At 41.1% G+C, this 118,306-nt stretch overlaps 3 protein-coding genes across 6 annotated transcripts; 1 reads left to right on the top strand and 2 right to left on the bottom strand.

The window, feature by feature from the left end:
- The first annotated feature begins 8,160 nt into the window (after nt 1-8,160).
- On the top strand, nt 8,161-22,822 carry ldah (lipid droplet associated hydrolase). Of its 4 annotated transcripts, XM_078277203.1 has the most exons (7): nt 8,176-8,282; nt 9,026-9,172; nt 11,990-12,124; nt 12,230-12,399; nt 13,335-13,575; nt 19,520-19,602; nt 19,810-22,822. In XM_078277203.1, the coding sequence occupies exons 2-7, from the start codon at nt 9,034-9,036 to the stop codon at nt 19,996-19,998; spliced, it is 957 nt and encodes a 318-aa protein (XP_078133329.1). In that variant the 5' UTR covers nt 8,176-8,282; nt 9,026-9,033; the 3' UTR covers nt 19,999-22,822. The 4 variants fall into 4 exon arrangements, with proteins under 4 accessions (XP_078133328.1, XP_078133330.1, XP_078133329.1 ...); XM_078277202.1 differs by lacking the exons at nt 19,520-19,602; nt 19,810-22,822 and adding an exon at nt 14,226-15,483 and having other exon boundaries at nt 8,161-8,231; XM_078277204.1 differs by lacking the exons at nt 19,520-19,602; nt 19,810-22,822 and adding an exon at nt 14,226-15,483 and having other exon boundaries at nt 8,161-8,231; nt 9,026-9,150.
- A 1,262-nt stretch (nt 22,823-24,084) lies between these two features.
- Nucleotides 24,085-89,892, bottom strand: apoba (apolipoprotein Ba). Its single transcript, XM_078277200.1, has 29 exons — nt 89,838-89,892; nt 86,793-86,834; nt 86,114-86,226; nt 85,854-85,999; nt 82,030-82,177; nt 81,566-81,718; nt 62,103-62,227; nt 61,949-62,025; nt 61,390-61,846; nt 61,000-61,144; nt 60,746-60,892; nt 60,416-60,627; nt 59,690-59,897; nt 59,435-59,605; nt 59,109-59,312; nt 57,790-57,963; nt 57,468-57,673; nt 57,173-57,355; nt 47,645-47,775; nt 46,738-46,948; nt 46,370-46,542; nt 46,105-46,280; nt 44,734-44,855; nt 43,193-43,566; nt 32,618-40,189; nt 32,397-32,508; nt 25,966-25,998; nt 25,648-25,834; nt 24,085-25,511 (listed from the first exon to the last, which is right to left on the bottom strand). Exons 1-29 carry the CDS (start codon nt 89,890-89,892, stop codon nt 24,333-24,335), a joined length of 13,236 nt encoding a protein of 4,411 aa, XP_078133326.1. The 3' UTR covers nt 24,085-24,332.
- Nucleotides 89,893-93,837: 3,945 nt separating this feature from the next.
- On the bottom strand, nt 93,838-103,962 carry alkbh1 (alkB homolog 1, histone H2A dioxygenase). Its single transcript, XM_078277337.1, has 6 exons — nt 103,768-103,962; nt 103,191-103,299; nt 98,068-98,230; nt 97,657-97,747; nt 96,430-96,623; nt 93,838-96,218 (listed from the first exon to the last, which is right to left on the bottom strand). Exons 1-6 carry the CDS (start codon nt 103,903-103,905, stop codon nt 95,765-95,767), a joined length of 1,149 nt encoding a protein of 382 aa, XP_078133463.1. The 5' UTR covers nt 103,906-103,962; the 3' UTR covers nt 93,838-95,764.
- Between the last annotated feature and the right edge of the window lie 14,344 nt (nt 103,963-118,306).

Consider the following 118,306-nt stretch of genomic DNA (forward strand, 5'->3'; position numbering starts at 1 on the left):
TCCATCCATCCATCCATCCATCTTCCAGTCATCCATCTATCTTCCAGTCATCCATCCATTCATCCATCCATCCATCCATCTATTTATCTATCTTCCAGTCATCCTTCAATACTTCAATCTATCTCTCTATCTATCTTTCTTCCATCCATCCATCTATCTATCTATCTACCTATCTATCTATCTATCTATCTTCCAGTCATCCTTCCATCTATCTATCTATCAATCTATCTATCTATCTTGCTATCTAGAGATCTAGAGATCTATCTAGAGATAGATAGATAGATATCTATCTATCTCTCTATCTATCTTCCAGTCATCCTTCCATCTATCTATCAATCTATCTATTTTTCTTCCCCCGATCCATCCATCCCTCCCTCCCTCCATCCCTCCATCCCTCCATCCATCTATCTATCTTCCATCCATCCATCTATCTATCTATCTATCTATCTCGCTCTCTATCCATCTCTATCTATCTTCCAGTCATCCTTCCATCTATTTATCTATCTATCTGACATCCATCTATCCATCCATCCATCCTCCGTCCCTTCCTCCCTCCGTCCAATCATCCATCCATCTATCTATTCATCTATCCATCTTCCAGTCAAAAATCCTATGAAAAAATCGAGAAGGGATGAAGTGACCCTGCCCGGAGGAAGCCCGGGGGCCCCCCGTCTGGAGCCAGGCCCAGATGGAGGGCTCGTCAGCGGCGTCTGGTGGCGGGTTTGCCACGGAGCCCGGTCGGGCACAGCCCGAAAAAAGCTACGTGGCGGACATCCCTCCATCCCATGGGCCCACCACCTGTGGGAGGAACCGCTGGGGTCGGTGCGCTGCCACATGGGTGGCAGTGAAGGTCAGGGGCCTCGACGGACCAGACCCGGGCAGCAGAGGCTGGCTCTGGGGGACGTGGAATGTCACCTCTCTGTGGGGAAGGAGCCGGAACTTGTGCGGGAGGTGGAGCGCTACCGGTTAGATCTGGTGGGGGCTTACCTCTACGCACAGTCTTGGTTCTGGAACCATACTCCTGGATAGGGGTTGGACTCTTTTCTTCTCCGGAGTTGCCCAGGGTGTGGGCGCCGGGCGGGTGTGGGGATACTCACAAGCCCCCGGCTGGCGCCGCTACGTTGGAGTTTAACCCGGTGGGCGAGAGGGTCGCCTCCCTACGCCTGCGGGTTGTGGGGGGAAAACTCTGACTGTTGTTTGTGCATATGCACCAAACAAGAGTTCAGAGTATTCGGCCTTCTTGGAGACCTTGAGTGGAGTCCTGCATGGGGCTCCAGTTGGGGACTCCATAGTTCTGCTGGGGGGACTTCAACGCGCACGTGGGTAATGATGGAGACACATGGAGAGCGTGATTGGGAGGAACGGCCTCCCTGATCGAAACCAGAGTGGTTGTTTGTTGTTGGACTTCTGTGCTAGTCATGGATTGTCTATAACGAACACCATGTTCGAACATAGGGATGCTCATAAGTGTACTTGGTACCAGAGCACCCTAGGCCAAAGGTCAATGATCGATTTTATAATCGTTTCATCTGATCTGAGGCCATATGTTTTGGACACTCGGGTGAAGAGAGGGCGGAGCTGTCAACCGATCACCATCTGGTGGTGAGTTGGGTCAGGGGGTGGGGGAAGACTCTGGACAGACCTGGTAAGCCCAAGCGGGTAGTGCGGGTAAAGTGGGAACGTCTGGAGGAGGCCCCTGTCCGACAGACTTTCAGCTCACACCTCCGGCGGAGCTTTTCGTGCATCCCTGTGGAGGCTGGGGGCATTGAACCCGAGTGGACAATGTTCAAAGTTTCCATTGCTGAAGCTGCGGTGAGGAGCTGTGGTCTTAGGGTCTTAGGTGCCTCAAGGGGCGGTAACCCACGAACACCGTGGTGGACACCGGTGGTCAGGGAAGCCGTCCGACTGAAGAAGAGTCTTTCCGGGATATGTTATCCCAGAGCGACTCCGGAGGCAGTTGCAAGGTACCGAAGGGCCCGAAGGGCTGCAGCCTCTGCCGTGAAAGAGGCAAAGCAGCGTGTGTGGGAGAAGTTCGGAGAAGACATGGAGAAGGACTTTCGGTCGGCACCAAGGTGCTTCTGGAAAACCGTTCGCCACCTCAGGAGGGAAGCGGGGAACCATCCAAGCTGTGTACAGTAAGGATGGGGGCGCTGTTGACCTCAACTGAGGAGGTAATAGGGCGGTGGAAGGAGCACTTTGAGGAACTCCTAAATCCGACTAATACGCCCGTCTATGGTAGAGGCAGAGCTGGAGGATGAGGGGGATTGGCATCAATTTCCCTGGTGGAGGTTGCTGAGGTAGTTAAACAACTCCACAGTGGCAAAGCCCCAGGAATTGATGAGATCCGTCCAGAAATGCTTAAAGCTCTGGGTGTGGAGGGGTTGTCTTGGTTGACACGCCTCTTCAACATTGCGTGGAAGTCTGGGGACGGTGCCTAAGGAGTGGCAGACCAGGGGTGGTGGTTCCCCCTTTTTTAAAAAGGGGGGACCAGAGGGTGTGTGCCAATTACAGGGTATCACACTTCTCAGCCTCCCGGTAAAGTCTACTCAAGGTGCTGGAAAGGAGGGTTCGGTCGATAGTCGAATCTCAGGTTGAAGAGGAACAATGCGGATTCCGTCCTGGTCGTGGAACAACGGACCAGATCTTTACTCTTGCAAGGATCCTGGAGGGAGCCTGGGAGTATGCCCAACCAGTCTACATGTGTTTTGTGGATCTGGAGAAGGCGTATGACCGGGTGCCCGGGAGATACTGTGGGAGGTGCTGCGGGAGTACGGGGTGAGGGGTCCCTTCTCAGGGCCATCCAATCTCTGTACGACCAAAGCGAAAGCTGTGTCCGGGTTCTCGGCAGTAAGTCGGACTCGTTTCAGGTGAGAGTTGGCCTCCGCCAGGGCTGCGCTTTGTCACCAATCCTGTTTGTAGTATTTATGGACAGGATATCGGCGTAGTCGGGGTGGAGAGGGGTTGCAGTTCGGTGGGCTGAGGGATCTCATCGCTGCTTTTTGCAGATGATGTGGTCCTGATGGCATCATCGGCCTGTGACCTTCAGCACTCACTGGATCGGTTCGCAGCCGAGTGTGAAGCGGCTGGGATGAGGATCAGCACCTCTAAATCGGAGGCCATGGTTCTCAGCAGGAAACCGATGGAGTGCCTTCTCCAGGTAGGGAATGAGTCCTTACCCCAAGTGAAGGAGTTCAAGTACCTTGGGGTCTTGTTCGCGAGTGAGGGGACAATGGAGCGGGAGATTGGTCGGAGAATCGGCACAGCAGGTGCGGTATTACATTCAATTTATCGCACCGTTGTGACGAAAAGAGAGCTGAGCCAGAAGGCAAAGCTCTCAATCTATCGGTCAGTTTTTGTTCCTACCCTCACCTATGGTCATGAAGGCTGGGTCATGACCGAAAGAACAAGATCCAGGGTACAAGCGGCCGAAATGGGTTTCCTCAGGAGGGTAGCTGGCGTCTCCCTTAGAGATAGGGTGAGAAGCTCAGTTATCCGTGAGGAGCTCGGAGTAGAGCCGCTGCTCCTCTGCGTCGAAAGGAGCCAGTTGAGGTGGTTCGGGCATCTGGTAAGGATGCCCCCTGGGCGCCTCCCTAGGGAGGTGTTCCAGGCACGTCCAGCTGGGAGGAGGCCTCGGGGAGACCCAGGACTAGGTGGAGGGATTATATCTCTAACCTGGCCTGGGAACGCCTCGGGATCCCCCCAGTCGGAGCTGGTTAATGTGGCCCGGGAAAGGGAAGTTTGGGGTCCCCTGCTGGAGCTGCTACCCCGCGACCCGACCCCGGATAAGCGGATGAAGATGGATGGATGGATGGATCTTCCAGTCATCCTTCCATACTTCCATCTGTCTATCTATCTATCTATCTATCTATCCATCTATCTATCTACCTACCTACCTACCTATCTATTTATCTATATATCTATCTCTTTATCTATCTTCCATCCATCCATCCATCTTCCAGTCACCCATCCATTCATCCATCCATCCATCCATCTATCTTCCAGTCATCCATCTATCTTCCAGTCATCCATCCATTCATCCATCCATCCATCTATTTATCTATCTTCCAGTCATCCTTCCATACTTCCATCTGTCTATCTATCTATCTATCTTTTTTCCATCCATCCATCTATCTATCTATCTATCTATCTATCTATCTATCTATCTATCTATCTATCTATCTATCTATTATCTATCTTTCTATCTTTGTCTCACTCCCTGCCTCCATTCCTCCATCCATCTATCTATCTATCTATCTGACATCCATCTATCCATCCATCCATCCATCCTCCATCTATCTTCCAGTCATCCATCCATTCATCCATCCATCCATCTATTTATCTATCTTCCATCCATCCTCCGTCCCTTCCTCCCTCCATCTAATCATCCATCTCTATCTATCTTCCAGTCATCCATCCATCCATCCATCTATTCATCTATCCATCTTCCAGTCATCCTTCAATTCTTCCATCTATCTGTCTCTCCATCCCTTCCTCCCTCCCTCCAGTCATCCATCCCTCCCTCCTTCCATCCATCTTCCAGTCATCCTTCATCTATCTATCTATCTATCTATCTATCTATCTATCTATCTATCTATCCATCCATCCATCCATCCATCCATCCATCTATCTACCTACCTACCTACCTACCTATCTATTTATCTATATATCTATCTCTCTATCTATCTTCCATCCATCAATCCATTCATCTTCCAGTCATCCATCTATCTTCCAGTCATCCATCCATTCATCCATCCATCCATCTATTTATCTATCTTCCAGTCATCCTTCAATACTTCAATCTATCTCTCTATCTATCTATCTAGCTTTCTTCCATCCATCTATCTATCTATCTATCTATCTATCTATCATCTATCTATCTATCTATCTATCTTTGTCTCACTCCCTGCCTCAATCCATCAATCCATCTATCTATCTATCTATCTATCTGACATCCATCTATCCAACCATCCATCCTCCATCTATCTTCCAGTCATCCAGCCATTCATCCATCCATCCATCTATTTATCTATCTTCCAGTCATTATTCAATACTTCAATCTATCTCTATATCTATCTATCTTTTTTCCATCCATCCATCCATCCATCTATCTATCTATCTATCTATCTCTATCTATCTATCTTTCTATCTATCTATCTATCTATCTATCTATCTATCTATCTATCTATCTATCTATCTCTCTCTATCTTCCTGTCATCCTTCCATCTATCTATCTTTCTTCCATCATCCATCCATCCCTCCCTCCCTCCATCCATCTACCTATCTTCCATTCATCCATCTATCTATCTATCTATCTACCTATCTATTTATCTATATATCTATCTTCCATCCATCCATCCGTCCATCTATCTATCTCTCCCTCCCTTCCTCCCTCTCTTCAGTCATCCATCCATCCCTCCCTCCCTCCATCCATCTATCTATCTTCCAGTCATCCTTCCATCTATCTATCTCTCCCTCCCTTCCTCCCTCTCTTCAGTCATCCATCCATCCCTCCCTCCATCCATCTATTGATCTTCCAGACATCCATCCATCCATCCATCTTCCAGTCATCTTTCCATCCATCCATCCATCTATCTACCTACCTACCTATCGATCTCTCCCTCCCTTCCTCCATCCATCCATCCATCAATCCATCTGACATCCATCATCTATCTATCTCTCTCCCTCCCTTCCTCCAGTCATCCATCCCTCCTTCCCTCCCTCTATCCATCCATCCATCCATCCATCTATCTATCTCTCCCTCCCTCCCACCTCCATCCATCCATCAATCCATCTATTTATCTGACATCCATCTATCTATCTATCTTCCAGTCATCCTTCCATCTATCTATTTTTCTTCATCCATCCATCCCTCTCTCCCTCCCTCCATCTATCTATCTATCTTCCAGTCATCTATCTATCTATCTATCTATCTATCTATCTATCCCTCCCTGCCTCTATCCATCCATCCATCTTCCAGTCATCATTTAATCTATCCTTCCATCTATCTATCTATCTATCTTCTATCGATCCATCCATCCCTCCAGTCATCCATCCATCCATCCATCCATCTATTTTTCTTCCATCCATCCATCCATCCATCCATCCCTCCCTCCCTCCCTCCATCCATCTATCTATCTTCCAGTCATCCATCCATCCATCTTCCAGTCATCCTTCCATCTATCTGTCCATCCCTTCCTCCCTCCCTCCAGTCATCCATCCATCCCTCCCTCCATCCATCTATCTATCTTCCAATCATCCATCCATCTATCTCTCCGTCCCTTCCTCCCTCCCTCAAGTCATCCATCTATCCCTCCCTCCATACATCTATCCATCTTCCAGTCATCCATCCATCCATCCATCTTCCAGTCATCCATCCATCCATCCATCTTTCAGTCATCCTTCAATCTATCTATCTTCGTACGTTCGTTCGCTATGTACTATAAGCGTCCCCTGAGCTAAAACGGCAGTGGTAGGGGCAAGTTTTAGAGTGCCTTTTTGCCTTAACAGACACAAAATGCAATTAATGTGTCTGTGCCACATGAACAGGGCCCTTACGTGTCAACAAGATGCGTTTTCAACTTAGACATTGTTTAAATTCATCTACCCTTGTCCCTGTCTCGATCCTGCCGGTAGCTAGCATGCCCTGCTAGCTGATAGCTGTTTCTTTGTGATCTGCTTGATATTTTTTGCTTGATATATTTTTGTTCATATAGTTGGTGACTCTACTTGTAAATTTGCATGAGCACAGAACACAGCACATAATGTACATTTATAATCATGTAGATTGCTTCGCTAAGTGCAGTGGTGGAATGTAGGCTACAATTACTCAAGTACTGTACTTAAGTACAAATTTGACTTACTTGTACTTTACTCAAGTCTTTTCTTTTCATGCCACTTTGTACTTCTACTCCACTACATTTCAGAGGGAAATATTGTACTTTTTCTCCACTACATTCATCTGACAGCTTTAGTTACTTTACAAATTAAGATGTTAGCACACAAAACACATGTTTATAAAATATGATAAGTATAAATTAAACTACCCAACAATATAATGGCCTTATACAAGTCCAGCTGAAATGATTAGACCTTCAACACTTAGTTGATTGAGGATTTTCTTTGCATTGAGTACTTTTACTTTTAATATTTTAATTATAAGTACATTTCCTGATGATACTAACACAGTTTTAAGCATTTTCAATGTAGGACTTTTACTTGAAACAGAGTATTTTACAGTGTGGTATTAGTACTTTTACTTAAGTAAAGGATCTTAACACTTTTTTCCACCACTGGCTAAGTTGCACAGCATTGTACAGAGTAGAATGTGTTGTAGAGATGGGTAATTCCTCACAGCAACGGAGGATTTCCGACGAGACAAAGCACGCTTTCCGTTGTCCTGAGATGAGCAGTTACTTCTTTGTAAATGCAGAGGATGAATAAATTGGCTGTTATCCAACCTGACTGGCTCCGGGTGATACACACTAGACAGAAGACATCTCCATAGGTCACATATACAGACAGCTCTTGTCATAGCTTCACATTATCTATTATATGCACTGATTTTAGGATGTTAAACTGTAACATGTGGGCTAATTTGAATGATCATTTGAACTATTAATGCCAAGGGACTGGTGTTCCCTTGGCATTAATAGTTCAAATGATGAAATTGCTTTAGCTATATAATGTACAAGTGTACATCAGACACTGCCTCTGCAAAAAATAAATACTCCACTACATGAATCTGATGATTTATTATAAATTAAACTATCCAACAATATAGGCCTACAAGTACAGCTGAAATGATTAGCCACTTAAACACTTGATTGACAGAACTGTTTTGATCGTTTCTAGTTTACTAAAATATGAGGATTTTTTTCTGCATTGACTACTTTCACTTTTAATACTTTAAGTAGGCTACAATATCCTGATGATAGCTACTTATATACTTTTACTTAAGTAACATTTTCAATGCAGAACTTGTACTTGTAACATAGTATTTTTACAGGGTGGTACTTTTACTTAAAATGCTTCTTCCACCGTACATTACCGTACCATTCATTCACTTAGATTCTCTCTATCTACACTCCAGTGGTATAGGGGGCAGTAATGTAGCTGTAAGTTGGATGGTAACCGCACTTTAACAAAAAGAAGAAAGGTATTATGGGACGGCCACAAGCAGGAAGTCCTCACATTTTAGCAAACACACCGTGGATGTATAATAATAACGGGAGGTACTAATCAATGAGGAAGATAGAATCCTAATCTTCTTACGTTTTTAAGAGGTTAAAATATATTTTGGTAACATTATAGAGACCTGTCAGATAGCGTCGGAGAATCAGTAACGTTACTAGGGAATGTCAGTCAGTAATTTGTAATTTTAAATAATTTCAGCCAGTGTCAATGCTAGTGCTCTCACGCCAAACTAATGAACGTTAGCTAAAATTTGTCAATTTAATACAGCTTCATATTCTTAGAGGTGCATATAGTGTACTGTAAATACCGCTCAATTAAAATATGATATAGCCATTCTTTCTGCACCAACAAATGAGCAAAACTTGTATCAGTTAACGTTATTGAAATGCCAATAATTGTCATTTGTTCGTCTCCTCGCAGTGTTTTTTTCTTTCACTTGAGAACTCTAGCTCATAGCTATGAAGGTTGTGTGTGGAAATATGTACACGTTTTTTTTTAAATGTTAAATGTTTAGAATCTTGCTGTCTTTAATTTGACTGATAGCGCAAACGCCACACATACACGACTCGCTTTGACGTGGAAGAAATACACCACCTTTGGACTTTGCTGATAAACTGTATCAGCTAACGTTATTAAACAGTTGTACTACATAATTACATGATGTAATACGGTATTACAGTTGCACCTCTACAAAAGATCTGTATACAAGTATTTACCATGTGATTGAAAGTGCTCAATGGGTGCATAAATGTAACTTATCAGGTGAAATGATAGGCTACAATTGCAATGGTGAAACAAAGGTGTTCATATTGTCCCCTCTCTTTCCTCAAAGGTAATAAGATGGATAACATGGTGACAGACAACAGGGATGAACCACAGACAGACTTAATCTACTGTTGTGGAGCCATCACAGAGGTTCTTAAATTTGGCTCCTGTCAGTTACACTCTGGACACAAGGTGCTTTTTCTTATCATTCCAGGTTAGTTGAACAAATTATTCTGTATTCATAAGTGTGTACCACTTAAAGGGTAACCACCGTTTTTTTCAACCTGGACCCTATTTTCCTATGTTTTTGTGTCTAAGTGACTGATGGGAACAACAATCTTTGAAATTGGTCCGGTGTTAAGCAAGATCGCTGCAGTCGGAAGCCTCGAAACAAGCTACAATGTAAGCTAATAGGGCAATTGTCCAGCTTGTATTTACCTTCACAAAAGTGCTTGTTTTGCCACTGTCAGGCTCAGATTAATATTCTAAGTGTCTGACAACATTATGGAAAGGATTTCTAAGGAGGTCGACCTTTTTGTTAAAGAGTAAGATCCTTTTGTAAACATAAAAACATCTGCAAAATTGCGTTTGCTAAACCCACCAGACTCCATGTAAATAAACAGTAATTTTAGCATCGTAAAATACACTTCATTTAAAGTCGACAGAAACAAAATAAAACAAAATGGGTCGTCTTTCAACTTTTCCAACCATCACAACTCTAGTTTTGGTTGAAAGAAACACATACTTTACCGATTTACATGTGTAAATATGTTGGCTCTATATGTTGCTTTTTTAAATAGAGTCTAGTGGGTTTAGCGCTAGCGACATCAGAGCTGTTTCTAGTTAAACAGAAAGGTCTCAAAGAGGTTTTAAAGGTCTATCTCTGAAGGGATCCTTTCCATAATATTGTTTTATGACACTTTAGACAATATTAATCTGAGCCTGTCAGCAAAACGAGCACTTTTGTAAAGGTAAATACAAGCAGGACAATTGCCCTATTAACTTACATTGTAGCTTGTTTGCCGCTGCCGACTGCAGCGATCTTGCTTAATACTTGACCAATTGTTATTCCCATCAGTCACTTAGACACAAAAACATAGCAACATAGGGTCCAGGTAACGGTAGTTACCCTTTAAGTACAATATCAACAAAGACAGGTCCTCCATTACCAGCTAAATATTGTGACCCTGTCTTGAAAAGGAGCCCTGCAACAAAATCTAAATTTAAGACCTTAATTAGGGCCTGAGACTAGCTAACGTTACTGTTAGGTGATGCTATGCCAATATTGCAAACGCTTTTGATGAAACCAAACAATAACAATCTCATTAAAAATTGCTCTAAGGGACCGTTCGGTATTTATGGATTGGACCACCGGAGGAAAATAGGGGAGGGTCATGTTTTTTATTCTTTGTTGATGGGAGGGTCATCCTATTATCTTTTTTTTTGTCTTGGGGGGAGGGTCACCCAACTTTTCAAAGTGGGTTGTTTGGTGCATATTTATCCATGTAGCTCCATGTAGCTCTCTCAGTCTCGGCCCCTATCGCTAGCAGATGGGTCCCTCCCTGTTTAGTCAGCCAGACAATTTGAGCTGTAGCTTTAGAGACCGTGGGATTTCCCAAACTGAATAAATCCCGCTCGCACATATAAACACAAAACTGCTTTGCTAGCTCCATTGTGTTGTAACTAAGACATCTGCTGAAAAAAATTATTTTATTCATTAGCATGTACTCAAAAACATCCAAAACACCGTACGAAAACATAGCGGACCAGACGCAAGCTTTTATTTTGAAAAGTCGAAGCTTGTGTACAGCACCAGCCGGGAGGGCATGAGACGGCTGTAGCTATACCCGACTCAAATATCCTTTCCGTGATTATTTGTGAAATTGTGCAAACGACAGCCTTTTCAAAGCATTTGAGAAGGAAGGAGTGGTAGCATGCAAGCTCCCAAATTGACGCTTGTCTGAGAAATTGAGTTTTGGATAATGTTCAGCTTTGGCAACTTTACCTATGCTAAAATATACAATGACTGAGGAAGCCTAAGGACGAGTCCATAGCAACCAGTGTTGAATTTGTTATTACCCAGTGCGCTTTGTTGAATGGTCTCAATGTTTTATTGTTTTATTTCATGTGAATACTAGTTTACTAGATGAGTAACTTAGTATTTGAAGTAATGCAGTAATTCAGTAAGTGTGCATTAAGTTTCCATGCTTATTGTGTTTCCACAACAATGTTGGTGAGTAAATCTACTGAAATGGCCACCATAACAGAGGAGTGTGATGTGTAAGGTGAGAATGCAGAGGCTTAGTCACCTATGTTATGGCTGTAAAAGAACAATGGCTATTTGTACGTCTTTGCCAAGTGCAAACCAGTACAGAAGGCATCAATGAATTGTTGGGGAGGGTCATCCCTTTTTTCCATATCATTTTGGAGGGTCATCCAAAATGTATTGCTGGTGAAGGGAGGGTCAGGTCTATTTTGACTAAAGATCCCAAAACTCCTCCGGTGGCCCCTGAAATAAATAACGAACAGTCCCTAACGCTTTAATTGCAGTTATACAAAATAACCATGATTATGTAAAAAAATTGCGTTTAGACAATTATTTAATAATTGTTACAGGCCTACTCAGGATACATGCTCTGTTGACTGCTAATGGTGTTGTGTAAAAGTCCAAGAGCTGAGTTAGCATTAGCATCTGGTGATATATACAAAGTGATTATCATGACCACAGTAAACTCCCGGGGAAGATATATGGACCTGCATTTAATAGTCACATACTCCAGGTCTGGGGAGCAGTGACTATGTACAGTCTTAGTATTCGTACACAAGCTGTTGTCGACATACTGCCTGTCGGACCTTATCATAATCAGCCATTTTAAATAATTTTTTGTTTGTTTTTCAAAGTCCTCCTAGGGGGTTTATCGGATTTGTTTTATATTACGTTGGTTTAATCCTCTGACCAAAGTGACCATAAATTGCGAAGGAATAGTCGATAGTTGAGAACTATGCTGATCTTCTGCTGTCTTCCATACAGGTAACCCAGGTGTAGTGGGCTTCTATAAAACCTTCATGCAAACACTTCACAAGATGTTTGAATACCGCCATCCAGTGTGGGCTGTAAGTCATGCTGGCCACTGTGTACCACCAGACTCCATGGATATGGTAGAAGGTACGGATTATTCTAAAATTCTTTTCATTTTAATCAATCTAAGTACATTGGAAGAGAGAGCAGATTAGATTTAGATTTTTAACTCTTTTTTTTTTTTTTATACAGATGCCTTCTCAGCAGCAGAAGGTGACGTGTTTGGCCTGAACGGCCAGATTGAACACAAGCTGTCCTTCCTAAGGCAACATGTTCCCAGAGGAACCAGCCTGGTCCTGGTGGGACACTCCATCGGCTGCTACATTATTCTCAACATGATGAAGAGAAATCCTGAACTCAAGGTTAGTCACTCTCTTATATCTCCCAGTTTTATTTTTTTGGGGGGCACATTACAGGGGGACAACAATAAACCATTTAACCCTCTGGGGTCAAGAGCTCCAGAGGGATTAGGATAAGGGATAATATATCACATTCCTGACGTCAAAATACTAAGTGAAGTTTAGAAAGAATAAAGAAGGCAGACATCATAGTCAAGTTCTGATATATGTCATTGCATAATATTTAGCCATGTGGATTTACCGCTGGTAGAGAAGAGAGGATGTTTTGTTTCAGCCAGCAGCTAAATTTACAAGAATTTGCCAAATTTCAGATTCGTGGCAAACTAGACTTCATTCAGAAAGCTTTCGTTTTAGCTTGTTTGTAACAATTTGCTATTTGCAGAGTAGCAGCGGCAGTAGATGATCGAGAGACTGCATTCAGACAGAGCACATTGAAATATCGCTTTCTACATGTTAATGCCTGTTGATCAGATTGATCAAGATTGATAGTTCAAGATGAAGATTTTATTGCACAGTAATGTGCGTAACGTTAGTTGCCATCTGCACCAGGGGCTGTTGCTAATCTTCTATCGGTCCCAGTTTAGTACATGTGCTACATCTTGAAACACACTACACAGTTTAGTACATGTGCTACATCTTGTAACACACTACACCGCTCAGCTCTGCTCTGTGGAGCATTGCCATTCAGAATGTCGTCCATTTTTTTCAAAATTCAAAGGTATTCAAATGAATTATGCTTGAAGCTGCATGACATATCTGGGTTTCCATGGGTGTTGGCCAGATCCTCCCACAATACTGAAACTAATAGGCATGAATAGAAAGTGAATAGAAATGCAATTTTTTATCTAATTGACATAATTATAAAAATCACATTATCGGCAGTGTTAATCTAAAACAGTTGAAGTGTCCTTTGTAATCTCTTTGTTTTTTTTATAAAGATTATAAAGGCCATTGCGTTGTTTCCCACCATTGAGCGCATGGCTCAGACTCCTCAGGGGAAAGTCATGACCCCTGTGCTGTGTCACATGCGTTATGTGGCCTACCTGCCTCTCTTCCTGCTCTCTCTGCTGCCGGAGGAACTTAAAGCCAGTCTGATCAAGCTAGTGTTTGGTAGCATCCGCTCTCTGGACCACACTGTAGTCCAACCTACTGTAGGTCTACTCAGCGGAGACTGTGCAGGTTGGTTATGCTTTGTTCTTTACTACTTTGATGCCTATACAGGTGCTGGTCATATAATTAGAATATCATGAAAAAGTTGATTTATTTCAGTAAGTCCATTCAAAAACTGAAACTTGTATAATGTATACATTCATTCCACACAGACTGATATATTTCAAGTGTTTATTTCTTTTAATTTTGATGATTATAACTGACAACTAATGAAAACCCCAAATTCAGTATCTCAGAAAATTTGAATATTGTGACAAGGTTCAATATTGAAGACACCTGGTGCCACACTCTAATCAGCTAATTAACTCAAAACACCTGCAAAGGCCTTTAAATGGTCTCTCAGTCTAGTTCTGTAGGCTACACAATCATGGGGAAGACTGCTGACTTGACAGCTGTCCAAAAGACGACCATTGACACCTTGCACAAGGAGGGCAAGACACAAAAGGTCATTGCTAAAGTCAGTGCTTCAAGAACCACCACGCACAGATGTAAGCAAGACATGGGTTTCAGCTGTCCCATTCCTTGTGTCAAGCCACTCTTGAACAAGACACAGCATCAGAAGCGTCTCGCCTGGGCTAAAGACAAAAGGACTGGACTGCTGCTGAGTGGTCCAAAGTTATGTTCTCTGATGAAAGTAAATTTTGCATTTCCTTTGGAAGGTCCCAGAGTCTGGAGGAAGAGAGGAGAGGCACAGAATCCACGTTGCTTGAAGTCCAGTGTAAAGTTTCCACAGTCAGTGATGGTTTGGGGTGCCATGTCATCTGCTGGTGTTGGTCCACTGTGTTTTCTGAGGTCCAGGGTCAACGCAGCTGTCTACCAGGAAGTTTTAGAGCACTTCATGCTTCCTGCTGCTGACCAACTTTATGGAGATGCAGATTTCATTTTCCAACAGGACTTGGCACCTGCACACAGTGCCAAAGCTACCAGTACCTGGTTTAAGGACCATGGTATCCCTGTTCTTAATGGGCCAGCAAACTCGCCTGACCTTAACCCCATAGAAAATCTATGGACTTAAGGTCAGGCGTATTGTGAAGAGGATGATGCGACGCTCCAGCCCCAACAATGCAGAAGAGCTGAAGGCCACTATCAGAGCAACCTGGGCTCTCATAACACCTGAGCAGTGCCACAGCCTGATCGACTCCATGCCACGCCGCATTGCTGCAGTAATTCAGGCAAAAGGAGCCCCAACTAAGTATTGAGTGCTGTACATGCTCATACTTTTCATGTTCATACTTTTCAGTTGGCCAACATTTCTAAAAATCCTTTTTTGTATTGGTCTTAAGTAATATTATAATTTTCGGAGATACTGAATTTGTTATTTTCATTACTTGTCAGTTATAATCATCACAATTAAAAGAAATGAACATTTGAAATATATCACTCTGTGTGTGATGAATGAATAGAATATACAAATTTCACTTTTTGAATGGAATTACTGAAATAAATCAACTTTTTCATGATATTCTAATTATATGACCAGCACCTGTAATGTTCACTTTTTGTTGAGAATGTTACAGTGCCAGTTCTACATTTTTGGCTGCATCGCACCACACGGCCAGCCCTACAATCTCAAAACTCAGTGCCTCTGTCCCTGTGTCACTTTGTCACTGAGTGATGAAGTTCTACCATTGAACGGAGTAAGTGAGGATGTGTTTCAGTTGCTCTTTCAAAATGAATAGGCGCGAATGTTCTTACAGGGCGTTTACTTATGTTGCATTCAGTGGTGCTAGAATAATCGGAAACAAATGGTATATTAAAGCAATATTTATTTTGTGATTAAAGAAATTATTTACTTTTAAGTTTCAGAAACCACTAAAATCTAAAAGGTAAAGTGAGAGACGACGGGTGAAAACCCGAGTCAATCTCAGTCAGGCTTGCAGTGACAGACATACCCGGTTTAGCTCATGATTAGTCTTGCATTGCTATATGTAACGGAAAGTTACATATAGCCACTTTAACAATTTCTATTCATTTTTAAAACACACAATTACTATTGCTATTGTTAATTTTGAAGAAGAATTAAAGTAATAACCTTATTGAATGTATTTGCTAAACATTTTAAATAATCTTAACATCTAAATGCATTAAGGAAATTGGGTGGTAATTCTTAGTCTCCTGGGTCTTTACCTATCTTAGGAACCAAAGTTATCAGAGCCTGCCTAAAAGTTGGTGGCCTTCTCTAATTGCCTTTCTATGTACCTCTAACAGAAGTGGAGCCAGGGGCACCCAGATAGCTCAGTTGATAGAGTGGGCAACCATATATAGAGGTTTACTCCTCGATGCAGCGGGCCCAGGTTTGACTCCTACCTGCCCCTTTTGCTGCATGTCATTCCCCCTCTCTCCCCCCTTTCATGTCTGCAGCTGTCCTGTCAAATAAAGGCTTAAAATGCCCAAAAATAATCTTTAAAAAGAAGAAGTGGAGCCAGTTCAGTTGCAAAACTATTAAGGAATTCTGCTGTGAAGCCATTGGGCCCTGGGGCCTTCCCCCTTTACCTCTTTAATTTTCTTTTTAGTTAAATCCGCATTAAGGAGTTTTCTTTGCTCTTCTGTCAGTTTAGGAAGCCCTAGTGGCTCATTAAAGTAACACAATGCTTCATCAGTAGAGGTAGATAATGACCTATAGAGATCAGTTTAAAATTCTTTAAAATTGTTGCAGAATTAGATGTAACTGCATAAATAGTGAAAGCCACTTCCCACTGTTCTATGTATTTAGCGAGTAGTTTTCCTGCTTTGTCTCCCAAAATAATTTTGTCTTGCCCTGAATAACTTGAATTCTACCTTCTGAGATAGAATATTATTGGCATTATAATTGAGTCAGGTTTCTCAGGCCATCCCTCGATTTTACTTTCTAATTCTAACAGTGCTTTAGCACTATTGTCCCCTGATCACAGCCTTTAAGGCCTTCCATGCCACCCCTGAAGACGACACCAAAGACCAATTGATCGCCAGGTACTCTTGGCTCAGGAGCCATTCTTTATTTTCTGGCTCATGTTAAAGGGAGGAGTTAAGGCACCAAGTTAACACGTGGGTTCCTATTGTCATGTTACCTGTTTTATTTTGTTAACTCTTGCTCTGTGTTTTCATTGATTCCTGTTTCCTTGTTTTTTGTTCTGTTTTTCCTGTACTTATCTTGTATGTTTCACTTGGTTTACTTCCTGTACTATTTTGTAGTGTTTGGTTTCATGTGTCTTGGTTTAGCTTTGTTTCCTGTTGAGTCTGATTTGTCCCTAATGCTTTTCACCTGTTGGCTCCCTCCCGGCTCGTTTGCCCCTATATTTAATGTCCTCTGTTCTGTTCAGTCCTTGTCATGTCGTAGTTGTTGTCAAGTGTACCTGCTTGTTCCTGTTTTTTACGGGTACGTGTACGTTGTTTGGACCCTTTTTGATGCCTTTGTGGAGTCCAGTATTTATTTTTGGAAGTTCTGCTTTGTTTGGATTCTTTAAGACTCACCTAAGCCTGGATTGTTTTTTGTTATAATAAATTCTACACCTGCATCTGCCCTGTCGTGTCGTGCATTTTGGATCCAGAATCCTTTTCTTGCCTCCGCACTCGGCCAGCCCTGACAGTATGACATGACCAGCACAATGGACCCAGCAGACACTATTTCTCAAGAACTTTGTGACCTTGTTTGTGATCTGGTGGAGCTCAAAGTCATGTGGGGGAGAGCAGGCAGTGATGGCCATAAAGAGGCAATTTTGTCGTTTGCTCTTGAGAAGTTGTCAGAAAGACCCTGGTTAAAAGACTCTGTTCCTGACTGGGCTATTAGCTTCAAATACACTCCAGCTTCTCCACCTGCTAATGGTTTGTCTTCATCAATGCCTGTTAGTTCCATACCTGCTTGTAATCAGTCTACTACTAGCTCCTCACTTGATCCCTGGCCTGCCTCAATGCCATCTAGCTGCCAGCTAGCTAGCACCTACCTGCTGGTTTCCCAGCCTGTTTCTGCTTTGACTGCAAGTTATCTGCCTGTTTCTCAGGCTGCTCAACTCCCGCCTGTCTGCCCTATGTCAGCCTACTCCTTGGCTAGAGCGCGTCCTGACAACAAGCAGTGTGGGTACCAGCCTGGTCATCTTTCTTGGGAACTGCGGAGGCCATAAAATGGGACATGGTTGACATGGTTGACATGGTTTCCAACGCCAAAGCGTCCATGAGACTTTGCTGCAGCCCAGTATGGTGATGGAAGTCCGGTTGGACCTTCGACCAGTTCCTGAGTCGGGGGCCCTGGCTGTCGTCTTATCTATGCCTGGATGTCTTCATTGCTGTCCAGCCTTCCAGAGTCTTCACTGACCAGCCTTCCAGAGTCTTCGCCGACCATCCTCCCAGAAACTTTGCTGTTGTCCAGCAACCGAGAGACTTTGCTGCAGCCCAGTACGATCATCCACAATGTTTCTCCTCCAGGCTGAGCACAAATGTCTCTGGTTACATATTGTTAAAACTATAAAAATAATAATAGCAGTAACCTAGAGAGCCCACATTCCAACCGACTAGTCTGCCATTAGGTCACGTGACTCGGCCGCTGCTCGCTTTTTAACAAATACCTCCAGGCGTGCACACATTACCCTCATTTTTTACACTCCATTGGCTCCCGGTGCATTTAAAAAAAATTTTAACATTTGTTTTTAAGGCCCCAGAGTAACCGTCAATATAATTATAATCCATCAAGGAAACACTTTTTTGGATACTTTAGAAAAATAAATGTGATAATTCAATGTTTGATGCAGGCCTTACATTAAGTAATAAATAGTAATAAAAAATAGTCAAGCATAAAACCTGGTTTGATGTACTTACGCCAACTAAACAAACTACTATTTAGTGTTTTTACCTCTTTCATGTCTCAAAGTAGGAAGTAGTACCATTTCCAAAAAAAAGATTTAATAATTAGGTCATAAAACACTCTCTCAGTTCACTAGCGAGCTGAACTAAAGGTTTAAATGTGTTTCAGTTCAGTGAGTAGGACTATGCTACTACAGTCAGAGCTGCAGTCAAGCACCAAACAATTTGGTGAAAATCATTTGTATGAAGAATCTTTCTAGTGAACTGATCTTAGTGATTCAGTACACTGAAAAGAACGACTTTTCCCATCACTAGCCAGGACTCATTAAATTTGGGTTAGATTCGACACGGACGGCCGTAGCTCTGCACAGGCCACATCAAGTCAGTAATGGTGCATTCATGTGCTCCTTGGATGGTCAATTTTCCAACTTCAGTGTTTTCATGAACTTTAAGTCTGAGTCGTGTGTATCAAAATATATATTTTACCCATATTAATGTAAACCTATGACTGGTAAATGCATTAAAGAGAAGTTTTGTGGGGTGGGCAGCAGCTTTGTTGTAGAAGACATGCATGTACGAACGAACTGTCATGGAGCACTGATGCCATATTTAGCAAAAAGTATCAAAACTCCAAAGGAGTCATTTACATGTATCAACTCGAAGGAACCGATACTGTGAAAAGAGTTGGTTGGTTTGGTAGTTTTGGCAGTGCACTGTGACGATAAGCGCCACCACCAGAATCATCGCAAGGGTTGTGCAGGGCCTCGTGCCTCTGGGGGCCTTGCAAAACCCATTTCGGCCGCTTGTACCCTGGATCTTGTTCTTTCGGTCATGACCCAGCCTTCACGACCATAGGTGAGGGTAGGAACAAAAACTGACCGGTAGATTGAGAGCTTTGCCTTCTGGATCAGCTCTCTTTTCGTCACAACGGTGTGATAAATTGAATTGAATTCAATTCAACGCTTGTTAGAAAATGTTTTTTCCACTTTTGCTGAAGATGACATGTTCTTTGGTCAGAAAAATGTCACAAATAGGAATCTGCTTCTTATCTACTCTGTATCACATTTTACAGAGGTTTGAAACTGCAAGCCTGTGTGTCATTGAATATTTCTAGAATGTTTAATGTAAAGCAATAACTGGACGCAATAACTGGACTAGTGTCATTTGTTTTTCTTTCTAGCCAATGCTATGTACATGGGGGGTCAGGAAATGAGGAATGTTCTGGAAAGAGACAACATAACTATCAAGAAAAACCTTCAAAAGGTAAGAAAACCCTACCCATATAATCCCATTGTAACATTTCTTTGTACTTAATAGCTACTTAGTGAATGATAACATAAAAATCACATGAGACTTAAAGACAACATGCTTGCTTGAATTATTAGTTAGTGGTGATGTCCTTTTTATGTTATTGTGTATTAAATGTCAACATTAACACCAGCAGTAAAATGTCTGTGTTCCCATTTTCAGCTCATATTTTATTATGGAGCTACAGACCACTGGTGCCCTGTTGAATATTATTACGACATCAAACGGGATTTCCCACGTGGAAATTTCAGACTGTGTGAAAACGGGTTCCGCCACGCTTTCGTCCTGGATGCAGGAAGAGAAGTTGCCAAAATGGTGTTTGAATGGATCAGTGGAGATTTGGGGACATAAATTCAATCTTTGCTTTATTTCAACTTCCTGCGTGTATGACATGAACAGTGATGATGCCACTCCGCATCCAGACCAGGAGTTTATTTTTATCAGCAGAGATTGTGGAATTAAATTGAGAATGCAAGCTCAATGCTCAAGAAATATAAAAAATAATTTAAATATTTTTTTATCCGTGCAATGGTGTAATGAGGTTCATAATGTTCATCCTACATGCCTTTTATTTTGAATGTATTGTATTTTTTATTGGTCGATTTTACTGTGCTATGACACATCATTAGATTGTAATGGAATCTGATTGAGAGTGATGAACGATTCAGCCACAGGTGGCAATGTAGGTAAGGCACAGCAAAAGTTAAATGTAGGAGCACTGGTTTATTTTGGTGTCAACAAGATGGGCCTCAAGACAGAAGCTGATTGGGAGGGTGTTGGAGCTTAGGCTGGGTATATTTAAAAAAAGGAATACCAATACCAATAGAGTAATTTCTTTTTCATTTTCACAGTTCAGTTCATTTTCACATTGATGACATAACACAAACACTACCGGTCAAAAACGTTTGGGTATATTTATTGCTAAAAACATTTAATACTTTAATAATTACAAAGAGAAGTGTTTCCATACTTACCTCACTATAACTGCTCACTTGTTATGGTTGAACTATAACGATTACTTTTCAAAAATATACATGCATAATCTTTGGGTATATTTATCGCAAGAAATATGTTATAATTACATAGAGAAATGTCTCATGAAATACTCCAGAGAAGGTGGTTGCACTACAACAAATACTTTTAAAATATATATATATATATATATATATATATATAAAATGTCGTTGCCTTAAAACATGATTTGAGACTGAAGTAAGTAAAAATGTTAAGTTAAACTTTATGCAAACTGAAACAAAAAAGGTGGCAGAACAAACTTAATATCAATATCACACATTCACTCATAATGAACACATCCACAATGTTAATTTTCACATAGAAAATAATTTCAGATCTGTATTAATAATGCGACTAATGGAAAAACACAAATTAAATACAAATTTTCTAGCTTTTGTTTACTTTTCTGGGTGGGGTTAATGTTCCCTTATATGCAGTTTGTTACCATCGTGGCAGTAGCCCCAAACTCACCTACAGCCTCTTTAGCTAGGGCTGTTACACAACACACAATCCCAAGGGGTATTTTTGTTTGGTATTTGTGCTGCTGTCATTCCAAGGCATTGCGTGTAAAACCATCTTGTGCAAGTTCCACACTGAATACACACATATATTAAATGTTTTTGGCACAGAGAACACGGCCAGCAGCCCCAGGCAGGAGGCAGACCCAGGCCCATTCCAACATGGTCTCACGGCAGTTCGTGAAATGGTCACGTCATTTTTAACCTATTGATTCGTGTACACAGACACGTTTATCTAGTTTTTTTCGTGGTGGTCAGCACGTAATGGGAAGCATCTATACGGAGGTTGGGTTTAGGAAAAGAAGAACGGGGAAAGGACACGTCGCACGCTGGGACACGATCCGCGGTCTCTGGGGGACGCGGGACAACAACGGGACAGTTATGTTTAGGAAAAGAACAACGGGGAAAGGAAATGTCAAACGTGGGATACTGTACATGTGCACTGTTGTACCGGCGCATAGAGGTCTTCTAAAAGAGCCGGATCTGCCATTGCTGATAAGTGATCAACTGATGACTTCTCCTTCTCCTGTTAAACTGATTATATGCTGCACCGCAAGTCCACACTGACTCGAAAACTTGCGTATACAAGTTCAGACCAGACATGAGATTTTATTGCAGCCTACGCTCAAGTTCAAATTGATAAATGCCTTGCTTTGCGTAGGAATCGGCGTACGCCCGTCCTACGCCTGTTTTAGGTCGTATGCACGTTTCATAAATGAGGGCCAATGAGTGTAAGAAAAACCTTCATTAGAGAGAGCTGAGCTTCCTAAACCTGTATCCTGCCAAACTTAAAATAGAAGCCAAGGCTGGAGTTAAGACATTTGAATGCCCCCGAAAGGCAATGCCATTAATAGAAAATATGGAGTGATTTGTCGGCGAGGGACTTATAATGATGTGCAGCCTATGCTGATGGCTGCGTTGCCTTTTGTTCCTCCGGCTCTCTCATGGGACGGACTCGCTGTGATCATGTAGGATCCCAGCCCACCGGCTGGGATCCTACATGATCCACATTACATTACAGCGAGACATTTCCTTTTGTATTACTCTGGTTGGACTTTTCATCCCCCAGTAGCAGTGCACGAGAGACGGAGCATGAACTGTTCAGGTGCACATGGACTGTTCTGTGAGTATTTGGGATTTAGTTGTGTTTAGTCATCACCACTTTGTATTTGTTATATGTTCAGAAGATGGCTTTGATATTTGAACATATAGTTATGTCGTCTAACTTAAGCTCTGTACGTTTCTCCACCTGGAATGTTAATGGGCTGGGGAATCCCATCAAGAGGCGGAAGGTTATTTCCAGTCTTAAAAAAATGATGTGATATTTTTTTTGCAAGAAACGCATATGTCGATTGTGGAATGATTTGTGGAGGATGGGTGGGATATGTGTTTCATAGTGTGGGAGTATAGCAGGAGTAGAGGGGTAATTACACTGATTAGCAATTAATTAAACAAATTAAGGATCATTCTGGAAGAGTTATCGTTCTGGCTGAAATACAAGGGCAAGAACTAATTCTGGCCAGCATACTGTATATTAGGGGTGGAACGGTACACAGAAGTCACGGTTCGGTTCATACCTAGGTTCAGGCATCACGGTTCGGTACAATGGAAGAAAAAGCAAAACAAAAATGCAGAAGGCAATTTTTTTTCTCAGGCTTTGCCACCTAGTGTCATATAGTCTCTCCCATGAGCTAGCTGCAACAGCCTGAAGTATGTAAAGTAAGATGTAAACAGTAAACAATAAGTACCCCACATCATTGCCAGACTCCATCTGTAAACAAAATAAGACAATCAGCTATAAAACTAAATATAGCATCTCTGTTCTCTGCAAAGACGAACTAAGTTACCTGATTAATGCAACGTTAGCACGACGTCTCCCGGCCATTTGTCACTGCAGATTGATGCTCCCTGCCTGGCTAAAGCTAATATTATATAGTATATATTGCCCAGGGCCAGGCCAGCTTAGCGGCGTCTAGACGGCAATTTAAATTTGATAATGGAACCAGTTCTGGACCACAGTGGGGAAAATATAAAATGGCTTAGGTCTAAACTAAGATTACTTGGCGATCAATTGGTTCTCAGTGTTGCCTTCAGGGGTGGCATGGTCTGTGATCAGGGGGTGCATTATACAACATGCTTCTTTCGTAAGAGGAATAGTGCTAAAACACAAAGCAATTATGTTCATGTTGCGAATTGTATAAAACATACAATTCGTATGTTGTTAAAAAAATACAAATTGTTAATCACAAAAAACTGGTCCTGCTTCCTTTTATTTAGCGTAACACACTGCAAAATATTGCTGGGTAAAAATATGTTTAACTGTTTATGCGGGAAATCGGACCTGGGCATTAAGAATAACTAAATAGAAATAATCAATCTTCTCGCTGCTGGTCTTGCTTATGTAGGTCATATGAAGAAAAATAAATTGAGACCGTTTCATAAGAAATTAAAAACTCCTGTTTCTTTTGTGAAATATTGAATAATTTGACCTGTTTCGGCTTATTTAAATGAAATCATGTAATAGTAAGGAGGAGAAATGTCTTTGTTGGAACTGCGAACAACTCTGAAACATGTTTATTTTTGTCTGTCTTTACCATGACGTCGGTAGGAGCATGTAAAGTAACCTTGGGTGTCCTGAAACGCACCATCATATAAAATGTAGTATTATTTTTTATCATTTTAATATTTACTAAGTATTGAGAAACACTAAAAACAAGCAATTGCAAAAGAATGGGTTTGGTCATTTGGAAATATAAATAATATTATAAATTATTATTTAATATTATGTAGCAATACATTTCCACTTTATTTAAGAAAAATCTCCCTTTGCTATTAATAATTTTGTCTTAGACATCCAAAGGTTTCTGGTCTTTTGATTTAATTAGAAAACGTTGGAACAGTATGACAAACACTAAAATATATATTCAGTATTGTTTAATTGAACACCATAATCAAACTTTAAGATGAAAAACACTGGTAGGTCATAATTATCTATATCATCAAATTTAAAGAAATCTCACATAATAGGCTATATCGTGTGAGTTAAAACACCTTTAAACACATTATCATTGGCATCAAACAAAAAGTCATTCTTTCACACAGACATAAATTCAGTGAGCCATAGTGATACCACTATATCAAGAGAGCCATGACTTACTGACTAGATTGCGTTGGCCATTCGCTGAAAGACTTCCAAAGAAAGGGTAAAGGAATTTCAATGTCCATCTTTTTATTGCCCACTCTAATGTATGGTGCTGTGATCTGGGATGTCATTTTCATGAGATGTACACTTTCATTCAGTCCACCGTAGAGATGTGATTGCAAAATACTAATAAATTCGTTGGTATCATTATTTACCTGCTCCATTCTTAAAGCATTGTAAGCCTCTTGAATCTTCACTTTGGCATGGTCTTTATACTCAGCAACATATCTCTTTGCCTCCTCAGTATGTCGGTTTGAAGACTGCAGAACCTCTGCGTGGATGGCATCAACTTGAGAAGCAATTTCCACATTTGCATCTTTTAGGTGGGTGACGAAATCCTTTGCTTTTCCACCAATCACTTGGAGGAGGTCATTTACTGTTTTTTGAAGCAAATCGCACCCCCTGCGCACTGAATGTCTGAGCTGATCATATACAGATCTTATAGAAGACATCAGTTTATCCATGATTTCATTTCCATTGAAAACATCAGTTCTAGGTATGGTGAACTTGATTTCCCTGATGTATTTGGAAATCTTCTCCACAAGGCTGGCAAACCTTTGGATTGCCCTGTCAGTGGCTTTTGATACAGACTGATGAGCTCCCTGGAACATCTCCAGGCTTGAGAGCTTTTCTTCAGATCCAGGCACTGTAAACTTTGTGTCACTCATGAACTCTGTCACTGACTGTGCGAAAACATTAATTGTGTCTTTACTATGTTTCAAGAGTTGTTTAGCTTTGTGAGCCAACATGTCTATAACATCCTGCACACTCATTGACATCAAGCTTTCAGAAGCCTTCATGTAAATGTCTTTTCCTTGATCACTAAGCTGGTTGACTGAATTCTGCAGTGTGGTAAAAGACACAGGCACCTCATGATAAACTCTCTCTATGACATTAGAAACTGTGTTTTTCAGCTTCATACCGCCACGGTTGAGATCAAAGCCAAAGTGGGCAGTGTGGTACTTGTTAATGAACTTGAGCACAGCATTGGTCATAGCAGGAATCCTGTTCTTGGTACCCTCAATCACATCATGGAGGAAGTCCCAATTCCATGATGTCTGTAAGATAAACTGAGAGTTTCTCAGCATGGCTTTGGCAGTGAAAACATCAGTATCCTTTTCAGGGGTAGACTAGAGTTGAGGGAAGAAATTCAATATTTAAAACAGTGTCAAGTTGCACTACATATAGCATTAATCCATCCGTAGATTTAAAAATTCTTTATTGTTGACAACAATATGCAAATTAAACAGCTTAAAAGTGTCTTACCAGGTAGCGACTGAACAGTTTTCCATAAAACTGTGACGGAGACCTCCGCTGAAACTGCAATCCAAGGAAACCAGATGATGGACAAGACATAGATGCAGTGATGCCATCTTTGCGGGAAGCAAAGCGGAAGTTTGCATCAACAAATGTCCGGCTAGTGATGTCAACATTGAGAGTATTACGAGACTCCCTTTAAAAGAGAGAAACAATTGTTAGTTGTTGTTGTCCTAGTGCATTTGGTTGACCCATGAACAAGAACTCTATTAAGAACTGTTCTAATATGCAGAAAAGCAGCCTTAAAAAATTTGTCAAAAAACTTACATAGAACCAGCCTGAGGGGTTTGGCGCTTCATCCTATGAAAAAAACAGCCATATTTGTATTACAGTAAGTTTAGTCTGGATCAACAACAGTTCATTTACAGGATTATCGGCAGCGCTGCATGTTCGCGATGTGTGTTGCCGTTGTCTAACTCCGTTCTCTTCAGGAAACAAACGTTAAGATAGCAGGCTAGAAAAAGCATGTGACCAGCACCCGCTATGGTTGCAAAAGATTGAGCTCCGACACTCGCCTCCGTATTTCATTAAATAACTGCAAGCTAATGTGAACACGTTCCCTAATATGGAGGAATTAATCGAGCGGGTCTTGGAGAAGCAGCTAAGTGTGCTTAAATTAGTGAGCTACAGCGCAGTGAAGGGAGTGCTGGCCGAAATTAATGCCTCGCAGCAACACTTCGGGGCACACCTGAGATGCAGGAAATTATGGTATGTGAGCCGGACCAATCTGACTACGTCACATTCACGATCCAGCGGCTTCAGATGTCTGAAGGGATGCAACACGAGCTGCACGCTGAACGCAACTCGGACTCATTCATCTACCGCGCTGCCCTGGGAGTGACCCGTGGGGGGAGAGAGCTCGCCCTCGCTGCAGCCGCGGAGCCGGGTGTTTTCTGGCTGGAATTAGAAGAGGAGGAGGACGCGCTACATGCACGGACCGTCCCGCGCCGCAAGGAACTGGAGGGCGGCGGTGGGACTTTGCATTTGATGCCGGGGCCGCAACTGGAGGACTCAGCACCTGTGGACTAACGGTATTTGGGCCACTGTACCGAGTTTGACTGAAGGACGCTATGTGTAAGTTTTGGAACCAACCGTTGAAGGGACATCTAACCAGACTGTAAGAAATGATGAATGCTGGCTACTCAGTCTACAATCTACAGTGGGGCAAAAAAGTATTTAGTCAGCCACCAATTGTGCAAGTTCTCCCACTTAAAAAGATGAGAGAGGCCTGTAATTTTCATCATAGGTACACTTCATCTATGAGAGACAAAATGAGAAAAATAAAATCCAGAAAATCACATTGTAGGATTTGTAATGAATTTATTTGCAAATTATGGTGGAAAATAAGTATTTGGTCAATAACAAAAGTTCATCTCAATACTTTGTTATATACCCTTTGTTGGCAATGACAGAGGTCAAACGTTTTCTGTAAGTCTTCACAAGGTTTTCACACACTGTTGCTGGTATTTTGGCCCATTCCTCCATGCAGATCTCCTCTAGAGCAGTGCTGTTTTGGGGCTGTCGCTGGGCAACACGGACTTTCAACTCCCTCCAAAGATTTTCTATGGGGTTGAGATCTGGAGACTGGCTAGGCCACTCCAGGACCTTGAAATGCTTCTTACGAAGCCACTCCTCCGTTGCCCGGGCGGTGTGTTTGGGATCATCGTCATGCTGAAAGACCCAGCCACGTTTCATCTTCAATGCCCTTGCTGATGGAAGGAGGTTTTCACTCAAAATCTCACGATACATGGCCCCATTCATTCTTTCCTTTACACAGATCAGTCGTCCTGGTCCCTTTGCAGAAAAACAGCCCCAAAGCATGATGTTTCCACCCCCATGCTTCACAGTAGGTCTGGTGTTCTTTGGATGCAACTCAGCATTCTTTCCCCTCCAAACACGACAAGTTGAGTTTTTACCAAAAAGTTCTATTTTGGTTTCATCTGACCATATGACATTCTCCCAATCCTCTTCTGGATCATCCAAATGCTCTCTAGCAAACTCCAGACGGGCCTGGACATGTACTGGCTTAAGCAGGGGGACACGTCTGGCACTGCAGGATTTGAGTCCCTGGCGGCGTAGTGTGTTACTGATGGTAGCCTTTGTTACTTTGGTCCCAGCTCTCTGCAGGTCATTCACTAGGTCCCCATGTGTGGTTCTGGGATTTTTGCTCACCGTTCTTGTGATCATTTTGACCCCACGGGGTGAGATCTTGTGTGGAGCCCCGGATCAAGGGAGATTATTAGTGGTCTTGTATGTCTTCCATTTTTTTTATAATTTTTCCCAGTTGATTTCTTCACACCAAGCTGCTTACCTATTGCAGATTCAGTCTTCCCAGCCTGGTGCAGGTCTACAATTTTGTTTCTGGTGTCCTTTGACAGCTCTTTGGTCTTGGCCATAGTGGAGTTTGGAGTGTGACTGTTTGAGGTTGTGGACAGGTGTCTTTTATACTGATAAGTTCAAACAGGTTCCATTAATACAGGTAACGAGTGGAGGACAGAGGAGCCTCTTAAAGAAGAAGTTACAGGTCTGTGAGAGCCAGAAATCTTGCTTGTTTGTAGGTGACCAAATACTTATTTTCCACGATAATTTGCAAATAAATTCATTAAAAATCCTACAATGTGATTTTCTGGATTTTGTTTTTCTCATTTTGTCTCTCATAGTTGAAGTGTACCTATGATGAAAATTACAGGCCTCTCTCATCTTTTTAAGTGGGAGAACTTGCACAATTGGTGGCTGACTAAATACTGTTTTGCCCCACTGTACTAGGACCTACCATTTTACAAACTTTAACCTCGGCCATAGAGAGGGGCACCTTTCATCAACAAACCAACACTGCACAAATTTCGGTCATACACAAAAAGGGCAAAGATCCTACGGAGTGCTCAAACTACAGGCCCATCAGCCTCATTGGGACGGATATTAAGCTCTACTCCCAAGTCTTGGCACTACGTCTAGAACGCTTTTTTGAGAAGCTAGTCCACCCCGACCAATAAGGTTTTATATCAAAGCGTCACGCTGCAGACAATATACGCAGATTATTCCATGTAACAGAAGAAGCCAAAAACCTTCCAACAACGGCAGCAGTTTTATCACTGAAAAAGGCTTTTGACTGCCTAGAGTGGAACTACTTGCGGCAAGTAACGGAGAGGCTTGGTTTGGGAGCCAAATTCATTGACATGGTACGTACTTTATATGCGAGTCCCACAGCCATAGTCTCAACCAATGGCCTGCATTCACAGCCATTCCCCATCGCACGGGGCTCGCGACAGGGATACCCGCTATCTCCCATGCTATTTGCGATCTCTTTTGAACCATTAGCCCAAACCAAGGCAACATGAAATATGCAATGACCAGATTAAATCCAATAACAACTCAATATCGTTATTTGCAGATGATATTTTGCTGTACATCTCTGACCTTGAGGACTCTGTCCCAAAACTTCTTAAGATTATACAAATTTGGCTCAATCTCCGGCTATAAAATCAATTGGAATAAATCTAATCATCTTCTGTTGAACAACGGACAGGTGACATCAGCTATTAGTGATACAATACCAACCCAAAGCAAAATTACATATTTGGGCATCACCATTCACGCATCGCTACAGTGAGTTGTCCAGGACAACTATGAAACTATACTAAGTAGTGTTCAAAGAGATCTGGCCAGTTGGTCTGTGCTCCCGGCATCGCTATGGTCCAGGATTGCTGTTGTTAAATGTGAATTTCTTAAGTACAATGATCCCCTTACCCCCACCAATACATTTCTGGAAGAAACTTGATACCTTAATTCGGCAGTATATTTGGAATAATAAACAACCTAAGCTAAAATACTCTACCCTGCAATGTACCACAAACACGGGAGACCTGGCCCTCCCCAACCTTAAAGTGTACCACAGAGCCTTTCAGCTACGGGCCCTCAGAGTGTGGATGGACTCCTCATCTACAGTACCATGGAGAGAAATAGAGCAAAACCTCACTGGAAGTCTAAGACTGTAATACATACACACACTTTTTTTTTGCAGGTGTGTGCCAAAAAAAAGTGTATGGTACACAGCTAACACACTGACCAACTTTAAACAGGTCGAGGAGCACCTACGATACACCAATAAGTGGCATTTGAATACCCCAATATGGCACAATGCACACCTAATGTCTGGTAACAAACCCTTTATTTGTAACCAGTGGAGCGACAGAGGTATTTATACTTTGGACCAGCTATTCAATGATGAAGGTATGTTAAGAAGGTATGGTAAGTTTTGAAGACCTGAGAGCTAGCTTTGAGGTCCCTAGGACATCCTTCTTCCTTTATCTTCGCTTAAGATCAGCCCTAAAATGTTATGGAGTGCCATGGGGGAACAGTCTTGAGACACACCCAATCATTAAATGGCTTGTTGATTCTCCTGTAAGAGAATTAGTGTCCAAGATTTATGCTAAACTGATGCAAGTATCCGTACGAGAACTCCCAATAGTAAAGAAATGGGAGCGAGAGCTGAGTCCTGAAGGGAATGTAATTAATTGGGAGACAGTTTGGGACAACGTTTCCCACTGTTCCAAGAACCCAAATCACCAGCAGATCCACTTCAACATATGCCATAGGACATATTGGACTCTTCAGAAGAGATACGTCTCTAAAGTCATTCCTACTCCCTATTGCACGTTCTGTCAACCTAAACAAACTGGAACTTTCCTACACATAGTTTGGGAGTGTGAACAGGTGCATACGTTTTGGAATAAAACAACATCAATAATATCTGATGTGATAGGATGTCAAATTCCTACTGACCCGATTGTTTTGTTACTTAATGACAACTCTAAATTACATCTGCTTGGGAGACAGAAGAAAATTTGCCTAGCCGGCTCAACCGCAAAGAAGAAAATGATAGCTCAACGCTGCCCCCACTCGCTTTGTACAAAACAGTGGTTGGCGTACTTCCTAGACATAATTATGCTGGAGCTCTCTACAGCAAGGATTAACAAAGCCAAGTCATTGACTATAGACCTATGGAAAAACGCAGCAGCACAAGTATCAGTCCTAATGACCTCAACATCACAAGAATTAGAGGAGAGCGACTAGGCAAGGTTTTGTTTTGTTTTGTTTTCTTGTATATTGGTTTGCTTTGTTTTCCCCAAGACCGCAGAAGGTGGGGGGTGGGAGAGGGTTTTGGTTCTTGTTTGATTGTAGTTGTTTGTTCTGTATGTTCTATGTTCTGTCAAAAATATAAAAATAATAAAAAATGTATCATAAAAAAAAGATAGCAGGCTACACGCTGAATATGGCAAGTTTTGAAAGCAGGCAGGCCTGCTTGGTTCTTTTTAGGGAATGATTGAAGGCTTGTCATTTAGCAACAGGATGTGCTATACACATAGGACAAGCTGTAATAGAAAGCTCTTGACCTCAGCTGTCATATAGATATGGTCACCCACTGGAGGCGCTGTCAAATATGGGAATAAGCAATTTCACCTATTTAATGATTCAATTTTTAAAAAAAACCCAGGGATAGTCAAAGATTCTACACTGCCAACTTCTACTTATATACCAATGTATTTTAAAACTACAACTCCCACTAGACACGTGCCACAGAACTTTTTACAAAGCCGGTATACTTGTAGCTGTCTGCCATGGATGGGCTTCACTCCATTTCAAATTGCGGCTGCAGTAGACCGTGTCATATACAGTACAAAATACAAATACATGTAACAGTTTTTTTTATTTTTTTTTATTTTTATTGTATAAATCCTCACATACAACGTACGGCAATTATATCAATATTACGTCTATTATGGTTTTTTTCTTTTGGACTTGCTGAGCTGCAATTACTGTCACCTACTGATAGCATCCTGGCCGGTTGGAGATGCGTAACCATTGTACTGAAATTACTAGAAAAACTGAGCAACTAGTTCCACGGTTGTTGCTTTCTGATTCTTTGATATGAATGACTGCATTGCATTGTGGAATATGCCTAACTCCGTTCATAGCCTCATAGTGTTCTGTCTTACAGCATACTGTAATATTTTACTGGTAAGACTGACATAATAACTAAAATATTGAATAATTAAAATAAAGAAATAAAAACCACAATCATATCTAGTGAAAAAATGTTGATTAGTGTAGTGGTAAAAATACCAATAACAATGAAACGGTACAGCTTTTTTGCTGCAGTCCCTGATTGACAGAAAACTCATATTGGACAAATAGTCTAGCTAGCTGTCTCAATTTACCATGCAGAGATCTGAGGAGCAGTTAACCATAGTCCTCATAAATCGACCGGACTTTAAAATTCCAACACAAAGAAAGCGGAAGGTAACGGATATCCGGCCAAAAAGAGTGTGATCCGGTGGAATTCCCGGCGGCAACGGAGCAGTCCCGGAAGTGGAACATCGTGGATATAAACTAATCATGACTAACTTTTCATCTTTTCTTTGTTTTTTCTTTGACTGGGCTTTCATGGGCATTTCATTAAATTAAGCAAATAAATCTAGATTTCCGATCTAATTCCGCTGCCCCTCCCCCCCCGTTTTAAAGCCATGTTTTATGACCCACCCATACACCCGACCACCTTCCTACGCAGACCTGAGCGGTGTTATACAGCAGCAGTCACTGTGGTGCATAAATACGTGGGATACATATGAATTTCAGTGCATTACGTTTCGTAGCTATATATACGAATGGTTCATGAGAACATGCTGGTATACACCTACCTTAGGTTTTGTGCCAAAACATGTTGCCAGTCGACATTTATATCACTGTGAATAAAGTTGTACTTCCCATTTAGCTTGATTACTCCATTATCAAATCCAAGGGTTGCACTGGCTGAGGGGACATAAGAAAAATAAAATATTATATATATTGCAATGTCTTAGATCTAGTAATTCATACAAAATTGTCTTATCAAATAAAGTAGAGTGTGTGCCTATCTTACCATAGAGGTCATATTCCAAGAAGATCATGGTAGAAGTACAAATTGAATTCAGCGAGGTTACAAGATTTGAATCCTTTTTCTCCACATTGGCAGTTGCTGATACATTATAAGTAGGGGAGGAAACGTTCAGAGTGGCCATGAGGGCTCCAAAAGCTGGAATAAACACACTTGAAGGCAGATGTAAGGAAATTTCAGGGATTTCAATTTTTTGCTCTGGGGTGTCGATGGTTGGAAGTTGGAAGTTGGAAATCTGGTTTGTGATTTCATTTAGGCTGATGGTGTGCTCTTCAATTGTAAGGGAATTTGGTAGTGTGAAAGATGAGACTGTGATTCCATATTGTGGCATCTTAAATGAAAGGAATGACATTTTCCCCTGTAGATACTCTGTTTCAATATCGTAACTAGGCACTGACATTTTTGGCAAGCCAGGCAACATGATTTCAAAGTCCGTAGTGGTGATAACCTTAGGGATGGTAAGGTTCTTAGGATCAATTGTAAAGCATTCTACATGCAAATTGGTAAATGGCACATCAAAGGCTGGAACTGAGATTGCAGGGGGAAGAGTGAGAAAATCAGGGACATCCAGGTTTTCAAATCGCATGTCTATGTTCCTTATGGAGTATGGAATTTCTTTTACCCAAGAAGGCACTGCAATACTAATCCTAGGGATGATAAAAGTGATGCTGTTTTCAAATAGTTTGAATGGAATTGTATACTCCTGGCCATCCATGGTCTTTGTGTACACAATGCTGGAAGAGATGTTAAGGAATTGTAAGTCATCCATATTTGTAACCTGATCATACTTGAAAACATCCCACAGGGTCTTCTGATATACAGGAAGCCTAACTGACTTCAAGAAAGCTAGGTGGCCTTCCACTGATTTGGTGAAGTCCATGCGTACTTCAGATTTATCATTAGACAAAAGTAAATCACAAGCATGGATAAGAGATGCCAGCTGTTCCTTACAACTCCAAGTGAAATACTGCTTATCTGAGCTGATGACAAGGTTGATGCTCTGAATAAGTTCAGCATGACCCAAACTACTTGGCTGACTTGCAGCAATGCTCAATGTAGTCTTGAAAGTTGTTAAAGGAACAAAATCTAGTTCTCCCTTATAAATGTGCTTTCCATTTGTGTTGAAATTTGTGAAATCAACATAGTTAGTACTCGTGTAGCCAACTGCTGCAAACATTCGCTGCAAGGAGATGTCAAGAGCCACGTTCTTATTCATGTTAAACTGAAAAATTTTGTTTGAGCTTTGTTTTTGATTTTCCTGTTTGTCAATGTTTGAGTTTAAGACAGTCCTGACAGTTGAACGCAGGCTATTGGCATTAAGGTAGAAATTAGCCTCATTTTCTAGATCTCCAGCAAAGTTACAACTGTCCATTATCATTATGTCTGACTTTCCTTGGGTAGAGGTCTCCAGTGACACATAGGAATACAGTGCTTCCAGTGCCCAGTTCATTTCAATGTTTCCTTTGCCTACAGACTCAATCAGAGGAATGTTAAACATGTATTTTAGTTTTTTCTTGGAAACAACATTTGGCTTGGTCTTGGTATTTCCGGTGAGTTCCTGATTCAATTCTAGATTGAGGAAGGGGAGATTGATTTTAGCAGTGTTGGCTACAGAAGCTTCCATGCTCCTTTTGGTGAGACTAACAGCACATTCATGGTTTGCCTCCACATTGTTATGCTCCAGGGACACAGTGGTAGCCAGTTTTATTCCTCTCTTCCTTGTCAAACTGGTGGTTCCATCAATTTTTCCATTTAAAATGTCAAAGACAGATGTTGAGGAAGCTCCAAACCGTGCAACTATGTCAGACTGGTTGTAAAGGCCAGCATTAGCACTTAAGCTAATAACAGTGGATTTGAAGGAGAAGTCACAAGTTATGTTACCCATAGCTGGGATCAAAATGTGGTTCTGAATGGCTGGTAGTGTGAAAGTGGGCAGCTTTATTTCACTTAAAGTTTCTGGAACATGGATGACAGGTAACTCTAAAGATGGTAGCACAAGGGTATAGGATGGAACAGAGAAACCCAGTGCTGGAACTTTGAAGCTTGGTGTACTAATTTCCTTGGGAACAAAGTAGCTAAAGGCCGGCATCTCAGCCCTAATAGCAGAAACCTCAATATTTAATACTGGTATTTTGTATCCAGGGACAGTGAAGATTCTAGGAGGCAAGCTAGAAGTGTCTATTTTGTGTTTGATATACTGTAACTTTGCTTGGTTGTACGAATCATTTAGAAGTACAACTACTCTGTCTCTACATTGTTCAAATTGAGCATGGATAATGTGGGCATTGCCAATAATTGTATTGTAAATTGGTTCAAGGTGTAATTCAAAGCTGTGTGTATCAGTGTTCTTGTAGTAATAAAGCTTTAGATTCATATCGAATGACTGTTGAGGAGTGGTAAGCAAGGTTTCAAATCCAGCATTTTCCCACAGAGAAAGGTCTTTGACCTCAGGGGTTTTAATCGCGAGATAAGGTACAGTTATCTCTGGGATAGATAGAGGAACAGTTAAAAAGTCCAAATTAGCCTCTCCATTAGCTGATGAGTGAAATAACATTTCCATTTCATTGTTTTCTGCTGTGAAGTTGTGATTGTACTTGTATTGGTTGAATCTTGCCAAAGTAAACCAACAAGCACGCTGCTTCTCAGAGTTTAGTATGACACCATAGTCATGCTGGAGATCCACCTTTCCAGTAAGTTTCAAGGGGAAGAACATCTTTAAGTTTACTTTATTCTTAACATCAAGCACAATCTCAAATGGATGGGTCATGAATTCCAGCGAGTTGGACATGAATCCACTCAGACTTTCAGTGAATTCAGCATCATGAGAGGCTGTCAACGCAACTTTCAATTCCCCAACATGAGCCTCTCCATTTAAAACCACAACACTCTTCTTAACAGATGGAAGTTCAGTTTCACATATTGCTTTAACAGTGATATGGCTTAAGACCACTGATTCAGCAGTCAGTGTTTGCTTAGATTTCATGGCCTTACAGTCTGCTTCTCCTACAAAAGTTAACTTGGCCGTGCTAAAATTTATGTTGAAATCTACATTGCTTTTGTAGGTACCTTCATCAGAGTAGTCTTGAATGAACCACTTTCCATTACTAGTAGTTTCACCGGTCACAGTTATTCTGCCTGATTCCATTGTGGCTGCTATATTCTGTTTCATTGATGCCTGACTTGAAGTTTCAATTGACGGGATGTCCAAGATGTGGTTGTAGGTTGTGTCTATGGCTACAGAGATTCCATTCTTTAATGTAAGTGCCATATTGTTGACCAAGTCTGTTGTGTACATTTGGGTTGTGGCCTTGGTAGTGGTCTTAGCAGAAGCCTCAGCAGAAGAGCCAGTGAGTGTCAAGGATCCTTCATGATCAATCGAGAAGGCCACATACGTAGCTTTCACTTTTTCTGTGAATAGCAATTTTTTCATTCTGGGAGCTTCCAAATGAGCAGTGGCTTCAAAGCTGTATTCAAGGGGTTCAAAGGGTGATTTGGCATAAGAAGTAATAGTGGCTGTAAACTGTGGGTTTTTTGGTGTGGACGTTGAGTTCTCAATCTTCCCTGTAGTTTCAAGAATGTACTGAGGGGAGTTCACTCTAAATTCTCCATGTAGTTTGCCAAAAACTGGAATACAAATGTCACTGGGAACCTCAGGCAATTTGATCTCTGGAATTGGAAGCATTGTGATTTCAAAGCCATTCAGATTTAATTTGGGGATATTGAAGGCTGGAAATTTTATTTCGGAAAGAGTTATTTCTGGAAAGGTGAGATCTGGTAGTTCAGATAGGTAAAGAACTTTAAGGTCACCAAAGATTTTCTCAAGATCAGGTGTTTGGATCTCAAATGCTTGGATTTTGTCAAGGATTGCAACTATATTTGCTTTGATATCATCAAAGTCTATGGTGAAGGCAGGAATTGTGTAGGAGTTGAGGATGGTGAACTCAGGGACTGAAATTTGAGCTGGGATGCTGATTTCCTGCAGTTTGTTCAGGTTGATTGTAAACGCTGGAATGACAAGGTCAGTGAGAGGTACAGTAAAAGTGGGAATTTCAATCTTAGCTCTCTTCAGTGCACCCAAAACTCCATCTACAGTTTGCTTCATCTGGGTGATGATCTCATTGTCATTGGCTACTTTTCTGATCTTCTCCATCAGTTGGTTAAACTGCACAGAAATGTAGGACACCCCATTACTGTAGGATTGGCTTGCCCTTTGGAGGTAAATGTTCATTTCATTTCTGATATTCATGTCAAGGATTCTTTGTCGCATGTCCTCAAGGATATCCTGCACTTTTAACTTGATGTCATTGTAAAATGTAGTGTCAATCACTTTTTTCAGTTTCTTTAAAGCGTCAGCTACCTTTGTGTTTTTGAGTTTGTGCAAATGTGTGAAGATGAAACTTTGGATCTCTCTAAGAAATTCCCTAACTGCCTCAATTTTTTGCACAATCTCATATGTTTTAATCTGTTCATTGATATAGTTTGTTAGTTCGTCAATTTTCTTGTTAAGCTCATTAACAAATGCACTGTAGTCAAATTCTTTGATTGACTTAAGCATTAAAGAAATGCATCCATTCAGGTTATCAATGCTTTTCCTAAAATCAATTTCTCTGACCTGGCTTGTCACACTTTGCAGAAGTTGCATAATTCTATCATAAACAAATTCAAAGTTGATAGATTTCAAAGCATCTACCATTAATTGCACAGTCTTATCAATTTTGAATTCCTTGATTAGAATTACTACCTGATCCATTAATTCTTTAAATGTATTATCAAGACTGTATTTTAAAAGTAAATCCCTAATGTAAAAATACACTGTATTTATTTTGTTGGGGATTTCATATTCATCAATCCAGTTTATAATAACATCATTCATAGATTCCATCATATTTGCTATGTCTGAAGAGGAGATTTTATATGATACCATGTATGGTTCAACATACATGGCCACATCAGTTGAGAGAATATAATCCTCTAATGTTTGTAAAAACATGTTGACTTCAAAGTTCTCAATGGACTGCTTCATTTTGGACAGTTTGTCTTTGATTTTCTCCAAGATTCCATAGTTAGAATCAAGTTCTCGCAGCCACCCAGCACTGCTTTCCGTGAGCTTCTGTAAATCAATCTGTCTGATTATGTCCTCGAAGGCATCAAGTAGTATAATAAATGACTGCTTGATTTCATACTTCTCATCAAAGGCCCGAAGCTGATTTCCAATTTGTGAAAGTACTTTTGTTATATTGTTGGCAAGGTGTCCGGCCTTGACATAGTCTTTGACTGTAAGGATGAGGTCTCTCAATTTGGTGGCAATGCCCATTACCATATTTTCCATGTTTTTTCTCAAATTGTTCATCGCAACCTCTAAGTCATCCATTGTTACAGCAAACTCATGGATTAAATGATCAAGTTTTGCTTTTACTTGATTAATTTTGTTCTCTAAGTCAGTTACTCGCATGAAGTCACTCACTTGCATAGGTAGCTGATCTAACTTGGCTTTAAAGTCAGTAATTCTCTGATTAAAATCTAAATTGTTGATGGATTGTTGAAGCAATTCTAAGGCTTGTACACATGTGTTCTTGAGCTTCTCAAAAGCAACAGGAAAACTCTTAATGAATGGGATGTTAATGATATGACAGTCACTGTTCTTATCATACTTGAAGAATCCAGCCATACCCAATTCTTGTATTTCTGATCTCTTGTCTTTGCTTAATTTGCTGAAAATGTCTGTTAACATTACTCCTGAAAACTCAAATCCAATCTTCTCAGGATTATTGTAAGTACTGATGTCCTGGTTATAAGCATGGTTGTTTAGTTCAGATTTTACTTTCCAGGTCAGAGATTGGTCACTTGGTGTTAGGAGGCCATCAAATTTGTTGTCCAAATTAGTGGAAGACTCCCCACTTGAAAGCATATGTGTGATTGATACTTGGTTGTCATGTGAGTATGCAAGAGCTAGGGGCTCAGCTTTAATCAACAACTTGCTGTACAGCTGTCCGGTGTGCTTCCCGTATAGATTCATTTCTCCATCACTGTTGATAAGAGCATCAACAGTGAGGCTGAAAGGCAGTGCCATAGTGCGAATGGTGCTGTCAAAACGTAGAGGTTCAGAATATATTCGTGCCTCACAGTTTGTCTTGGAGGAAAGGGCAGCAAACTCAAGTTCACAGTTGTGACTTAGCTGGGCATCCATTACATTTCCAGACATGCTGTGTTTTATTGTACCAGCCATATTATCATACTTAAGTTCATAGATATGATTAATTTTGTGTTCTTCTCCATAAGATCCCTTCATCCTTCCACTCAGATCCATCTTAATCAGCTCAAGCTTCATGTGACCTTCATTGTTCAAACTGACATCATACAACTTGAGATCATTTGTCATATCAAACGATATAACAAATGGTTTCATATCAACATTGGTGTCTTGCTTGTAGTAAATATCTTCACAGATGAAGTTGTTAGTCTTGGAGTGCAGGGCAAGGGTCCACATAGTGAGGGTCAGTGTGTGGCTATTTTCTGTATTCATCTGCTTCAATGTTCCCATTGTATTGCTAGTAAAGGTCAGAGCCCTTTGGTTAAGTAAAATATCAATGTTGTTTCTTGTAGTTGCATCATATGCATGGCCCTTAAGGACACCATTCAAAGAGGCTACCACAGGTGTGATTTTACCCTCAATCCTCAGCTCTCCTCTGCTCTCCTCAGCCATCACTTTGGTCCCAGAGGACAGGAATGCTCCATTGTTGTCTATCTCACCACTCAACATATTCTCCATCCTGACAGAGCTGCACTGAATGCTGTTAGTTGCACTTGTGGTCAGACCATTTCTACCAATCATAACAGAAGCTTTGTGCAATCCACGACCTGCATCAAAGGTGAGGGAACCTTCAGAGTTTACCTTAAGCCCATTTAAATCCAGGGATCCTGTTATAAGTGAGTATGCCCTATTTGTGTCATCATCTGCCTGTGACTCAATTGTGAGTATGACCATATGGCTGGACCCACTAAGCTCAACTTTGTTATTGAGTGATTTACCCATGGCTGTGGCAATGGCATTGCTCTTTAGGGTTAGTTGTGCATCTTTATACTTGAGCTCTGCTGCATGCGTAATAACATCCTTCTGGGCATTGGTTTTGAACACAATGTTCAACTCAGAGTTTGCATAGATTCCATGTATCATGTTGTGAACTTCGATAAATGGCAAGTTGATGTGCAGGGTGGACTCTCCTCTTCCTTCTCCATCTAGTGGATGTAGGTTGTAGCTGTGGGTGTAGGAGGTATTGGTGTAGAATGAACCTATTCTAAGTGATCCGTCCACGGTGCCATCTCCTGAGACTTCATCTGAATCTAGAGCTGAAGTTGACTGAGCAGAGTAGTAAAGAGAGGCTTGCATGCCTACTGGACTAGAGGCTTCAATCTTGTAGCTGGCTCTTGCATTCAATTTGTTGGTTACCTTTAAGGTTTCTAAAACACTGAAGCTTGTGTCAATGAGACTATGGCTGAAGGAACTATTCAGAAGATACTTGAGATTATCATCAGCTCTTCCTGACATCATCCCGATTCCTTGAAACAGAAAGGATACAATTATCAGAATCTGTAACAGCACAGGCAAAGATGTAGAATAATTTCTGAAAAACACATGCTTAATGCTGAAATGTTATTTGCTGCAATTTCTTAAAAACTCTTACTATAAGCATGTGCTCTAGATCTCATCTTTCCCGATGGAAGGTCAGTTTCATAGAAACAAAATTTTATTTTGACCAACTATTAGTAACTAAATTTTTGAGATCGTATCTGTCATGCCACTTTTTCTTAGTGAATATAACAAAAGCCCACACCATTATTCCATGTGCTTTACTTGAAATACTGTACAAAATTCTGTCTGGGCTGGGATTGAGCTCTCACACTAGAGTTTGACTGACATGGCCAGGAATGGATGCACACGGTTTTCGCTTTCTGATGTGACATGCAAACATGGAGATGGATGAGCCGTACTGACATCGGCTATAGTGCTCCAAGTCTGCACAGCACGCTACCCGGGGTGCTCAGATGAAAGTTACTGCTGATTAACATATCACAAAGGAAGGGAAAGGGTGGAAGAAAGGGGAAGCGGCAACAGCGATAACAGAGCTAGCAGTAGTAATGGGAGTTGGTTACACTAGCTCAATGGTTAGCTCACACTCACCAGGCTACCTGGCTACCGCCACAGAGTGGTGCACATCAGCGGTGACGTTAACTGACCTGACCAGGATGTTGGCATTATTAGCAGGTTATTATTATATATATATACATTAACAGTTTCCACAAACCCGTTCTCATTGCTAGGTCATCAAATACCGACATAACATGCATGTGCGGCTGGACCGGCTACCAAAACGATGTAAATGGACTGTATTTATATAGTACTTTTCTAGACTTAAGGACTACTTAAGGTGCTTTTACATAATACAGGAACCTTTCACCATTCACACACACATTCATACACTGATGACCGAGGCTGCCTTTAGGTGCCACCTGCACATCACATTCCAAACATTCACGCAACATGAGGAGCAATTTGGGGTTCAGTGTCTTGCCTAAGGGAACTCAACATGTAGGCTGCAGGGCCAGGGATGGACCTTCCGATTGAACCCCAAATTGCTCCTGAGTGTGAATGTACGTTAACGTTAATCTGATCACCAGTGTATCAAACATGTGTGTGTGTGTGTGTGTGTGTGTGTGTGTGTGTGTGTGTGTGTGTGTGTGCCTGTAGTGTGTAGAGCATTTTTGAGTGGTCGTTAAGACTAGAAAAGCGCTAAATAAATGCACTTCATTGACACGATGTACAGGACCTTTAAAGGAGAATTCCGGCCAATTTTTACGTTAATCTTGATCGCTATAGCTACACGAGTACTTTCGATAGAAAAAACCCAGACCCGAATGAGTGCAGGTAACACGGAGAAGCTGCAGCTACATACTACAAGCGTCCCCTGAGCTAAAACGGCAGTGGTCGGGGCAAGTTTTAGAGTGCCTTTGTGCCTCTTAACAGACACAAAATGAAATTAATATGTCTGTGCCACATGAACAGGGACCTTACGTGTCAACAGGATGCGTTTTCAACTCAGACATTGTTTAAATTCACCTACCCTGGTCCTTGTATCGATCTTGCCGGTAGCTAGCTTGCCCTGCTAGCTGATAGCCATTAGCCGTTAGCTGCTAGCTGCCGTCCGGTGAGCGTATTCAGACAGGCTTCTGTGATATTCATCCCAATAACAATCCATGGAGCGGCGGTGGTGTGGCTATGTCCTCCAGAGGACAGGTCATGTCACGTCTTGAAGTGTATTCCCCCCTAAAAAAAACAGTAATGCGGTAGTAGCTGTTAGCTGCTAGCTACCCTCCGGTGAGTGTGTACAGCCAGCTAGCCGTTAGTCTGTCTGAAACTGCCTGTTTCCCCTCTGTCTGTCTCGTTCTTTCCAACTCTTGTGAGGCTAGTTCTTCGTCTGTATACTCGGGTTCAAATAAATAAGGACGACCATCAAACTCAAAAGGCTCTTCCGTGTGTTGTATATCTGCTATATTCTCCATAGTTACGTTACTCCAAGCTTCTTCCCTTATAAACAACTCCGCCCTTCACACACTACGCTCCAATCTGTACACTACTGTTTACCTTTTCCTGCTACAACTGAATTCCCAGGAGACAGCGCGATGCTACAGCTAAGCTTCAGTAACGCTATTACTGTGCAAGCCACAAGCCCATCGTTTATCCCGTTTCCATGTAGTTACATAGTCACTGATATGGTCATAACCACTACAGTGCTCAATTACCTATTTTGAGGGGGAAATAATCTAAACCTTTCCCTGTGAAGACATGATCTGTCCTATGCAGGACATCCACCAGACCACCGGGTGCTCCGTGGATTTTTATTGGGATGATTATCACAGAAGCCTGGCTGAATACACTCACCGGATGGCAGCTAGCAGCTAATGGCTAACGGCTATCTGGCTGTACACACTCACCGGAGGGCAGCTAGCAGCTAACAGCTACTACCGCACTACTGTTTATTTTACAGGGGAATACACTTCAAGACGTGACATGACCTGTCCTCTGGAGGACATAGCCACACCACTGCTGCTCCATGGATTGTTATTGGGATGATTATCACAGAAGCCTGTCTGAATACACTCACCGGACGGCAGCTAGCAGCTAATGGCTATCAGCTAGCAGGGCAAGCTAGCTACCGGCAGGATCGAGACAGGGACCATGGTAGGTGAATTTAAACAATGTCTGAGTTGAAAACGCATCTTGTTGACACGTAAGGTCCCTGTTCATGTGGCACAGACATATTAATTGCATTTTGTGTCTGTTAAGAGGCACAAAGGCACTCTAAAACTTGCCCCGACCACTGACGTTTTAGCTCAGGGGACGCTTATAATACGTAGCTGCAGCTTCTCCGTGTTACCTGCACTGATTCGGGTCAGGTTTTTTTCTATCGAAAGTACTCGTGTAGCTATAGCGATCAAGATTAACGTAAAAATTGGCCGGAATTCTCCTTTAACTACTAACTGGTGTTTTAAGAAAATATTTACCTTCAAGCTTGTATGACAGTAGACGAAAAGGTGATTGGGCCATAGCTTTGTACTGTGCAATGTAGCTTGGGACATCAACAGTGTTGTTGCCCCCAGTGATGGAGCCTTCCCAGCTGTAAAAGTTGCTATTGATCTTGGTGGATGCTTCAGCCAGACCGAGAAGGGGGACAGTGAAATCCAAAGAAGGCGGTATAGTGAATGATGGTAGTGGATAGTTTTTGGCAGGGATATATAGACCTATCTCTGGTAAATCTATAAGGGGAATAGACAGAGTGGTTGGTATGTTTATATCTTCTGACTTTTTGCCTCCATGTGGAAGAGGAAGTGAGATGGCCATCTTATCCTTGTTGAACTGGTATCGGAACAAACTGACACTGTTGAGGTAGAAGAGAATGCATGATCAATAGCGTTCCAATTTTAGACTGCATCTGGAGTGACGCTGAGATCGAAAAGTGGCTGATGGTGAGCCACTGTGGTACATAGACATATGCCGATCCCCTGCCGACACTGGCCACTCACTACACCGACCTTTGCTGGTTGTGTTCCACCGGCACACCGTTTAACGGCAGGTGGACATGTTAACGTTAGGCAATGGTCAGTGACAAACACTTAAGTAAGTTCATATATTCTTGCAGATGTACCCAAAGTATTAGAGCTAACATGGCGATTGTTGGCTTCGCTACCGTATTGACTTACTCCATGGATGTATTAACGTACCAAAGTGGCATATGCCATCAGCTGCCGTGGCTGGTAGGTGTAGTGAGCGGCCAGTGCAACCAGGGGATCAGTTTATGCCGCTGTACCACTGTGGCATATGCCATCAGCCAACGGCTAATGCAGCTGTAGTGAGCGGCATGTGCTGCCAGGGGATTGGCTTATACCTATACCACCACCGTAGATTGTATAATTATACATGTATTTTTATGTCTATGCTAGCCACCGTAGACAGTCTGACTAATCAATAACAGTAAGCCAACTAAAGTTAACCAAATAAAAAGGCATGTACCGTTTTACATTTCTCTTGTCCGTTCTGTTGCTGGGATATGAGTGATGCTTTTAAAAGGAAAGTAACGTTAGGTAATTTTATATATCATCTTTACTGATGTACCCTAAACCTAAATTAATATTAGAGCTATAGCTAACAGTCTAACTGTTAATCCATAACAGAGATTTAAAGCTAACAACCTTAGAGCAAAATAAACTGTACTTTACACCATAATAAAATGAAAAATACAATTACTTTTGGCATGATTAATAGTAGAACGTGATCACAGATTCTCATATAAAACTCCACATTGCAGAACATTAACCGGGCATACATATGACATAACGTTATCTATTATTCACCATAAAGCCACTTTGAATTCAATCTCGGCACTACTGTGCATCTGAAAATGTATTAACAAACTGTACATGGCGGGGTAGGGAATCAGAGAACAGAACAAGTACTGTAGTATAACTTAACTGTTAAATTAGTGTTTACGCCCAGTAATACCTGAAAGTAATGTTCTTAAACGATCAAATAAAAATAAAACACTCACGACTGCAGGAACAGTTTCTCAGGCAGGGCTGGCAGGGTGAGATCTGAGATGCTCCTCTTACTCCGCAGGTGTGCAAGGTAGGGGATGCTTGCTGTCAATTTGTCTAACCATATATCACCTGCCTTCAGGGTGACATAGAGATAAATTACATGTTACTTAAAGCAAAAACTGTAAAGCTTAAAAGCACTCAAGAAAAAACGTAATAATGAAGATAATATCTCTGGTTCTGCTATATCAATTGTTATCCTGTCTAACTGTCCATCAAGACCATCAATGTTAAAAATGCAATGCTAAATCAGAGTACTTAAAACTCTGGTGCACAACATGAAGTTTCATAACATGGCATTATACAGACCAAATGACACTATCCACTAGGGGTGGAACGGTACACAGAAGTCACGGTTCGGTTCATACCTCGGTTCAGACATCACGGTTTGGTTCGGTACAATGGAGGGAAAAGCAAAACAAAAATGCAGAAGGCAATTTTTTTGTCTCAGGCTGTCCACTGAGCTAGCTGTAACAGCTTTAAGTGTATAAAGTAAGATGTAAACAGTAAACAATAAGTAAGCTACCCTGCATCATCTCCAGACTCCATCTGTAACTTGTAAACAAAATAAGACAATCAACTACTAGTGTGATATGGGAGACAAGCACTGCCCTCATATGTGAATGCACAGAGCAGGGATGTTAAAAGAGCAGCTTCGGTTACACAGAGCAGTTGACGAGTTTTGGTGATAGCTTCACACGCTAACGGCGAAGCTAACAGCTAACGGCGGAGCTAACAACTAATAGCGGAGCTAACAGCTAATAGAGGAGCTAAGAGCTAATGGCAGAGCTAACAGCTAATACCGGAGCAAACAGCGAAGCAAACGGGCCTGGATTTGTGGTCGAGGCGAGAAGGGATACAGCTACGTCCGTGTTTGGTTGTATATGGAAGGGACTAGTTTGCTTCGTGTGGATTCACTGGACCGACTGACTCGACATGTAGGCGGAGCTTGGGAGCTTCAGAGCTAAGGGCAGGGCTACAGATTAGGTGTCCCTAAAGAACCGCGTGTCTAACAGTAGTTCTGCATTACATTAATTAATTTGCACGCAAGTTTTATTTATTTTTATACCGTGTATTCTCCGTGTAAATTCATGTACCGAACTGAGACGCCTGTACTGTTTCGGTTCAATAGGAATACATAGCCTACCGTTCCACCCCTATTATCCACCCTAAAAACTAATAGCCTATGTCGAATGACATAGGGTGAATGCCCATTAGCTAACTTTTCACCATAATTCTTAGTTTTTGAAATGTTATAAAAAACACACAAATCAGAATGATAAATACAAGCTCTTTGAAGAAGGTAATAAATGTCAAAGCAGTACCTCAATTCCTTTGGTCACTATGTGACGCAGTTTCATATCAGTCTTTGCCACTTTCTGGTCCAGGATATGATCGATGAGCTGTTGCAGCTGCCTGTGATGATTCTCTATATTTGGGATCAGTTTCTGAATCTCTGACTTCAGATGTGATTTCAGTTCCACCTCAAACGTGTCATCATCTGTAAAGAGAAAATCTGAATGTACCCATACAAATTAATGAATGGCTCTGTTGTCTGTGTTAAAGCTGTGACTGATGGCTGACAGTTACTGTATTTAAGGGAAGCTTTCTGTTGGTAGGAACTCTCAGGGAGGTTGATGACCGTCTCTAAGTCCATGAACACATCCTCATCCCTCTTCAGGGTTGCAGTGACAGAGGCATCAGTTTTCAGAGATGGAATGGCCATCTGGAGTTGCAGCATGGCATTCTTCATCACGTCAAGTCTACATTAAAAACAAGGACAAATAGGTGGGTAAGACTGCATTTCAGTTTCTTAATTATTTGCATTTCCTGGGATGTTTCTCATCAACTCAAACCTTCTAAAACAAAACTGTCTCAAGAAACCAGACAGCACAGCTGAAACTTCAGCGTTATCTATCATAAGGAAGGATTGATGGTTTGTTTATAGAACTATGTACCTTGAGTGTCCAACAAGAGTCAGCTGTGGGATGTTCCTGTTGGTGACATCAATGGTGATACCTCTCATCTTCTTTCCTTTGGCATCACTGTCAGTTACAGCCAGCTTGATGCCTGCTTCCACATCGTAGTCAGGAATGACAACCTCAGCGGTGAGAGTGTTCTTGTTGCGGTTGTATCTCAGAGCTACAGTGGCCTCAGATGAATCGTACCCTAGTAGCAGCAGTATTTAAACTCTTTTGTCAGTTTTTATTTCCAGGAACAGTAGCAACTGGTGGCTTCAAGATCTATTAAGTGAGGTGCCCATATAATGTCATAAGCTTTATGTGCGCTTAGTAAACCCTTATTACATATAAAGGAATGTAGTGTAAGTAAGGGCCTAATGTTGTGGCACACATTCATTCATTTATTCTGGACCATTACGGTTCCAGTACATTCCTGTACCAACCTGGGATGGTTACGCAAAACCCAGGATTATGTTCAATGACAAAGCCAATGTCTCGAAAATGTGGCATATGTGATTTAAAATATGGCAGCTATGGTATGGTTAAGGTTAGGGAAAGGGTTAAAACTGTGGTTAAGGTATGATTAAGGTTAGGCAACTAAAACCATTGGTTAAGATTAGGAAAACATTGTAGTAATGTTACTAAAAAGGTGAATGTTATTTGCAAGTCTGTCATCAGATAAACTTGCCCATCTATCACTTCAAACTCCACAACCTTACTTTCCACCTCGCTACATAAAAAGACACACTACTTCCTGTATTGCCACTTAACGTAGGTACTGGATGTAAATTGTGGATGTGGAATTGTCCTATGTGGATGTAATTCTAAGCTATACTGGGCTGGCCCATTACATGCATGCATGCTCACATACACACAAACGAGCACACACACAATCTTATAGTACCTTCTGCCTTTAGGGTTAGCGTCAGAGAGTCTACTTTATGCCGACCCTTTTTACCCTCTCTGAGCGTTTCGTCAGTGATGGTGGCAGTGTACTCTGAAACTTCCTCTGTCGGCTGGATTTCAACTGCAAACCTGAGAAAACAACACATGTTGAACTTGCTGGTCAAGTATTTTAACTATGTACAGTAGTTGGTTAAAATCATAGAGTACTGCGTTAAAATATCAACCAATTACAGTAACTATTTATATATCAGCCACCCAAGCAGAAACTACTTAAAGGGGTGATAGAATGCAAAACCGAGTGTACCTTGTCATAGTTGAATTATGATAGTTTGGTGGGTAAAATAGGCATACGTAGAACCTCAAAGTCCCATTGACACCTCTTTCCTATGCAAATCTCACAATTTGAAACTGCCGCTGAAAACGGGCGAATCTCAACAAAGCCAGTAGTTGACGTCAACTCAGATGGCTGTACCTTATTTGGCTGTAGTCTGTACCTTTCTCACTGTGAGGAAATAAAAAAATGAACATGCTAAGTGCCTAGTTTCAGCAAAATAAGGCTACGCCAAGGCCTCGATAGAAAGACAATCATTTATAATGTCTGCCTATAACTAAAATGTATAATAATCAAATAATGAATTAGTTATAATGACTTTCATTAAATATAATTGCATGTATGTACTGGATCTTGACTTCAGTTAGAAGAGACTGAAATGTGTGTATTAGCACCTTAGTATTAGCAAATCATAATAGCTTGCACATTTCTATATGATCTCATGTAACCAGTATTCAGTATTCTTTTGGGGCGAGGGGCTGTCGTAACAGCACCCGCTGACTGTGGCTTCTCAAACTGAAGGAATCCTTGTATACCAAGGGTATACAAGTTCTATTATTATTCCATCTATAATAAACCACCTTAAATGAGAGAAATGTTTGTCTTCTGTCCTAACCGACTGGTCTGAGACCAGCTGGTGTTCTGAATGTTGGTTGCGCAGATCTTAGACACTTTATACATTGTTCGTCTGCTATTTCATTACTAAATTCACTTCTGAGACTTTTTAATGCGAGAAATCAACTATGTAGAGCTCAAATATGGGCCGTTTTACGAAAATTGATGGCTAATGGTAATTGCAAATTTGGTTCGACTGTCGGAGTTCAGATGCTCCACAGTCTGACGTGACAGCCGGCGGGTGCCTGCTGGGGTTTATGGCTTGCCGCCCGGCCTGTCCACCTTCACAGACCCCGCTGTGAGCTGGCTGGAGCTCTATCAGGAGACTCGCGGACAAGAGGCATTTATTTCCCCAATCATTTGTTTAAATAACTCAACACACATATCCATTATAAGATTAACTGATTAACCTGTGGTTTTTCGAAGTTATAATGCTCCACAAGAGATTGTGGGCGTAACAAGACAACTAGGAGAAAGCAGAGAGGGGGTGGGGCTGCTCCTCAGTCACAGAACAGAAGACAGACACAAGACAGAAATACCTTCGCCGGACAATACTGGCATCTTTTCTACAGAAAGTCGCCAGATTTGTCACTTTTTTGAAAAAAGGGGGTCTGAAAAGTCGCTAAATCTAGCGACAAAGTCGCTAAATTGGCAACACTGGAGCCCCTGCAGCTTCACTCAGCTCATTGTAAAGAGGGGTGGGGCTGTGTGTGTGTGTGTGTGTGTGTGTGTGTGTGTGTGTGTGTGTGTGTGTGTGTGTGTGTGTGTGTGTGTGTGTGTGTGTGTCGCTCGTTGACACGACCAATCAGCGCACAGCTCATCTAAATATTCATGAGCATATCACATAAGGGAGAAAACCTCTCGTTTCAATCCAGGACTATTTCACAGGGTTGCATTAGGGCGCATAGAACAGCACCCAGGCCATTTTCAGCCCAACCAATGTTACATACCCTATTTGGAGACCTTAAGGAACAGTGTGAAATACCCTATATAATAATTCTATCAACCCTTTAAAGAAAAAAATGTATGTCCTCCATGTGGGACATGCTCTGTTAGCCACATGGGGACGACATCAATAACATGACTGACTGCATCACAGAGTACATTAAATTCTGTGAGAACATCACCATGCCCTCCTGGACTGTACACAGCTTTCCAAATAACAAGCCATGGATCAACAGTGACCTGAAGGCAGGGCTGGACTGGGGTAAAAAAATCAGCCCTGGACTTTTGACACCCAGACCAGCCCACCACAATCAGCTGGACAACAACCGTCCTTGCACTCCCCTTCAACTCATGTACATAGCAGCAGGGTTCAACATTAGCACCATTTGCCAGCCAAATTCTGGTAAAATAAGCAAGTGGCTGGTAGATTTGCTTGCCTCACCAGCCAAAAAAAAGTAAAATTTTAACATTCACTAGTATTTTGACTGGTGGATGAAAAGTCTATTTTGCATACCAGCCCCTTATACTCTCACTAGTCTGAGTGGTAAGTAAGAGAGTATGATAACGTACTCACTGAGTCGAAAAGGCTGCCTGGCTCCTGATGGCAAGCTGGCTAAAGGTTGAGTGAAGCATGGCTGTCATCAAGATGTATTGTATAATTAACAAGGGACAAGTCTGTAAATTAAGCTAAAGATGCATTTTGTACACAGTATGCAACTTGTGTTATTGTGGAATGTGGGTAAATCAGAAAGCTATAGTATTATGTTGGCAAGTGCCTTAGCTTGCTAATACCAAAGCCCGTCTACGGAAAGTATTTCCACTCCCTATTCAGCCCCATTGTACCGAATTTGGTTGCAGTTACACCAGAGTTCCACTGGGCGTGATCGCGGTCCAGTGCTAAATGAATGGGACTCTATGGAGCTAGACGGCTAAATTTGTCTCTTTCGCCCGATTGTCGTTGAGAAATCTCAGATTTGATTGTAGTTTTTGCAAGTTCAACATGGATTATAGGTCAAAAGTTGAATGAACGAGTACTTGTGTCCTTTCGATTTCTTACAGGTTGAGTCGTTGTTGCCCATAACACGCTAGCATTCTGCTAATGAATGCTGATTCATGAAGTGAAGGACTGATTACGATCGGAGATCCTGCTTGACGACATCCAAAGCAGAACCAGAATGTCAGAGTTAATATTTTGGCGTGGTCTTTAAAACATTAGCAAACCTCTTTCTAGCATGTGTACTGACGGGGAGAGCCTAACCTGTCAGCTGTGTTGTCAATGCTTCGAGAGAACAAAGGAAGCGACTCAGAGCTTGCCGTATCAGCAGTATCTCTGGCCGTATATGTGTATGACGTCATTGACATTTTAAAAGGCTTTTTAGAAGAAAAAAGCCACTTTAAAAAAATCTAACACCCAGCAGTGTGTATTTTCTTAGCCTCCCCTTTCGAATACAACATTCAAATTACTAGACAAAAAATGATATCCTGAGAAAAGTGGATTTTGAGGGGTATAGCTCCATAGAGTCCCATTCATTCTGCACTGGCCTGTGAGCGCCCCCTATATGGAACTCTGATGGAACTGCAACCAGTTCAGAAGCCGGAAGTAACGAGAGAGTGGAACTTCTTCCCTTATTAGAAATTCTTTGCTAATACATAACTAACATTAGCTTACTAACAGCTAACTTGTCCTCACTGGTAGACAAAGGGTGCTACAATAATCGTTTGATGTGCTTAAATCTCGTGTTTTCAGCTAGCTACCGGCACTTGGGAGCACGGTGGGGGTGGGACTTAAATGTGCTCTCTCTCTACGATAGGATGGAAGTGGGCCATAGTAGGATGTGATTGGCCAGTTTTCAGATGAGAGACAAACCAGTGGGCCAATCATGTGATCTCTCTCCTCTCCGTGGGCCGGTCGGTCAAAGACCAAGGATGTGAATGGCCAGTGTTCATATGAAAGGCACACAAGTGGGCCAATCATGTAATCTCTCTTCTCTCTATGGGCCGATAAAAAAAATAAAATAAAATAAAAAAAAGTTTTCGACCGGAGTGTGTGTCAGTACCAACGGGGTAAGCCTCTCCTCGGACCAAAACCCTTTTTTTTTCTTTTTTTTAATGCTACCAAGCCATCACCTCCCGTTAGCATTCCATTGACTGCCATTCATTTGGGTGCCACTTTGACAGCAAATTTATCTTGCAAGATGGCGCCGCAGAATGGTGACACGGTGTGTTGGTGCGCTCTGTTTTGTTTTGTTTTGTGTTTTAACTTTGTTTCTTGCGATGGTACCCGTATCTCATTCACCAGTGAAGAGCTTGTGAACTTCAGGGGAACAACACCATCAGACTTATTTCCCACTTTTCTTCTCCCTTCACTGGAAATTTTGGACATTCTGGTCAAAGGTGGGCTCACCTTTGCTCACGCAGCGAGGCGCCGGAGGAGAGGGAAACGGGCCGGTGCGCTTGTGCGTCTCCGCCAGCAGGGATTACGCACACTGTTCCCGGGAATATTCCTCTCTAACTGCCCAACAAACTGGAGGAATTACAACTGCTGTTAGTGAGAAACGGGGACTTTTCTTCATCTGCTGTTTTGTGCTTCATGGAGATGTGGCTCTGTGGATTAATACTGGACTCTGCGCTGCAGCTGGCAGGCTTCCAGCTTTTCAGAGCGGACAGAGACACGGATCTCTCCGGCAAAACTAAAGGTGGAGGAATCTGTTTCTACATCAACATCGGCTGGTGCAACGACGTGACAGTGATCCAGCAGCATTGTTGCAATATTGCTGACCTGGAATATTTCATCATAAACTGTAAGCCTTTTTATTCACCCCGTGAGTTCCACTCATTCATTCTGGTCGGTGTTTACATCTCAGGCAGGCCAACGTGCAGGACGCACAGCGCATGGTCTCCGACCAGATACTGTGTGTGGAGCGGACCAACCCGGACTCCCTAGTTATTGTCCTTGGAGACTTTAATAAAGGGAACCTCACTCATGAACTCCCTAAATATAGACAGCATATTAAATGCCTGACAAGAGAGGAGAACATTCTGGATAACTGTTACACCACAGTCAGGGATGCTTATCACGCAGTCCCCCATGCTGCACTGGGTTTCTCTGACCATGTCATGGTTCACCTGATCCCCGCCTACAGGCAGAAACTAAAGCTCTGCAAACCTGTAGTGAGGACATCAAGGAAGTGGACCAGTGAGGCTGTGGAGGATCTCCAGTCGTGTTTGGATTCTACTAACTGGGATGTGTTCAGGACTGCTACCAACAGTCTGGATGAGTACACAGAGGTTGTGACGTCATACATCAGCTTCTGTGAGGACTGCTGTGTTCCATCAAGCACCAGGGTGAGTTACAACAATGACAAACCCTGGTTCACAGCCAAACTCAGAAGGTTAAGGCTGACTAAGGAAGAGGTGTTCAGGAGTGGGGACAAAGACAGATTTAAAGAGTCGAAGTACAAGTTTAGCAAGGCAGTGAAGGAGGCTAAACGACGGTACTCTGAGAAGCTCCAACGCCAGTTTTCAGCGAACGACTCTGCAACTGTCTGGAAAGGACTTAGGCAGATCACCACCTATAAGCCTAAAACCTTAACGAGTTCTACTGTCGATTTGAAAGACAAAAGGACAGTCCTGACACCATCCCCCACGACACCTCCCTACAGCTACCCACTGTGCTTCACCTCCACCTCCCCCACCTCAGGGCCTCCCCACCAATGCCCTCCATAAAGGTCCCCCCCTCCACCCCCCCACCCACTTCAGTGACGACTCTCTCCATCCATGAAAGGGACGTCAACAGACTCCTTAGGAGACAGAACCCCAGGAAAGCTGCTGGACTGGATGCTGTCTCCCCATTCAGCTTGAAGCACTGCGCTGATCAGCTGTCTCCAGTGTTCACAGACATTTTTAACACCTCACTGGAGACATGCCACATGCCAGCCTGTTTCAAGACCTCAACCATAATCCCTGTCCCCAAGAAGCCAAGGACCACAGGACTTAATGACTTCAGACCCGTCGCCCTGACCTCTGTGGTTATGAAGTCCTTTGAGCGCCTTGTGCTTTCACACCTCAAAGACATCACCGACCCCCTCCTGGACCCCCTGCAGTTTGCCTACAGAGCCAATAGGTCTGTAGACGATGCAGTCAACTTGGCCCTCCACTACATCCTCCGGCACCTGGACTCCCCAGGAACCTACGCCAGGATCCTGTTTGTGGACTTCAGCTCTGCCTTTAACACCATCATCCCGGCTCTGCTCCAGGACAAACTCTCCCAGCTAGGCGTGCCTGACTCCACCTGCAGGTGGATCACTGACTTCCTGTCTGACAGGAAGCAGCATGTGAAGCTGGGGAAACACGTCTCTGACTCACAGACCATCAGCACCGGATCCCCCTCAGGGCTGTGTTCTTTCTCCCCTGCTCTTCTCCCTGTACACCAACAGCTGCACCTCCAGTCACCAGTCTGTCAAGCTTCTGAAGTTTGCGGACGACACCTCCCTCATCGGACTCATCTCTGATGGTGACGAGTCCGCCTACAGGTGGGAGGCTGACCACCTGGTGACCTGGTGCAAGCAAAACAATCTACAGCTCAACGCTCTAAAGACTTCAGGAATAACCCAGCCCCCCCCCCATCACCCTCTGTGGCTCCACAATTGACACTATGGAGTCTTTCCGCTTCCTGGGAACTACCATCTCCCAGGACCTCAAGTGGGAGCTGAACATCAGCTCCCTCGTGAAGAAAGCACAACAGAGTATGTACTTCCTGCGACAGCTGAAGAAATTCAACCTGCCAAAGACAATGATGGTGCACTTCTACACAGCCATCATTGAGTCCATCCTCACATCCTCCATCACCATCTGGTACGCTGCTAGCACTGCCAAGGACAAGGGCAGACTGCAGCGTGTCATTCGGTCAGCAGAGAAGGTGATTGACTGCAATCTGCCGCCGCTCCAGGACCTATACGCCACCAGGACTCTGAAGCATGCTGGAAAGATTGTGGCCGACCCCTCCCACCCTGGACACTCTTTGAGACACTCCCCTCTGACAGGAGGCTGAGGTCCATCAGGACCAAAACCTCACGTCACATGAACAGCTTTGTCCCCTCCGCCACTAGCCTTATTAACAAGGCCCGGAAACCACACTGACACTCCACCATCATGCCATGTTCTCTCTCTGCTGTAATGCTCTTTGCTCTTTATTTTTTATTTATATCTTTATTTATTCTTTATTTTTAACTTAATACATACTGTGTAAATATACTTATACTTATATTGTTTGTACCTATACTTATATTGTTTAATATTCAATCTAAAGAATGTGTGACGTGCACCAACAACACCAAAACAAATTTGTTGTATGTGTTAAAAAACGTACTTCTGATTCTGAATAACTTTGCATCTGAAAAAGTGTTTAAAGACTATTTGTCCGTTGTTTATTTCTAAAGAAACACGACAATGTATAAAAGGCTCCATTACCTCGTACCTCACATTATGGCTCCGTAGCAGATGCTTTTGTAAAAATAAGCTAACGATTGTGTCATAACCACGCGACTTACTGTCGCATAGTAGAGAAATTACCGTATAGTACAGGAGAAGCGTGCATGCAGTTTCGTCTCACATTAGCTGTTTAAGTGTAATTACTAATGTTAACTAGCATTTTAGTTAGCAAAAATTAGCCTGTGCCTATGTTATCTCCTTACATATACCTACGCTCTCCGTCTCTGCAAGATTGGGAATGATAGCGATTTCTCTTGGCACAGCTACCAGAAGACTTCCAACTTTCAGACACGTTGCTCACGTCACATTTATGTCTTCGAGCTCAGTTGGAGGCTGCGCAGTAACGCTAGCCATCACCGGAAAAGTGCTTCTAATGGCCTTCACTGGTCTCCGTCCAGAGCACCGGGATCTGTTGGTCCATTTTATATATGTATGTATATGGGTCAGTACCCGATCCGTACCGCCTGTAAGATCCGTTATGCGCATGTGCATAATTCAGTGCATGCGCAGAAACTCAACGTGTTTTACGACACTGCCTGATCAGTTCTACACTTGCGCGAACACCGGCAAACTTCACAGCTCTATGCATGCATTGGTGTAAGGATGTTTGGACATTTCTGGTTACCAGAAGAAAACATTAGACAGTGACAGTAGACCGTTATGATGGCAGAGATGAAGTTTACAAGGTGTTTGCTGGAGTTGCCTAAAGTATCTGTTAATGATATACAGTGGGTCGTCCGGCCATCCAGTACAACACCATGTAGCAAATTCAATAAAGGCTTCAAATTTTACATTTCATCATTTCTTTGCAACTTTGAAGGTAATTTGCTAACGCTAGCTAGCCTGAGCTAGAAGCCTTGCTTTGGTGTTTTAAGTCATGACTCCGTCCTGCTTCAGGTTAATCATGCTTTAAATAAAGTTTAAGCATGTGTATACCTCTCACTTCATGTGTTTGTACTTCTATGAAAGTATCAGGTAAAAACAGGGCTACAAATGAGATCTCTGTGAGAGACCAGCAAACTCCTAGCAAACTATTATGTAGTTCAATGCTGGACATTTCACCCCAAATTCCGGTCACTTTACTGTCAAGACGAAGTATTAAAAGTAAAAACATTAACATAAACAACACAACAACGACGTCGCTCCACGGTTTTTGGATCAGTGACAAGTCTCGATTGTTTGTAGCTATGACTATTGTATAATAAAGATTTAATAAAAAAGTTGTGATGTTTGGTCGTAAAGTGTTTCAACGCATGCGTGGTACAAATCGCACAGGGACATTGTTAGTTTTCTACTACGTAATTATGCGCATGCGCAGAACGGATCTTACAGGCGGTACAGATCGGGTACTGACAGTGCGGCCCATTCAGCCCACACAAATAGACCGGCCCACCAGGAAATCTCCCGGTAGTCAGGGGTCAGACAGGAGCTAAGGAAAGTACAGCACAAACTGCGAGGGAGTGTAAAGACTCCTACAGGAGGAAGCTGGAGGCCAGATTACAACAGAACAATGTGAGGGAGGTGTGGACGGGGATGAAAGAGAGAAAGAGATCACCGGGTGTGGGGGTAGAAGAAGACAGACACCAGGTAGCTGTGAGAGAGCAAACAAGCTGTACTGTTACCTGACAGGTTTAGCTCACAGCTACCCCCTGCCACCTCTTTCACCCCCTCCCAACCCCCCACACCTTCTCACTGCCTCCTCCCCTCCCTCCCTCCCTTAACCCAGACCCCCCTCTTCAACCCACACAGCTTCGGTGTCTCACTGACTGCTATAAGAAATCATTCCTACCACAGGCAATACAACTTTTTAAGACTTCATCAATGAGTGTTAGATATGACTCATACACATCACAATACTGCACTAAGTGCAACTTGCACAAACATAGGTTAAACTTATATCTTTATAAATACTATTTAAGGTTGTACATTTTTATTTGCCACTTGTATATACGTTTGTAAATTCTTTCCTTTATATATTTTTTATTTTTATTTTGGAATAGTTGTTTTATTCTATCCTATTATTTCTTGTATATTCTGTATGTGCTGTGTGTCTTATATTTTGCTGCTGTAGCACTGAAATTTCCCCATTTGGGATCAATAAAGTCTATCTAATCTAAAACTCAGCTCAAAAAGGCCTTCTCTTACCTGCTTTCTCCGGTCAGGGGGTAATATGGGGCCTGGTCCACTGAAGTAGCATTGGAGTAACGTGCTATTGTGCATAATTTCAGACCATAGAAAAGGGGCTGGCAGTCAGTTGAGTCAGTCCGGTCCTCCACCAGGGATGGCACTATTTTTGTTTGACCGGAGGACACTGATAGCAGCTTGTTGCTGTATTTTTAAAAAGAGGGAAAGGAGAAGAGGCAAGAAAGAACAACATGACGTAGTGGCAACCACTGAAAGTGTTTTGTGTTATCTGACTATACTGATCAGTGCCACTGACCTAATGCTGAACAACTGAGCGTTTGACTTAGGGGCAGGGATGGACAGCCTCATCTGCTTTCTGCTCATGGTGATCTTAGCATTGAGGGAACTCTCATGGTACATGTTAGTGTGCATCTCAAGCCCAGCCTCCACATAGTCTGGAATGTGCACACCCATTTGGGTGATGAATTCTAGCCCAACTGAAGGCATGAAGGACAAGTCAGTCTACAAGGAGGATACAACAGAATAGCTGTAAACAGCAATTCACAGGGGACAAACATGTAAAAATAATATTTTATTTTATTGTACATATAAACTAAGATGAAGAGGAGCTAACTTACCATTGTGTTAGCAGATGAGTAAGTCAGGCCTCCTTTGGCACCAGGTGCAAACACACCAGCCAGTGAGAACTTTAGAGGAAAGCCAGAGGCAGTGGGTAAAGAGAAGGCATTCTCCATGAAGATGTAGTGGCCAAAGACTTCATTTTCAGTGCTAGATATCAATGCAAAATAGGCCTGTTGGAAAGAAAACAGGTTTTATGAATATATAAAATCTCTTTGGCTAGTGACATCATGGAAGTCCACTATCAAATTTTGGCTTTTTGTAAACTGCTATATAAAATCAGGCCAAGAAGAAGAGCTATGAAAGATTGTTATGGAACACAATCACTCTTAGGCCGTTTACACACTGGATGCGTCGCGCGAGCGTGTCAGCTGCGTGGCATGTCTGTTTATATTTTGGCTCCTTTGTTAACAGGTTAGAGCTTACACACTGCATGCTAGAAATAGGACCGATGCCTATTTTTCACGCGACACACAAACGTGTTGGAAGCGTTTCCAGGCAAAATAGAATAGGAAAAGATGTTTATATGTCATTTTGACACTAATACATATTAATAAATGACATGTTGATGTTTGAAAGTATCTAGGTTTTGATATAAATGCAGATATAAATGTAATTTAAAAAAAAATTGGATTTTCTAATATTGCACCTGTCAACACAGAACAACAACGAAATATTCTGTAGCCTATTTTGCCGTCAATACTGCCGACGTTGTCTTTGCTGTAATTACATCAGTCTATATTCATGTTTAACATGGTATTTCATTTTATCAATGGGAAACATACATTGTATACAGACAAGGCTAGCAGCAGGAGCAGTCAGACACGTTTCTGGTATGTAAAGACATCCAATCCACGTAGCCGCCACGCAGCTGACACACAAAAGAAACGCCACACTCATGCGACGCAGCCAATGTGTAACCGGCCTTACTTCACAACATCAACACAAGGCAATGTTACATAAGTCAGTTGAAATGCATCTCTTTGCATGTTCCTCCTAGATACCACACCATGGGTTCAGAGGTGAAATGGCACCGCTCCACCTTGGTTCGTAGGTGGGACTTGAACTGGCGACCCTCCGGTTTCCAAGCTAAGTCTCCACGGACTGAGCTTCTTCTAAGTAGGTTACAAAAATCAATCAGATGTGCTGGAGGAAGACTATTAGAATATAATCAACTAAAGTAGAATGCCTTGTCGATAAACCTGCCACCCTGAGGAAGATTGGTGTGTGGTCGATACCTGTTTTGTGAATGTAAAAATGCATGTTTTTCAGTTTTTTTCTCTTTAAAAAAATTATCTTAGGAAACAACACATCTAACCTTGACAGGTAGGTCCCTGATGAAAACATTGTAGTACATGGACAGAGTCTCAGCCATCTTTTTCATGTCACTGGTCTTGATGTATCCTATCTCAGCTCCTAGAAGCCGGAGATAGGCAATGGCTTCAGGGGCTGAAGAGAAACGTGCGTCATCCATGAGCTTCTGAACGCTGTTTGTGATATCTTTCAGAAGATCCTTTGGGACCTGGAGAGATATTACAGGTGTATGCATTAGTTTCTGGCCATGCATGCACCAGGTACAGGGTTGTATTCATGTGGTAGTGTAGACAAGCACGATATGTATTATGTGTCCAAAAATCATTTCACCTGTCTCTTCATTCTGTCTCTGTCGGGGGCCATTCTATCCAAAACCTCTCTGAGCATCTTGGCTTTGTCCCCTGCCCAGTACATGACTTTGGAGATGGAGTCAGGGAAGAAACCATTCTCTCCAAAGAGAGCGTCAATTGTTGGTTCAAATCCTGTTCCCTCAACACCAACCTAGAAGGGGGAAATTTTGAATGTTTAAATATCTTTACAAAGCTAATTGTGTGTTTTTATAACAGAATGCTATTGAAAACATACCTCAAATATGTCATAGTTGTAGTCAAAAACCTTTAAAGTGGTCTCCAGCATCACCTCCTTAGGTAAGGTGTCCGTAGCACCGAAGATTATGTTACTTTGCACTGAGCCCAAGGGAGAGTCTATTTTGTAGTTGCTTGACATGCCATGAAATACCTTGTTTGCGGGTGATAGCTGATCTTTCAAGGCCAACTCAATGTACTCTCTGAGTCTTTAGTAAGGAGAATAAAGAATGTTGTAGTAAGATGACACAGTGCCAAAACATTTCAAAATTCTGTCCCTTTTATTTTATCATGCCCCATAAAGTTTGAACTGATCTAGGAAATGTGCAATAATTATATAACATGCAATAATATATTTATAATGTGTAAATAGCATTTGGCACAATGTACAGTATAGTTTATGATATACCACTGTTTTTATTACTCCTTTTTTATTCTTATTATTGTATTTTTCTGAATGGCCAGTGCATGTATGTGTGGATGCGGTGTGTGAGCGTGTGGAATTTTAATTACCTTTAGAGGAGATGCACAGCAAATTTCCTTGTACAATGTGCAATGACAATAAAGGAATTCTATTCTATTCTGCTGTTTTTTTTAGCATACAGTCGAATTTTATTTAATAAAGATTTATTTCCATATATATAACAGTAGACATGTGCATGTGCTAAGAAGCCATAAATAGCATGGCATAATTATTTAACTACCTAGTTACTGGTCAATTACTTACTGATGCATTTGTGGCTCGCCAGAGTTGCGGATGTTTTTCAGGTGGGAAACCACAAAGCTTTTGAGCTGCTCGTTCCTCACATTCTCCAAATTATACAGAATGTCTCTAACCAGGGCTTGGTCTGGGTTCTTCATCAGAATCAGATAGGCTGCTACACGTTTTTCAACAGGGCTCTTAGCATCCTTGTACACCTCCATGAAAATGTTTCTGACCTGTGGTTGACCAAATGTTAAATTACATGAATTTTTGTCAGTTAAATCCCACAACATATGCTGTAGTGACCTTATGATCACAATGTGTTGTTGATGTGTTAGTGTAAAGTAGTTGTACCTCATCATTAATATCCATCAACCTAAAGGCCTGTATAGCTGCCTTTTGGTTTGATAATGGAATGTTTGTTTTCCTAGCACAACGCAAAATGGAGGAAATCAGACTGGGGCTGACAGCTTGCATGGCTTGACCCATGACACCAACAACCTGGAGATTAGAAAAATGTTTGGGGGAGTGCACCCTTAAACCAGATTCCATGACAAGAGTAGTTCAATTCAGAAATACAGTCAATTAGATGCTTGAATGATTAGTACCCTCAGTACAAGGAAGGGCATGTCTTCGGGGTCAGTGGGAAGGTCAGAGTCATCATCAAAGATTTCTCCCGTGCAGTCATTTAAGAGTGTTTCCATGAACTTTGACACATCTGTGACCACTGGAGTAACCTCTGATTTATAGAACCTGTGCCAGGTGCCAGAGATAGAGAATATGTTAAAAAGTAAAATTTGAGAGTGTTTCCCTTTACCGGTAGCAGTTACAAAGTTGGCCAAAACTTAACATGAAATATGTTTTATGCCCTGCTTTGCTTTATTTAAATTTATTTTACATTTAAAATATATAAAAATAAATAAGTAGTAATATTTAAAAAAAAAGATTTTGTGTCATAACTATCAGTTTTTTAAAGCATTAAATACCATTTTGCTTACTTCTTGACTGTGTTGGCTAGAGAATACATAATTGCCCTGCTCTGTTTATACTGAGCCATGCTGAGCATATCTCGGACAAGTGTGGCATCAGGGTCAGCCTGTAGACTCAGCCCATAGACGAGAGCGTCCACCTCTGGTGACAACCCATCAAAGCTCCTGATAGTGTGGAGGATGGCGCTGGTGCACTCTGTGGTTCCACACTGAAACAGGGCCTGCCAGGTGAGCCAGCCTGACATATCCAACATCTCAGTGACTATCTGGCTCAGGGTCTCGTTCCTTAGGACGCGCAGGCTGGACACCAGCTTATGGAAAAGGCTAGTCCTCTTTTGACCGTGGTCTGTGTCTGCCAGAGCCACAAGCTCCCGTAGGGTGCCCAGAACAGCGTCCTTCGTCTGTATTGGAGCTTTATCATCAGGGTCTTCAAAGTAGAGTGGTTTGCTCTGGCTGGGGTTCACATCTGTGTATAAACAGTTCACATTCATTATGGAATTTCCTACTGAGAAATTAACTAAAACAATACATGGCAGGCACAGCAGACATGCTGGAAATGATCACTCACCAAAAGCTTTGTTGTTGATCCTTTTGGAGCTTTGAAAGCTGAGATCCTGGGTCACCACAGATGATATTCCATTGCCCCTGCAAGGCCGATTAGAAGGTGATGCAAAATGCAAAACACAATATACACATACATATGCACTCAGACGATGACTTACTCATGGGAAAATGGCAGGTAGATGTGTTTTTCTGTGCACATAGCTGATGTGATGTGCTTTCCCTTGTTATCAAACTGGTAGTTGCAGTCTTGGGTGCTTGTAATCAGTTTAGACATGGGGCCATGCTGTAAAAAAAACACATCCACAATGCTTGTGTGTTACAAGACAGATAACAAGACAGTTTGGACTTTATATAGGCTTCATATTATAATTTCTTTTGGCAATTTATACACCAAAATGTCTAGATATATTTTAGACCGATAGAGTATGATAACACTTTCTATGAAACCTGTCTTTATTATTTATCATTATAAACAGTTATAACATGTTATAATCTGCTTATAACGCGCTATAAGTATAGTCATAGGCGCCGATTTATGTTTTCCTCCGTGAGTGCTCACGGGCGCACGCCGTTTAAAAAAACAGTAGTCCAAAAATGTTTGTGTTTCCTCTAGAATTTGGGGGGGGTGTTGGACGGAGTATAGGCTTATCTGCTAATGTAATCTACCGACCGTTACCTTGTAACCATCCAGAAAATAGACGGTACCGTAGGGGGATTTAACGCCACCGCTCATTTTTCACACAGTTTAACAACAAAACACAGTGAGTGAACATTACTAGCTACATTTTTCATATTGGTTTTGAGCGGTATGCACCCCCACTAACCTGGAAAACGGTTTTAAATCGGTAACATTACTACAGCGTGTCGGAGGAATACACACAGTCTCCTGCAGTGGCGAGTCGGACGCAGAGGGGCCATCACAGCAGCGTGGCTAACATTAGCTTCTTGTCTCATCTGGGCCCTGATAAACAGTAAATTCATCAACTTCAGTGTCCACAATGCTATTTTCCAATAAACTGTAGCTGTCATATTTCACGGGCGTGAGTGCGGATTTCATGTTGCGGCTTTCGTCGCTGTTTATCACTTATTGAGTGAAGTAGTACTCGCCCTGTTGTTTATTTGGTTGCCATAACTTCGCGAGCGATGACGTCCTGTCGCTGTTCCAGTTGCTCTGCTCACCCTAGGGGGAGAGAGAGCGGGTGACGAGTTCAGTAGAGCAGATGGCGCTACGAGTTTATGACTTTTCATAAACAGCTGAAGGAGCGGTGGTGCGCGGTGTACATAGCGGAAACCCTGTTGTGCGTCTGCCCTATTTCTGATACCGTGGCGCTGGAAATTTTACCGTGGCGGACTGCCACTATGCTATCGAACGCTCATACACGCACTGTATAGTGGGGGGATGGAGCAGGGTCACTTAAGAAGCGTTTTTATCCGAGAGACGCTGTGATTGGTGGATAGGATATGGAGGGGACTGACAGTGACATAACCAATCACATCGTTCGGGTCACATGACGTCACTGTAGCTTTGCGCCGCCATCTTTACGACCAACTATGCCTGCGATATGTTGTGCAGTTGGCTGCAACAACAGCCGAAAGAGGAACCCAAACAGGTATTTTATTCTATACCAAAAGAAAAGCATAGAAGAAAGAAGTGGTTAGCTGTCATTCGAAGAGATCATTGGACACCCACATCTCACACCTTACTACGCAATGAACACTTTGTGTCAGGTAATCCTTCGCCTCAATTTAGCTACGTAGCTAGCTAGCTATTAGCAGCTAGGGACAAAACAAGCTACCGCAAACCGGAGGTTAGCTGCTAACGCTAGCTTTCGGGGCATTTGGAAAGTCACTATTTTATATCACTAACAAGGCTCAAAATAGCACCACACTTCAACGGTAGCATAATGATGGTCCCTATATGTAAACCGAAGCACAGGACTTACATACTCTGTAAGTGTACAGACAGTTTATTAAAAAGATAGATTATGAAGACTGCGTCCGATTGCGTCCGCATGTAAACATGTAGGCTACAGGCTTTATAATTTTTTTTAATAAACTGTCTGTACACTTACAAAGTTCTTAAAGTGCCCATATTATGAAAAAAACCCTTTTTCTGGGATTTGGGGTGTTATTTTGTGTCTCTGGTGCTTCCACACACATACAAACTTTGAAAAAAATCCATCCATGCTGTTTTGAGTGAGATACGGTTTCTGAAGTGTGTGAGAGCGCTGTGCAGTACAACAAAAATATGCTGTTTTTTGAAAATTAAACCATGTAAACCTATTCTGGTACAACCTTAAAATACAATTATGAACCTGAAAATGAGCATAATATGGGCGCTTTAATGCTTCGGTTAACATTTAGGGACCCTCATTATGCTACCGTTGAAGTGTGGTGATAGTTTGAGCCTTGTTAGTGGTATAAAATAGTGATTTACCAAATGCCCTGAAAGCTAGCGTTAGCAGCTAGCTAATCTCCGGTTTGCATGAAAACATCCCAGACAATGGTCGCCTCGGTACACACATTATTAACCACTATGTTCATTTTGCGCCAGAATTGTCTTTTAAACCGATATTTCACATAAACACAAATCCCGAAAGTAGGATGATGTCAAAGTTAATTTTTCGGTCTACCTATGCAAGTCCTTTTGTTTAGCCCATGTAGTAGCTAACTTAATGAAAAGATTTATCAGCCACCATTTGCTTAGTGCTATCCTAGCAGTTAAAATGAACTAATTATTGGGCTAAACCCAGTAGTTTTAAACCTCCCAGTTTCCTTATCTGTCCCTTATTACAACCTACATAGGTTCTAAGAGAGAGAGAGAGACTCAGGTTGTACAATATCTCACACATGTAATCTTTTATTTTTTATCCTGACTTTCTAGGAGCAAAACAGGACAATCCTTTGTGCCCAGTCTTTTTGCACACACCTCGGCGAGGGAGAGGGATAAGCAACATTATGCCTGCAACAAGTTTCAGCAGACTCAGCTGATGAAGCGCGAGATACGCGAGACCTGCAGCAGTCTTTCTGACCCTTCAACCACCAATGTGGAGGAGCATGAGGTCACTACTTCCACTGACCACAACTATACTAAAAACACAGGCCCTGGCATTGTAGAACCACGTGTGAATCCATCCTGCCAGGCTACGATGTCAGCACTGGAAAGTGAGTGTGCACGGCTCCGAGGCGAGGTCCGTGAGTTAAGGGCCAGGGCAGAGGAGCGGTCCCTGAATGAGGAGGCATTCAGGGTTAATGACACCATGGTGCTGGAACTCACAGGTCTTCCGTCCTTCGCCAAATTAATAGTTTTATTTAATTTTCTATCAGAATTTCTTAAAGTTGGACAATCAATCACCCCATTCCAATGTTTCATCATCAACATTAATGAGACTGAGGCTTAATGTGCCGCTATACTTTTTTGCTTACTTATTTGGAATATCAAAGTCAACGGTCGTCAGAGTGTTCAATAGCACATTAGATTTAATGTATTTCAGATTATCAGATCTAATCTTATGGCCACAAAAAGAACAAATTCAAAATAGTCTCCCAATATGTTTCAGAAATAACTTTAAGAACCGCACCTCCATCATTGATTGTTTCAAAATATTTATAGAAAAGCCAAGTAACCTAAGACCCCGTGCACAGACATACTCACAGTACAAGCACCACAACACTGCAAAATACCTGATCTCAATAACACCACAAGGTGTTATATCTTATGGGTCAAAAGGATGGGGTGGTCGCACAAGTGACAAACGCATAACGGAAAATTGTGGCTTTCTTGATAAATTGTCACCAGGAGATGTCATTCTAGCTGATAGAGGCTTCAATGTGAAAGAGACAGTGGGTCTGTATTGTGCTCAATTGAAAATACCAGCGTTTACCAAAGGCAAGCAACAGATGCATCCACTGGAGCTAGAGGCAACTAGGGGACTCGCAGCTGTCAGGATCCACGTGGAGCGAGTCATTGGCCTGGTGAGGAATAAGTACACTATTCTTCAGACCACCATCCCTCTGTCCCTCTGCCAAGCCGGCGCGCAAGGACAGCCCTCCATTGACAAAATGGTAACAGTTTGCTGTGCTCTTTGTAACATTTGCCCATCTGTCGTCCCTACAGAGTAGAGAGGTGATACAATTGCTTTCCTTGTAAATTGTAATGTATATAGTATCTCTTTAGTATTTGTGTGGACTCTTACAATGAACAACTACTATACATGCAATTAATAATTATTTGTTTATTGTCCATTTGTGGATGTATGGATCAAATGTATTTGTTGCATGACTACAAACACATGCACACAATACAACATACAATATATACAATGACAAAAGAAGAAAAAAAAAATGTAATATCAATTCAATACATCAATTAATTAATTTATAAAAGCTGCAACTCTGTTCTTTTAAATCAAGGCTGGCTGCCTTTCTTTAACCCTCCTGTTGTCCTCGGGTCAAATTTGACGCATTTAAAAAAAATAATAAAGTATCGGAAAAGTGGGTTTCTTTCAACCAAATGTTCAGGAAACTAATGTGGATTGTTCCACACAATGCTCTGCATAAGTTATTTAACTGCATAAGTTAAATAACTTAAATCCACAAAAAACGTCAAAAGGCGCAGAAAAAAATGACAAACATCGGAGGGGAAAGCAACAAAAGTTTTTAAATTTTGATCCAGAAAAACAAAAAGTTGCACGGTCAACGGGAAGATAATGAGGTTTAAACAATTGTTAATTTCTTATACTGAAGTTGCATTGTTGAAACTGGGCCCTAAAATCTCGTATTTTATCTGCTTTAAGATTTGTAATTGTTTTGAACTGCTCTTTAATGTTTAATGTATTATACTGCACTGTAACATCTTGTATTTTATCTGTTTTTATTTTTATCGGTTTTAACTTTAATGTTGCTGATATGTGCTATACAAATAAAGCTGCCTTGCTAACTTCATTTCTTGTTTATTTGCTTTTTGCATTCTACACACTTCCAACTCTTTGGCACCCTGCTCAGCTTCAGACATGACTTGTGGAAGCGCTTTCGTTTGCATTGCTCAGATGTGCAAGAGAGGATGTCTGTGTCATCAACAGGGTTTCCACAGTAACATCCCTCAGGTGCCTTCTCAAGGTTGGCACTTGAGGTGTGGCACAGTAAACCATTTACCCAACAGCTCAGGCAGTACCCCTGTTCTAATGAACTCTTCCACCCTAGTGTAGGCCTCATCAAGAAAGTATTGATCAAATTGGACTCATTGCATAAAAACTTCTTGTGGTGTCCACACAACAAAATCTCCGTACATTACCTCAGCTACACGCATTTGGGCCTGCAGTTGGTACATGTAACTATGATCTTGCTTGAGGGTCATACCTTCCGCAGTCACAGTAAGGCAGAAATGTGGGTCGCTGACACATTCCTTGAGAGCACGGCCATTAGCATTAAAAGGACATTTTATTTCAAGTACACCACTTCCATGGCAATCACAGGTCACCACACCATCTGGCGATGCTCCTAGCCATGGTAGGTCCGGGTTGATAATGAGCCCTGATGCTGTAATGCTGAAGTTCACATGGAGATCTCGCATGGTCTTCAGGTACGACTCCCTGGCAGTGTCTTCATTTTGCAGACCCCATCTGATGAAAACATGTAAGTCTGTCAGCAATGATATTTCAAACTTTATGTAAAACCAACTAGCCTTCATTGTCCCAAATATACTATAGCACTGTTACATAAAATATAATTCCTGGAGTGTATTCATGATGGAATTGCAAGAAAAAGACATGGTTAATATGTCTTACTTTCTAAACTGTATACCTGGTTGCTGCTGTTGAAAAGCGAGAAGACTGGGGATAGCAAACTCTCTTTATCAGCGATGAAGAATTTTTTGTCCTGGCTGCCTCATGAAATGCTGATGCGGTAACTCTCCCTGCTCTCTGATCAAACCATACCCTGGACTTTCTCTGCTCTCTTGTCTTCTCCTCAACTAACAAACACTCCAAAAATAACCAAATCATCAAAAGGGTTGTAATGGTAATTATTACAAAAAGCATGATGTGGTACTAGTGGAGCTTGACAATTACCACCCTTCAAGGTGGGGAATGACAAGAAAAAGTTTGAAAACCACTGTTTTTCGTTGGTGTCTTTTTCATATCTTACCTGCTCAGGAGTGAGATGCAGCTCCTCAAAAATCCTAGCAGCCTCCTCCAGCAGTGCGGGCAAATCAAATTCAAGCCTGGTGCTTGAGTACAGCGTAGGAAGAGGTGGTGGCATGTTCAACTGTACAGTCTTGGGCATGTATCTGATAGAATGGCCTTCAACAACTGACAAAATGGCACTTTTCTTAGGTATGGCCTCGGTTTTCACTGTGGTGGAGCTGTTCAAAAAACAGCTTGAGCTCATCAGTGGATGCTTTCATGTGATGGTGCTTGTCTTGTTTTTTATCTTTCTCCTTATTTTGAAAGTTCATCATATTTCACGAGTTTTTGCCTTGGCTCTTCCCATGCACATGCTTTGTCTGTGCATGCATGTCCCTCTCTGTGCTCAACAGCAGCTAGGAGTGAGAACATTAGTGCTGCGGCGTGGGAGCACACTTCTCCCAGCCCTGCCATACAAGTGCAGTGTGCCATGACGACAGTCCCTGCCTCCTGCACCACTACCCATGGCTTAGTGTTAAGAGCCTGTGAATGATGGACCTGTTAAGTGAAGAACAAACTATTAAATAGTGAATATCTTTTCAAAGGCTAATTATCCTACTATTGCTGTAATGGATAGCATAATAATAGTTGGAGTCGTAGAGCTTCTGTAAACCTTCTGTAGGACAATCCAGGTAGCAGCTAGCACTAAAACTGAGCAGCTAAAGCTCTAGCAGAAAGCTGAAGTGCTCACTAGCAGCACTGACATCAACAATGATCAGAGTAACCCACCACAAACTGTTAACATAAAGTCACAATCGCCTCGTTTCCCTTCCCTTCATGTTCTTTCAAAGAGTACACATCTGACATTAAAGAACATTATCCAGATTAATGACAGCTAGCCGTGAGCTGTGGCTAACAGCTAGCAAGCTACCAGCTGTGAGCCGTGGCTAACAGCTGGCAAGCTACCAGCTGTTAGCCACTTAGCTAGCTAACAACTTGATACCTAGTAAGACTTTTATAATACTTACATTTCCCATGATTAAATATAAACCCTTGGTGGCCAGGTACCGCACTTTCACGTCTTTCACCCATCCAGCCATGGCATATTGATAAGCATTGGTACTCTTGAAAGCCTTCAAGCTATCCCCACTGTATGGGGAGGGGTTATGCACAAGATAAATATATACATCATGGAAGGCCAATTAGGGCAAGTCTGGGGCAGATAATAATGGACAAAAAAAAACTGGGGGTAACAAATAAGGATCAGAGCCTAAAATCGAAATTTTCTCCAGATATCTCTGTCTCTCTCTCTCTCTCTCTCTCTCTCTCTCTCTCTCTCTCTCTCTCTCTCTCTCTCTCTCTCTCTCTCTCTCTCTCTCTCTCTCTCTCTCATTCAAATGGGCAGTGTGGGCGGCCATACTAGGCGAGATCTTCTTCTTCTTCTTCTTCTTCTTCTTCTTCTTCTTCTTCTTCTTCTTCTTCTTTGGGATTTTACGGCAGCCTGCATCCAAAAAGTTGCATTGCTGCCATCTATGGAACTAGCACCGTAGTGCACTATATCCTGTTATACAGCCCAGTCACTATCAAAAATTTGAACAAACGTTTTCCCCTCCCGCTTGACCCTACTTCTAAAATACTTTTCAGAGATACTTCTTCCAAACCAATTTCTCGCAATTCTCTGAGTAGATCTTGTCTTTGTTGGTCATAATTTCTACAAGAAATCAAAATATGATGCACTGTCTCAGATTCCTGACATGAACACAAGCCACTCTGGTGTTTTCCTAAAAGAAATAAAGTGCTGTTCAGCAACGTGTGACCAATCCTCATTCTAGAAATAATAACCTCTTCCTTACGTCTACCCTCCCCTCTTTTACAAACATTAACTGAGTCAGTTACTTTCCTAGATATTGAGAATAGATGCCTCCCTTTGTTTTCTTGCTCCCAGAGCTGTTGCCATTTTAAAATTGTTCCCTGCCACACAATACTTTTACCCTCCGCCTTAGCGAGATTAATGTTGACATCTATGATTTCCTTTTGAGCAGCTTCCTTGGCCAATGTATCAACCTTTTCATTTGTTGCAATACCTACATGAGCTGGGACCCAAATGAATGATATTTCTACCCCTCTCCTTTTCACATCTCTAATTGCCAGAAGAATATCATACACAAGGTCTTGTCAACTCTTTGATGACCCTTTCCCAATACTATTGATAGCTGACACAGAGTCACTACATATCAATACCTTCTGGTTCTGAATCTGCTCAGTCCATTGTACTGCCATCAGGATTGCATATAATTCCACTGTGAACACACTTAGGAAATTTGAGGTTCTCTTACACGCTTGGGCATTCCACCTCTGAACAACAAAAGCTGCTCCTGTAGCCATGGGCGTAAATCTGATCTAACAGTGATCTAAACATCTAAACATAAAATTTCTGAAGAGCAATTTTTGAAGAGGACACAAATAATACAGCCACAATTATACTCGTAGAAGACATGTGTTCACAGAGGAAAGCCTTTATACCGTCATTAGTGTAGCATGGAGACTGTACCATTATACTTCTTTTCAGCATTTCTCTTGATTCAATAAAAAAGCTGACTAATTTGAACGAAATATTCTTCTTTAAAATCATGTATTTATTTTTAAGTTGTTTATAATCAAGCCACAAAAATACCTTAAAACATAAATACTTATTTTGAAAAAGTGTTCCCATATAAAAGAAATACAATAATTTTGTACACTTGTTAAATTAGCTGATCATAACGTAAATTAGTGAGACACTGGTAAAGCTCATCTGCTCACCCTGACAGCCACACACCTCCAAAAATATGAACTGAGCTCAACACACTTACCTGACACTCTACACCTGTCTGTCCCTGGTCTCCCTGTTCCTCAGATCTTTCTGTCTCCTTTGCCTGTGACATAGTGACGTTAGTATTTCTATAAGCACCCATTCTTATAAAGATGTTACCAAATTGTCTTGATATGAGGACTTAATTTACTTACTTGGCGTTTTGGTGTAAGCCTACTGAAAAAGGATCTTATGTCTGTTTTTATTTTCTCTGTCATTTTTAAGAACAACACAAATCTTTAACGTCAGATGTCTAAATATGAGTTAGGTTATATTCAGGGGTCCTGACCCCCCCCCGACCCCCCTGGGATTTACGCCCTTACCTGTAGCACCTGTTTCTTGATCCTTTGAACCATCAGTAAACATTAATATGTGTTCTTCATATCTTTCTATTATATGACACTGGAATTCACGCACCAAATCTGATTCAGGATTTTCTGACTTAATCCCAAGTATCTCTAAATCAGTCTTTGGGACCTCCAATTGCCATAAAGGAACTGATGGCCACAGTACTCCAGGACAAAAGTTCTTTTTTCACATTGGCACATTTCCCGTGCCACTGTCTCTCCTGTCCATCCAAAACTTGAAATTCCTGCCACCTCTCTCTCCCAGCTTCTCTGAATTGTTATTTTAGCTGGGTGATCACACCTTTGACCTATCAAGTTGACCCAATAGTTAGCCTGAAGTTGCTTTCTCCGCAACCAGAGTGGCATTTCTCCCGTTTTTACCTGCAAGGAACACACTGGAGAAGATCGCACAGCTCCTGTACATATTCTCAGTGCCTTAGCTTGGACTATATCTAATCCAGCTAAAACTGACTTGGCTGCAGATCCATAAACCAAGCACCCATATTCAATTCTTGCTCTAATTAAATATACATAAATTTGCTTCAAAGAAGCTACATCTGCTCCCCATTCTGTTCCAGCAAGACATCTCATTAAATTCATTACCCTTTTACATTTGTCTACTATTTTTGAAACATCCTAAAACATTCCTACCATACAACTCTAGTTTTATACTTTCATCTATTTTCTTCCTCGTAAAAACATAGCCTTAGTCTTCTCAATAGAGAATCTAAACCCCCATTTCCTTCCCCAATCCTCCACTAGGGTTAGAGCTTCCTGCACCTTCTTCAGAGTATACTTCACATTTTTCCCCCTTTTCCATAGACTACCATCATCTGCAAATAGCGACTTTCCAATTCCTGGCTGAACATTAGAAAAAACATCATTAATCATTATGTTGCTAGGCGAGATCGGTCGTAAACGGTCGTAAATATGGCAGCGTTCTATTTGGTAGTGACATAGGTGGCATCTTAGCACCAACTGCAATGTTTATTTTTAAAATGTATGCAGCTTACTGGCAGTCTGACACACGTGGGTGCTCAGTGGGTGCTCGGTATTCTCCGTGGGTGCTCGAGCCCCGGAGCACCCACGGTATCGGCACCTATGAGTATATTTATAAGCACTCATAAATAATCATGATGCTTTTTAACTATAATATATATATATATATATATGTCTGGAATACTGAATCTGTAGAAAGGCTGAGGGGATGCTTTGAGCTCAGAGACTGGGAAATGTTCTTTGAAGCGCGCAATGGTGACTTGAACACTCTTAATCAGTCCATCTGCTCTTATACAGTCAGGTCCATAAATATTGGGACATCGACACAATTCTAATCTTTTTGGCTCTATACACCACCACAATGGAGTTGAAATGAAACAAACAAGATGTGCTTTAACTGCAGACTTTCAGCTTTAATTTGAGGGTATTCACATCTAAATCAGGTGAACGGTGTAGGAATTACAAAAGTTTGTACCTCCCACTTTTTAAGGGACCAAAAGTAATGGGACAATTGGCTGCTCAGCTGTTCCATGGCCAGGTGTGTGTTATTCCGTCATTATCCCATTTACAAGGAGCAGATAAAAGGTCCAGAGTTCATTTCAAGTGTGCTATTTACATTTGGAATCTGTTGCTGTCAACTCTCAATATGAGATCCAAAGAGCTGTCACTATCAGTGAAGCAAGCCATCATTAGGCTGAAAAATCTAAACAAACCCATCAGAGAGATAGCAAAAACATTAGGTGTGGCCAAATCAACTGTTTGGAACATTCTTAAAAAGAAAGAACGCACCGGTGAGCTCAGCAACACCAAAAGACCTGGAAGACCACGGAAAACAACTGTGGTGGATGACCGAAGAATACTTTCCCTGGTGAAGAAAACACCCTTCACAACAGTTGGCCAGATCAAGAACACTCTCCAGGAGGTAGGTGTATGTGTGTCAAAGTCAACAATCAAGAAGACTTCACCAGAGTGAATACAGAGGGTTCACTACAAGATGTAAACCATTGGTGAGCCTCAAAAACAGGAAGGCCAGATTAGAGTTTGCCAAACAACATCTAAAAAAGCCTTCACATTTCTGGAACAACATCCTATGGACAGATGAGACAAAGATCAACTTGTACTAGAGTGATGGGAAGAGAAGAGTATGGAGAAGGAAAGGAACTGCTCATGATCCAAAGCATACCACCTCATCAGTGAAGTATGGTGGTGGTAGTGTCATAGGCGTGGGCATGTATGGCTGCCAATGGAACTGGTTCTCTTGTATTTATTGATGATGTGACTGCTGACAAAAGCAGCAGGATGAATTCTGAAGTGTTTCGGGCAATATTATCTGCTCATATTCAGCCAAATGTTTCAGAACTCATTGGACGGCGCTTCACAGTGCAGATGGACAATGACCCGAAGCATACTGCGAAAGCAACAAAGAGTTTTTTAAGGGGAAAGAAGTGGAATGTTATGCAATGGCCAAGTCAATCACCTGACCTGAATCCGATTGAGCATGCATTTCACTTGCTGAAGACAAAACTGAAGGGAAAATGCCCCAAGAACAAGCAGGAACTGAAGACAGTTGCAGTAGAGGCCTGGCAGAGCATCACCAGGGATGAAACCCAGCGTCTGGTGATGTCTATGCGTTCCAGACTTCAGGCTGTAATTGAATGCAAAGGATTTGCAACCAAGTATTAAAAAGTGAAAGTTTGATTTATGATTGTTAATCTGTCCCATTACTTTTGGTCCCTTAAAAAGTGGGAGGCACATATACAAACTGTTGTAATTCCTACACCGTTCACCTGATTTGGATGTAAATACCCTCAAATTAAAGCTGAAAGTCTGCAGTTAAAGCACATCTTGTTCGTTTCATTTCAACTCCATTGTGGTGGTGTATAGAGCCAAAAAGATTAGAATTGTGTCGATGTCCCAATATTTATGGACCTGACTGTATATCATTCTGTGCAGACAGAGGCATTCCATCTAAACAAGTCAAGATATTTGGTAATAACAAGCCCTAGATTACAAAAGAGCTCAAACACTGTCTACATTTGAAGAAATTTGCTTTCATTCAAGGAAACAATGTGTCCAAGATCTCAGAAAAGAGCTAAAGCATAAGATCAAGCTTGCCAAGCTTAATTATAAGAACAAAATGGAGGTAGGTTCACCAGGGGAGATGTGAGGGATGCCTGGAAGTGTCTTAACACCATGATGGGCAGGACTCAGAATGCTGGCACGATCCAATGCCCAGATCCAGTGCCTTTGCAGAGGAACTGAATACTTTCTATGCCAGGTTCAACAATACAGATCCTGCCGAGGGTTGGATCCCACACAATATGAGCCATTGATCTGAATCAATCTGTGTGGAGGAGAAGAGGGTTGCCTCCATCTTTACCCATCTCCATTCTACCTAGCCCAGATGGACTGAAGGGACGCATTTTAATGCAGTGTGCACCTCAGCTAGCTGCTGTGATGACACAACTTTTCCAGCTGTTCCTTGATTCCAGCTTTGTACCCAGGGCATGGAAGGAAACTACCATCATACCTGTTCCCAAACAACCCAATATCAAAGCAATGAATGACTTCAGACTTGTGGCGCTTACCTCCATCCTCTGCAAATGCATGGAGAGAGTTGTTGCAGATGAACTCATCACCATGGTCGGAGAGAGCTTGGATCCATTACCGTTTGCTTATAAATCAAAGCGAGGTGTAGAGGATGCCAGCCTGACTCTTCTGGACACTGTAACAAGACACCTTGACTCTCCCAACTCCTTTGTCAGGATCTTATTTATGATCACACCTTCACCCTGCATGTTGACACAATTTGCAAAAAGGCCCAACAGCGGATGTGTCTCCTCAGAAGGCGTAAAGGATTTGAAGTGAGACAGGACATTCTATCCAGAGTATACCAGTCACTGATAGAGTCTGTCATCACTTTCAACATCACATCTTGGTACAGCTACCTACCAAACAAATGCAAGAGAAAGCTGGCTAGGATAGCCAGGCGAGCCGTTAAGATCATAGGCATTCCACAAAAACAGCCATCTGATCTTTATATACAAGCAGTGGAAAGAAAATCCAACTTCATCATCCAGTATGCCTCCCACCCCCACCACCATAGCTTTGAGCTATTACCATCAGGAAGTCTGGCCAGTGCCTCTGGCTAAAAAGTCATTATACAACAAATCCTTCATTCCTAATGCAATACATATACAAAACTCATGCCACTGACACATCACACACACTCTGCCTTCAATCAAAAGAATTTTCTAACATGGCAACATATTAGTTATATTAGATATATCTTTGATTGCACTCGCACATGCGCAGTAGCTCAGATGTAGATCATGCCAGCTAGCTAGCTCCATAGACAGTAAAAGAAAGGCTGTTTCTACAACTTCGGTCAGTTACAAGGCAGGATTAGCTGGGAGACTTCTAAAGTCGCACATGTAAGTAGTTCTTTTGTAGATTATGGTGAACTTGTGTGTGTTGTAGCAGTGCTTTGCTATTGAGAACGAGGTAGCATGCTAACGCTAACGCTACGAGGTAATGGTTGCGGTTAGCCAGCTCGTTTCGGCTTGTGACGTCACAAGCCGTGCCGATTTTGAACAGCTCACCCAGAGACTGAAGGCAGGACACATTCAGAAACTGTATCTCACTCAAAAAAGCATGGATGGATTTTTTTCAAAGTTTGTATGTGTGTGGAAGCACCAGAGACACAAAAGAACACCCCAAATCCCAGAAAAAGTGTTTTTTTCATAATATGGGCACTTTAAGTAAACTAAAAATCATATTTTTAAATCCATGCAAGTAGAACACAGAAAACTTTGTAAAATGTATTTATATGTTTAACTGGTCATAACAGAAATTGAGTACTCTAATTTGAAACAACTTTTTGGTAAAGAACAACTGAATGATGGACATTTCACTAATTCAGGAATTTTATTACTGTACTTAAAGCACCCAATGACCACTTAAAGTAACTTATAATCACATTATGCCTTAGAGCAGTGCTTATTATGCATTATAAAATGATTTTAATGTATTCAAATCATGATAACTATAATACACTATGAGACTGAGAAGAAAATGTAGTCAGGGAAAGATGAGCAATTATTGTATTATGATACTTGACCTTATAAGTCATTATAAAATGGTTTATAATGTGTTATAATTATTGTTATAAAGCATTATGATTATGTACGAGTGCTTATAACTATACTCATACATTACTATAAGCAGATTATAAACTCATTATAAATGTGTTTATAATGCATTATAGAAACAAGGTGACCAGCAATTATAGATTATACTTGACCTTATATGATTGGTAGTTCACAGGAATTTTCATTTGACCTAGATGCCAAATTCCATCTTAATGTATCAGCAGTGTAATAGTTAAGTTAAGAATCAAAATTAGAAAAGGGTTTATTGCAAGGAATTTACTTTGGTGGTTGGTGCATACATAAACAAAGAAACATATTAATGTTGACTTATTGCCATTACAACAATTACAACATTAGGAACTTGCCTTAGTGAGCTCATAGAGCAGAAAAAGAAGAAAAACATTCAACACAGTGTACTTATATCTTAATCTATCAAATTAAAATAGAGAGAAAATTGTTGTGGTTTGGGGTTTTGTTTCCAGTTCTCTAGTTCTTTTTGTGTGTTTCTCTGTTGGTCCTGCCTCTTTCTTTCTCCTGTGTTTCCCCCTCCTCCTGCCTGCTCCTGCCTGCTACTGCCAGCTGACTATGCACACCTGTTCATCATTCCACCATCACCGCTCTCCTGCCACGCACACCTGCCAGCCATTTACAATCAAGCTCAGTATTTCAACCCCAGATCCACACACTATCTTTGCTGGATCGTTGTCTCCGCCATACTGGTGACACTCGCTACAAGCGGTCGCTTCAAATAGTTGTAGACTTACCTGCTGTTATCCTGTGCCTGTTCTCACCTCTCCTTGTGTTTCTCCCCGCAGTCATCAGTTCCACACCTCGCTCCCGCCTCCAGTCAACTGGCTTCACCATCCGGTCCCCCTCCCACGGCTCCCTGCTCCACCCTGCCTCCGCTCCAGTCTTCCCCTCTTCGGCTCCTCGGTACACCGGCTCCCAGTGCCTCCTCCTCGGCTTCTTCTGCCCCGGTCTCCCGACGCTCCCCAGTGCTCCCTCGCCATCCTACCTCTGCCCTTTCTTCCCTCGCCATCCAACCTCTGTCCTCTCATCCCTCGCTATCCTACCCCAGTCCTCGAGTCCCTTGCCATCCTTCCCTAGACCACGTGTCCCTGTTCCTGGCGTCCTCCTCCCCTCACCTCCTTCCCTCTTTTTTGTTAAATAAACCTTTTGTTGTTGAACTTTGCATTTGGGTCCGTTCTGTCCTTCCACGTAACAAATACCATAAAAACAAAAGCCAAAGCTTTATAATTCAAGAGTAAAATTACCAAAACAAACCAAAACAAACTTTGACCTAAACAAGACTGGACGACAGTGTTCTTTGGAACTCCAAACTCTTTGAGCTTCTTCAACAAGAATAATTCAATTACACTGCATTCATTGTGTGAATCATAACAGAAGTTATCTCAGGACACCTTAAGGCGCTGACACACTAACCCGATTATCGGCCATCGGACAGTCTGAGGTTGGTGACTCGAGTCTGTTCGGTGTTTTCCGTGCCATTGTCAGTCGGAGGAGCCGTCGGCCTTCAATTGGGCCGATTTGACATGTTGAATCGGCCAGTGGGCAGTCGGACTCAATGACCAATTACCGGAAATGATGAGCAGAATGAGCCTGACGAACGGCTCTCAAAATCTGACGAAATTTTTTTAAACTGACCTTTGTTGATCTGAAATGAAGACAGATTCAGCAAATGCATGGCCTATTTCTCGCTTAAAATGCTTTCAGAAACACGTTTCAGTGAACTATTTTCGACCATTATAAACGACCCGCCATTATGGTCGGGGAGAAGCCAGACCCACATGACGAGTTTGTCCAATCAGCTGCCCGTTTTCATTTTTTGGGCGACAATACAGATTAGTGCTGCCTGCTGTTATGGAGACGTATTATGTCTCGCGCACGCGCAGAATGCACGCTCAAGTCGGCGTCACTTCGGTGTGTTCCGAGGCACTTTTTTGACCAACTCGGGGAGACTGATCAGTCCAACTGCCTTTTCTGCCGACAGTCGGATTGGGTTGGTGTGTCAGAGCCTTTACAGATAAAGTAGGTCTAGAACACACTGTAATTTACAGAGACCCAGCAATCCCCCCCAAGAGCAAGCATTTAGTGCAAAGGAAAAGGCAAGGAAAAACTTCCTTTTAAAAGGCAGAGATGTCATAGCCTGGCTCTGCCCTCCTACGTACTTAAGCTCAATTTTCATTTACTTTCAGTACTACGTCTGGGTTCGCGGTATAGTCTTGGGCTTTCTCCAGCCAAATTTTTGGCGGTCCAATCAGCGACCAGAGGGAGTGGCTGAGAACGATGACGTTGAGGCCGTGCGCTTTCCCAGTGAAAACATCATTCACGTCACTTCATGTGGTAATCAGAGGTGAGAAACTGGGGCTAGGTTTTTCTAACAGTTTCCCAGTTGGTGAGGTGAAACTGACATTTGATGTAGGTGACTTTGGTTCACTGAAACTATTTCAATGACAATTAACAGTTTAATGTGGACAAACGCCTCTGCCAAGAAATATAAACAGACATAACATGTTTCAAATGATTCATAAATAGGCCTATGTATAAAAAACAACACCTTATCCGTGTCCTTCCTATTCGTTGTCCTGCAGATAACACAAACACCTGTCGATGTGCTGTTTGTATGCTTGCATAAGAAAACAGCAGCAAATCTTTTGTTATTGTGGCCTCCATGTTTTCACACACCTGATGCTCTAGGCTACGCTCAGCAGTTGGTGGCACTCATGCAACAAGTTGTTATGCCAAACGCCAATATAACAGAAGAAGAAGAACACGCATCCTGACCATGTGAACGCTGGCAGTCGGAAAAACAACGTAATCCCAGGGGCGGTCCCTGATATTCCCATGTGTCATGAATGCACCATAAGTCTTGTCGGTCTCCCCTCTTGTTGCACATGCGCATGACATACGTCACGACCAAACATTAGCGATTGGTTATGGCAGATCCAGTGTGGCTCTGGGCAGATCCAATAGTTTTAAACTTCAACAGAGTACCCGCCTTCAAGGAAGTTAACACTTGGTCAATGAAGAGTGGCCAGACTCTCTGTACAAATGAAATGTACGAGAGTCTGGTAGGACCAGGCTAGAAACGTCAGACAGAACCAGGCTCTTGGTGGGCGGCCATTTGCCGGTAAGTTGGGAAACAGAGACACAGTGTAATCTCTGATGAGCCTACTTTAAGATTGTGTAAATATTACTTTCCTATTTAATGCTATAGTGCGTAGTTTCGTCGCCCCCATGAGGGATTCTAAGCAATGACAACAACACTGTCGGTTCATCGACATGACGCAAGCTTTCGGTGATTGCACACCATCCCCACCTTTCCTCCACGCAGTTGGTAACACAGAGGATTAAAAAATTATGATTGACTCGAAAAATGCATTACTTCAGTTTTTGCGTGCGAAAGTCACCGGACGACACCATTTTGTAAACATAGCCATACTGAGTAATGCAGAGAGAGTTATGTGGAGCTGATAAGGCCTAATTAGCTTTGTATCAACTCATTTGGCAATGGCCTGAATGTAACAGACGTTCATTAATATAAAATAGTTGCGCACTATAGCTGGTTGGTTGGTGTAATGGGTAGAGAAAATGGCCTCATATATTAGTTTAATTAAACAGTTACCCCCTCCTATTTTTTTATTTTATTACATTTAAGATAACATTTCCATGTATTTCACTCCTTGCCGGTAGATGGCGCTGTTGCGCTGCTTCACCATAGTGTTGCTGTGGAGACGGTAGCTCGAGGGCTCAGAAATAAACATCCAGCGCTTGAGTAAGTTTCTGTATCTCCACTTCTTTCCAACCCACAGGTATATTTTTAAACCTTTCCAATCTTTGTTAATATGTATCAAAAGAGTATGTTGTCATGTTCTGTGTAGAAACGTTATTATGATGTGTTTAGATTTATTTGCTAGCAGCTTTAGCTAGCGAGCGAGCAGAAGCTAGTTGAAGTTAGCCTGTCACCGTCAGTGAAGGTTCTGTTCTCTCGTCCTTCTGTACAGACTGGAAACAGTGTTGTGTCGATTGAACATCAGTATGTTTAAGTGTAATATGTAATGTCTATTAAGTCTTTCTGTACTTGGTATCATTTTGTTTGTAGTGCCGGTGTTCTGTTCAGTATACATTTTGTTAGCCAGAGCCGGTCAATGTTCTATGGAGGCTACGCCGCCATCAGTGGATGTGTGCATGCCTGTAGACATACACGCAAACGGCAACCGATGCGTTATATTGGTGATTAATTATCACACGGTCACGTGAACAGTTTAAATCTTGATATAGTATTCTTGGCATTTGATCTGTGAAAAGGGTGTTTGTATTGTAATGTATTTCATAGAAGTAATCCAATGTAGCCTCTGGTCTGTTGTATGTGTTCACTTTAAGAAGAAATAAACATCCAGCGCTTGAGAAAGACATAATTTCTGTATCTCCACTTCTTTCTAACCCACAGTGCTATGCAGCCTGTGGCTTTGTACCTGCCCAGATTCCCCTAGGTCTGAGGCTGGTAACATTGGCAGAGATAATAGTGCCAAGAAATTAAAATGAACTAAACTAAATAAAACCTTTATATTATCAACTGGTTCCCTGGCAATTTCAAGAGGTTGTCTTCCCCTCTCCTGAAGTCTATGAACATTTATTGGAGTCAAATTACCTTTGACTTTAGCAACATAGGAGAAAGCAAAGAGAATGCTCCCTTTAGAGAAGTTCTACAGAAACAATATGACACTTAATTGGCTCAATAAAGTCATATTGTCTTTGTAGAACTCTTCTCAAAGCAATCACTGTTTTTACGAGAAGGTGTCATATTTTACCAAAGCACACAATAAAATAGTATTAAGTAAATTCAAGTCAATTTGTTTGTATAGCCCAATATGACAAATAACAAATTTGCCATAGCGGGCATGACAATCTGTACAGCATATGACAACCTCTGTCCTTTTTGAACCCCTTGCTTTCGGAAAAGGAAAAACTCCCCTAACAAACTAATTTAACTGGGGAATCCCTCTCCTAGGATGAATAGCCTAGACGTGCAATAGCTGTTGTGTGTAAAGTATAGACCAACATAATATAAAGAGTATATTAAAGACAGTATCCAATCAGAAGCTCTAGAGGCAGGTACTAATATCTCACCAGTTTTTGCAGCAGGGCCAGGGGGCTGTTGACTAGTTTCCTGCTGTAAAACTGGTCACACTGGGACAGATCTCTGGACAGTGTCACATCTGTGGCAATATCCTTCCTGGCATGGACCAGGTAGTCTGTTAAACAGTGGCCATGCACTGTGCTCTGAAAAAGAAAAAACAGATAATGAGGGATTTAGCTCATGAACATGACAAAGCGTCATGCAAGTGCAAGTCTATTTAAAAAAAAAAACTTTCACCAGAATGTGATCTTTATTTTTCTCCCATTTCATTTTCTTTCATGTTCTTCATCTGCTCCCTTTACAGTATATCTGTACTGTATGCTCAATTGCTGCTTTAGCAACCTACTTTACCCAATGCAATGTACATCTAATATAATGTGTCTTCATCTAAAGAACCTAATGCCATAATTGTGCCCGTTCTGGGACATTTTTAGAGTTGTGAGAAGATACCAACCATGAGGCTGTTCTGTTCATCCTCCATGACGGGCACATTGAGTGCTGAAACAATTCCTCTTTTAATGTTAAGGATGTTGACTGGCTCGTCTGTCTCGGGGAAAAGCTGAACACTGGTACCTCCTTCCACAGTGAACCTAAGAAGGTTCCTGTGTAAAGAAAAATACAGAGCAATTCAGCCATTTAACTCAGTATGGGCTCACACTATGTCTATACGAAAATAATGTAAATAGACTGTATTTATATAGCGCTTTTCTAGTCTTAACGACTACTCAAAGCACTTTAACATAGTACAGGAACCATTCACCAATCACACACATTCATACACTGTGGCCGAGGCTGCCATACAAGCTTCTACCTGCTCATCACTCAGGTGGCAGGAGCAATTCGGGGTTCAGTGTCTTGCTCATGGACACTTCGACATGGGACTGCAGGGCCAGGGATCGAACCACCAACCTTCTAGCGACCACACTAACACCTGAGCTACAGCCACCCCAGAGTTGATGTTCAGTTTCAATATTGGCTGAAATCTTCACCAGACTGGTTCTGCAAATATTTGTTAGGTCTAACAACTCACGGTATGGCCACATATGAAAGTGTCACAAGTCAGAATTGAAAACATCAGATTTAAATAAAATTTTCCCTGTTCTCATTGTCATTACTAAAACAGATCTGGTTGTGTGTATGAGTGAGGTTAATCAGATTTGGTTTGGGTCTCTTTCTATATTCTGAATGTAGCCTTATATGGTAATTTTTCAACCTCGACCCCATTTCCCCATGCATTTGTGTCTGGAACTGGAAAGAATCCTGCATACTGACCATTACGCAAGCAATTATTTATTTAGAAAATACGTTTCGGTCTTAGACCTTCATCAGGTACATTTGTGTATAATAGACTGATGTGACCAAAAATCTTTGAAATTGTTCTAGTATTGAGAGAGCACAAAGTGACGGGCTGGCACGAACAGAGCTGCAATGTAACCTTGTGGCGCAATTGTGCACCCTCAATATTTGCCCTCTAAAAGTGATTGTTTTTGCCACTGACTGGCTCAGAATGGTATTAAAAGTGTCTGACAACATTATGGATCTTACGGATCTCACAAGGTGACTTCTATTCCAAAGACAGCGGTGTGGTGTGTGGAACGTGAGTCAGGTAAAAGGCGTTCCTGTAGTTTATTGTTTTGGAGTAGGCTACAGAAATTATAGGTTTGTGTTGTTATTTAAACAATTTTCATTGCCATGGCTCAATATTTAAATTATTTTGTTTTCGACAATGCAGATGAGGTCATTATAGCCTAATTGGATGGCCGCCCTTATTCATTTGAGCCAGAGTATATGGATGAAGAGAGATACAGAGAAAGAGAGAGGCTGCAGTTGCAATGTGTTTTGTGCGGTCAATAGGCATATGCATCCATGGTTTCGTGTTATCTTCAAAATGTTCAATAAAAAAAATGGCTCGTATTTGCTCATGTCTCTATCACAGCCCTGTTGATTAGAGGGGGGAAATCCTCTGACGTGGTGACACAGCATATTCTTTATGCATATAGGGGCACAGCAACCATGGCACCACCAATATCCTGAGCCTCGCAGCCCTTCAGCCGCTGTTGCCAAAGCATAAGAACAAACATACAGATCTGAAGACTGATGATTGCTCGGGAGAGCTTTGTATGCAATGGAATTTTTATCAGTTTGATTTAAATGCTGCCAATATGTAATGATTTAAATCTTTTTGGGATTTGAATTTTCAGAGGGAATATACGGAGTTCTGCTCTGCATGCATTGTTTGGAGTGTTTGGGCACACTTTTAAAATAATTTTACAGAATTCCAATTGTAATTCTTCAATGGGAGTTTTATCCCAGTTTTTAAATTCTGGTTTCGAAATTGGCCCCCAGATTTTGCTTCCATAAAGCATTAGTGGTGTTATAATGTTTCTTTTAGATTTTTAGCCAAATTCTTGTGGGGATAATTGTTTTTCCAAATTTGCATATGATTGCATACAAAGCTCTCCACGCTTTATTACACAGTGTACTTATGGCCAGGTTGAAACTCCCTGATGCACTAATTTCAACCCCTAAATAATTATATGAGCCATTTTGTTCTAGCCTGGTGTTGCCCAGAGTGAAGTTGTAACTTGAAGTGTGAGACCTGGGGCTGCAAGATTGTTCCAACATCACTGCTAGTTCATTAATGTAAATGCTAAACAGTGTTGGACTCAAACTGCCTCCCTGTCTCTCTCCACGCCCCTGTTTAAAGAATTTTGTTCTTTTGGAGCCAATTTATACTGCACATTTTTTTCCATGTACAGTGATTTAATAATGTCATAAACTTTACCCCCTACACCGCTTTCAATTTTAGTTTATAAAAAAGCCCATCATGCCATTTTGAATCAAATGCTTTTTTTAAAGTCTATAAACCATGCAAATATTTTTCCATTTTTATTTTTGGTCTAGTTTTTAATAAGGGTGTGTAGAGTGTAAATGTGGACTACTTCAAAGTCAATTGTTTTCAAGTGGGGTTCAGGGACAAACAGGGAATATTGCAATTAGCCTGAATTAAATTTCCTAAAGAAATATCTCAATAACAGACAAGGACTTTTTTTTAAATATAATCATGAAATTAACCATTCATATTTGCAACAAAGACAATTTTACAATCAACCAAAAAACATATAATCCAGGTATAGGCAAAATATAACTAATTTCTAACTTTCTTAGTTTGGAGGGCAATTGGAAGTACTGCATATAACCCAGACTAAAATAAATCCCAAATAATATTCATATTCATTGAAATGAAAGAAACAGGGTAATTGTGTTGATATTTTAGACTTCTTCTAACCTTACTAGATCCAAAGAAGACAGTCAGCCTTTCCTTTAATCTTGCTCTTGGAAGACTGGATGCAACAACAGGCTGAGGCAGCGTGAGGCTGGTTGTTGCTGTGAGCAGCAGCTATGAAGATGTGTAAAGTGACTGGAACCCTCCCACAGGCAGAAGAACTCATAAAAAACTAGAAGTGGTAATCACCAGAGGCCCCTCCATGCAATAATATCAAGATACTTATGTCATGATACGATATTGTGATTTTAAACATATTGCGATATTATGCAATTTATTACCTTTTCTCCCAAACTTCAAATTGTGTCCACAAAGGAAAACTTTGTCAATACAGTATCTGTTTTATCTAAAAAGATAAATTTCACTGTTTGACAAAAAACTCAACTGCACCATCTAGTGGACTGAAAAAGCTATTGGTATTATTATTCTAGTACAAAACTTAAAATTCTCATGTGCAATTTATATAAGAAAAGATTATTTCCGTGGACATACTATATCAATACACAGACTTGGCGTCTGTGTATTGATATAGTATGTCCACGGAAATAATTGCGATACTATTCTGTATAAGCGGTATATGCCACCTAGAAGTGGTATGCATCATCTGAAAGCTTGGAACCTGAAGATTAATTTGAGATGCAGCTCATCACTATGGGTCAAATTTTTATAATCAGAAATTAAAAAATAATTCATTCATTCATTGCTTTTATACAACAGTTCTACAGTTACACTGTTAACTAATACACGGTGTGTGTCATATATTCAACAAGACTTTGATATATTATGTGTAATATAATGTGAGAAATGATTGCTTTCTACCTTTTTGGCTGCTCCAAGCACCGGTACGTGACAGCACAAAAAGATGCACATTGAAATTCAGCATCGCCAGAGCTTGTAAAGCGTGCATGCACTTTATAAATGTTTTTCACCCACGTCACCTCCTGGTCTCAGTACTAATGCATGTGATCATGTGAAGAATGTTTTGCACTGACCTTTCCATGGCAGCCTGGAAGGCCCCAGAGCCGGGGGCCTGCCTGTAAACCGGCTGGCCCTGGGGATCCATGACAGACACCTCACTGAGAGCACAGTCCCTGGTGTGCATGACGAATCTGCACATCTGGGGTACTTCGATCTCTACCTAAATATATGTACCAGCAATAACAGGGTCAATGCAGAGACAGGGAGGGAGCTTAGATGAGAACATTCTGTTATGAAGTGGCCTGACAAAGTGGGACACATAAACAGCATGTACCTGACAGGAGACCTTAGGGCCATTCTTCAGGTTAGCAGTGCCCACCACACCATTTCTGCTCACTGTGGTGTACTGGTACACATATTTCTTATAGGTCTTGAATCTGGATGCCACTGCAATAACATAATGGTATCACATGGTTATATTGACTCTTTAAGATCTTTGTCCCTTACAGTATGTACGAAGCTAAGTGCTGATCAAATCAATTTAAGCCAACACTGCAGACCTTTGGACCCAATAGCATCTAAATAATGTTCTGAACAGTGAAAAACTGCTTGTAGTGAATCATAAACTGCAAAGGAACAAGAGTCCATCAGTTCCTGCTGCTATCTCCAGAAAATGGGTCATGTGTTTATTAGTTTAGCACAGCCACCATCGATCTGTTAGCAGGTTTGACTCTCTTAGCACATTGACCCTTCTCTATCTACCCTATGCACATACACACTTTTCAAGGTACACACACTGCCAGCCTCTCAGAGGAACTGACAAAGTCCAGAGTGTTGCATCAATTTGGGGCCCTATCAACCCAATATAAGTACAATATAATTTTTTTTTTTTTACCAAAATAGTACAGAATATAATTAAATAAATAAAATCCAATTACATTATCTTCACAACAGCAATGATTGAATAATTAAAATTGCATGTGAATTTAACTGATGTGTCGATAGCAACTCACACAGACACGTTGAACTTTGTTCATTACTGCCATTGCCTTCCTCTGAAAAAAAGTGAAGGGTCATATACATGATTAGTAAACATAAGTTTAAGACATTATTTATTATAATTATAAATACAAATTCTGGTGGTAAAGTGAACAAAAATGGTCTAATTGTCTTGTAAAAAACAACAGCAAGAGTATATTTTGGGTGTTATGTTCCTTTAAATCACCAGCAGTAGCAAGGAAAACACACTGAGCACTAGCATAACTTTAGCACAAGCATTCATTTTGCATCCATTTTGCAACTTACAATACATTACTGTTGAGGGGTGGCTAATATGTACAGTATACAATATGAAATATATACAGTTCTGTTCTCTTAATGATTAGATGCCACTTTTAAAACACATGGATTTCTGAGTAACAACTTAACCCTTGTTGTTGTCCTCCTGGGTCAAAATTGACCCGGTCTGTTTTGCCAGTTTATAAAGCATGAAGCATAAATTATCACCCAAGTCTGTGTTACATCTTCTTAGCCAACTTCTTTCCAACCTATTACCACTAGTTTTACACTTATTTCTTTAATATATGGTAAAAAAAAAAAACTCATTTATATAAAATTATACCTAATTTCTGAATTAAAAAAAGCTGAAATTATGAATTATTTTGACTAACAATTGAGATCAACAGGAACATATGTTGATGGATTATCACAGACTGGTATAAGTCAAAGTTTAGTCAGGATACTGTTTTGAAACCATTTCAATTTTTTTAATGACAGCCAATAATCACACTTGTTGTCCTCCCGGGTCAAAATTGACCCAGTCTGTTTTGGCTATTAATAAAGCATAAAGTATCAATTATCACCCAATTCTGTTTTACACCTTACACCTAGACAACTTCATTCCAACTCATTACCACTAGTTTTACACTTATTTTTGGAATGTATGGTGAATAAACTTCATTTACATGAAATAATATTAACATTACATAATTTTGGGGTAAAATAAGCATCAATTAAGAATTATTTTCATTATAGTTAGGATCAGATTAATCTATGTTTGTGGACAATCACTGACTGGTATATATTAGTGATTTGTCAGGATACTGGTTTGAAACCATTTTATTATTTTTAATGGCAGCCAATAATCACACCTGGTGTCTTCTCAGGTCAAAAGTGACGTAGTCTGCTTTGCTTGTTTATAAAGCATAGACAGTTATAATTAATCACTCAATTTTCTGTTACCACTTTTATCCAACTTCATTCCAACTCATCACAACTAGTTTTACACTTTTCTATTCTTTTCTATTTATGGTCAACAGACCTCATTTACATAAAATTATACCTACTTTCTGAGTAAAATGAGTTGAGATCATTAGTTGTTTTGGATTAATGGCTGGTATGTGACAATTATTATATCCCCAGGTTAAAATTAACTGATGCAATTGTATTCACAAACAACAAAGAGCTAACAAAAAGGAAAAAAACTTGTTGAAAATTGTCTTGTCTCCATTTAGGAAAAGACACATCAAAGGTGTAGTTTGAAGTTGTGTCTGTATGTTTGTATTTGTGTGTGTGTGTATGTGTTTGTGTGTGTGTGTGTGTGTGTATGTGCATGTGTGTGTCTGTGTACGTTTTTATGTCAGGACAGCTCAGTAGTGTGATATATTGCAGGTCTCAGCTGTGTGTGTGTGTGTGTGTGTGTGTGTGTGTGTGTGTGTGTGTGTGTGTGTGTACGCATGTGCGTGTGCACGTCTGCATGTACATGTGTGTCCGTGTGTGTGCATGTTCATCTGCTGAAAAGAACAGTAGTGTGATCCATTGCCCTATGCAACGGGTGTGTGTGTGGGCATGTCTGTGTGTGCATGTGTGTGCGTTTGTGTGTGTGTGCGTGCATGTTCATGTGCTGAAAAGCACAATAGTGTGATCTTTTGCAGGTCTCCGCTACTGTGTGTGTGTGTGTGTGTGTGTGTGTGTGTGTGTGTGTGCGTGTGCACGCGAGCATGTGTGCGCGTGTGTGTGCGTGTTCATCTGCTGAAAATCATAATGATCCTTTGCCCAATTTCAGTATGTTGTGTTTGCGTGTGTGTGTGTGAATGCATGTGCGCGCACACGTGCATGTTTGTTGTCCGTGTGTGTGTGTGTGTGTTTGGGTGCATTTCCATGTGCTGGAAAGCACAATAATGTGATCCATTACATGAGGTAGTTCTCAGCTGCTGTTTGTATGAATGTGTGTGTTTGTGGGTGTGTGTGTGTGTGTGTGTGTGTCTCCGCATGTGCATTCATGTGCGTGTGTGTGTGTTCATCTGCTTTAAAACGCAATAGTCCCCCATTGCACCACTGGGTCAAAATTGACCCGGGAAGACCACAAATGCTATAAAATTAAATAAAACACCCAAATTTTAATGAAAGTAGTGATCATTAATTTTACTTGCGAAGAACCTCATTGGGAATCACCCATGTTATTTTTGGTTAATTTGGTTGAAATAAACCCATATTTCTGATAAAGAAACTTTGAAAACGGGTGAAATTTGACCCGAAGACAACAAGGTTAATCATTATCATCTTGCATATCTGTACATGCACTTAACTAATCTATGTATGTATGGATGGATGGATATTAGTATAATAAAGTAAATAGTAAACTGAGGGATTACCTTTTCTTGAAATTGTATTTTTAAATGATTTCACTGACAAATAAATTAATTGAAAAATGTATTGATTGATTGATAGATAGTGAACATTATCAGAATATTTGTAATTAACTCAAAGACTTGCTATAGTAGGAAAAGCATAGCTCAGGTGTTATTGATGGCTCTGTTCTATTAACTTGCCACAGTAAGCCATGAAAGTGAGCCAGCATGCCAAATTGCAGGACCCTGGAACTATAAACACACCTATATAGCCTATATAGGTGTATTTTACAGAAGACATTTTGATATGGAAAGCACAGGTTAAAAAAATAAACAATGGCTGTATTCCAGGGTCCCGGTATTGTTAATTCTGGTTCACGATGGCTATGCTTGTTCCAATGACCATTAAAAACAAATTTTTCTACTTACGGGCCAACGTGTAGCTGCTCAGCAGCAGTAGCAGACACAGCTTGCTGTAACCCATCATGGGCTAAAGAAAAGGGTTACCTCTGTTTTCTTCAGCTCCCTCAGTCTTGACTAATACAGTAACACATCTACCCAGATCTTTTATAAAGTCCCCTCTTCCCTGTCCCTCCATAAGCCAGCCCTGCTGACTACCACAGGTAGACAGACACAGCAAAGCCTGGGTGGTCGTTTCAAAGTACAAACTCTGAAAAGCACCGAAGGTTATTCCTAGGTACATACAGTAGCAGTCTAGGTAAGGATTTTTTAGGTGTCTTCAGACAAAAGAGGGGTTCTTGTTAGTGTCAATACAGGATTGCACAATAAAATGCAGCTGTAAACAAACAGCCAGACTGTGTACTGTAACAATTAATTTTGTTTTGCTCAATAATTCCTGGACTATTAGAATAACTATGATAATAGAGAGACTACTGATGTTACAGTTGAAACATTTAATAAATTCTTTTGACTGCTTTGTTACACTATATCAAATTATATGAGCATCAGTATTGTTCCTTTAGTGACACAAAGAGCACATATACTTTGGTTGATTCTACTCTTGGAGATATATAGATGCCCCTATAGGATATCTCTGGGCAGAACACAGAGACTGTTTAGGGGGGCAGCCTTACAACTCCTACAAATTGTATTGTCTTTTGCATTTTATTACAGCTGTAAATTAGGCTTGGACCAGATACCAGATCAAAATTGGTATTTACACTGAAGACAATCAAAGCCCTCTTTTAAACTAGAGTCAAGATTGCATTAATAAGGAACTGCTAAGTGGTCCTGTTGATATGACCTAGGCTCCCTTACAACAGAAGGTCTGCAGTCGGGGTGTGACCGGCTTTTCAATCCCAAGTCTCTCAGCCAATCTACGTACACTGCAGAAATATATGTCCTACTTTCAAGATGGGATTAAAAGGAAGAAAAGTATTGAACATCACTTTTAGAACACCACTTATGAAGAGGACATACATAAATTAATTTTCCTATAATTTATAATCAAATTCTACAAGTTGTGACATGTTAAAATGAATACAATTTCAATCAATTTTATTTTCACATAAAAATCATACCTCAGCAAGGTAAAATTCCAGGGAAATGTTATCCCATCAGCTCCTTAAATGATAAATAATAAAGCAGAATGTGGCCGTTAGATCGGCTCACAGAAGAAAAAAAAAATCACCGGGTTGAATGACACTGGCACTCCAGGAAAGAACACCACAGCTCCTGACATTCCACTGGAAACCGATGGAGGCCACCAGCTCGTCCGACGCCTGCACACTGGCCAGCAGGAAGTCCAGCAGATAAGTGACAGTCGGTGTTCAATTCCTCCACGCTTGCCTGATGTAGAGATTGAGATGGACGCAGAGATGGTCTTGCTTGTTCACGTAGTTGGGATCGTAGCCATAGGTCGTAGTTGTTAGCCATCTTCATCTTTTCCTTCTGTGTTTACTCTGATCTTTACATTTGAAAACCTTGACCGGCCAGGCTAGCAGAGTCAGCAGCAGAGTGAGCAGACTGGTGAGGTGATTTCCCGATCCTGATGAGCAACTCCTAGCCACATTCTAACCCTGTCCAACGTCAACCACAAAAAGCGAAACTAATTTTGTAAAATAGACAATTCAGCATAACATTTGCAGAACTTACAAAGAGGCGACTGGAGAGGTCACTTAAATTCAGTAGGTGAAGTTTGGTCTTGTTCTAATCCTTTGTGCATTGGAAGATTAGATTCCTAGTCATGGTAGTTATTAAGTAACCAGGAATAATCATTTAAGAAATTGTCCTAAAAGTAAAATATAGCCACATGGCCACCGACCTCTTCAGGGACAGGTGTGCCCAGATGGGTGTTGAGCATTTACACACACCCTTCTATGAGGGGTGGAAGTAACAAAAATGTATTGATAAAAATGGAGGTGAAGAAAATGCATGTGAACTGAAAAATTGAGTGATAAATTATCAAGTGATCTGATTAATTTAAATCCGATTAAGCTCCTGCTAAATAGTCCATATTTTATCTTTCAAGAAATTTGTAGATGTTATCCTAGCCCACCTATATAGGAAACACAATCAACAGCGTGTTCTCCTCTTCTTCTATATTCTACTGAAATGTAAATTTTGGTTTGCTCCCTATCCAACAGATATTTTATTTGTAACAGTTGTATTACTTGAAATGATATTGACTTTATTATGTTAACATAAACTTGGGTAAAACAATCCAATTACGAATGCTCTTACTTTCTACTGGGCCTGGTATCGGAGTGGCTGTCATTCATGTGAATCATTTAAGTCCTGTTTCTGTTGGTGAATTTTACTAATTACTTTCTTTTACAGTACTCTTAACAAACACTCCTATTTCTGTACTATTGTATACAGGAAACAACTTATTGACTGTCAATGAGCGTATAGGCAGTTTCATTTTGAGAGTTTGTTTTTATTTCTTGTTTCTCTCATGTGTCCTCTGATAACAACTGACAGTAGATTGACGTTTTCACAGCCCTGTGTCGGCTCCAAAAAACTGAAGAAACAACAATCCCATTGCAAAAGCTCACCGTCTCACCTGTGTCTCACATAATCCTACGCCGTGTGCGCGCTGCAGGTGTAGCCAGTTAAAGGATACATTCTGCGGCACATAGGCTCCGCGAACGGTCCACATACATTTTGCGTTTAAGGTAGCCAAAGTGTTACTGGGCTATTAAAACAGATTCTAAATTCTAGATTCATTCTGGACACCTCAGACATCCACAGCGATGGTGATGACTACCAGCATAAACTTCTACTCTGCCATCGTTGAGTCCATCTTCACCTGCTTCATCACCATCCAGTATGCTGCTGCCACTGCTACAGACAAAGGCAGACTGCAGCGTATTATCCGCTCTGATAAGAAACTGATTGGCTGACTGTTACACCAGTGGGAATCATCTGTTTCATGTAATGAAATGTGTAAATTATTTGAAACAAAACCGTTACTATGATTTGGAATGTTACAGATGTCATTTTCTATTATTTATATTTGGTTACAGTAATGTGTATATTTCTCTTTGTGTTTTTAAAAGGTATAGCTAAATGGCTAAACAGCTAAAGACTGAACTGCTAAACATCTTGAGAACTAAAGATACTAATATCTTAATGCCTCCAAAATGGCAAGCAATGAATCATTGTCAAATGACTGTCAAATTGCCTCGTAATGTCACTACTCCACTGCTCGTTTGTCCGTTACAGAAAAACCTAATCTCCACAACTTTCCGGTAGTCGGTTTATACGTTACCATGGCAATGGTACACATAGAAATAGCTGCCGGTCTGACCATTCTGCTACGTTGATTTGAATGGAAATGGCCTTTCTATCCATTTAATTTCTATGGGCTGCACCAATAGACCCTGCTGACTGGCCATCTGCTTAAACTGATAAGGTAAGAACAGAGATTGTTCACAGAGGACAATCATTGTGGGAATTTAATACAGCTATATTGTGTTTGTGTGCTCTTATTTATATACATCTTTGTTTGCACTGGTTTATTTAATGTTCTAATTTGTACAATACCTTCTTTATATTGTATTTATAATTCATTTGATGTCACTTGTTTCTTTATTATTTTTTTGTGCGTTTTTTTCTTACATTTTTCAAAAATAAGTCTTGACAAAAAGAAAACTGCTCTCGTTTAGCATCACAATAACGATATTACTAATGTTTTGTTCCCTCTGGACATTCGTCAGGAGCGATTTGATATGTTTCTAAAATAAAAAACGACCTAAAAAAATATAAAGCTATTCCGTTTCTGTGTGAATGTATGAACACAATGATTGGTGGTGGAATTTGCTGCGATGCAAGGAGCACCAGCTAAAATCTTGCCTAGGGCACCAAATTGGTTAGAGCCAGCCCTGGAAAACGTGCGATAACTACTGAAAAAGCTTTCGTTTGTCTGTGTGCCGACATAAGATGTCTACTGACTGTCTATGGCGGCGGGACCTGTGCAGGAGAGAAAGACGTTTTTAAAAGTTAAAATGTGTGTTCAGCTCTCAGTACGTTTGTAGCACCTAAATTCTCCTAAACTCTGTGGTTTAAAGTTTAGTTTTTAAATTTGTTTTATATTTAAGTTTCATGTTTTCTTATAGGAGTCATGTGACATTACTGCTGAAGAAGATGCATGAAAATGAGGTAATGTTGGGTACATTTCTTAACATCCTAGCCTGCTGCGAGCTGATCAAATTCCCATCCCAATCCTCTGTGCAGCGGAGTGATATTACCTAGGCTACCGAGAAAGCCGGTTTACATGACAATCACCCAAGTTTATTTACCTGCTGCTGTGAGCTCCAACTAATTCCACTCTGCCAGGCTATTACTCACATAACGTTACATGAAAGCACACGAGCTAGCAATTTGCATGTAAACTGTCCAAGCTTACATGACGTTTCTGTCAGCAATTACTTAAAGTTAGCGGTTAGCCCAGCCAGGTATCTACAAAGAGTTTAGCTATACCGTTAGCTAACGTTGTCACTCTCCACAATGCATTGAACAGTAACGTTGCACTAACGTTGTCAGTCTCAATCTATCAGTAGCAGCTAGGCTAACGTTATGAAAGGGGCTAGCTTTATTAGCTAGAGTAGCCTACCGAAAGGTATTACCTGTTCATCAGTAGCTGTTGGTGCATCTAGAAAGACGGATGGAATCGCATTCGTTGTCAGTGACTTGTGGTCCTTTAGATTGTGGGTTTTTTCAAAGTCATCTGGTCTAAAATGATCACTACACATTTGCCAGTTGAGTAGGGTCTCTGCCGGTATCTTGATGTCCAAGCCAGCAGCTACTAGGTTTCCCAACTGGAGTGCGCTTCTCTGTTTACTTTATGGCGCAGTACTACTAACCGGAGCTAAGTAAAATTCCGCCGCTGCTGAGAAACTAGTCCCTCAAAATGTAATGCGATCATTGAGATGCAAGGGTAGTTTTATTTCTAACATTATTTTATCAACAGACATTTACATTGATAGTCTGGCGTTAGAATTTATTTGCCTCAGGTGTACTGTGGAGTGTGTAAGACTGCTTTTAGTGGCAGGCTAGCAGATACTGTTGACTTGCGCTAGCCTAGCACCAGCGAACTCTGCAACTGGAAGGACTGGATGAAAACTGAGCCACTGATAAATACCACACTGGCTAACTTGGAAATTAGGTCCTATGTCCAAAATTCAGAACCACCCCTTTAATGCGTTTTTTCTTTATCCAGGTAAAGGTTGCATTTTAATGTCAGGTATAAAGTATACAGTATACATCTTTATCCTCAACAACTTATTTTAGCAGTAATGATATATCAAACTGATTATGTATGAATTTAGACATTCCTCTATTTTAACGTTTCTTAGATTTAGACATTTTCACAGAATGACAGTCGCGCACTCTGGATTTAGACTGCTTTAATTTGAGTGCACATTAGCCATTTTCATAAATAGTCCAATAGTTCTAAATTGAATAACTAACATATTTGGTGAAAAATTCTATGTAATCAATAACTGGGTGAAGTCTCTGAACACAGCAGATGCTTTGTATCTTCCTGTTGGTGCTCTGACAGGCCTGTAAGGCAGCCATCTTCATTTCTTGCATTTGTGGGGCTATTTTCCTTCAGTCTGGTCCGCAGCAGTGAAACAGAATTAGTTTAACTGGCTCTATGTTTAGGACCATTGTCCTAAAATTGGAGGACTATGTATAAAGTCTCGTAGAAGTTGGGTGGACCTTCCTGTTCTAAGTAAGCAGACAGTTTGTACTGACAAATTTAGCACCCAGCCTAACATTAAGAGCACATCTGAAGTGGCTTGTACCTTTTAGCAGATGTGACAAGTAATACAATATCATGGCAAAGAAAGACTCAAAGAAGAAGTGAGTGTTACAGCAGGTGGTCTGTATCATGTCTCTGCAGTATCAACAGAGTCACAGCTACTACTCCTCTTTCTGTTCTCACTCTCCCCATCTGCTGCTCTGTCATGGTAGCCCACTGTCTGACCTGCATCAGTCCTTTGGTGAGCAGATGGTGTGTCTGGGAAGCTCTGGCCAGGCCCCAGTACCTGTCTGACAGTCACATTCACTCTGGAGCTCTGGATGTACCTGGAGCACACGGCCCAGTCCTTCTCTGACACCGGCTCCACCACAGAGCGGCCCTGTTGAGGTGAGGCCAGGCTGCAGCCTTCCATCTCTAAAGCTGTACATCCCTGGGGTGCTGAAATGATGCGTGGGACGGCATGGTAAAGGAGGCGGCTTTGTCCCGACATCACCATCACGTCCCCACTGTGCATGTACATAGCAATCGGGGGGTCCTGTCTGCAGAGTCCTCCCAGGAGGAAGATGGCTGACTGTCCAAAACTATTAGAAAATACAAAAAGATATAAAGTGAGGCTGTTGGAATATTGTTCTGTAGTTCACCAGGTGAGTCTTTTTCTTTCCCATGTTGCAACATCCTGGATTATTGGTACAATAAAACAAAGAAAATAACTGCTTGGCATTGTAAAACCCTAGATATATAGAAAAATTGCTTTCCTCTCAGCAGATTTTACTTAAAATTCTCCCCTCTCACCTGAACGACAGAAGCGGTCGGCTGTGATCTAGTTCTGATTCATCTACATGGATTCCCAGAGATGAATCAAATCGGTAGTAGTTGAGGATTCCAGCCTCTGCGTTGAAGCCCTGAAACCCACAGGCAGCTGTTATTTGGAAGGACAGCAAGTGGAGATCAGCTGGGAAAGGAGTGTAATGGTTGGCAGAGTACATCTGTGAAGGGAACAACAAAGCAACGTGAAGATGTATGTTTTAACAGGCTGTGAAATATTAAATAACACAGTTTTTTTAAATATATTTTCACAAACTTGTCCACAGACAACCAGAAGTCTTCACAACAACAATAAGACTTTTGGTCACATCTTTCAAAATAAAACCACAATCTCAAAAAGTGAACTGGCCAAAATTAAATTAGGCACAGATAGTACACAGCTGATGTGTCTAAATACTCACTACTAAATACTGAAATGATTACAGACTTTAAAAAGGTATAATATGAAACAAACAATGTATAGACTAATATATAAGTAATCCCTTTCAATCATCACTTATGACCAACTAGAAGTGTGTGGTGGTGTCTGTATCTACAGAGACCTTGCCCTCTGCCTGGATTCTCTCTTTTACTTTTATTTTGGTCAGTCGGGACATTTATGGGCATCAGCAAAGGGCGTTTGGGCCCCAAGTGGGTGTGTAACCCCCAGCCAATAACAGCGCACAGGTTGTGTAGCCCTCTCAAGATCAATTGTCCTTTGCCCGTCAGCATCTCATATCGGCTTACACACGTTTAATTGACAGACAGGAATTGCCATTGGGCAAATCTTCACAGATCTCCACTTTTTTAGTGTAGCTAGTCCCCTGATGTAGAAGCTATATATATATATAAAATCATTTAGAAATTTGTAAAGAAATGTCCATAGAGCACTGACTGGGTTTGGTACATCTCAAATGCCTGTAGCTTGCAATGGCCTGTCCGTTTGCAAGTTAGTTATGCCACTCAATATGGGTAACGGGGTGGTATCACTTGAAAGTGTGACTCCGTGCAAACCCTCAAGGATTTTACATCCTTAAAAAATAAGGAAATGGTTTGAAAGAATTAGACATTTGTGATAAAAGGTCATGTAAATATACTGATAAAATGTATATTTATGATCAGAAAATTGGTATTCATTTCTGCATTTACAGCTCTACCTCTATCAATTGAATCCTACCTAAAGGATCCTCTAACAAAGCAGGATGTGTTGCTTACCTTGGTATTCCAGTTGTAGTGATATCCCAGAGTGACCCAGCGCAGCCTGTCAAGTAGAGTCTTTGTTTCTCTCTTTCCAGAGTGAGAAGAACTGTGGAGGGGAATAAAACATAGCACACTTACATTGTTATAGGTCATATTTCTATAATCATTACTGCTGTTTGTATTGCTACCGTTCACATCATTCTATTATACCCACTGCTATAATTATTATTAGTCATATTGTTATTCCAATGTTAATATTGTGATTGCTGTGCATCTCTTTCTTTTAATTAAATATGGTTTATTGGCATGTATGTCAGGTGAACATTATTGCCAAAGCGTCAAGGCTCATTCAATTTAATAACTCTAAATTATACAGTTAACTGGCCAAAGTTTTGGGTCAGACAGATCCAGTCAGAATTTTCTCACCTGAGGCTATGAACACTCTTTCCCCAGATGTCCTGGGTGTCAGAGGGAGACATGTGCATGTCCAGGTTGCAGACATTGGGCTTCTGAGTGTAGGTCTTCAGACATTGTCTGACCCAGAAAGGTTGTGAGCCCAGCAGGAACGGGTTGGAGATGAAGATGAACCCTTAACAACACACAATGCTGACACTGCAGTTACTTTCATCAATGAATTTTCAATATATACACTACCCACCCTGCAGTCATGTGATGCCATGGTTAACAATTTCACACTCAAATCATTGATCATGTTGCCCCTGTCAAAACTGTGGACCACCAAAAGCACCTTGGAGAAGCAGTGAAAAAGTAAAAATGGCAAAAAGAGTGTCGGAGAGCTGAGCGGACATGGAGAAAAAACTAATTGCACCCTTATTTTGAAATTATAAAAATGCACTATTGTTATTACCCAGATATGAAATCTGCCAGACAGTCCTACATTTCTCAATGTATGAACAATAATCACAATAATGTCTCATTTCTATTCTCTTCAAATTGACAAACTGATTAACCCCTCCAAATGTATTCCTCAAGAGCTCATATCAACAACTAAATGTAATGAATGTTCTGTCTTTTTTCGAGAAAAGGTGTCTCATATTAGAGATAATATAACAATTTATTGCAGCAATACATCAAGCCCCAAACTGGACCCGACCCGGCCCACCACTATTCTCGGGCCGGGCCCTTGATCAAGCATTTGTGTTTTTTTAAACATTACTTCATTAGCCTAATTGGGTGGGGAGAAAGCTATGCCATAATCATGCGCAGCGTCTCCTCCACTCGCATGCATCACACCGGGCCTGCTGTGCTATATGGTGTAGCTTAAGTGCAACACGGAGCTTGAAGATGTAAAGAAAAAAATAAAAACAGGAGAATTAGCCTACCTTTGAGCAAGGTTGGAGGAAAGTCGGAGGTATGGAACCATTTAAACAAGTCGTGGGGAGTGACAACCTATGTGTTGGCTTTGTCGAGTGTATTAAGTGCGGCGCGCTGCTCGCCTATGACAGCAAAAAAAAAACAGGGACGATGGACAGACACATGAAGCAGGCTTGCCATGGCAGAAAAGATGATAGTCAGCCTTCAATGTCCTCTTTTGTTACTTCTCCAAGCATACCCCTCCCAAACAGATTTCTGCAGTTCAAACAACTCAAAATTGTAGTTGAGAACGTCAGTTATAAACGGCCCATGTATTAAAAAAAATGTTGGGTTTAAAATCGGGCTCGGGCTCATAATTACAGTTAATGTGTCGGGCCGGGCCGGGCTCGGACACAATGTGCACGGGCTCGGGTAGGGTCGGGCTTGATTTGTTGGGCCCGATCTAAGCTCTAACGTACAGTAGTATATCAGAATGAAAGAAGATGCTCTGAGCAAATATGGTGGAGAAACAAATTGTAGATACTTCCACACAGAGCTTAGGGCTCACTGAATGCTTTGATGAATATGAAAATAATGTGTCATAGCTCACAGTCACAAGCTCTCAACCTAACTGAACACATATGGGAAATTTTGGAGCACAAAAAACACAAAAATGAGGGAATGCTGTTCATCCTTCCTGTTGAGTTCTACACGCTTAGCAAATCTATGACAATTTTCCTTTCATTTGACATGCGTCTGTATTTTTATTAGGGCTGGTTTAAAAAACAGATTTTCCAATTTAAATCAACTTTCATTTGCATGATGATCCAATATTAATTTATACAATCCAGAATCAATCTCTGTCTGTATCATAACTAGAAACTAGAAGACCTAAGTAATCCACTGGTACCAACTATGTCATCTTAGCTTGTCAGGAAGGGGGTTAAAAAAAACACTCCAAAGATGAGGGGAAAACTGACATGGTCATTTTAAAAAGGGGCCCTAGACCTCTCACCTTAAGATATCTGAATAATAAAAAGTACATTGTTATATTCATGTAACTGCTTTGGGGTCAATTCTTAATGTAAACATTGATATTGACTTTTAATAATGCACCAGGTTAGAGGGGACCTTATACATTTGTAGAATTCCATGCATGTCCAATGTCCAAGCAAAATTGGTTTTGCAACTGAAATATCCCAAATCGACATTGAATCGGAAACCAAATCAAATCGGGACCTTGTGAATCAGAATCGAATCTGGAAGTTGGTGGCGATACCTAACCCTGATTTTTATCCATGTCAGTTTTCTTTCCTAGTAAATAAATACAGCATTTTGTTTTGGTCTGAGAGTGTGTTGAACTGAAAATGAAAACTCTGAGTTTGTTAACCCTGAGATGAGGGAAACTCTGGGTTTTCCCATTTCAGAAAGAGAGGTTAATCAAACCTGAGAGAGAGGGGTAACTCTAGCCTGTTTCAGAAAGAGAGGCACCTCAACCTCAGAGTCAGTTACTATGGTAACTGAGCCTTGTGAACCTAACATGGTCGGGAGCAGTTTTCGAGTTTCGCTCAGTTTCCTCCCTCTGACACAGCGCTCTCTCATTTCCTCATTCATTCTGTCTGTATCAGGCGCATTTTAGCGCAGCTTGTTATCTGCATGAATAAAAAAACAGTGTTGGTTTATTAACTATGTTAGGCAGACTATAAAACGTTTTTGTTCCGAACATGGCATTTCCTTGTGTCAACGATCCCGTTGATGAAGAAGCTGCATTACTTTGCAGGGAGTTAAACATATGTCAGGAGATAATATTGAGGCCCCAACAATAGATGCATTTTCATTTCCAGATAACTACCTATTTGAGCGGTATCGTTTTTCTTCCCAGTCTATCAGTTACGTAGCCTACATAACCTTATCCGTCCTCATATCACTAACGTCACCCATCATGGACATGCTCTACATCCCAGCACATTATTTGTGTCGCATTATGTTTTACTGCAAACAGCAGTTTTCTTTACAACATTGTTGATCAGAAAATAGTCTGAAAAGTGTGCCTCGCTCTGAAACATGTTTTAAACATTTGTGTAGAGTTCCCTGGACACAAACCAGTAAGAGACATTAAAAATAAATAAATGATTGTAAATCATAATTCTGTTAATGATGGTGCTGCAACATCAGAATGGGATTAGTAGTTTACTTTGTCTCCCGCAGGTTTGCACCTAAATGAAAATATAGGTGTAGCTTACTACCATTCCAGTTTTCACCAGTCATATTATAGGTTACCTGTGATTAAATATGAAATTAATACACTATATTAGAGCTTACACATTGACTCGAGCAGCAATTTTCTCCCACACCAATTCTCGCTATTTTACAGCAGCCGCTGTGTTGCTTTTTTTAACTAAACACATGTTCAAACTCGCTGTGTGTGTGCATGACTTTTTCCGCCGACCAGTTTGTTTGTGGTTGTTACCATAGTGACTCGTAGTATCATGGCTCCATTCCAAGTGGGTAAGCTTTGCTTCAGAGCTCGAACCAAAGAATTTCTAATAAGGGAAGAAGTTCCACTCTCGTTATTTCCGGCTTCTGAACTGGTTGCAGTTCCACCAGAGTTCCATATAGGGGCCGCTCACAGGCCAGTGCAGAATGAATGGGACTCTATGGCGCTATATACCTCAACATTTTTGTCTATTAATTTGAATGTTGCAATCGAAAGGGGAGGCTAAGAAAATACACACTGCTGGGTGTTAGATTTTTTTTAAAGTGGCTTTTTTGTTCTAAAAAGCCTTTTAAAATGTCAATGACGTCATACACATATACGGCCAGAGATACTGCTTTACGGCAAGCTCTGAGTCGCTTCCTTTGTTCTCTCGAAGCATCGACAACACAGCTGACAGGTTAGGCTCTCCCCGTCAATACACGTGCTAGAAAGAGGTTTGCTAATGTTTTAAAGACCACGCTGAAATATTCACTCTGACATTCTGGTTCTGCTTTGGATGCCGTCAAGCGGGATCTCCGATCGTAATCAGTCCTTCACTGACCAATCAGCATTCATTAGCAGAATGCTAGCGTGTTATGGGCAACGACGACTCAACCTGTAAGAAATCGAAAGGACACAAGTACTCGTTCATTCAACTTTTGACCTATAATCCATTTAGTAGTTTTTGCAAACTTGCAAAAACTACAATCAAATTGATCAAACGACAATCGGGCGAAAGAGACAAATTTAGCCGTCTAGCTCCATAGAGTCCCATTCATTTAGCACTGGACCGCAATCACCCCAGTGGAACTGCAACCAAATTCGGTACAATGGGGCTGAATAGGGAGTGGAACGGCGTTCCGTAGACGGGCTTTGGCTCGAACCTCCTATGGCGCCATTTTGATGCTACAAAGTGATCACCCGACGTTAGCATTCCATTGACTGCCATTCACTTTGACAGCGAATAACTTTACATCTGAAGCGTTTAAAGACTGTATTTGTCCATTGTTTATTTCTAAAGAAACACGACAATGTATAAAAGGCTCCATTACCTCGTACCTCACGTTATGGCTCCGTAGTAGACGTTTTTGTAAAAATAGGCTAAAGATTGTGTCATAACCACGCGACTTACTGTCGCATAGTAGAGGAATTACCGTATAGTACAGGAGAAGCTCGCAGGCAGTTTCGACTTACATTAGCTGTTTAAGTTTAATTACTAATGTTAACTAGCATTTTAGTTAGCAGTAATTAGCCTGTGTCCATGTTATCTCCTTACATATACCTACGCTCCCCGTCTCTGCAAGATTCGGAATGATTGAGATTTCTCTTGGCACAGCTACCAGAAGACTTACAACTTTCAGACAGGTTGCTCACGTCACATTTAATTTGTCTCTCTCAGTTGGAGGCTGCGCAGTAACACTCAGCGCTCACCGGAAAAGTGCTTCTAATGGCCTTCACTGGTCTCCGTCCAGAGCAACAGGATCTGTTGGTCCATTCTTATATACTGTCTATGCTCCATTCATGCTGCCTTTTTATTGTGGTGGTGCACGCACTTAACTCTGAGTGAACCTACTCTGACTTGATTGAACCAACTCAAATCAGCTGTTCTGGAACCGAAAACTCAGAGTTTCCCATCTCAGGGTAAATCAACTTAGAGTTCAGGGTTAGACTCAGAGTTTGTTAAACCTCCTTACTGAAACGGACCCCGGGTATATGAGTCTGATTTTGGTAAACAATAGTCCATCTTTCCTGTGTTTACCTGGGTAGCCCTGCAGGCTGAAGGCTCTCCAGTCTCTGACAGACTGTAATCCAACCCTGGCAGCCTCCACATCACTCACTGCAGAAGGGTCCAGTATAGCTGGAACGATCTATGACACACACACACACACACACACACACACACACACACACACACACACACACACACACGATAATAACGTTACTGTACGTCTGTGTTTCGTGCGGCGCATTCACAAGGGATAAGTAAAGTCTGTATTTTACTGACATTATTCCCTACATATGATGTCAAGCCTCTGTCAAAACCTACATTCATAATTGCCAATACAACTCCGAATCACAGATATGCTGACTAATATTTATCCATGAGCTATATGTTTTGGCGAAATATGGCAACGTAGCCTAAAATGCGGTGGAATTTTTACTTGACAAACAAAAGACACGGGATTGAATCACAAATTACTAGTTCCCATTCCCAAGTAGTACTAGTCTCTCTCTCCCTCCCCCCCACACAGACACAGGCAAACTAATTTGGTGTCAGGTGGGTTCAGGTTTCTAAAGTTGTCATTTTTATCGACCTGGTATTATATTCCCCTCACCTTGTCACTAGGTAAACCTTTGGAGAAATCAATGACATCGCAGAAATCTGGCGGTGGGTTTCTTCTCTTATAAAGCTTGAATATTTTTCTAAATGCATCGTCTCCACTCTCTACCAGGGAGGCTGCCATCTTGGCCATGACGTAATTTATCTTCTTCTTCTTCTTCTTCTTCTTCTTCTTCTTCTTCTTCTTCTTCTTCTTCTTCTTCTTCTTCTTCTTCTTCTTCTTCTTCTTCTGATTAGGCAGACTACACGCTGCAATGGCGTATTGCTGCCCTCTACTGTTTATTACAAATCAGAATCAGAATACTTTATTGATCCCCTCAGGGAAATTATTTAGTTGCAGTTGCTCACATTCAAATTCAAGGTAAAATAAGAAAAGTCAATAAGTGTATAAAGTAAAAAAGTAACATAGCTACAGTAAGAAATAAATAAAAACGTTAAGTAGAAGTAAGTGAGTTTAAGAAAAAGATTGTTTCAAATGGATTGTACAAATTCTATTGTAGTGCAGTGTCAACATAAATACAGTACGAACATAAATAAATACAGTGTGAATATAAGTAGCAGAAATAACAAACAGTCTTTAACACTCATATATATTTTATTATATAGGCTAGTCCAATACTGAACAAATAGTCCAACAGTCATCCAAGTTCAGAACAGATCATAGAGAAAAAAAAGGGTTTCCCCAGCTGATCCCAGGTCTCTGAAAAGCTTATTCCTCTGTAGAGAATAGTTCCTGTGTTTTAATGACTCTGGGCCTCCACATTTAGTGTTTCCATCAGGGTGTTTCCCAATCAGAGCCAGCCCACTCCTAAACCCACAATGTCCAAGCCTCAACCTGCTTATAATAACAGAATCCTTTCTATTGCAGGCAAAATTGGAACCCAAATAAAAGCTACCTCATTTCCTCCTTCATAGATTCTGAACAATGTCTGAAAAATCTGGATTTGATTTCTTTTATTAAGGTTAAAGCTGCTGCTGAATTGATACAAATGACGGAATTGTCCGGTTTATCATCCTCTATCCACCAAAGTTCCCATAAATGCTGTGAATATGATAACTGATCTGGAATTATATATCCTATTTTAATTCCTAAATCAGGAATGGCAACACCTTTCCGCTTTCCAGGTCTTTTAATCCATCTGTGTAAATGTGTAAATATGAATTCCATTCAACTGTATCTTCTGAATTCTTTTTTTATTATTGTTCAGAAAACACAGATCCACAATAGGTTCTGGGATAAGCCACGATGGTACAACTGACCAGCAGACTGGCGAGCACACATTAATATCAATAATACAAATTTCCTCCACCTTATATTTAAGTTTGTATCCAAAGTTTGTATTTACCTTATTTGCTCTTCCCAGAAATTCCCATTGTTGATCTAGCAGACATTTTGTTGAAAATGTTTCATCAAGTCCTTTTACCCTCATCAAATATTTTAACCCAAGTTTATACCTTCTCATTTCCAAGGGCATCTCCCCATTTCTTTTTTGTAACTTATATTTTTATTGAGTTTTCACATGCATATAGACAAAACAATACAGCAAATAAGGAACAAATTAAAATAACAATAGTAATAACACTAACAAACTGTCTTTAAAAATCTCTTTAGTACCTCATACAAGAATAACCAACTAACACTATCAAATGCCTTTTCGGCATCTAAACTAACCAGAATTGTACTTGTGCCACTTTTTTGAGCGTTGTCTAAAATATGGAGGGTTCTTCTAATATTATCGTGTGTTTGGCGTCCTTTAATAAACCCAGTTTGATCCTCATCAATCAGATCTGGTATGAGGGTCTCAAATCTCTTGCAAATAATTGATGTAAGTAGTTTGTAGTCTACGTTTAAAAGTGAAATTGGCCTATAGTTTTTGCATTCTTCTTTGTCTTTGCCTTCTTTAATTAAAACGGTAAAAATTGCTTCCTTCCACGATGGGGGGGCTCCGCCATTGTTAAGAGTCCAGTTAAAACAGGACATAAGCAAAGGTGTTAGCTCCTTCCGAAAGGCCATGTACCATTCCGATGGAAACACATCGCTACCTGATGATTTATTAGCCTTTAACCTAGTAATTGCGGCTTCCAGCTCCTTAACTGTAAATTGTGACATAATAGTGTCATTCTGTGTCTCACCAATAGATGGCAGGTCAAGTGAGTCAAGAAAACGTCTTATTGTTTTTTCATCAGCTGATAATGGTTTAGAATACAGTTTCTTGTAATATTCTTCAAATATTCTTTCTATTTCATCTGGTTCATGTGATAATTGGTTGGTTTGAGGGTTCCTTATTTTATGAATTGTGTTAATGGCCTGCTGTTTCTGCAGGCGTCTAGCTAAAAGTCTTTTTGCTTTTGGGCCTGATTCATAGTAGGTCTGCTTTACAAATCTTGCCCTCTTTTCTATATCTGTCCTGCGTATCTGAATAATCTCTTCCCTTGTCTTCTTTATTTGTTACAATAAAGACTGATCTTCTGTATTTTTATGTTTCTTCTCCAGTTCTTGCAGTTTTTCTACTTTGTGTTTATATGTAGCTAGCCAAGCCTTTTTTTGTGATGTTGTCAAGGCGATTAGTTTCCCACGAATGACTGCCTTCATACCGTCCCACAGTATTGCAGGGTTTACCTCCCCATTATGATTCTCTTCTACATACCTTTTTATTTCTTCTCTTATCTGCTCCACATTTGCCTTATTGTTCAAGATGCCCACATTGAGCCTCCATACAGTATTTATTTTTCTATTATTAAGGTGTATTGTTAAGCTGATCCCACTGTGATCTCATACATCCATCACCCCGATTTTACACTCTGTGACCCTGTGACTTTCACTTGTATTAATTAAAAAGTAGTCAATTCTGGAGTAGACCGAATGAGGTACTGAATAGTGTGTATAATCCCTTTCTAGTGGGTGAAGTTCTCTCCACACATCAATTAGTCCAATTTCCTGGACTGATATATTAATTAAACTTGGTTAGATGCATCTCGCTTCTTTTGGGGCTTGTTGTATGCAAGTTATGGTTCATGACCACATTATAGTCTCCTCCACATATCAAAATATCTTCAGTTTCTATAGCAATAGTGTCAGAGTTTTGATAAAAAATATTTGGTACTCTCTGGGGGGGCGTATACATTGACCAGTGTCACCATTCTGTTCTTCAGCTTCCCTTTAATTAATACAAATCTCCCTTCAGTGTCCTTAACATCTTTAAGACAGTCAAATTGAACTGCATTTGTGATGAGGATAGCCACTCCCCTCTTCTGGCTAGGTTTGTAGGAACTGTAAGATGTATTCCTAAAACCAAAGCGTTTTAGCTTTTCATGTTCTTGTTGAGGCAGGTGTGTTTCCTGTAAAAATAGCACTTGAGCCTTTTCTTTTTTCAATTTAGCCTTAACTGGATTATTCATCCCATTTACATTAAGTGACCAAGGGCGTAAATCCCAGGGGGTCGGCGGGGTCAGGACCCCCCCCATCTAAGGGTTGTCCCCCCCTAGAAATATCATTAAAACAATGCTGTGTATTGTAAATAACGTAACGATGTATACTTAAAATATCTGTGTAAGCAGAAAAACAATACAAACCCCCAAAAATGCTTTTTAAGTTTAGAAACATTTTGAGTCCCCCGTCCTTTGCCTCACAGTGGTTTGGTCCACTACGTGCTGTAAAATCTGCGCTAGACTCACAGTCACATCGAGTAGTGACAGGAGTGTAGTAAATAGGCGGTTCAAGGCTATTTTATTCACATTAAACATCGGATTAAGTTTTTCTTTTCTCAAATAGAAATGATGCTGAGTAATTAATAAATTAGTCATGACAAAAAAGTTCGCTATGTTAGTGTAATATAATGTAACGTTACCTAGCTTATAGCTTGTTGGATAGAAATGCACCCACTACAACTAACGTTACCACGGCGATAAGCCTAACGTTATGTGTGTGAACTGATATTAGGGTTAATATTGAAGATCTACAGTTGTGTTTTGCTCAATATAAAGTTAAGTGGCTGATCAGTTAAATATATATCCTCTGTCCCAGAAGAAACCTAATATTTATGTGGAGGACGCAAGATCATTTTATAATTATAATATGACCACGTGGTGAACCTATGAACCTAACTCATATTTAGACATCTGACGTCAAAGATTTGTGTTGTTGTTAAAAATGACAGAGAAAAGAAAAACAGACATAAGATCCTTTTTCAGTAGGCTTACACCAAAACGCCAAGTAAGTACAATAAGTCCTCATATCAAGACAATTTGGTAACATCTTTATAAGAATGGGTGCTTATGGAAATACTAACGTCACTATGTCACAGGCAAAGGAGACAGAAAGAACTGAGGAACAGGGAGACCAGGGACCAGGGACAGACGGGGACAGGGAGTCTCAGGTAAGTGTGTTGAGCTCAGTTCATATTTTTGGAGGTGTGGCTGTCAGGGTGAGCAGATGAGCTTTACCAGTGGCTCACTAATTTACATTATGATCAGCTAATTTAACAAGTGTACAAAAGCATTGTATTTCTTTTATATGGGGACACTTTTTCAAAATAAGTCATTATGTTTTAAGGTATTTTTGTGGCTTGATTATAAACAATACATGATTTTAAAGAAGAATATTTCGTTCAAATTAGTTTTTATTGAATCAAGAGAAACGCTGAAAAGAAGTATAATGGTACAGTCTCCATGCTACACTAATGACGGTATAAAGGCTTTCCTCTGTGAACACGTCCTCTACGAGTATAATTGTGGCTGTATTATTTGTGTAGTTGTGAAATTTTATGTTTATTGTCCCCCCCCTACTGTTAGATCAGATTTATGCCCATGTAAGTGACACTAGTTTTATATTATTATATGGCATTTAAATGATCCAATCTCGTGTTACATTCATTCACCTCCAGACAACTTAAAACTGCACAGACTTGAACATCTGGACAACGTGTGCTAACTGAAAAAAACAACGAAAAAGTCAGTTAACTCCCAAATTAGGGTGATTCTTCGCCACCCTGTGTCCCCTCGTTGGTAGGCAGAGGGGAGATCCCTCCTCCGGGAGGGCCCTCACTAGAGGTGAAACACGCCATTTCATGCATCTTAGTAGTCCAACGTCATCCGATAGCATTTATTTTGTATTCCAAATGAAGTCTTCAGCATTGGTCTTAAGTGTTTGGCCCCATTTACCAGGGTAAAAAAAATAAATAAAAATAAAATAGCTGCCCTACCAAACCATCCTATTTGAATTGAAGAGAAAAACAGACAAACTGAGATATCCCTCAGAGTTCAAATAAAGTATTGATGATTGTTTGTTGCTATTCATGTAATATGAATGAAATAGTCTCAAGTCAGTTATTTTTTTGCCATATATAACTTACATCACGGGCAGGAGTGATGTAATAGTCATTGTAACGTTAACTTCTCACAGCTGGTTTCATTAAGGGGCTAAGAAAGTTTCACATACTGTGACAAAGTAAAGAATGAAGATTAGTTGGGGGGGAATCTGCTCAAACCTAATCTTTCCCTCGCACGGAGCGCAGTGTCTTCTGTGCTCATCTCTCCCGGCTCGCTGCCATGTCACGGCCCGCAGAAGCTGCTCCATCTCCCGGTTCGGATCCGCGGCGCTGCGGCCTGGCATCTCCACCGAGTAACCTCTCTTCCTCAGCTCCTGCGCTACATCTTGTGCACTCTCGTATCCCCAAGTCCCAGTGAATGTGCATCTTGTCCAGCGGAGTCTGGAAACGGATTCCTTTCTCTTTCAGGAGCCTCTTTATCCCCATCAATCAATCGACTTTATTCAAGACACAGCGGTCCATAGAGACAACACAATACAGTACAATATATATATATATATATATATATATATATATATATATATATAAATATAAAAACAATACAAAACATTTAAGAATGGTGCCGATGAGGCATCATTTATAAAACATGTACAGGCTTTTGAGTCCAATGTTTCCAAAAGCAAGGTGTACCTTGTATCACTCTTAGAAACATCTATCTATCAACTATGGACACAATGATCATATTCTTAGACCCTGTCAGTCTGCACATGAATCTATAGGGCTACATGAAATTTCTTAAAAACAGCGTTAAAAAGTGGGCACATTGTTAGACATAAACATTTCACTGGCACTACTCCACCTAGGAATTTTAAGCACAATTCTCAGTGCATCATTGTAAGCCACTTGAAGTTTTTTTCATTTTCAACTCACTAAAATTACACCACAAGTGGGCAATATACAGTGGAGTGCAATAGGTTTTGAATAGTGAGATTTTAACATCAGGGGTGCACATGTGGAATTTGCGTGCCAGCATATTTGCCTGCCCATACAGTTTTCCACACTGACGCTGCACATCATCATCATTACAAAGGTCATCTCTTATCACATGTCCCAGATATTTAACTTTCTTTACAACCTCTAGTGGTTCACCTGCTAATAAGAAGGAAGGATAAACACACTTCATATCCTCCCTGGTTCTGGCAATCAGTACCACACTCTTCATAGAGTTAAATTTTATATCAAACATTAGTCCATATTGAGAACATATTCTAAGAAGTTGCTGCAGGCCGGCACTAGAGGGAGACAGTACCATCAAATCATCAGCATAAAGCATGTGATTAATGAGACTATCCCCCCACCAAGCAGCCAGTTCTACAGCCCTTTAACTCCCTAGATAAATCATCCATGTACAGATTGAATAGCAGCGGGGACAGAATTCCACCCTGCTGCACTCCATTGGAGACATAGAAGGGGGTTGACAAACTCATCCCCCACCTGACTTGAATAGTTTGGTGAGAGTACCAGAACTGCAGTATCCTGATTAAGTAAGAAGGGACACCACGCTCATGTAGTTTACCAAATAGTTTCCCCATGATTGATACGATCGAAAGCCTTTGACGCATCCAGGAAACACATGAAGACTGTGCTATTGCATGATCTGTACCTATGGACAATTTCTTTAAGTGCATAAATACACAGATCAGTTCCATGCTTGTTCTTAAAACCAAACTGATTATCTGTTGACGCTATATATTCTGCAAGCCTATCCATAAGGATCCCCTCTAGCACCTTGGATAGTATACTTGCAAGTGCAATAGATCTATAGTTATCTATACTAGTTAATTTACCAGTCTTATTTTTTAATCCCGCCCACAGGCTTTATTCATTTTAAGTTTGTCAATAGCATAACATACTTCCTCCAGCCTGATGACTACACCATCACTGTGAGGTATCTCTCCTATATTAAACACATCACTATTCACACAGTTAAAAAATGTTCTTATAGTGTTTCCTCCATAGTTCTGCCATGTTTTCAGGTTCAGTAATGCCATCAATACTAGAAGGCAGTGGCATTTTGCTGTTATTAACCACTTTCACCTCCTTCCAGAACTCATAAACATTATTAGTTTGTAACTTTCTCGCCATAGAGTTCGCCCTCATAATCTGCTCATTTCTTTTTATAAAACACACAGCATATTTGAACCTAGCATTAGACCGTACCTTTATGCTCACAGACTGGGCCATGCCTAGGTTTGCCTGCTAAGACCCATCTTCTAAATGCATCGCTTGCCTCCATATGAACATCATGGACATAGTCATTCCACCCTGGTCTTACAATATGTTGTTTCACCACTTTACTTCTTAGTGGTTCACTTCCATCAACTAAACAGTTCACAATTCTATCGTACATTGCACATAGGTCATTATTGTGGCGCACATTCTTACAGCTGCTATCCACACACACAATTGCATCAACAGGCAACTCAATATTTCTCAAGTGCAGTCAGTAACTTATAATATTGCAGGTCATCTTCTGTGAGCCTTGTCCAGTCCAGTATCTCACCTGGTTTATGGCTGTCACTACAAACAAGCTCAGGTAGACCCTTAATATTTATAAACATAGAGACAGGAATATGGTCTGCTGTAGCCAAACCATATAAGATCTCCGCCTCCTTTATACAATCATGTGCATCAGCTGTAGACATACAATGGTCCAACCAGGATTTAGTATGCCAAGCTTCACTCACATATGTATAGCTATCCGCTGGCAGTAATTCCTTAGTGGACAGAATAACCTTGTTATCTTTGCAGAATTGTGTCAAGTGTTGACCAAAAAGTGAATTGGTATCTGATATATCAGCATTCAGATCCCCCAAGACAAATATGGATGTATATTCACTTTCCCTTATGTAAGACCCTATAGAAGCAAGGTTATTCAAGTACTCATTTTCATTTTTGTGACATTCATAAGGAGTGTATACATTTAAGATTATAAAAACATTCTTATTATGCACCATCTTAATTCCTATGCACCAGTCCACATCTAACTTGGATTACAGTGACCAAAGGGTCAAGTTTCTTATGCCAGAATATGGCCACCCCTCCTGGGATCCTGCCACGCAGAATTCTGGTGTTTAGGGTCTGTCGTGGATTCCCTGCCCCATGGAAATCATTATGCACAATGTTAAGTTTATCCAGATCTTGAATAGCTAAAAAGTCTCTTGTAAACACACCACATCAGCATTCTCAAAGAGCTTGTCAATAACTCCAGCATCGTGGCCAAGCTGCAGACCACGGGAGTTATAAGACACAACTCATAGCAGTTTTAACATGCATGGGGCGCCCCTTGGCTCAGGCGCACTCATCTCTGTGTCAAGTGGTGCTTTAATACCAGCCACTACCGCAGCCCTAGGCTTGCGATTCTCATAGAAGCGCCTTACATAGGTCCCCTTTCTGGCCAAAGCTGCGGCGCATACATCTCTGCTACTTCCTTGCATTCAGCTGTAACTTTGAAAGAGCTATAGCGAGTATACTCAGTGCCCATCTTCTGACAAGTCACATCTCTGGAAAGTTAGTTATTCCATGAAGGTTCTCACATTCAGTCGCTTGCTTACTCACAGTATTTTTCATGGAGGCCAACTCCACACTTAGGCGATCAATCATACTAACCAGACAAGAAACATCGAGGCTATTAAAAGTCACTGATGGTAAATCATCCAAGTGATAGGACACAAAGCGAGGAGCATTCTCACCAACCTCATTCAATAGTTTTAGACAGCTCTTAACATTGTTGACATCTTTCAGTTGCCGTTTGGGAGCTACAAAACGCTGCCCCCGTGCCAGGACACACAGTTCAAACAGGACCTTCTTGGAGTTTTCAATCCACTCAGATCCAAAGTGATTTACAGCCATCAGGATAATGTCATCCTGAGGCACCGTCTTCAATTTGACAGAAAGGAAGCTTAACAGTTCATCTTCCACTATAGTTTTGCCATGGTTTAATCCTTTGTTTGATAACATGAAGTGCTGCTCTGTCATCGGCGGCCATCTTGTGATATCACAGTTAAGGTATGTTAAGATCAGATCAACCCCATGTATGCCTTGCGCTTCTGAATAACCTCCGTGGCATAATCATGGTCAAACGACAGGCGTCGCCCTTCAATCATTACTTTCTTTCCCCAGGCTTTTTTCAGTACTGTTTCTTTGGTATTAAACTCCAGAAATTTTACCACCATGGACCTGGGTGGCTCGCTCCGCTCTGGTTTGCGAACTAGAGCTCTGTGGGCATGCTGAATCTGTAAGCTAGTGTCCGCTGTCAGTCTCAAGTTCACTTTTCAGGAGTTGCTCCACAAAGTCAGACACGGAGTTGCCTTCTTTCCCAAGTGGTACGCCATGAATGCAAATGTTGTTCCGCCTAGACCGTCCCTCCAAATCTGTCAACTTTTTCCCGCATGGCTTTCTGTCTTTCCATGGACTTAATGAGCGCCTCCTTCATAGCCATGTTAGCCGACTCGGTCTCGTTTATCCGTGCTTCTGCTTCATTCAGCCTAGTTTCATGTGCCTGAATCCGGGCGGAGCTAGCAGAAAGTTTCTGGTAAAATTTCCTGCTTGAGATCTTGAGTAAATTTTTCATGTCTTCCTTGAGTTCTTCTTTGAGACTGTGTAGGTCTGTTTATGCTCAGCCCCTGAAGTCGCGTATTTCCTTGCTAATACTTTGAAGCACTGAGCACATGGTTTCCGAGTTGTTGTTAGAGCGCTGAGCATGTATTCTTCCTTTCTTGTGTGTCATGTTTCGTTTGACTTCTAGTCGTTACTCCCCTGTTCATTCCAAAGTAAAATTACTATGAATTGCTTAACAGTTAGTGAATTTAGGGGGCTAATTCTAACTTGCTATTGGGAGCTCAAAATCATGCAGCCATCTTGTCGTCCCTGCTCCACCGGAAGTTGCATCTCCCCATTTCTATCAATGGGCTTTAGCTTGATACCATATCCAGTTGTTTTTTTTAACACTGTGGGAGCTGCTGATCCATAAGGCAAGGCAATTCTCATTGAAATAGCACATTTCAGCAACAGGGCAATTGAAAGTGTTTTACATAAAACATTAAAGAGCAATTAAAAACGAATAATTAAAAATTTAAATTAGATACAATACGAGAATATAATTCAATGTGCAGTATAAGACATTAAAGAAAGGCAACATCAAAAGAAAGGTCTTCAGCCTTGATGTAAAAGAATTGAGTGTTGCGGCGGACCTGCAGTTCTGACTCTGGGGACAGATAGCAGACCTGTCCCAGACGGCCTCAGAGGTCTGGGTGGTTCAGAGTGCAATAGCAGACCAGAAATGTATTTTGGCCCTAAACCGTTTAGTGATTTATAAACCAGCAGAAGTACTTTGAAATCAATTATTTGAGGCACAGGAAGCCAGTGTAAAGACTTCAGAACTGGAGTGATGTGATCCACTTTCTTGGTCTTGAGTGAGAACTCAAGCAACAGCGTTCTGAATCAGCTGCAACTGTCTGATTGATTTTTAGGTAGACCTGTAAGGACACTGTTACAATAGTCAAGTCTACTGAAAATAAAAGCATGGACAAGTTTTTCCAAATCCTGCTAAGTCCTTTAACCCTTGATATATTCTCATGGTGATAATATGCTGACTTTGTTAGTGTCTTAATGTGGCTGTTGAAATTCAGGTCTGAGTCCATGACTACACCAAGATTTCTGGTTTTGTCTGTTGTTTTTAACATTGCTGTTTGAAGCTGAGCGCTGACTTTTAATCGTTCCTCTTTTGCTCCAAAAACAACCACCTCAGTTTTTTCTTCATTTAATTTAAGGAAGTTCTGGCACATCCAGTTATTAATTTGTTCAATGCACTTAGTCAGTTTTTGTATTGGACTATAGTCCCCAGGCAAGGTTATATAAATGTGTGTGTTGTTCGCATAACTATGGTAACTTATCTTGTTATTTTCCATAATCTGAGCCAGTGGAAGCATGTAGATGTTAAACAGAAGAGGCCCCAGAATGGAGCCTTGGGGAACTCCACACATCACATTTGTATGCTCAGATGCATAATTACCTATAGATACATAGTAGTCCCTATTCTTTAAATAGGATTCTAACCAGTTTAGTACTGAGCCAGAAAGGCCAACCCAGTTTTCCAATCGATCTAGTAATATGTCATGGTCAACCGTGTCAAATGCGACACTGAGATCAAGTAATACTAAGACTTAAGATTTGCCACTGTCTGTGTTTAAGTAGATGTCATTAAAGACTTTAACAAGAGCCATCTCAGTGCTGTGGTGTGTTTGAAAACCCGACTGGAAGGTATCAAAATTGTTGTTTAGTGACAAGAAAAGGTTGAGTTGTTGAAAAACCGCTTTTTCAATAATTTTACTTAAAAATGGAAGCTTTGATATCGGCCTATAGTTGCTCATTAGTGACGTGTCTAGATTGTTCTTTTTTAAGAGTGGCTTGATGACTGCAGTTTTCAGGGCCTGTGGGAAGATAACTGAAAGAAGAGACGTGTTTACAATCTGTAGATCAAAAGCCAAACAATTTAAAAAAAAATTTAAAAAACGCCCGTTGGAAGAGGAGGTTTTCAGATTTTGTATAATGTCCTCTAGATTTTTGTGGTTGATCGTATGAAATTGTGTCATATTGGAATTTGTTTTAGCTGGACACTGTGACAACACATATCCTGTACTTGATATGGAGGCATTGACTGTTTGTCTAATTTTTTGAATTTTGCCTCTGAAGAAGATGGCAAATTCATTGCAGGCCTTGGTGGATAAAAGTTCAGATGCTCCTGGTACTGGAGGGTTTGTTAACCTATCGACAGTAGCAAACAAAGCATGTGAATTATTATTGTTTCTGGCAATAATGTCAGAGAAAAAGGACCACCTTGCATTTCTCAGTTCCAAATTATGAATGTGAAGTCTCTCTTTGTAGGTTTCATAATGGACCTGGAGATTAGTTTTTCGCCACCTGCGTTCAGCTTTTCAGAAATGTTCAGACCCTTGGAGATAATCAATCCAGAGTATGCCCCTTATTGTGTGTGGGCTCCATCACATGCTAAGTCAGTCCATAGTTCTCACAAACACAACACAGTTCTTTGGTCCCTCTATCCTGGGGGTTGTCAAAATGAATGTTGAAATCACCAGCAATAATTACACAGTCAAAGTTAATACCAATTATAGACAGCAGTTCAGTGAAGTCATTGAAGAAGGTTGCACAGTATTTAGGTGGCCTGTAGATATTTAGAAATATAGCTCGAGGGGAGGACCTTAGCTGAAGAGCCACAGATTCAAAAGAAGCAACATTTCCATAAGATATTTGCGTACATTGGAATGAGTCATTAAAGAAAATGGCAACTCAACCTCCTTTCTTATTCACTCTATTCTCACTCATAAAACTGAAGTTAGGAGGAGCTGACTCGATAAGAACAGCAGCACTGTTATTATGGTCCAACCAGGTTTCAGTTAAAAACATAAAATCAAGATTGTGCTTAATAATAAAATCATCATCATCAAAATCATCTCTCTGTCAAAGCCCAAAAACCCAGGTGAACAGGTGAAGCAAACAAATATAATGTTATCACTTCCACTCAAGCCGCGATGAACACGCCCACCACCTACGTGCACAATATAATAATCAATAAATAATATAAATGAGACCATAAACAACATACAGTATGTGGATCCTACAGAACCCATTAAGGAATGCTTTGGAGAGTCAGATAGGCAAGGACTTTCAGGCCAAGATATTGTATAATGGGATGTTAAGAGATTGTTGCAAAGATAGGAAACAGTATGATGATGCAAGGGGTGTAGGGAAATTGCTGGTCAAGGTGGAGAGTTTGTTCCCTCGAGCAAAAAGGAAATCTTAGAAAACTTTAAGGGGGTCCAGGTAACTGATGTTATGAGATTTAAGAGTAGGAAGGGAGTTGAGGATCTGCCCGTCCTGTTAACGTTTAAAGATGGTGTACTGCCACAGAGAGTGTTTCTTGGGAGTATGGCGTATCATGTCAGCGAGTATATTAAACCACTGTTGCGCTGCTATAACTGTCAGAGGTTTGGACATGTTGCTGGGTCTTGTCGGAGTAAAAAAAAGTGTGCAATGTGCGGTGGAGATCATGCAATACAAAACTGCAAGGCAGAGGGCTGCTATGTGCCCTAATTGTGATGGGGATCATGCAACAGGGTTTTACGGTTGTGATCGTTTTGTTCAGGCAAGGCGAGTGCAGGCTGTAAAGGATCAGAACAAGGTGTCAAATGGAGTTCAAACAGTGGCTAGAGAACGTGGAGATGTGAGCGCTAGGGCTAGAGTGGTGCTAGGAAGTAAACTCACTGTGCCAAACTTGCCATCGACATTGCTTCTTAAAAAGGAGTCATTTCTGTCTTTTGTTTCTGATGTGTTGGTAGGAGCTAAGAAAGCAGCTAACCGGTCAGATATTATCAAGTTAGTGGTGGAGGCAGCTGAAAGAATAAAGCAGTTGCCAAAAAAGCTGCATCAATACATGATGGAGACTCAGTGTGTGGAGAGTTCACAGTTGTCGAGAGCTAGCAGTATGGAGTATGTCAGTGAGGTAGATGATGTGGATCCTCATTTACATCATTATGTTTTATGTTCTTCAATGGAGTCTGATTCGAAATGGCCAAAAGTTAGAGATTTGTTGATGAATTTAAAAAAAGCACCAGAATGGCTATGCATCTAAGAGACATGGTTAAAGCCCTGTCTAGATTTTGTAATCCCAGGTTATGAATGTGTGAGATTAGATAGGTCTGAAAGATCAGGTGAGGATCGTGCAACTTTTGTAAAGACTGGGTTGAAGTATAGGAAAGTTGATATTAATTCTAATCTTGAGTGTTTGGTTGTGGAAGTTTGGAACAGTCAGAATTCTATTACTGTGCTGAATTATTATAACCCCTGTCAACCTTTGGTATTGTCAGATTTTGATGAGATAATGGAGAAGGTAAGGTGTCCTGTTATATAGATTGGAGAGTTGAATGCCCATAATACTTTATTGGGTAGTGATCACAGGGATTAAGTGTTATTGTAGAAGAATATAAGTAGGTAGTGTTATGATGAAAGGTCATGTAGGTATAATATTGTGAGAAACACCTGCAGCCACTTAGATTTATCAATTGCTTCTTTAAACTTAGCTAGAATTGGTGAATGGGATGTAATGGATAGATATACACTGTGTAGTGATCATTATTTGATTTTATGCAGGTTTGGTAGGGATTTGAGGAGAGAAGTGGAAAAAAGTCT

This window comes from Sander vitreus, chromosome 20 (genome assembly GCF_031162955.1).
Source record: "Sander vitreus isolate 19-12246 chromosome 20, sanVit1, whole genome shotgun sequence".
Taxonomy (NCBI): Eukaryota; Metazoa; Chordata; class Actinopteri; order Perciformes; family Percidae; genus Sander; species Sander vitreus.

What these genes read in the sequence shown, in the direction of transcription:
- alkbh1 (XM_078277337.1), bottom strand. Translation starts at nt 103,905, where the DNA reads ATGGCCAAGATGGCAGCCTCCCTGGTAGAGAGTGGAGACGATGCATTT. An exon ending in AAGGTTTACCTAGTGACAAG is followed by an intron (nt 103,300 to 103,767) that starts GTGAGGGGAATA and finishes TGTGTGTCATAG; the next exon opens with ATCGTTCCAGCTATACTGGA. An exon ending in CAGCCTGCAGGGCTACCCAG is followed by an intron (nt 98,231 to 103,190) that starts GTAAACACAGGA and finishes TGTGTTGTTAAG; the next exon opens with GGTTCATCTTCATCTCCAAC.
- apoba (XM_078277200.1), bottom strand. Translation starts at nt 89,892, where the DNA reads ATGGGTTACAGCAAGCTGTGTCTGCTACTGCTGCTGAGCAGCTACACG. An exon ending in TTCCAGGCTGCCATGGAAAG is followed by an intron (nt 82,178 to 85,853) that starts GTCAGTGCAAAA and finishes TTCTTTACACAG; the next exon opens with GAACCTTCTTAGGTTCACTG. An exon ending in ACCCCTCAGGCTGGTTCTAT is followed by an intron (nt 25,835 to 25,965) that starts GTAAGTTTTTTG and finishes TCTCTTTTAAAG; the next exon opens with GGAGTCTCGTAATACTCTCA.
- ldah (XM_078277202.1), top strand. Translation starts at nt 9,034, where the DNA reads ATGGATAACATGGTGACAGACAACAGGGATGAACCACAGACAGACTTA. An exon ending in GCTTTTTCTTATCATTCCAG is followed by an intron (nt 9,173 to 11,989) that starts GTTAGTTGAACA and finishes TCTTCCATACAG; the next exon opens with GTAACCCAGGTGTAGTGGGC. An exon ending in ACTCAGCGGAGACTGTGCAG is followed by an intron (nt 13,576 to 14,225) that starts GTTGGTTATGCT and finishes TTCCTTTGGAAG; the next exon opens with GTCCCAGAGTCTGGAGGAAG.